The sequence below is a fragment of the Oncorhynchus kisutch genome, linkage group LG19, assembly GCF_002021735.2.
Source record: "Oncorhynchus kisutch isolate 150728-3 linkage group LG19, Okis_V2, whole genome shotgun sequence".
NCBI lineage: Eukaryota > Metazoa > Chordata > Actinopteri > Salmoniformes > Salmonidae > Oncorhynchus > Oncorhynchus kisutch.
Window position 1 is genome coordinate 6286435 of NC_034192.2, and position 142769 is coordinate 6429203.

General features: G+C 43.2%; 9 protein-coding genes across 34 annotated transcripts in view; 3 read left to right on the plus strand and 6 right to left on the minus strand.

Moving 5' to 3' along the window:
• Nucleotides 1-774: 774 nt before the first annotated feature.
• On the plus strand, nt 775-24156 carry LOC109896676 (N-acetylglucosamine-1-phosphotransferase subunits alpha/beta). Of its 2 annotated transcripts, XM_031798312.1 has the most exons (21): nt 776-1082; nt 1178-1263; nt 1413-1532; nt 1915-1965; nt 2446-2648; nt 2816-2880; nt 3083-3217; nt 12884-13045; nt 13351-13530; nt 13675-13845; nt 15488-15611; nt 15734-15931; nt 16445-17625; nt 17886-18085; nt 18507-18726; nt 18929-19042; nt 19142-19227; nt 19486-19584; nt 20050-20217; nt 21743-21833; nt 22540-24156. In XM_031798312.1, exons 1-21 carry the CDS (start codon nt 951-953, stop codon nt 22609-22611), a joined length of 3858 nt encoding a protein of 1285 aa, XP_031654172.1. In that variant the 5' UTR covers nt 776-950; the 3' UTR covers nt 22612-24156. The 2 variants fall into 2 exon arrangements, with proteins under 2 accessions (XP_031654173.1, XP_031654172.1); XM_031798313.1 differs by lacking the exons at nt 18507-18726; nt 18929-19042; nt 19142-19227; ... (2 more) ...; nt 21743-21833; nt 22540-24156 and adding an exon at nt 18377-18500 and having other exon boundaries at nt 775-1082.
• Nucleotides 24157-24169: 13 nt separating this feature from the next.
• Nucleotides 24170-39970, minus strand: LOC109896668 (cholinephosphotransferase 1-like). Its single transcript, XM_020490965.2, has 8 exons — nt 39466-39970; nt 31132-31279; nt 28922-29063; nt 28699-28783; nt 28050-28181; nt 26667-26825; nt 26271-26396; nt 24170-26068 (listed from the first exon to the last, which is right to left on the minus strand). Exons 1-8 carry the CDS (start codon nt 39703-39705, stop codon nt 25952-25954), a joined length of 1149 nt encoding a protein of 382 aa, XP_020346554.1. The 5' UTR covers nt 39706-39970; the 3' UTR covers nt 24170-25951.
• A 413-nt stretch (nt 39971-40383) lies between these two features.
• LOC109896661 (myosin-binding protein C, slow-type-like) lies at nt 40384-77681 on the minus strand. Of its 24 annotated transcripts, XM_031798294.1 has the most exons (35): nt 77408-77681; nt 69999-70022; nt 68641-68718; nt 67552-67743; nt 66015-66254; nt 63359-63409; nt 61218-61259; nt 60547-60588; nt 59515-59625; nt 59014-59162; nt 58802-58919; nt 58653-58701; nt 57803-57859; nt 57265-57273; nt 55510-55673; nt 55194-55326; nt 52894-52902; nt 52330-52454; nt 52072-52177; nt 51757-51923; nt 51485-51650; nt 51126-51232; nt 50897-51033; nt 50140-50404; nt 49867-50055; nt 49096-49230; nt 48777-48944; nt 47080-47168; nt 46352-46547; nt 45915-46054; nt 45583-45742; nt 45005-45141; nt 44039-44225; nt 43255-43293; nt 40384-41189 (listed from the first exon to the last, which is right to left on the minus strand). In XM_031798294.1, the coding sequence occupies exons 1-34, from the start codon at nt 77427-77429 to the stop codon at nt 43277-43279; spliced, it is 3981 nt and encodes a 1326-aa protein (XP_031654154.1). In that variant the 5' UTR covers nt 77430-77681; the 3' UTR covers nt 40384-41189; nt 43255-43276. The 24 variants fall into 24 exon arrangements, with proteins under 24 accessions (XP_031654154.1, XP_031654156.1, XP_031654148.1 ...); XM_031798296.1 differs by lacking the exon at nt 52894-52902; XM_031798288.1 differs by lacking the exon at nt 43255-43293.
• A 9094-nt stretch (nt 77682-86775) lies between these two features.
• LOC109910024 (transcription factor Spi-C-like) lies at nt 86776-88870 on the minus strand. The gene is made up of 5 exons (XM_020509161.2): nt 88735-88870; nt 88510-88597; nt 88203-88306; nt 87943-88042; nt 86776-87741 (listed from the first exon to the last, which is right to left on the minus strand). The coding sequence occupies exons 1-5, from the start codon at nt 88735-88737 to the stop codon at nt 87242-87244; spliced, it is 795 nt and encodes a 264-aa protein (XP_020364750.1). The 5' UTR covers nt 88738-88870; the 3' UTR covers nt 86776-87241.
• A 6075-nt stretch (nt 88871-94945) lies between these two features.
• LOC109910243 (bcl-2-like protein 13) lies at nt 94946-100350 on the minus strand. The gene is made up of 2 exons (XM_020509374.2): nt 100171-100350; nt 94946-96177 (listed from the first exon to the last, which is right to left on the minus strand). Exons 1-2 carry the CDS (start codon nt 100288-100290, stop codon nt 95209-95211), a joined length of 1089 nt encoding a protein of 362 aa, XP_020364963.1. The 5' UTR covers nt 100291-100350; the 3' UTR covers nt 94946-95208.
• Nucleotides 100351-103169: 2819 nt separating this feature from the next.
• On the plus strand, nt 103170-107561 carry LOC109864335 (V-type proton ATPase subunit E 1-like). Its single transcript, XM_020452060.2, has 10 exons — nt 103170-103329; nt 103433-103492; nt 104159-104224; nt 104493-104602; nt 104867-104933; nt 105054-105143; nt 105552-105620; nt 105724-105818; nt 105991-106078; nt 106343-107561. Exons 2-10 carry the CDS (start codon nt 103460-103462, stop codon nt 106403-106405), a joined length of 681 nt encoding a protein of 226 aa, XP_020307649.1. The 5' UTR covers nt 103170-103329; nt 103433-103459; the 3' UTR covers nt 106406-107561.
• Nucleotides 107562-109365: 1804 nt separating this feature from the next.
• Nucleotides 109366-116534, plus strand: LOC109864544 (adenosine deaminase 2-A-like). Its single transcript, XM_031798223.1, has 8 exons — nt 109366-109659; nt 109746-109956; nt 110054-110268; nt 110415-110538; nt 110654-110738; nt 113842-113985; nt 114197-114399; nt 116263-116534. The coding sequence occupies exons 1-8, from the start codon at nt 109404-109406 to the stop codon at nt 116360-116362; spliced, it is 1338 nt and encodes a 445-aa protein (XP_031654083.1). The 5' UTR covers nt 109366-109403; the 3' UTR covers nt 116363-116534.
• A 44-nt stretch (nt 116535-116578) lies between these two features.
• Nucleotides 116579-120040, minus strand: LOC109865002 (polypeptide N-acetylgalactosaminyltransferase 18-like). Its single transcript, XM_020453110.2, has 4 exons — nt 119858-120040; nt 117263-117358; nt 116967-117131; nt 116579-116851 (listed from the first exon to the last, which is right to left on the minus strand). The coding sequence occupies exons 1-4, from the start codon at nt 119894-119896 to the stop codon at nt 116717-116719; spliced, it is 435 nt and encodes a 144-aa protein (XP_020308699.2). The 5' UTR covers nt 119897-120040; the 3' UTR covers nt 116579-116716.
• A 7999-nt stretch (nt 120041-128039) lies between these two features.
• Nucleotides 128040-142769, minus strand: part of LOC109865000 (probable polypeptide N-acetylgalactosaminyltransferase 8) — a 22036-nt gene continuing 7306 nt past the window's right edge. For both annotated transcript variants that reach the window (XM_031798390.1, XM_031798389.1), the window contains 10 exons: nt 131600-131846; nt 131193-131359; nt 130877-131060; nt 130586-130783; nt 130267-130381; nt 129901-130086; nt 129527-129664; nt 129262-129357; nt 128943-129107; nt 128040-128827 (listed from right to left, as the gene is read on the minus strand). In XM_031798390.1, coding sequence (XP_031654250.1) covers nt 128693-128827; nt 128943-129107; nt 129262-129357; nt 129527-129664; nt 129901-130086; nt 130267-130381; nt 130586-130783; nt 130877-131060; nt 131193-131359; nt 131600-131846 — 1631 coding nt within the window. In that variant the 3' untranslated portion in view covers nt 128040-128692. The remainder of the gene's footprint in view (nt 128828-128942; nt 129108-129261; nt 129358-129526; nt 129665-129900; nt 130087-130266; nt 130382-130585; nt 130784-130876; nt 131061-131192; nt 131360-131599; nt 131847-142769) is intronic.

Below are 142769 nucleotides of genomic sequence, written 5' to 3' on the forward strand. Positions count from 1 at the left end.
GTATTCCATTATTAAAGTGAACAGTGTTCCATTATTAATGTGAACAGTGTTCCATTATTAAAGTGAACAGTATTCCATTATTAAAGTGAACAGTATTCCATTATTAAAGTGACCAGTGTTCCATGTCTATGTACATAGGGCCGCAACCTCTAAGGTGCAGAGTTGAGTAACTGGGTGGTAGCCAGCTAGTAACCGTGACTAAGTTCAGGCCAGGGTAGTGGGTGGAGGCCAGCTTGTGATGGTTATTTAACAGTCTGATGGCCTTGAGATAGAAGCTGTGTTTCATTCTCTCAGTCCCAGCTTTGATGCACCTGTACTGAACTCGCTGGATGATAGCGGGATGAACAGGCCATGGCTTGGGTGGCTGAGGTCCTTAATGATCTTCTTGGCCTTTGTGTTGTTGACATAGAATCAGCAGCATACCATCCTGCATCCCACAGCTGGCTTGCCTCTGAAGCGAAGCAGGGTTGGTCCTGAATGGGAGACCAGATGCTGCTTGAAGTGGTGTTGGAGGGCCAGTAGGATGCACTCTTTCCTTTGTCAAAAAAAATATTCCAATGCTAGGTGTCCTGGCTCTCTGTGGTCGCTAAATTCTCCTCTCTAGCCCTCATACCATCATGGCCACCTAATCAATTTCAATTGGCTCATTCATCCCCCCTCCTCTCCCCTGTATAGGACACACCACGCTAAATGTAGAGCACAACTCCTCCTAGTCGATAGAGGGCGGTACTGAGTTGTTTTCTTAAAGCAGCACCCGGAACATTTGAGACAAGGCTCACATCTCCATAAAGGAAGTGCAATGGTTGGTCATATGTTTTGACAGTTTTTGCTAGTTGTCATGTGACAAAGAAGACGTCGTTCGTTTTGTAGTGTTTATTTTATATTAACATCCGATATGCTCCCGCGTCTTCGGTGAATGACTGAAGAGATATGGATTGCAAAGGAGAACCATGGTGATAATCAATTCAGTACTGAAACTCTTGCAGAGACAGACCTACACCTGTCTGTCCCATCGCTATGGACTGTACCTCTGCTTTGGAGGGATAGTCCTCATGATCATCTCTGCCTTCCAGTTTGGAGAAGTAAGTAGCCTAGTTAGCTAACAAGCTAACCTTTGTCAAACGCAATGATGCAGCAATTAACTTATCCCTCTCTCTCTCTCTCTTTGTGTGTGTAGGTGGTGGTAGAGTGGAGTAGGGATCAGTACCATGTACTGTTTGACTCGTATAGAGACAATGTAGCTGGGAAATCATTCCAGACTCGGTGAGAAACCCTCCCTGCCCAAGTGCTATCCACTACAGGGATAACCTGTAGTGTTAAACTGTCTCAATTCACTATTCCAAATGGTCCTTTTGTCTGTCTACTGATTTGAAATGGATGTGTATCTTCTCTATGGTGTTGTGCCGCTGTAGGCTGTGCCAGCCCATGCCCATAGATGTGGTGTACACCTGGGTGAATGGCACGGACACCGACCTGATGAAGCAGCTACGTGGTGTGAGAGAGCAGCTGGAGGAAGAGCAGAGAACATTGCGGTACTTCACATGGTCACAGAGACTTCAGTTACACGTCACGTTAGGCTTCACAAATAGTATTACGTGAATGCACGCTGAACATATTTGTTTTGGACGGCGAGAGGGGTTACTGTGGTCCGCTGAGTGTTCTGAGAGGCGGTCATTAGCCCGTTGAGGAAGCGGGTACTTCTTCACATTACATGATTACTGTGATTGAATCATTCCCATTCATCCTGTTGTGAAGACTAGGGGACACCAAATAAGTAGTTAACTCATATTGCCAGTGGAGATTGTGTTCGCTCAAAGGTCGATTGTCAATCACAATACTAGAACATTCCCCAACAACACATTCCATGCGTTAACGGATCAGTGCGTTGACTTTCTGGACTGTTTCTCACCATAGGGAACGGCTGGGGAAGAATGCAAGTGATCCGACTGAATTGCCAAAGGACAGGTGAGTGACAAGATAGAAACACCTGTACTTTACTGTAGATTTACTGTGGTTTTCACACATTCTTTACATATCTAGCTCAATATGGATGCTTCCAAACTCTAAGGGCAGGGAGTTGATGATGCACCATCTTATTGAGACACAAACTGCGGTCGTCTTAGATCAAGGGTTTTGACATTTCCTGTTTCTCGCTCAACTAAGTGTTTGGGAGAGAGGGTCTCAGTGTAGTCGACCAATCTGCAACAACAGTTGGCTTCTGACCACAGACATTAAGGCGTGAGATGCAACCACAGCACAAAGGAAGCCTTGTGCAAGGGGTGCAAATTGCAGCAAGACGGAGCGGGGTTTTTCACAAGCCATAGTGGTTTGGTAGAAGTAGAGACGTTGGATTGGCGTTGTTGACACCATCTTGGTGTTTTGTGACCTTTTTGTGACTGTTTTATCTCCCTCTTTCTCCTTATACGTCTGTGTTTCTGCTTGCAGCGTGAAGCTAGAATGTCTGCTGTCCCATTGTATCATAGCGCCCATGCTAGCCCTAGACCCGGCTCTGCCAGGCAACGTCACTCTGAAGGAGCTGCCGTCGCTCTCGCCCTCCTTCTCCGCCGCCAAGCTGCTGCTGCAGGTGGCCAAGCCCCTCCACCCCTCCACCACGGTGTCTGTGGTCATCTTTCACTCCCAGGCTGATGGTAAAGAGTCATTGAAACTAACACTCCTAACTGGCACTCGACACACATGCTATTTCAGTTCACAGTTCTGCTACCCACTCAGTACGAGAACACCAATCATGTCACCACAGCAAAATCTCTCGCTGTCTCTCTCTTTCTCTGTCTCTTCTCCCCCCTCCGTCCCATAGCGGACAAGGCCTACACAGACGCTCCCCGTGAGGCTCTGAAGCGCTCGGTCTCTAGATGTTACCTGGTGAGTTACCTGACTCTGTATGCTATTAGAAGTTCTGTTGCACCAGGCGCAATCAACACTTCCGAGACCTTTCTGATTCCAGCACAATTATATGATTGAGCATTTACCCCAATTGGATACACTGGTCCTTAAGGATGAATAAGCAAATGGACACACGGTCATGTGGTAACGATAAGCTACTGTGCTGTTGTTCCTCCTGTAGACCACAGATAAGGAAGCACCGGGTCTGGTCCGCATGCAGAGCCTGGCCTACCTCAGTGGCTTCCCAGCATCCTTCAAGGAGACCGAGCAGCTCAGAGTCAAACTGCCATCTGTTGTCACTGGCAAGATCAAGCAGGTAAGACTAACCTGGATGGAAAAAGGAAAACAAATGGCATAATCTAGCAGGAAAACACAGTGCTAAATCAAATACTGTATTTATTTTAGACAGGTATAAGGTATCTGTTATTTCACTAGAGGGCAGTGTTTGACATGATACAGTATGCCATTTTATCATATGAACACGTTCGTTGTTTTCTTAACCAGGCACAGATATGCCACAATGTATTTTATGTACATTTAATGAGAAATGCAGATTTTTAGGAAAAAATATACAATTCCAGGACAAATGAATATAATATGTAACTATATTCATATAGCCACAAGATGTCACCCTTGCTGTACCTCAGAATCATGACGTGAAAGATGGGCTAGTCATTGCCGTTCTCCAACCGTTGGTATATCAGACAGGATCAAGACAGAATCTATTGTGTTCAAACCGAACACGGACACTGTCTGTCTGCCATTACCTACAGACCTTAAACAATATAATTATACCGGATTAAATAAGTAATAATACTTCAGCAGACGAGGTCTCCATCTATTTGAAGTTATTATGGTAGTAAAGAGCCCAGGTTTAGTTTGGCCACGGGTTGTCTATCTAATCATTTTCTCTAATCAGATTACTCTTGAGATAATTAAAGAAAAGAATCCAGTCATAGTTTACTGTAAAATAAATAACTGTACTGTAGTTCTGTCTCACCGCAGGCATTGAGACAGGCTATTACAAAGCTACACGGAGTGTACAAAACATTAGGAACACCTTCCAAATATTGTGTTGCCCTCAGAACAGCCTATTAGTCAGGGCATGGACTCCACATGGACTCAAGTTGGATGGATGTCCTTTGGGTGGTGAACTATTGTTGATACAAACGGGAAACTGTTGAGCGTGAAACACGCAGCAGCGTTGCATTACTTAACACACTCAAACCGGTGTGCCCGGTACCCGCTACCATACCCTGTTCATAGGCACTTAAATATTTTGTCTTGCCTATTCAATATCTCAATTGTCTCAAGGCTTAAAAATCCTTCTTTAAACTGTCTTCTCGCGTTCATCTACACTACAATAGAAAGTGTCTGTGATCTGCAGACTCCTGACTACAGTGAGCCCTCCTTATCATCCTACTGGCTCTCCTTCTCTGTCTCTCTCGTCGGGGGTCATGTGATAACAGAAGGGTATTAGGGTGAAACCCTATCTTGGGGAGCGGCCATGGGGTGGTTCCAGACAGCACACTGAAAGGTCACCAGGATTTTACTGACCTTCCCTTCTCTATTTCCCCCCTCCCCCCTGTTTTATCTTTCTATTCTACCCACTCACCCCCTCTGTCTCACATAGACCTTTCTACAGCCCCACAGGTGAGGTAGCCTTTATAAGCAGAGTGTATGGGGACAGGAGGTTCAGGAAGGCAGGGGCAGGGGGGGTCCATCCATCTGTCAGTAGCACAATGCAGGGATCCAGTTTCAGAGAGGGGCAGAGAGAGAGGCGCAGAGAATGCGGAGAGATGAGGGAGAAAGAATGCAGAGACACGGTGGGAGGGTAGAGAGAATGTAGAGAGAGAGATGGCGAGGGGGGGAGACACGGGGGAAGGGGGAGAGAATGCAGAGAGGGGGGGAGACATGGGGGAAGGGGGAGAGAATGTAGAGAGAGATGGCGAGGGGGGAGAGGATGCAGAGGGGGGAGAGAGGCGGAGAGGGGGGGAGACACGGGGGAAGGGGGAGAGAATGCAGAGGGGGGAGAGAGGCGGCGAGGGGGGGAGACGGGGGAAGGGGGAGAGAATGCAGAGGCAGCGAGGGGGGAGAGAGACGGCGAGGGGGTGGAGAGACACAGGGAAAGAGGGAGAGAATACAGAGAGAGGGGGTGGAGAGCAGAGAGACGGCGATGGGGGGGAGAGACACGGTGGGACGGGGAGAGAATGCAGAGAGAGACGGCCAGAGGGGGTAGAGAGCAGAGAGACGGCCAGAGGGGGTGGAGAGCAGAGAGACGGCCAGAGGGGGTGGAGAGCAGAGAGACGGCCAGAGGGGGTGGAGAGCAGAGAGACGGCCAGAGGGGGTGGAGAGCAGAGAGACGGCCAGAGGGGGTGGAGAGCAGAGAGACGGCCAGAGGGGGTGGAGAGCAGAGAGACGGCCAGAGGGGGTGGAGAGCAGAGAGACGGCCAGAGGGGGTGGAGAGGGTACATATTGTTGTTTTATTCCTTTTGCTTATTTTCTGAATAACTGTAAGATGTAAATATTGTGTCGTTCCTGGAAGCTTTTGCCGTAGTGATAACCAAAAAATACCTGTGTTGTTGGGGGGGAGAGAGAATGCAGGGAGACGAGGCAAAGACACGGCAGGGGGAAGGGGAGAGAGAGAATGCAGAGACACGGAGGGGGAGAGAATGCAGAGACACAGAGGGGGAGAGAATGCAGAGACACGGAGGGGGAGAGAATGCAGAGACACGGAGGGGGAGAGAATGCAGAGACACGGAGGGGGAGAGAATGCAGAGACACGGAGGGGGAGAGAATGCAGAGACACGGAGGGGGAGAGAATGCAGAGACACGGAGGGGGAGAGAATGCAGAGACACGGAGGGGGAGAGAATGCAGAGACACGGAGGGGGAGAGAATGCAGAGACACGGAGGGGGAGAGAATGCAGAGACACGGAGGGGGAGAGAATGCAGAGACACGGAGGGAGGGAGAATGCAGAGACACGGAGGGGGGGAGAATGCAGAGACACGGAGGGGGGGAGAATGCAGAGACACGGAGGGGGGGAGAATGCAGAGACACGGAGGAGGGGAGAATGCAGAGACACGGAGGGGGGGAGAATGCAGAGACACGGAGGGGAGGAGAATGCAGAGACACGGAGGGGAGGAGAATGCAGAGACACGGAGGGGAGGAGAATGCAGAGACACGGAGGGGAGGAGAATGCAGAGACACGGAGGGGGGGAGAATGCAGAGACACGGAGGGGGGGGAGAATGCAGAGACACGGAGGGGGGGAGAATGCAGAGACACGGAGGGGGGGAGAATGCAGAGACACGGAGGGCGGGAGAATGCAGAGACACGGAGGGGGGGAGAATGCAGAGACACGGAGGGGGGGAGAATGCAGAGACACGGAGGGGGGGAGAATGCAGAGACACGGAGGGGGGGAGAATGCAGAGACACGGAGGGGGGGAGAATGCAGAGACACGGGGGGGGGAGAATGCAGAGACACGGAGGGGGGGAGAATGCAGAGACACGGAGGGGAGGAGAATGCAGAGACACGGAGGGGGAGAGAGAGCGAGGCGGGGGGGAGAGGGAGGGAGACTGCGGGGAAGGGGAGCAGAGACACGGAGGGGGGGAGAATGCAGAGACATGGAGGGGAGGAGAATGCAGAGACACGGAGGGGGAGAGAGAGCAAGGCGGGGGGGAGAGGGAGGGAGGGAGACTGCGGGGAAGGGGAGCAGAGACACGGAGGGGGGGAGAATGCAGAGACACGGAGGGGGGGAAAATGCAGAGACATGGAGGGGGGGAGAATGCAGAGACATGGAGGGGGGGAGAATGCAGAGACACGGAGGGGGGGAAAATGCAGAGACACGGAGGGGGGGAAAATGCAGAGACACGGAGGGGGAGAGAATGCAGAGACACGGAGGGAGGAGGACTGCGGAGACACGGAGGGAGGGAGACTACGGAGGGAGGGAGAATGCGGAGACACGGAGGGATGGAGACTACGGAGGGAGGGAGAATGCAGAGACACGGAGGGGAGGAGAATGCAGAGACACGGAGGGGGAGAGAGAGCGAGGCGGGGGGGAGAGGGAGGGAGACTGCGGGGAAGGGGAGCAGAGACACGGAGGGGGGGAGAATGCAGAGACACGGAGGGGGGGAGAATGCAGAGACACGGAGGGGGGGAGAATGCAGAGACACGGAGGGGGGGGAGAATGCAGAGACACGGAGGGGGGGAGAATGCAGAGACACGGAGGGGGGGAGAATGCGGAGACACGGAGGGGGGGAGAATGCAGAGACACGGAGGGGGGGAGAATGCAGAGACACGGAGGGGGGGAGAATGCAGAGACACGGAGGGGGGGAGAATGCAGAGACACGGAGGGAGGGAGAATGCAGAGACATGGAGGGGGGGAGAATGCAGAGACACGGAGGGGGAGAGAGAGCGAGGCGGGGGGGAGAGGGAGGGAGACTGCGGGGAAGGGGAGCAGAGACACGGAGGGGGGGAGAATGCAGAGACACGGAGGGGGGGAGAATGCAGAGACACGGAGGGAGGGAGAATGCAGAGACATGGAAGAGGGGAGAATGCAGAGACACGGAGGGGGAGAGAGAGCGAGGCGGGGGGGAGAGGGAGGGAGACTGCGGGGAAGGGGAGCAGAGACACGGAGGGGGGGAGAATGCAGAGACACGGAGGGGGGGAGAATGCAGAGACACGGAGGGGGGGAGAATGCAGAGACACGGAGGGGGAGAGAATGCAGAGACACGGAGGGGGGGAGAATGCAGAGACACCGAGGGGGGGGAGAATGCAGAGACACGGAGGGAGGAGGACTGCGGAGACACGGAGGGAGGGAGACTACGGAGGGAGGGAGAATGCGGAGACACGGAGGGAGGGAGACTACGGAGGGAGGGAGAATGCGGAGACACGGAGGGAGGAGGACTGCGGAGACACGGAGGGAGGGAGACTACGGCGGGAGGGAGAATGCGGAGACACGGAGGGAGGGAGACTACGGAGGGAGGAAGAATGCGGAGACTACGGAGGGAGGGAGACGTCGGAGACACGGGAGGGAGAATGCGGAGACACGGAGGGGGTGAGAATGCGGAGACACGGAGGGAGGGAGAATGCGGAGACACGGAGGGAGAATGTGGAGACACGGAGGGGGTGAGAATGCGGAGACACGGATGGGGCGGAGACACGGAGGGGGCGAGAATGCGGAGACACAGAGGGGGGGAGAATGCGGAGACACGGAGGGGGGGGGGTATTGCGGAGACACGGAGGGAGGGAGAATGCGGAGACTCAGGGGGGGGGATGCAGAGACTCGGAGGGGGGGGGATGCGGAGACTCGGATGGGGCGGAGACACGGAGGGGGCGGAGACACGGAGGGGGCGAGAATGGGGAGACACGGACGGGGGGAGAATGTGGAGACACGGATGGGGGGAGAATGCGGAGACACGGACGGGGGGAGAATGCGGAGACACGAAGGGAGGGAGAATGCGGAGACACGGAGGGGAGGAGAATGCGGAGACACGGATGGGGGGAGAATGCGGAGACACGGACGGGGGGAGAATGCGGAGACACTGAGGGAGGGAGAATGCGGAGACACGGAGGGAGGGAGAATGCGGAGACACGGAGGGAGGGAGAATGCGGAGACACGGGCGGGGGGAGAATGCGGAGACACGGATGGGGGGAGAATACGGAGGGAGGGAGAATGCGGAGACACGGAGGGAGGGAGAATACGGAGGGAGGGAGAATGCTGAGACACGGAGGGAGGGAAACTACGGATGAAGGGAGAATGCGGAGACACGGAGGGGTGGAGACTATGAAGGGAGGGAGAATGCGGAGACACGGAGGGGAGGAGAATGCAGAGACACGGAGGGGGGGAGAATGCAGAGACACGGAGGGGGGAGAATGCAGAGACACCGAGGGAGGGAGAATGCAGAGACACCGAGGGGGGGAGAATGCAGAGACACCGATGGAGGGAGAATGCAGAGACACGGAGGAGGAAGGGAGAATGAAGAGACTGGGTGGGGGGGAATTTAGACAGAGAGAGAGACACGGCGGGTGAGGGATAGAATGCAGAGAGACACGGAGGGGGGGAGAGAGGGAGAGGCCCCACAACCCCCATCTGCTCACACTGTCGCCGAGAAAATACTGCCCTCTGTTTGTGTGTTCCTCTAACTGACATGTTGTTATTAATGTATAGCTAAATTGTATAGGATAGCCTATTGTTTATGTACTCTAGGTTAGAATGTGCAGCTAGTGTGTATGTAGAGAATATACTAAAATAGTAAATCAATAGAAGCAGTAAAGTATAACGACATTTAAAGCCATGATAGTCACACAGTCGTACTATTTTGTTGTTTTATGTGTATCATTTTTAGGTATTTCAGATTTGCATTGAACAGTCAGTACGAGATAATGACCGTGGGGAAAGATGGAGAGCGATTGTATCAAAGGGAAGTAGGCTGCTGATATTGAAGACATGCGCCAGAAGCTGCCACATTATCGCTGGACGAGCCACCCCACGGGGAATTCATAGATTCCACCAAGACGCATCATTTCCCCGTTCACCTCACTGGCCTTCATCATATGACTGGAATGACCCCTGGTTATATTGTAGACCAGCGTTTCCCAACTGGCGGCCCGCAAAATATTATATATATTTAGATGTATTTATTGTTGGACAGAAAATACTGTTAAAACAGCAGGAAATGAACTCCTTGTGATTTTAATTTGGGGAAACCTGTTCCCAAGCAGTCCCACTCTTAATTGAGACACGTGATCGTATACAAACGTAGGCAAGGTTTATAATAATGTTTTAGTCAAATATTACATCTGTTTGGGCTTCTTGCGATCAACTTGCAGTCTACAAAGGATTTGTCACTCTGTTCCGGGCCGCTAGCCATCCTCTCGAACAAAATCAGCTGAATCTAGTTGATGATCCCTGCTGAGTTTGAGAGGTGGAGGGATGATGGATCGACGATCGTATGACGTTATCAAGCCTGACTCATTTTAGTTGTGCTAAAATATTTACTGGACTCTGGTGTGTGTTAGACTCTCGTGATACATGCAAGATTTGGTTTGGGCTACCCAGGTTAGGTATATTTAGGCTTCAGGTTTTTGCTTCCGGAGCATGTGGTTCAAGGTTTTACTGTATTTGTGGTTTGTATGTATACACATCTTTGTCTCAACTGACTAATGACGTTTTTAAAAGTAAGAAGTAGTTTAAATGTCAGGAGTAGGAACAGCAGCTGATGTTTGGATCCTCTGGTCACTATTGACATTGGCTCATGATAATGGGTATGACATGACCTTAAATACTTCAACTAAACGCCTGCATCTTTTGACGGGCTGCTGACAGGCAGATGTGGACGAGAATGTTGATACTGCCAATGCCTTTCCTAGTAAAGCTATATAAAGCCATGTTTACTATTGTCTTTGTGTTACCGTGACATGGAGGTGTGTGTGTTCGTGCACTTGTACAGACACATGGAGCTGTGTGTTAACAGATCCTATAAAAGGGGATAATAAAAATGGAAGTGTGATCTCCAGTTGGCTGTCCTTGCCTCATCTTCGGGATTTATATAACAACAGGAGCAGAGAAAAAACGCAAAGGCTGAGAGGGAGATCAGCAGCAGTAAGGTGTTTGGGTTCTGGCTCAGTGGTTTGTGGGTTGTCTGGAAGGCTAGGGACTAAAGAGATGAGGGAGTCGGGACAGATGGTTATGAGAGGCAACGACTGAGATGACCCACGCACACAACGACTGAGATGACCCACGCACACAACGACTGAGATGACCCATGCAAGGATACCGAGCCAAGCCTTCCATTCCAACCATGAGATCAATACCAGCTCCCCCACATAGAAATTACATCACAGAATTTTCCAAGAGCCCGCCCCACTCTTTCCTTCCTTTGAACCCTGCCTCACTCACTCACTCACTCACTCACTCACGTTCCCATACAGTGCCACATTTCAGGCTTCAAACATAAAGATATAAAACTGTATTTTTTTTTGAAGAATCAACAACAAGTGGGACACAATCATGAAGTGGAACGACATTTATTGAATATTTCAAACTTTTTTAACAAATGAAAAACTGAAAAATTGGGTGTGCAAAATTATTCAGCCCCCTTAAGTTAATACTTTGTAGCGCCACCTTTTGCTGCGATTACAGCTGTAAGTCGCTTGGGGTATGTCTCTATCAGTTTTGCACATCGAGAGACTGACATTTTTTCCCATTCCTCCTTGCAAAACAGCTCGAGCTCAGTGAGGTTGGATGGAGAGCATTTGTGAACAGCAGTTTTCAGTTCTTTCCACAGATTCTCGATTGGATTCAGGTCTGGACTTTGACTTGGCCATTCTAACACCTGGATATGTTTATTTTTGAACCATTCCATTGTATATTTTGCTTTATGTTTTGGATCATTGTCTTGTTGGAAGACAAAGCTCCGTCCCAGTCTCAGGTCTTTTGCAGACTCCATCAGGTTTTCTTCCAGAATGGTCCTGTATTTGGCTCCATCCATCTTCCCATCAATTTTAACCATCTTCCCTGTCCCTGCTGAAGAAAAGCAGGCCCAAACAATGATGCTGCCACCACCATGTTTGACAGTGGGGATGATGTGTTCAGGGTGATGAGCTGTGTTGCTTTTACGCCAAACATAACGTTTTGCATTGTTGCCAAAAAGTTCAATTTTGGTTTCATCTGACCAGAGCACCTTCTTCCACATGTTTGGTGTGTCTCCCAGGTGGCTTGTGGCAAACTTTAAACAACACTTTTTATGGATATCTTTAAGAAATGGCTTTCTTCTTGCCACTCTTCCATAAAGGCCAGATTTGTGCAATATACGACTGATTGTTATCCTATGGACAGAGTCTCCCATCTCAGCTGTAGATCTCTGCAGTTCATCCAGAGTGATCATGGGCCTCTTGGCTGCATCTCTGATCAGTCTTCTCCTTGTATGTTTAGAGTTTAGAGGGACGGCCAGGTCTTGGTAGATTTGCAGTGGTCTGATACTCCTTCCATTTCAATATTATCGCTTGCACAGTGCTCCTTGGGATGTTTAAAGCTTGGGAAATCTTTTTGTATCCAAATCCGGCTTTAAACTTCTTCACAACAGTATCTCGGACCTGCCTGGTGTGTTCCTTGTTCTTCATGATGCTCTCTGCGCTTTTAACGGACCTCTGAGACTATCACAGTGCAGGTGCATTTATACGGAGACTTGATTACACACAAGCGGATTGTATTTATCATCATTAGTCATTTAGGTCAACATTGGATCATTCAGAGATCCTCACTGAACTTCTGGAGAGAGTTTGCTGCACTGAAAGTAAAGGGGCTGAATAATTTTGCACGCCCAATTTTTCAGTTTTTGATTTGTTAAAAAAGTTTGAAATATCCATTAAATGTCGTTCCACTTCATGATTGTGTCCCACTTGTTGTTGATTCTTCACAAAAAATACAGTTTTATATCTTTATGTTTGAAGCCTGAAATGTGGCAAAAGGTCGCAAAGTTCAAGGGGGCCGAATACTTTCGCAAGGCACTGTATCCCCAGTGGCATGAATGTGAGGTATTCTTTCTTGAAGGGTACAGTAGTTGTGGTTGGTGGTGACGATTCCTCTGCTTTGATGTGGTCCATCCTTTAAACTGGCCACGGGTCAGAGGTTATAGGTCAACAAAGCAATTTGATTTTGATGAACCCAGCTCACGTTCAGCCTAGTAGTCTGTGTATGCACCCGTCATGTGGTGGCTCTGTCATCTCTGTCACACGGAATTCTTCCCTGGGACAGGAGCGGTAACCAAAGTCACAATAATGGATTTTAGGCCCAGTGCCATATAACCTTTGACATGGCCACTACGTCTAAAGTGGTTCATAAAAATATCTCTGTTTTGTTGTGTCCTTGGCTCCAAATAAAGGCTGTGATATTTAAGTTGTTTTCTCATGGCTATGCTGAGTAGCATCTGCTGTCTCTGGTGCCACACTGACATGTTTCTGTCTCGCTCTTTCCCATAGTTCCAGCTGTATACGGAGGCCAGTATCGCCCTGCTCCATCTGAACAGCCCTCAGGACTTTACTGACCTGACCCAGCAGGCCAAAAAGAACCTGACCCTGGACGGGAAAGAGCTGACCATCAGCGCTGCTTATCTTTTCTGGGACCTGACTGCCATCACACAGGTAGGACCTCGCTCTGCCTCTGTCCCGTCACCCACTATCTATCAGGGAAGATCAACGGTGTATGTTCAGGATAAAGAGATGAGAGTTAGCACTCCTAATGCAGTTCCACTGTCCATTCATGGTGTAGTAAGTATCACTGAGTGGAACTAAACTGCTGGACTGAGAACTTCCATTGTTCTCTACCTATATGACCGTGAGGATAAAATACAATGACATGTAGTGCAAACATTTTAGAGTTTGTCTCTTTTCAGAGCACGGTGAAAGCATGTCTCAGACCCCTCTGCTCTGCTCTCTGCCCCCACTAGTCCAAGCAGGACGAGGACGTCTCGGCCAGTCGATTCGAGGACAACGAGGAGCTGCGTTATTCGCTGCGCTCGGTGGAGAGACACGCCCCCTGGGTGCGGCACATCTTCATCGTCACCAATGGGCAGATCCCCTCCTGGCTGAACCTGGACAACCCCCGCGTCACCGTGGTAACACACCAGGTACACCTGAGACCTACAGTACTACTCTCACATGATTGACAATAACAGAAAATAAGGTATGTTGTGATCGGAGCAGGAAGAATTCTGGGCCTTTAGTTAAGAAAAAAAAATCCAAGTTGCCATATGATTGTCTCTCCTGTGTAGGATGTCTTCCAGAACCACACCCACCTGCCCACCTTCAGTTCCCCTGCCATTGAGACCCACATCCACCGAATCCCAGGCCTATCTCAGAAGTTCATCTACCTCAACGACGACGTCATGTTCGGGAAGGACGTGTGGCCTGACGACTTCTTCAGTCACTCCAAAGGACAGAAGGTCCGGGTCTAGACTGAAATTCAAGTGTTACTAGATCCATGGTCTGGAATTTAGCTCACTAGCTCAAGTTTGTGCTAATGTAGACTCTTTATCATTTCATATAAATATAACATGCAGTTGAAGTGGGAAGTTTACACCTTAGCCAAATACATTTAAACTCAGTTTTTCACAATTCATTTCTTTCAGCACATTCCCAGTGGGTCAGAAGTTTACACCTTAGCCAAATACATTTAAACTCAGTTTTTCACAATTCATTTCTTTCAGCACATTCCCAGTGGGTCAGAAGTTTACACCTTAGCCAAATACATTTAAACTCAGTTTTTCACAATTCATTTCTTTCAGCACATTCCCAGTGGGTCAGAAGTTTACATACACTCAATTAGTATTTGGTAGCATTGCCTTTAAATTGTTGAACTTGGGTCAAACGTTTTGGGTAGCCTTCCACAAGCTTCCCACAATAGGTTGGGTGAATTTTGGCCCATTCCTCCTGACAGAGCTGGTGTAACCGAGTCAGGTTTGTAGGCCTCCTTGCTCGCACATGCTTTGTCAGTTCTGCCCACAACCTTTCTATAGGATTGAGGTCAGGGCTTTGTGATGGCCACTCCAATACCTTGACTTTGTTGTCCTTAAGCCAATTTGCCACAACTTTGGAAGTATGCTTGGGTTCATTGTCCATTTCGAAGACCCATTTGCGACATAGCTTTACCTTCCTGACTGATGTCTTGAGATGTTGCTTCAATATATTCACATAATTTCCCTACCTCATGATGCCATCTATTTTGTGAAGTGCACCAGTCCCTCCTATAGCAAAGCACCCCCACAATGCTGCCACCCCCATGCTTTACGGTTGGGATGGTGTTCTTCGGCTTGTAAGCCTCCCCCTTTTTCCTCCAAACATAATGATGGTCATTATGGCCAAACAGTTTCATTTTTGTTTCATCAGACCAGAGGATATTTCTCCAAATAGTACGATCAGTTGCAAACTGAAGTCTGGCTTTTTTTATGGCGGTTTTGGAGCAGTGGCTTCTTCCTTGCTGAGCGGCCTTTCAGGTAATGTCGATATAGGACTCGTTTTACTGTGGATATAGATACTTTTGTACCTGTTTCCTCCAGCATCTTCACAAGGTCCTTTGCTGTTGTTCTGGGATTGATTTTCACTTTTCGCACCAAAGTACGTTCATCTCTAGGAGACAGAAGACGTCTCCACAGGTACACCTCCAATTGATTCAAATGATGTCAATTAGCCTATCAGAAGCTTCTAAAGCCATGACATCATTTTCTGGAATTTTCCAAGCTGTTTAAAGGCTCAGTCAACATAGTGTATGTAAACTTCTGACCCACTGGAATTGTGATACAGTGAAATAATCCGTCTGTAAACAATTGTTGGAAAAATGACTTGTCATGCACAAAGTATATGTCCTAACCGACTTCCCAAAACTATAGTTTATTAACAAGAAATGTGTGGAGTGGTTGAAAAACGTGTTTTAATGACTCCAACCTAAGTGTATGTAAACTTCCGACTTCAACTGTATCTCGCTAGCATGAGATTGGGTTATGTTTTGAGGAAAAGTTCTGTTATTTTGTATATTGTAATATTGTCTTAACATCCCTAATGTACCTCGCCTGTCCTCTCTCCCTACAGGTGTACCTCACGTGGCCGGTCCCTAACTGTGCTGAAGGTTGTCCAGGCTCCTGGATCAAAGATGGCTACTGTGACAAGGCCTGCAACAACTCCGCCTGTGACTGGGATGGTGGCGACTGCCTGGGTGACAATCTCTCCTTATCCCTCCCTGTACCAGTCTGCCTCTTCTCCTTCCCTTCTCTCCTCCGTCACAACTCGTCATTCACTGAGCTTGATATTCTTCCTCTTCTCCATCCCACCACACAGGAGCTGGGGGCAGCCGGTTTGGGACCGCTGTGGGCGGAGTGGGTAATCAGCCCTGGCAGTTTGCCGGAGGTCTAGGTGGCATCGGAGGCGTGTCCAACTGTAACCAAGGCTGTGCCAACTCCTGGCTGGCAGACAAGTTCTGCGACCAGGCCTGCAACGTGCTCTCCTGTGGCTTCGACGTGGGCGACTGTGGACAAGGTGAGTGTGATCTGAAGTAGGGCCAGGAGTTGTTCTTAATCACCTGACCTGGAAAAGCTTTATTTATAGCTAAAATATTGATAACTAACCCAAGATATGTGATGTGCCGTTTACAATGGGAGCAAATGACCACAGTGGGCAGAACAAGCAAAGAGGTGGGCAGTGCCAAGCACGAGCTGGCCAGATCCTATTTGCGCCTTTTAACATGTATTTACATATTTTACGTGAGGGAACGCCTACTCTGTGAAGTGCGCATGTACAATAACTAAATTCGCCCTTGAGCTCCTTTTAAACAACGTAATTATTTTTGAAACTTTGGCACAGGTTCAAGTCTCCAAATCTTACTGCAATTTGTTCGTAACAGATTCTACTTTTGTGAAGAGAAGACTGAGAATGTTTCATTGATGTGAAAATGCGCAGAATGTCGGCCAAGTGTGTTTCCTGTTCTGGTCACATTAGCTCATCCAGTGAGGTGGAAGAGCAGTGATAATCGTGTGTGTGTGTGTGTTGTAGATCACTTTAACCAGCTCTACAGTGTCACCCTGCTGAAGAACAGGACCCTGTACACCCTACCGGTGGGTGAGACCAGGCCGTACTTCAGCTTTGCAGGCGTGGCTCGCCGGGTGATCGAGGCCCAGGTCAGCGACAACCCGGCCGTGCGCCATACCTCGGTGGCCAACAAGTGGAAGACGGTCCACCTGCTCCTCCACTCGGGCCACAATGCCTCGCTGGTCCACTACAACCTCACTGTCCAAGGGGATGACGACAAGGAGTTCTCCCTGACCTTCAGCGTGGCTGTGGACACCCGCCAGCTCCCCCAGCCCAACGTGTCCGTGTCCGACCCAGTCCACAAAGATGGATCCAAAGAGGCCAAGCCCACCACCGCCACCGCAGAGCCTGAGGTCCCTTTCGAGGATGTCCCTCTGGAGAAACAAGGTCCCCGAGTCCTGAAGAGGTCACCTGGGGAAAATGAGGTGATCGTGGAGGTGCCTGCGCTGAACGTGTCCCTGCTACCGGTGGCCTTGCAGAGTGAGCTTCAGAGGCTGCAAGGAAAGCTCCTGGTGGGTGACATCACTATGAAGGGTTATAACCTCACCAAGGCTATACTGCTGGGGCCGTACAAAGCTCTGGCCAATCGGGGCCCCAGGTTAACACCCGCTGACCAGATCAAACCCCAGGACAAGCCTTTTAAAGACCTAGTAGGACATGTGGTGAGGAGAGAGGTAGACGCACCACAGCTAGTGGAGGCTAACCCAGAAGAACAACACACTCCAGAAAGAAACGGAGCAGAGAAGACCAAAGAGCCAGAGGGAACCGAGGCACCAGAGGAGGTGCCCAAGTCGAGCATCGTTGGTGAGAAAGAGAAACAGAAAGCACAAAAGACTCCAGCAACCCCCATCCCAGTTCTAGTGGATGGGGAGTTTCCGAAAGCCGCTAAAGCCCAGGACACCACCCCCACAGAGAAACCTCCACCGTCCTCCAAGCTGCTGAGCACCCTGGTGGGCAGCATGTTCAAAGCCAGGGGATCAGAGGACCAATCACAGCAGCAGCAGGCAGGGGCCGAGAAGGGACCAGAGGAAGGAGCAGAGGGAGCCCGGGGGGTTCCTTTGGGCAGGAAGCTGCAGCACTACATCTCCTCAGATAGAGGCTTCCTGCCCTGGGAGAGACGGAAGTACTTCCAGGACCTGCTGGAGGTGAGCTGGGGTTGGGTTGTAATAATGTTACAAGGTCAGTCAGGAAGAATCCTGGCTCTTGAGATGAAGAACATAGAATCGAGAACAACCGTGCATTGGATTGAATCGCAAACACTTTACTCAGAAACTGTATGTTAAACTTTTAGTGTTCCAAATGTAAATGGGAATCTGAATGTGTATCTGAATGTTATCTGAATTTGATCAGAATGTTAATTGTGTATTCTCTTGCTGCTTTCTGGCTCTTTCTATGGCTCCTATAGGAGGAGGAGCGTCTGGAGGCAGAGCTGGCGTACCAGGCAGACAGCGCCGCCGCTGGCCGGAGGCTGCAGGACACCTTCGCCGACTCCCTTCGCTACGTCAACAAGCTGCTCAACGGCCAGTTTGGCTTCACCTCCCGCAAGGTCCCCGCCCACATGCCCCACATGATCGACAGGCTCATCATGCAGGAGCTCCAGGACATGTGAGTAGCAGGAAATGTCGTCATACGGGAAATACTGGGTTAGTAATATAGAAGACCGAAGTAGCTGTTGTGAGTGCTTGTCTAACAACCGGAGCACTCATTTGTTTACCTCGTTAAAGTGAATTAGTTGCTAAACAAACTGATATGTCTCCATCCATCAGATTCCCATAGGCGTTTGACCTGCCGTTGCTGAACAAACTGATATGTGAATGTCTCCACCTTTCAGATTCCCACAGGTGTTTGACCTGCCATTGCTGAACAAACTGATATGTGAATGTCTCCACCCATCAGATTCCCACAGGCGTTTGACCTGCCGTTGCTGAACAAACTGATATGTGAATGTCTCCACCTTTCAGATTCCCACAGGTGTTTGACCTGCCGTTGCTGAACAAACTGATATGTGAATGTCTCCACCCATCAGATTCCCACAGGCGTTTGACCTGACGTCGTCTCACCGCGTGCGTCACCCGGAGGACATGCAGTTTTCTTTCTCCTACTTCTACTTCCTGATGTCGGCCCTGCAGCCGCTCAACGTTTCGCAGGTGTTCGACGAGATCGACACGGACCACTCCGGCGTTCTGTCTGACCGCGAGATCCGAACGCTGGCCACTCGCATCCATGAGCTCCCCCTCAACCTACAGGTCAGTTGAGAAGTCTGGGTGTAGAAGATCAGGTCCCTGCGTGTCCATGTTGTCTATCATCGAAGGCCAAAGTGATCATAGATCGGCACGTCTACTCTGAGACACTTTATGAATACCGACCCTGGTTTAACTCCTGTTTTAAAAGCTGATCTCAAACCAGTGGTAGAGTGAGGTTAATGTGTTAGCGTGTGGCGTGTTGCAGGATCTGACAGGTCTGGAGCAGCTGCTGATCAACTGTTCTAAGACTCTGCCCACCAACCTGACCCAGCTACATATCGTTAGCCCTACACAGGAGGCATACTACGAAGCCAGCATGGTGACTACTCTACACGGCCTCTGTCCTGTGGCCCAACAACATTTATAAGCTGTGGTAGACTTGAGGTGCAGAGACTGATTCATGTATTTGAATCCACAGCCTCCCGTCACTAAAGGTCTGGTGGTCCACTGTAAAGCCGTCACAGAGCGTATCCACAAGGCCTTCAAAGACCAGAACAAGTACAAGTAAGTCCTGTTCTCAAAAAAATAAAATGTATGTCAAATGTGTGTAACAACAAAAGAAAATGCTGTAAAAACATTTATAATTGTCCTCCTGAAGAGGGGGGTGGTTGGATCTATGAAAATACAATAAATAAATAAAAGTCCGGTTCTCTACCATCAGCCACTGTCCTTAATCGATATATATCACCCATCCTACATTTTCTCTGAATATCCTGACCCTATTTAAGATCACAGTAAACATGGAAACCTCTCCTTTGACAGGTTTGAGATAATGGGCGAGGAGGAGATCGCCTTTAAGATGGTGCGGACCAACGTGTCCCATGTGGTGGGCCAGCTGGATGACATCAGGAAGAACCCCAGGTGAGGTTAGAGAGTTGGGCCAGTAACCTTTAAGATGGTGCGGACCAACGTGTCCCATGTGGTGGGCCAGCTGGATGACATCAGAAAGAACCCCAGGTGAGGTTAGAGCATTGGGCCAGTAACCGAAAGTTCACTGGTTCAAATACTGGAGCGGACAAGGTGAAAGATCTGTCGTTGTGACCTTGAGCAAGGTACTTAGTGACCCTAGCTGTGACCCCACTCCCTGCCGGTGTCTCGGGGAGTTGGGATATGAAAGACACATTTCCATTACATACCTGTGTGTAACAGGACAAAGATAAGCACCCCCCAAATAATTATCATTGTCTCTGTGCTTTCTGTAGGTGTCTAGCCTAGTGCCTGCCTAATTAATATGTACTACTTCTTCCTGTTTTATTATCATACTACCTTTCCATATGACCATGATGTGGATTTATGATTTGACCACATCACTGTGTTTCCTAACAGGAAGTTCATATGTCTAAACGACAACATTGACCACAGCCATAAGGACGCAGGGACTGTCAAGGCGGTGCTGAGGGACTTCTATGAGTCCATGTTCCCCCTGAGCTCCCAGTTCGAGCTGCCCAGAGAATACCGCAACCGCTTCCTCCACATGGGAGAGCTCCAGGAATGGTAGGACTGGGGTGGTTTATACTAGAGAGAGGGGAATGGTAGGACCGGGGTGGTTTATACTAGAGAGAGGGGAATGGTAGGACTGGGGTGGTTTATACCAGAGAGAGGGGAATGGTAGGACCGGGGTGGTTTATACTAGAGAGAGGGGAATGGTAGGACCGGGGTGGTTTAAACTAGAGAGAGGGGAATGGTAGGACCCGGGTAGTTTATACTAGAGAGGGGAATGGTAGGACCGGGGTGGTTTATACTAGAGAGAGGGGAATGGTAGGACCGGGGTGGTATATACTAGCGAGAGGGGAATGGTAGGACTGAGGAGATTTGTACTAGAGAGGGGAATGGTAGGACCGGGGAGGTTTGTACTAGAGAGAGGGAAATTGTAGGACCGGGGTGGTTTATACTAGAGAGAGGGGAATGGTAGGACCGGGGTGGTTTAGACTAGAGAGGGAATGGTAGGACCGGGGTGATTTATACTAGAGAGGGGAATGGTAGGACCGGGGTGGTTTATACTAGAGAGAGGGGAATGGTAGGACCGGGGAGGTTTGTACTAGCGAGAGGGGAATGGTAGGACTGAGGAGATTTGTACTAGAGAGGGGAATGGTAGGACCGGGGTGGTTTAGACTAGAGAGGGAATGGTAGGACCGGGGTGGTTTAGACTAGAGAGGGAATGGTAGGACCGGGGTGATTTATACTAGAGAGGGGAATGGTATTATATATTGGAGTGTATCAGTTGAATATGTGATCTGCATTTAGTACATTATTTTTTCATTATACCATTCATTGGTGGCAGTGCAGAAGCACAATGTGCACACAATACAAGATACCTGTACAGATGCTTTGTCAATTGTAGTATCTGTCCTAAATGATAGATGGACAGATACATTATCCTACTGTATCAGGGCCATGTGAGACAGAGGTCTCTCCCCATTTCTCCAAGAGAAGAATGAAGGATCCTGTCTGTCAGCACCTCCGAGTGTTCAGCACTGCCATGAATGATCGCTGGGAATCCCAGGGGGTTAGAGTGGGATCCTGCTCTTATAGCGCCAGGCCTGAGCTGGAGGAATCTTCCCAGATACCGATACTTTAAAATTAGACTCATATGATCCACACACACGACACTCCAAGAGTCACAAGGGTGTTAGTGAAGTGACAGGTGGGTGGTGGCAGAGGTCCCCTGGTGTCTGGTCACATTGTCACCCCTTTACCATGTCGTCCTTTCCCCTAGAACCACATGCATTTCATCATGACCTTTAACCCTGTTATCCAAGCCTAAAATATTTCATAATTGAGACTGGACTCTGAATATGATAGTTGTGACTTTTGTTGAGTTTCTGTTTTTGTATTCATTTATACTCCCCAAAAACATTTCACTCTGTCCATCACCCAATCAAGTGTCATATTGGAGACTGGGATCAGAATATGAGAGTGATGACTTTCAGAGAGTTATCTGCTTTGTCAGGAATTCATTGATGGCCCAAAAATAGTTTGTTTATTTTTGCTGTCTTACTGTCTTGTCTCTGTCTTACAGGCGAGTATATCGGGACAAGCTGAAGTTCTGGACCCACTGTGTATTGGTGACCCTGGTGATCTTTACTGTCGTCTCCTTCTTTGCCGAGCAGGTCAGTAGGACTTTACACTGTCATGTATATTTCCGCCTCGCTAATATAAACGGCACACTTGTAGCTTGATGATGTGCTATTTAGCACTTAGTTAGCCCCAGGGCTCTACAGGGGCACGTATCCCTCACTATCGCTTGAGCTTTGGAATGACTGAAATGAGACTGAAACCTGTCCCTCTTTGGACCGTGAGCAGTGGATTGTGGTTGCATGGTTTCTTTGTTGATCATGACACCCATTAGATCCGAGGGGGTCTGGGTAAAGTTTCTCCTTCAGCAGTCCTAATAAAGGTTAATCGCCAGAGCAACCGTGGAGGAACGGGCAATCCACACTGGGCCATGGAGGAATCTGATGGCGCGTTCTTGTCTTTGTCCAAAATAATCATCCCTCTCAGGCCTAAGGCTACGCTCCTCCTTTTTTTTCAAAGGCATCAGGTGCTTTGTTTGTAAACTGCCTCTTGAAGTTGGAGAGCTGTTTACATCTCTGGTTTATTGGCTCAAGCTTGGACCAATAAGCCAACTTTTGGTGACTTTACAGGACTTAAGTTGACTCTCCCGAAATGCTGTTGCCCTGATCTGTTCAAAGTCAAGAAAAATACAGCTAAAAGCTTCCGCTCAGAGCCACATGCTGACAGAGTAATGTCGCTTCCTCCTTTTTCACTCTTGTGTTTTTGTGACCGTTCTTTTGCGGTATTTTCTTCTTCCCTCAGCTGATTCTACTGAAGCGCAAGCTGTTTCCCAGACGCAGGGTCAGCAACGATGTCAACCCAGAGCGTGTGTGAAGAACGAGGGAAAACGTCCTTATCCACCCCTCTGCATCCTCCCTCTCTCCACCCTGCTACCTGTCCTCTCCCTCCACCTCTCGCTGAGTTCAAAGTGAGGGCCATGCAGGGGTAGGTGGAAAGTGAGGAGGGCTATCCCTAAATCTCGAAACGTCCTCACCTGGGATTGCGTCAGCATGGGTCAAGGAGAGGGGGACTCTGGTAAACAACGTAAATCATGTGTGGTGGGTAAGATGATTGACAGGCATCACCTGGCTGGGAGATGCTGTGCCAGCGGACAAAGCCTGTAAAGCCAGAAACTTCTCTTCCCTTTCACCAGGGGCGCCAGAGGGACTTATCGCCCACACGCCAGGCTGTGGAGGAGGACACTGACTGAGCCAACTATGTGCTAAACTGCTCCAGTGTGGGCAGTGTGATTGATGTACTGTTAAAAGCATGATCTGGAAGCGATTGACGGGAGACACCATCTCTGGTGTGGGTTTACAGCACCTTTAACCATGAGAGCTGTAACCTTCCGAAGCGTTCGAGATTAGGTTGGACACTTTTTTAATTGAACCTATATTCCACAGAAGGAAAAAAGGGATCGGGAAGGGAAGGGGTTGATCAGAATAACAGGAATTATGCCATTTGACCTGTTTCACCATGTCACTGTCTACATTCAACACAAGTGCCTTATTTTAAAGAGTGTTACCTGAAGTATCAGACTGTATGACCTTGTTTACCCATTGTTCCTGCTTGCCTTTTTAAATGTCTTGGTTGGATTTGGTATTTACATGTCATAAGTGATTTCTTTCAAAGGCATGGGGTTGTGGGTGAAAAATGGCACACCGGTTGTTTAAAATCATGAATGTTTCACACAGTAGACCACACAGAATGTGTCTCTGTGGGATACTGTACATATAGCTCTGCTAGTGTCTGAAATTCACATCTCTGCAGCATCTGATTGTATTGTTCAGTGAATGTGTTCCTAATGAATGCAACCTGATTGTTAATTTAGCGCCACAAGTGTTCTACTACTGACCCTCAATTCTATGGTCTCTCTGTTGAGCCTTCGTTGCCTGCATTTGGTAGCTCTCCTCTCCGCTTACAAGCGGTGCATTGATGTGAATGATTGCCAGCAGCAGTAGAACCATGATGTTTTGCTGAACTGTGGTATGCTGTGTGCCAGATTTATACAGCAAGCGTAAATCTGGGACACTCAAATTAGGATATGTAGCAAGGTTACTTAAGAAAATTGGGGTGGGCGTATAATGCAAACATTAGTAACCCAAAGGTTGCGTGTTTGGCTCTTTGGCAACTAACTCATTTTTAAATACTTGGCAAATTGGAATTTGTAACATATGGCGTGCCATGGATTTATGTACAGAATAACACAAAATGCTCTGAGACCAGGTTGAATTACAACAATGGGCGGTATGCATGGACATTGAGTTAATGTACATTTGAATTGAGTCTCTTGGGAGTGTCATTCACAATTTTAGTTTAGTCAACACTTTGGCTCATCCCAAAATCAAATAAACCTGAATCACTTGGTTATGTTTTAAATCATGAAATGGAATTTCTTGAATGGAAAATATTTCTTTATTACAATCATTTTGAACTTTAGTATAAAGATGTTTTACTTGTATTGAATAGTGCAATACCATGTTAAAATTGAGCATGTGGCATTTTCAATGCATAGTTTAAGTTCACACCCTGATTGAACAAAAACAGGTGGCTAACTTAAGGTTGGCTGTTATTTCCAGACAAAGTTATTGAAATGTTACGTAATCTGAAGGCTCTCATTGGAATTCTACCCAGAAATATCTGCAAGTCAAAATGTCCTTTTTAGGGGCATTCTCTATGGTACGGTGGGCATATTCCTAGAGTTGGGGTTCTTGATTTACTTATCTTTGTTCCAATAGTTACATGACCGCAGAGGCAAAACATCCCCGAAATAATACATCTGCACCGTTACGTCCCTTTGTCTGTCTATCCTAAAGTTGTCAAACAATGCATTCAGCTATGGCCTGAAACAGTTCAGAATCATACCGTTCAACGATAAATCACAATGTACCAAATGCATTTCCTATGCATTTTCTAAATGTGATGGGAAAAAAAAGATGGCTTCCAGTACAGAATTATAGTAAACAGTAAAATAAGTTCCAGTACAACGTTCTCAGTGTTACGTATATTGTCTGATACTTCAACCATAAATACTGGTTTCATAGTGATGCAGAAAAGACAAACATTTTAGTACTTGTTCCTAAACTGCTTAAAATTTTTAAAATTAAAACAAAGGATTCAAAAACATTTAAGGCGCCAAACAGAATTCTGTACAATCAAAGAATTAGCCCTTTACGGAGAAGAACGTTGAAAGCAGATGGGACTCTGGTGTTAACACATCAACATGACTACAAGGACTCAAGAGTTGAGGTTACAGAGGGTAAGTGGTGCTGGATACACTGGGGATTCACAGTCAGATGGAAGCCCTTGTAGAAGAAATGTCACTGTTTTCAGCGTTAACCCAGACCCTTGCCCCTTCACCTGCAGTCCTTGACAATTAACGTACCATACCTCATTAGGAATGTCTCATTCTACTTTTGGAAGTTTTCCGAGGTTGAAAGGTTGATTTATTTTGTATTTCCTAGCCCTGATCGAGTTCATTTCATGTCAGATTGGGTCTCATTCATTAAATAAACATGACTAGTGAATGATTAAGAGCTACAATATCAATTTGAACAATGATATCACATTGTTTAACAAGAGGCTGTTAAGTAAAGACAAATGTGTCTAGTACTGTAGCCTCTAACTTTACAGCATTGAATATAGGTCAATTAGATAGGAATATGTATCAATTGTAAGTTAAAACAATAATTGAGAGAAACCAAATTCAAGGGGGGAAAAACACAAAGCAACTCCTTTATCTGATCACTGAGAAACATTTGATCTTTGCCAAAAAAAATGTATTGTAGCATTTACCCATAGTGTAGTCTAAATTAAATGAGCTGAAAATAAATGGAGGATGTTAAAACCGGTCTGATGATATTTATCAGATTACCCCAGGTAGTGTTTACTTCCTATACGGAGACAAAGAAAAACCAACCAACTTATTTCCATGCCAGCTACTCTGCACTCATCCAGTGAGATACAGACGAGTGTGTGTTACCCTTGACGATGGATCTAATCAGGGGTGATTACGTCGTTCCTGTCATTACTCTAGTGTTATTACAGGCAACCTTTAGTCAGAGGTGGTCACTGTGTCAAGGCTGCTGAGGTTTGGGGTGGAGGGGACCTCTTCATCATCGTCTGCTTTCAAGAGCGGGGCGGCGTCCTCCGCCTCCTTCCACCGGGCAAAACGTCAGTTGCGTTTGAGGCCAGCTTGCGCCGTGATACTGAACACGTGAATGCGCAGGTGAGAGGCGATCTGGATGCACACGCCTGTGCAGTAGCGCGTCAAGTCAATCAACGACAGGACCTGTGGAGGAAATACAAGGACCGGCATGATAAATGGACTTGATGCACATAGGGCAGGTGTTCCCGGGCAGTTTGTGTTTGGGGGAAACTTCTGGTCCTATCTATGTGGAAATATCAACTGAAGTGGGTTGAAAATGACACCAGACCTGTACGAAAACAGTTTGATGACAGAACTACGGAATAGTGAATATGTGAGAACTCACCATTGCAATCCAGAGGACTATGTGCTCGTCGATGAAGCTGTTGAAGTACTGGTTGAGGAAGAGGAGGCCAGGCCCGATGAAAGCTGTGTCTGGGAGATAAAGCTCACTCTTGGTCATGTGGGCCACCTGACAAGGACAGAGGAACACAAAAGGAACAGAGATATTAGAGGAGGACCAGAGCTAAGGTAAATACTGGTATGGCTTTCACTGTTACATATGGAGGTCCCATTTATGGGAGGAAAAGTATTCATTGCTTGCTTGATAAGACACTCCAGAAAGACAGAAAAATATATTTTTATGAATTTCCCATCAGACAGTAGACTAGAGATATTAATAGATTGAGAGATGACAGCAAAGTAAGAAAGTGAAGACTATTATATGAAATGGAGCTCTCACAACTAGCTTGTTGGCGATCTTGGCGACGACCATGCCGAAAGTCAGGATGTAGAGGCAGGGGTGCAGCTCAAAAAGCTGGTTGGATGACTTCTTAAAGATGATGAAGGCCAGTGTGAGGATGAGGCCGATGTGCATACCTGGTGCCAGCACACTGGTGTCCTAAGGAACACACGGCAAAATAGTGAATAACTTTGAATTGTTAACCTAGAATATAAGCCCAAAAAAGTGTTTATTGTCCTAAAATGTACAATGCCTTCACATGAAATCCAGTTTTATTTATACAGCACTTTTCAGACATGGAATGCAACGCAATCTGTTTTACAGAAAAAAACAAATGAAAATAAAATGCTGAAATATTTACTACATAACAAACAGAAACTGAACAACTAAAAAGCACCATAAGGAAAAGCAAAGCTAAAAATATATGTTTTAAGACCTCTTAAATATGTCCACAGTTTCGGCCTCCCTCAGGTTCTCTGGCAGGCTATTCCAGAGGCTGGGGGCATAATACCTCAAGTCTGCCTCTCCATGCCTCTTGGTCCTAGGATAGTTGAAAGGCCAGTACCAGAGGACCTGAGGGACCTACTGGGTACATAACCTAAAAGCACTCAGAAGAAATTGACACCGCTTGAATTTTTCCACATTTAGTCGCTACGAAATTTCATCAGCCGGTGATTGTCAAGCAAATAACTGCAGGCCTCACGGAAATTGACTGTTAATTAACAAACACATTTAGCATCTCCTGGCTTCCAAACAAGCCACTGATGCAGACCTTTGGAACATCTACATTTTAAATATTCTAATAAATCCATGTAATATAGCCTACACATTCACAATAAATCCATTATTTATTTTAGACAGGTCTAAAGAAACAGGATATGAAGAAAATGTAGTCTATTTCAGAACATAATACACTGGACTTGCTTACCAAGAAGACCGTGAATGTTCTCGAGTGGCCGAGTTAGTTTTGACTTATATCTACATGAAAATCCATAGCAACACCTGAAAATGGTTGTCTAGCAATGAAAAACAACGAATTTGGTAGAGCTTGAAGAATTGAGAAAATAATAAAAATGGGCAAATGTTGCACAATCCAGGTTTGGAAAGCTCTTTTAAAAGGTGCTTCTACAAAGTACTTGACTCAGGGGCGTGAATACTTATGTAAATGAGATATTTCTGCATTTCATTTTCAATACATTTTTTAAAATTCATCTAAAAAAAAACATAAAATGTGGAATAAGTCAAGGGGTATGAATACTTTCTTAAGGCACTGTATATGCAACGTTTTCCTACCAGGTCGGCTGTTAAGGCTTAAGCGTAATAGAAAAACACTAATCAACCCAAATATTTAGCTAAAACACATCATTACATAATAATACTTACAGCCACGGTGGAGCCGTTCTTGCCGACGCCCCCGTTGAGGATGACGTGGAAGTAGTTATAGCAGGAGTACACGGCTCCCCCAATGATGCCCATGATGGGGAAGGCGTACAGCTTCACCCCAAGGACGGGCAACTACAAGAGGGTAAAACAACCAAGAGTTTCAATTAATAGAACTTAACTTCTGTCACAGCAGCTAGCGTTGTTTACACCAGTAAGCTGTGGGTGGGCGGGGCATGCTGCTGAGGCCAAGATGGGAGGAGAAGCCAATAATATTGCGTGGTGACATCAGCTGTTTGCTAGCCAGATCATGTGATCATGTCTACGCCACGATGGATTGGCTACCCATAATTACCTTCTTACTTCTGATTGTGACGTTTAGTCGTTAAGCCTCCACAGGCTGCACAGAGTGAAAGTGAAACAAAAGGACTATTTAATAACTAGTAGATTGTTGTTGTGGGGTTGGTTGGTTGAATGGTTATACAGTACATGTTAAGGATTGGTTATGTTGCCTTAAAGTGCCAAATGTTGGTGTAAAATGTCCAAGTCTCCAAATCCTACGGCTTAGTTGACAGAAAAGGAAAGAAAGAGAGTGTATGAGAGTGTGTGTTAGGTTTGTGTGCATGGATAGATAAATGTATTGAAGCCATACCCTGTAGTCCCAAAGGGCCACGCCACCAAAAGCTGACATCACATACATGACAACGATGGCAATCTGGACCTCTGTCACATCAACCCTGGGTGGAGAGAATTTATAGAACTCATAGATCAGAACAAGACTGTATATTTTATGAAGCACGATGGACTAGACTTAAGTACTATGTCAAAAACAAAAAAGTTGTTCTGTCCAGCAACATGTAAACATTTCTACTTACAGGCCAAAGCGCAGCGTTCCGGAAACATAGGTTTGCCAGTGTGCACAGAAGAACATGAACATCCCCACAAAGCCACAGAAGAACATCCAATCAGGGTAGCTTCCTATCCCACAGGACATACATGTTCCCACGGAAACAAAAACTGGAGAGAGAGAAGAGAGAGAGACAGAGAACTAAATGAGCAACAATGTGTCATACAGTGGCTTGAGAAAGTATTCACCCCCTTGGCATTTTTCCTATTTTGTTGCCTTACAACCTGGAATTAAAATAGATGAGGGGTTTGTATCATTTGATTGATACAACATGCCTACTTTGAAGATGTAGAGCCCCCTTTTGCAGCAATTACAGCTGCAAGTCTCTTGCGGTATGGCACATCTAGTCACTGGGATGTTTGCCCATTATTCAAGGCAAAACTGCTCCAGCACCTTCAAGTTGAATGGGTTCTACAGGTGTACAGCAATCTTTAAGTCATACCACAGATTCTCAATTGGGTTGAGGTGTGGGCTTTGACGAGGCCACTCCAAGACATTGAAATGTTTCCCCTTAAATCCCTCAAGTGTTGCTTTAGCAATATGCTTTGGGTCATTGTCCTCCTGGAAGGTGAACCTCCGTCCCAGTCTCAAATCTCTGGAAGACTGAAACAGGTTTCCTTCAAGAATTTCCCTGTATTTAGCACCATCCTTCAAACCAGTTTCCCAGCCCATGCCGATGAAAAACATCTCCACAGCATGATGCTGCCACCACCATACTTCACTGTGGGGATGGTGTCCTCGGGGTGATGAGAGATGTTGGGTTTGTGCCAAACAGCGTTCAATTTCTGAACAGAGTACCTTCCTTCATACATACATTTGAGGACTCTCCCACATGCCTTTTGGTGAACACCAAACGTGTTTGCTTATTTTTTTCTTTAAGCAATGGCTTTTTTTCAGGCCACTTCTGTAAAGCTCAGCTCTGTGGAGTGTACGGCTTAGTGGTTCTATGGACAGACACTCCAATCTCCGCTGTGGAGCTTTGCAGCTCCTTCAGGGTAATCTTTGGTCTCTTTGTTGCCTCTCTGATTAATGCCCTCCTTGCCTGGTTTTGGTGGGCAGCCCTCTCTTGGCAGGTTTGTTGTGGTGCCATATTCTTTCTTAATTTCTTTATTTTTATAATGGATTTAATGGTGCTCTGTGGTATGTTCAAAGTTTCAGATATTAAAAAAATAACTCAATCCTGATCTGTACTTCTCCACAACTTTGTCCCTGACCTGTTTGGAGAGTTCCTTGGTCTTCATGGTGCCGCTTGCTTGGTGGTGCCCCTTGCTTAGTGGTGTTGCAGACTCTGTGGTCTTTCAGAACAGGTGTATACAGTTGAAGTCAGAAGTTTACATACACCTTTGCTGAATACATTTAAACAATTCCTGACATTTAATCCTAGTAAAAATTCAGTTTTAGGTCAGTTAGGATCCCTACTTTATTTTAAGAAAGTGAAATATCAGAATAATAGTAGAGAGAATGATTTATTTCATCTTTTATTTCTGTCATCACATTCCCAGTGGGTCAGAAGTTTACATACACTCAATTAGTATTTGGTAGCATTGCCTTTAAAATGTTTAACTTGGGTCAAATGTTTCGGGTAGGTGACGAAATACTTTATTTCCACCATAATTTGCAAATAAAAATCATTAAAAAAATCCTACAATGTGATTTTCTGGATTTTTTTTCACATTTTGTCTGTCATAGTTGAAGTGTACCTATGATGAAAATTACAGGCTCTCATCTTTTTAAGTGGGAGAACTTGCACAATTGGTGGCTGACTAAATACTTTTTTGCCCCACTGTATATGCACGCACCACTTTTCAGTTTTAATTTTTTTTTTAAACAAGTTATTTTTTACATTTCACTTCATCAATTTGGAATATTTTGTGTATATCCATTACCTGAAATACAAATAAATACCTATTTAAATTACAGGTTGTAATGCAACAAAATAGGAAAAACACCAAGGGGGATGAATACCTTTGCAAGGCACTGTACTTCTGACGCATAGAACAATGTTTGTTGTCATTCAATATGACACACTGGTTGCTATGAAGCTAAACACTAAATTCAGTCTAGTCCAGACTCTAGACAAAAGTACAGGGGAGCCCCACTGCTTGAAACACACTTGGTCAGGTACTGTAAAGCACCACAAATTAAAACAGGCAACAACAAAAATTATTTTGCCCGCACCTGTGGAGACAGCATCACAGCCGTGGTCAAAGAGCTCCCCCAGTGCAGAGCTGCTGTTTGTCCTCCGGGCCTGCTTCCCATCGATGGCATCCAGCGACTGATAGATGAACAGGCCCAACGCACTCAGAATGAAGGCCCATGCTGGAGCCTGGAAAGAGGTAGGAAGGCAGAGGGAGGGAAGGAGGGAGAGCGGGGAAGGAGGGAGAGCAAGAAAGGCAGGGAGAGAAATTTGATTAAACAAGACGATGGAATGACCTGGTTTCAATTTCAAATAGGACAAACTTTTCCTCCCCCATCCCCCGTTGAAGAGAAAGATCTCGGTCTTTGTTAACTCCAAGTCAGAAGACAAACAGACTTGTTTACATGAGATGCAGGGTGTATTACCAAATCAGTGAAGATTGAAGAAAGCCATGACACACATCGGGGAAAGTTGTTTATCTTATTTTGAGTCACTTCTTGCAAAACTGAGAGTTGCTTGTGTTGGACAAGTTTCCTTCAACACGGGTTTGCTTTCTCTAACAGACACGTTCTAACATTTCCTAAAACGTATGCTTACTACAGCTGTTTTCTACAAAATGATTTGAAAGGCAAAACAGCATATTGCAGGCCTGGGCAATTATTTTGACAGATGTCTCTACTGTAAAATCACATCCAGATATGCCACTTATTTTACTTTTTTTTAAACATGCACAGAAATAAACCACATCCATGTTCTTATTTTGTTAGGTATGTTCATTATTAAACATGCAATGAACTACACGGAGGGAGAAATACTGTGCATTCAGCCCCACGGACAGAACTCTTGTTAACACAAGAGAGAGCTCAAAATGACATTTAAAAACTACTCAGTGTGAGGAGTGAAGTCTGATGGGCATTGACAAGAGCAGTGAAGTCAGGTATAGTTTCTGACGTTGCTATGTGCAGGGTTGCTGAGAGGTGAGAGTCACTAAGAGATGATCTGTGCCTTGACTTGTTATATTTCATCACTTAAAATGTCTGTTTACATTCATAGGTTGACCCAAATAGTACAAACATATTCTCAGCATGACTCCTAACCTTTGGAAAGTGTTGTTCATCGAAAGATGCATAGAACCTCGTCAGTGACATCGTTTTCAATATTTCTCCAATCACTGCATCAGACTGAAGATCGATAAGCTCAAGTTGCAGGTCAGTGGTAGCGTTATCCACATTGAAGGTGAAAGGAGAGGAAACCAACACCATGTCATTTTCCAACACTTTGAAATCCTCAAAATGACGAGAAAACTCACCGTTCACAGCACGCAGCAGCGATGTATACTTCTCCCGCTGGTCATCTGATAGGGAACAGACTAGTAGTGTCAGAAGGTGGGTGAGATTGTTGGCTTCTACTTGGTGGGTCAGGAGGAGTAATTTTCCCTTGAAGGCTTTGACAAGGCTGTACATCTGATGTGCAAAAAGGCCCTTCGCTTGTAGTTTGGAATTCAGTTCATTCATGGAAGGCCATGATGTCCACGGTGAAGGCAAAGTCAGCCAACCATTCTTTATCTTGCAGTTGAGGGAAATCCACATAATATTTTCCTTTCATTTGCAAAAACTCAGCAATCTCTACTTCAGGTCCTACACCCTTTTAACACTTCTTAGGGCTGAAATCCCATTAACGGGATGATATGACAACAGCCAGTGAAAGTGCAGGGCGCCAAATTCAAAACAGAAATCTCATAATTAAAATTCCTCAAACATACATATATTTAATACCGTTAATCCCACCACAGTGTCCGATTTCAAATAGGCTTTACGGCGAAAGCACCACAAACGATTATGTTAGGTCACCACCAAGCCACAGAAAAACACAGCCATTTTTCCAGCCAAAGAGAGGAGTCACAAAAAACACAAAGAGATAAAATGAATCATTAACCTTTAATGATCTTCATCAGATGACACTCATAGGACTTCATGTTACACAATATATGTATGTTGTTTGATAAAGTTCCTATTTATATAAAAAAATCTGAGTTTACATTGGCGCGTTACGTTCACTAGTTCCAAAAACATCCAGTGATTTTGCATAGCCACATCGATTCAACAGAAATACTCATCATAAATACAAGTTATACACATGGAATTATAGATATCTCTCCTTAAATGCAACCATTATGTCAGAATTCAAAACAACTTTACGGAAAAAGCAAACCATGCAATAATCTGAGACGGCGCTCAGAAAATGAGTCAAATTAGCCGCCATGTTAGAGTCAACAGAAACCAGAAATCACATTAAATATTCCCTTACCTTTGATGATCTTCATCAGAATGCACTCCCAGGAATCGCAGTTCCACAATAAATGCTTGATTTGTTCAATAATGTCCGTTATTTATGTCCAAGTATCTACTTTTGTTAGCATTTGGTACACATATCCAAACACTGATCTGGGTTCAGCTCAGCTACTTGATCTTGTGTCCTCTCCAAAAGGCCAATGTTTTTTCCTGTCAAGTTTGGGCACCCATCAGTGGTCACGCTGGATAATATTTCAAAACTCAGTCCCAGCTTGGCCACACACTTATTAACCTCCTTCAATAAATATTTCCCTGTGGTTGTCGTCTTCATTGACTGCGCTGAAGCAAGCTCCTCTGTAATTTCAATGTCTGGGGTTATGCCTGGTAAGAATATCAACAACTGCTCCCTGTGTCACGTTCATCACTGCTCTTATCCAGGGCCAAGGAGAAATAGGTGAAATCCTTTACCTTGTCTTTCAACTGTTGTTCCATATTCTCTGCGATGTCCTCAACACACTATGTCTAGGGTTGCAAAGGGTTTGAATTTGGGGTATTTTGCTTAAATTCATTTAAAAAAAAGTTTGTTTATAACAGTGAACCTTTTTTGTGGGATACAAGGCAATTCTAGGTATTGTGGCATATTTTGGTTAAACTATCCCAAATTCAATGGAATTGCAACCCTCTACATGCACCGTGCATTCTTCCATCACATGTACAGCTGATTCTCAAGATCTTGCACACTAATGAGATACTATTGAGCCCACACTACTACACTGTCTGAGCCGAGGACTACATGCTTTCTGGTAAGTTTTGATTATGATACTGGGTGGGAAGAATATATTTAATATGACATACATTATTTTTTGTTAACTAGTAAATACATCAAAGTGTGATTAAATCATTGCTAACAACTTCTGCTAGTTAGTTTTTGCTACCATGTGGGTTTTAGCTTGCTTGAGCCTGCTAGCTGAGGAGTGTTAATTCACCTGTTTCCATACATGTTTCATTTTAAAACATTCATCTTACAAAGGAGTTGTTTAATCTAACTGCTTAACTATTTATCTGTACATGAAATTGTATTTGGATTTTTAAACTCATTTTTTCCTAATCATTACAGAAAAATGCCACGGGCACCATCTTTCACTGCAGCTAATATAGAAGGAAAAGCTGTGTACATTTACAAATACTGTGCCAAATCATACATGAAGAATGCAACAAAGATGCAGAAGCATCTGGCCAAGTGCATAAAGTTCCCTCAGCGCTCACAAGCAACCTCTGACAAAAGTCCCTCTACTTCTATTCGAGGTGAAAATGATGATGAATCTTATCGATAGCAACAGCTAATTGTCCTCCTGGAATCAGGACTTTTTTTGACTCAATGGAGGAACGTAGTAAGAGAAGTGCTGATGAATGTCTTGCTCAAGCTGTGTATGCAACTGGCTCACCTCTGATGCTCACAGGCAATGTGTATTGGAAGAGATTTCTGAATGTTCTTTGCCCAGCATACTCCCCTTCAACCAGACATGCTTTATCTACTCATTTTCTGGATGCAGAGTTCAACAGAGTTTAAGTGAAGGTCAAGCAAATCACAGAGAAAGCAGATTGTATTGCAATCATCTCTGATGGGTGGTCAAATGTTCGTGGGCAAGGAATAATTAACTACATCATCTCCACCCCTCAACCAGTATTCTAGAAGAGCACAGACACAAGGGACAACATAAATACCGGTATCTACATTGCAGATGAGCTGAAGGCAGTCATCAATGACCTTGGACCACAGAAGGTATTTGCACTGGTGACAGACAATGCTGCGAACATGAAGGCTGCTTGGTCTAAAGTGGAGGAGTCCTATCCTCACATTACACCCATTGGCTGTGCTGCTCATGCATTGAATCTGCTCCTCGAGGACATCATGGCACTGAAAACAATGGATACACTCTACAAGAGAGCCAAGGAAATGGTTAGGTATGTGAAGGGTCATCAAGTTATAGCAGCAATCTACCTCACCAAGCAAAGTGAGAAGAACAAGAGCACCACATTGAAGCTGCCTAGCAACACCTGTTGGGGAGATGTTGTCATCATGTTTGACAGTCTCCTAGAGGGGAAGGAGTCTCCAAGAAATGGCCATATCACAGTCTGGCGATATGGACAGCCCCATCAAGAGGATCCTCATGGATGATGTATTTCGGGAGAGAGTGGCAAGCAGCCTGAAACACCTGAAACCTATAGCAGTAGCCATTGCACAGATTGAGGGAGACAATGCCATTCTGTCTGATGTTCAGACTAGAGGTCAACCAATTAAATCGGAATGGCCGATTAATTAGGGTCGATTTTAAGTTTTCATAACGATCGGAAATCTGTATTTTTGGGCACCAATTTTGCAGATTTTTAAAATGTATTTATTTTTTACACCTTTATTTAACTAGGCAAGTCAGTTAAGAACACATTCTTATTTTCAATGACGGCCTAGGAACAAGGCAGAACGACAGATTTTTACCTTGTCAGCTCGGGGGATTCAATCTTGCAACCTTACAGTTAACTAGTCCAATGCTCTAACCACCTGCCTCACGAGGAGCCTGCCTGTTACACGAATGCAGTAAGCCAAGGTAAGTTGCTAGCTAGCATTAAACTTATCTTATAAAAAACAATAAATCAACGACTGTCGTTGCTCCAATGTGTACTTAACCATAAACATCAATGCCTTTCTTAAAATCAATACACAAGTATATATTTTTAAACCTGCATATTTAGCTAAAAGAAATCCAGGTTAGCAGGCAATATTAACCAGGTAAAATTGTGTCACTTCTCTTGCATTCATTGCACGCAGTCAGGGTATATGCAACAGTTTGGGCCACGAACTAATTTGCCAGAATTTTACGTAATTATGACATAACATCGAAGGTTGTGCAATGTAACAGGAATATTTAGATTCATGGATGCCACTCGTTAGATAAAATACGGAACGGAATAAATGTTTTGTTTGAGGTGATAGTTTCCATTTGACCGAAGGCTCGTATTTCTGTGTGTTTATTATAGTTAAGTCTATGATTTGATATTTGATAGAGCAGTCTGACTGAGGGGTGGTAGGCAGCAGCAGGCTCGTAATAGTTAAAGGTATATGGTTTAGAGAGAAATAGTCGACTCCTGTAATAAGTTGCGGCTGAACTTGAGAGGGGTTCCTTCGTTATTTTGCCGTTCATGTCTTCCATAGAGAATGCCTTGTTCTACTTCAAATAAGGTCTGTGTTTCGTGCTTAAACCGCCTCGGCATTTTGATACCCGTGTAAATCTCACTAGGATAAGGTAACGTTTGTCAAAATATTTTCATAAATCCACTCTACAAAAAAATTTATCTTTGCTTATATTTAGCCAATATTGATCACAGTTATCTTGTCCTATGGATATCTACACAGTTATAAAATTGGCAAGGTGGTGTAAGCCAACACGAAACACAGACCTTATTTTAAGTTAATATAAAAAATATCCTATGGAATAAATGAAGGAACCGCTTTTCAGATTTTGTCATGGGAATTATGACTCGCACTTTGGTAGTCAATTCTTACCATGTCCATTATTAAAATTGGATTTCCTGCATATAGAAATGACAGTTTTTGTTTTCAACATTCATCACAGGTAACTTAAACTATTTTTATTCAAACAGTTGAGAGTATTTGTCTCCTAAGCAGACTCTTCAGTATCATTGTCACTTAAGAGCTGTTTGTATGTTTTACAGATGGCAGAGAAAAGCGGAGCACCAGTGTAGGACAATGACATGGAATTGGCACCAGGGAAAGCAAGGTGTCTTATTTGTGATAAAGATGTAAGCATGGGGTCAGCAACGGCTAAATCAAAAAATACCACCAATCTGTGGAATCACCTTAAGAACACCCATCCAAAAGCCCATATGTATTATATTAAGTTAAAATAAAAGTGTTCATTCAGTATTGTTGCAATTGTCATTATTACAAAAAAAACAAAAAAAAAAATATATATATATATATACACACATTTTAAAAATCAGCCGATTAATCGCTATCGGCTTTTTTTTGTCCTCCAATAAACCGGTATCTGCGTTGAAAAATCTTAATCGGTCGACCTCGAGTTCAGACTCTACTTGAAGATGTAAAATAAGAAATCCATAATGCCCTGCCCACTTCACTGTTGCTCCAAGCAGAGGAAACTACCGTTCTGAAATACATCAAAAAGCGTGAAGACTTCCGCAGCGTGCATGTTGGACCCCAAGTATGCTGGTAAGAAGACATATTCCTATATTTCTCTGCATGCTTCGTCTGGAAGCGTCAGGATAAGTTGTAGTCTTTCAAGACAGCGATGCTCTCTTTGCACACAGCATTCCCTGATACCTCAATAAAGACATTTCAATAACTTATTCATTTGAATGACCCTCCTACACCCCCACAAACACACGTGTGAGTGTGTAAGAAACAAAAAGTGAAAGTATGGTAAAGGAAAGTAGATGACCTAACTGTGTGAGTTCCTACCACTGGGACTTGAAGTATTCCCAGCCATCTGGACATTAGGGGTGAGCTAACAATCAGTGTTTATCATCTCTATACAACAATGTACAAGTAGTGTAGCCAGAAATGTGTTGGTGGGTGGGCCTCAAGAAATTTGGGTGGGACATTTTTTTTTCATTAAATACATTTTTAAAAGTAATATATATATATGTGAAAACGGCTTTCTGAAATTCTACAAAATGTTACCATGGGGCAAAGAGAAATTGGCATTTTTTATTGCCTAATCTGATTTGATGGGCCTGGCTTTCCAGTAGGTGGGCCCGGGCCCACGCGGTTGCAATGTACTGTGCTGTACTGGTCTAACTTCTCTCTGCACTGTACTTGCCTGTGTTCTCTCAACACAACACTACTGTATTGGCCTGTGTTTGTCCACCACAACTATTTTGACAGTTTTTTTCTCTTTCTAGATATCCTGCTGTTTTCCAGTCCCTTCCTCTACCAACAACAAACTGCTCTTCAGTAACCCCTGCCCCCCAAAAAAGCCCTTTCTGTACACAGGTAGTCATCTTAGTCGCATGGCTCTCAGGCAAGTTCGGTATTGAGTATAGGCGTACAGGATGACCCTTGACATATTTTTAGTTGGTCAGTGACAGTGGTGTATGCTGCAGTTTATGTCAAGGCCAGGTAGCCCTTTTATCTAGTTATTCAAAGCTGTACTGAATGTACAGAATGCAGATGGCGACAGGTTACATGTGAGTCCATGGCTGCATTGACACAACAGCTTGTGCTGCAAATAAAATGCCCTTGTTGAATTGTCTGCTGCACAAACCTGCCTGGAGCTTGATGGAATCTGGACTTTGTGTCCGTGGTGAGATTCCAATCTGTACTGTGGGATGGGTGGACAAAGGTATAGTACTCATAAACATATTGTAACTCGTCTCTGAATACCCGAGACACGGGCCTGAACGCACACTATACAAAGGACAGAAAAGAAGCCAAACAGGCAAAGGGTAGGTTCACCCACACCCTCTCTCTCTCTCTTCAGAGAATCGACCTAAGTGGATGACAGGTCATAGAATGAACACGTGGCATTGTTAAAACCTACGTATTCGCCCTGTTATTGGTTTGCTGACTATGGTTGAAGTTGCATACCTATTGTTATCGATTTGCTTATTTTACATGATCCAATCAAAGTTCAAACTTGCAATAGGTAAAGTTAATATTACTTTAGTTTTCCTTGAACAAACATTGAGCCAGACGTTCTCCCAGTTACCTTAAAATTACTATTCACTTGATTTGCGAGTGGATGAGCAAACATGGTGGCAACTTTGACACGAACTCTTATTTGGCATTTTAATCAAGCAAATAAATTAAGTCAACAACCATAGGCTATTAGACAAACTTCCCGAGGAACAAAACATTAGATAGTGGACTGTGCACATTGTCCACCAACTATTCTGATGCTTTGAGCAGTTGTAAAATAACAAAAGTGTAAATGGATTCGAGTTGCAACAATGTTACACATGATCTCAGAGCGTTACAATGCTGTCATGGGGTGTTGCTACATGTCTATTCGAAAGTTTCTCCCCCCCAAGGTCGCAAACACTTACCTCCTCTGTTGCCGTTGGGCAGTAAAACACCAACACTACAGTTGTGACTATATTTATTACCAGTCCAATTATAGTTAGAGTATTAGGCGCTACCCAAGTTGGAATTTGTTGGACCAGCCAATTCCAATATATCTGACAAGGAGGTTCGAAAAGGGATCGACCCGACGCGCTATATTTGTGCTCCTCTAGCCGCTTGAGTTGTGCGGCTGACAGCGGCTCCGGCCACAAGAAATGTGGCATTGTTTTCAGCTTCGGCGCTACGAAAAGTAGCCAATCACCCAGCGATACTCTTGACGTTCCTGTGGGTTTCAGGCACTGATATCTTCTCGCGATCGCCCAGAAAATACTTGCTCATTTGGCAGTTACGTGTGAATAGTAATTTTCTAGAGCGGAACCATGAATGTCGATATTTTTTTCCGTTTGTGATTGAGAATTGCGTTTCAGCAGGAAGCAAGTCTCCGGAAGGGAATGAGGCCGGGAATTTCAAATGAAATGTAGTCATTTGACCACTAGGAGCAGTGAACTACAACAGCAGTAGGTTACTGCAGCTTCATAGCTCCATTGAACGTAACATTGTAAAATTTTATTCTGTAGTTGCAACATTTGAGTGCACTCTGAAGTTAATGGCGTGTTCTTTAAGCATCTTAATACTGTAATTTCACGCTGCATGAGCTCAGAGAAGGTAAAGCCTCCCGGGGGAGAAAGGAGAGACACTCAATTTGTTAGGAGGTAAAGAGAGAAAGTAAGAGAGAGCGAAGACTATCAATCTTTAACAGAAGAAGATCGTAAGAGTCCAACGTTTAAGTTTCGAGTGCACTCTGAAGTTAATATGGCGTGTTCTTTAAGCATCTTAATACTGTAATTTGTTCCTATTATGTACTGAAAAACACTTAAAAAAATATTTACACATAAAGGATGCCATGTTACATGTTTTTCTTTTATTCCAGGAGTCATAAACAAAAAATTGAAGATGAAAGCATGCGCAGTTGGCATGACAGCTAAGAATATACTCAAGCCTGAAGTACAGTATGGGCAGAGAAAGCACAGCGTCATGCAGTGTAAGGCTTAAACAAAAGGTGGATAACTGTCTGTTTGAAAGCCCAAATCAAATTTTATTGGTAACATACACATGGTAAATCATCTGATCAGAATTTTTTAAATATTTGTATCTTTTGAAGTTAAATCTTTAATCACAAGACATTGCATTACAGACATCAAGCCATATTGTTTATACATTTCAACATTAGCTCCCTCCCCCAAACACAGTTCCCAATCCCAACAGAGACAAAAACATGTCCAGATAGGTGGAAGTTACAGTTTGTCCTACTGCACATTTCCTGCACTACTCATCTAAAATAAAAAGCTACAGCCAAAACACCTCCAACATGCAACTGAGCTTAAACAGAGCCTTTTGAATACTAGGAGATGACACAAAGCTGGTGATGAATTGGCTTCTTCTATGGTAACTAGCTCCATACCCGCACACAGCATGCCATGCCAAAGTCCAGTACAACCCTCCCTCCCCCTCCAGCCCCTCCCTCGACTGCTGGTGAGAGGCAGATCACTAGTGGTGTGACGACAGGTTCCGGGCAGCCTAGGCGTATCAGTGGTTGCTCAGTCCGACTACTTCTCTGGCTGCTCCACGGCCTTGGTCTCGCTCATGTACTTATCGATCAGGTGTAAAGGCACTCCACGCTGCATGAGCTCAGAGAAGGTAAAGCCCCCTGGGGGAGAAAGGAGAGACACTCAATTTTTTGTTAGGAGCTATAGAGAGAAAGTGAAAGAGAGAGCGAAGACGATCAATCTTTAACAGAGAGAAGATCGTAAGAGTCCAACAGGAAAATAGCAGAGGGTCAGTGTGCAACATCGAAACAGACACTGAAACAGCGAAAAGAGGGTGAGTCTGCAACAAAGAAACAGAATAGAGACACCATACAGTACAAAAAATAAGAGATACTAAAGTGGACAGCAGTGAGGAGAGAAAATAGAGACAGTGTCAGTAAAGGACAGGTGCAATACGTCACCTTTGAGTCTGTGAGTAAATCTATATCTGCCTAGGCTTACAGTGGCAGAGCTATAGGAGGCATGACATGGCCATTCACTAAGTAGGCCCAAAATGCGCCAAGAAGCTCAGGAACATTAACTGGATTAAAGCCTTCTCTAGTACATAATAGATGGTGCATTGACACAAATGATAATAACCCTATTGTGTCAAATATAGGCCTACTATAGATATAATCATCTACAGTGGGGCAAACAAGTATTTAGTCAGCCACCAATTGTGCAAGTTCTCCCACTTAAAAAGATGAGAGAGGCCTGTAATTTTCATCATAGGTACACTTCAACTATGACAGACAAAAAAAAATTATTATAATCCAGAAAATCACATTGTAGGATTTTTTATGAATTTATTTGCAAATTATTGTGGAAAATAAGTATTTGGTCAATAACAAAAGTTTCTCAATACTTTGTTATATACCCTTTGTTGGCAATGACAGAGGTCAAACATTTTCTGTAAGTCTTCACAAGGTTTTCACACACATTTGCTGGTATTTTGGCCCATTCCTCCATTCAGATCTCCTCTAGAGCAGTGATGTTTTGGGCCTGTTGCTGGGCAACACGGACTTTCAACTCCCTCCAAAGATTTTCTATGGGGTTGAGATCTGGAGACTGGCTAGGCCCCTCCAGGATCTTGAAATGCTTCTTACGGAGCCACTCCTTCGTTGCCCGGGCGGTGTGTTTGGTGTCCTTTGACAGCTCTTTGGTCTTGGCCATAGTGGAGTTTGGAGTGTGACTGTTTGAGGTTGTGGACAGGTGTCTTTTATACTGATAACAAGTTCAAACAGTTGCCATTAATACAGGTAACGAGTGGAGGACAGAGGAGCCTCTTAAAGAAGAAGTTACAGGTCTGTGAGAGCCAGAAATCTTGCTTGTTTGTAGGTGACCAAATACTTATTTTCCACCATAATTTGCAAATAAATTCATAAAAAAATCCTACTATGTTATTTTCGGGATTTTCCCCCCTAATTTTGTCTGTCATAGTTGAAGTGTACCTATGATGAAGATTACAGGCCTCTCTCATATTTTTAAGTGGGAGAACTTGCACAATTGGTGGCTGACTAAATACTTTTTTGCCCCACTGTATGTATTAATCAGCAGAAAGTGATCTATGGATGAATTATATCTTATCACCCCAGTAAATATAACACTTATGTACAGGACACCATCCTGGAGTAACGACTTCTGGAAAATAATGTAAGCATAATGTCAACCTTTAATCTTCAATAAAGAGCCATGCTCTGCAAATGTTGGTATTTACGCTGATGTCACAATCAGGCCATTTGCACTACTTTGAAGGTTACTCACCTTTTGTGTGTGGCATATGTTAGATGAGGAACAAACACGGTTACCAGGGAAACACAGGTCATACAGGCAGGCACGTCACACCGACCGTTAAAATAGACTTCTGAAATGTTAGGGGTACGCTTGACTTTAGACAGCCACCCTAGAGTGTTATTGGAAAGTAACTGGCTCCAATGAACACTGTCCATACAGTGTCTAGAGCAACATACACAATTTATTATGTTACTGTACATATCACACATCCATTTGGACTAAAGCAGGCAAGCCCTGAACTCTTGCATTCCTTCCCTTGGTACTCTTTCAGACGGGTGGATGTGAACTTAAATAGACCACCTAGTACTGCTGAGAAAAGCTGTATTATTGGCATTTGACAGATGCAGAATGAATGACATAAGCTTCATATGCCAAAACCATATGAAAGCTTACCTTGGATGAGAACATACATTCACTATTCCTGAGTGGGGACTGGGGGGGAGAGAAGAGAAGAGGGGTTATCCAAATGTTTACATGGGGGAGTTATGTGTTCTCCAGGGTATACTGGTCAGTTATTGAACTCATTTTATATGAGGAGTTAAACACGCAATTGAAGGAAAATCACCATCTGTTGAGGGGAGACACTAAAACATGGAGCCACAAGATAGTATTCATCGAACAAGGGAACTACATCTAGAACAATACGTATTGACGTGTGTTTGAGTTATGAAGTGTTGATGTGTGATGACGCCTTAGGAAGTATTGGACCATGCTGTATTGGTGAAGCATGCTACATTTGACGATGAGACTTTGAAGTTGTGGTAGGAAATTCAACAGTGGTAGTCAGATGAACAGGATTTGGCTGAACACAAGTGACATTACTGAAGTCTTGTATGAACACCTGTAACTAGATGAACATGTTTAAAATGAGAAGGAAATGCATAGATTGAGTTCAGCAACGTGATGTAATACGTTGTTCCTCATTGGAGTAGCAGGGGTGATGTAATGACAAACCCCCTGGATATTGTATATGACAATATAAGCATATATCATATACGATATATGTACGACGGATACTTACAGGACCACAGCTGATACGGACGGGCCTTTGGTGGTGTAGTCACTGAAACAAACTATGTACTGATCTACGTCACCAAAGAGTCTAGACACCTAATACTGTACACATGTGGATAACATACACCGCAGGTTACCAGGTACCCCTACAGCCCAAACTGACCTTTAACCTCCAGTTTACACTCCACTAGAGCATCACCCAGGTAATTAATGGCCTTGCAGGAGTACATGCCCCCGTCGTAGGGACTGGGTTTCCGGATCTCCAGGGTGCAGACCCCTTGGTTGCTAAACATGCGGTAGCGCGGGTCGTCAATGATGGCTATCTTATTCTTCATCCAAATCACTTTGGGCTGAAGTCAAAAACAGAGAAGGTTAGCCCGTTTCCCAGAGAAGCCTCTAAAATATCAATACTCAATTAAGTCAGGGATGTTTCGAAAGTTACTCCCCATAATGTTTATCAAGTAGTAGAAAAGTCCTCGCCACTGTATCATTAAAACATTTGTCAACTCAATATGTTGTAGTACATTATTTCAGAAGCATTCAATACATTGCAATGTTTTACTGGTCTGTGGATTTGTACTATTTTCTCAGTGAGAGGGCCAATACATTGTTCAAGTTAGAGATACACTGTTATGAACAGTCATATCTTATAACCAAGAGTGCATTAATCAGATAAACCCTTATATTTACATGGTGCCCATGGTCTGTTAATTTAAGCAGTTTTTCAACCTCTCAACAAAAAACTTCAGGCAGCTGACTAGAGATGTGTTGTTAGAGAGGATAGCTGTCAGGTGTAAAGGCTGCCGTGATTGAGAGGCAGTCAGAAAGAGCAGGCTGCATGTGTAAAGCTTTCAGCATACAGCTGGGGGCCTGGACCATTTGGAGCTGGTCCATCCTGGAGGGGTATGGGGAACAGGCTGGAGGGGTATGGGGAACATGATACCACAACCATGTCCAGGAGTTTAGTTGGACAGAACATTCCCGGAGAATTGGTGTAGGCACTGTCTAAGTACGGTCCTATACACCTAGCCTGAGTCCCAGATCTGTTTGTGTCGTCTTGCCAACTCCAATTGCTGAAATGGAGTTGGCAAGACAGCACAAACAGATCTGGGACCCGGGCTACACCTACCCGTGGGTTGGCGCGGACGCTGCAGTTGAGGGTGGCGTTGTAACCAGCGATGGCGAAGGTGTTGATGAGGGGCTGGGTGAACTTGGGAGGCTCTTTGAAGTCGTGGTCGATGTATTCGGGGTTCTTCAGTTGCATGCCTGCAGAGGAAGGAAGGGAGGAAGAATGGGGTTGTACATGATACAGGTGCTGGGCTGTATCATGGGGGAATTTCCCTTGTGATCATGATTGAAGAAGAGACAGTATTTTAATTCATCATCTGCGGTCAGAGACAGCAACATCGGCATTGACAGTACAATGAAACATGATATGTAGTGTATAAGCCATCTTTGAATGAAAGCAACTGGTCCAATTCTGTAAAAATGAATATTTTATCACTATGTATTGTTACCTTGTGACAAAAAAACAAAGAAGAAAACGAAAAAGAAGTGACTGATGTTCATGTCCATCTGCTTTTTGAATGAGTTGGTCCATAATATTAGAAAGTAGAGGGGATGGCATACTGGTCATATTTTTCATTGCTCTCCATATGGTATCCCCCCCCCCCACACACACACACACACAGAGGAGCTCACACATACCTTCTTTAACGATGAGGGCGCTGTCCTTGGTCTGGGTGGCACCCTCGCTCAGACCCACCATGTTCTCAGAGTAGATTCTGAAGTAGTACTCGTTCCCCACCACCAGCTCTGTGATGGTGATGCAGGTGCGGTGGTAGTGCTCAATACACGTGTACCATTCCTGTCCCATAGAGAGCAGATTTGTTTAAACATGCAGGGGATCACATTGAGTAGCACATACACTTGAATTCCATATGCATAATACATACAGAGGTACTTTTCCTGTAAAAATCTCTCCCTCATACTGATTCCATATAGTACAGTACTAAGTGATGCATTCAGCAGACTCATACCATGGTCTTCTTGTCTGCTTTCTGGATGGTGTAGCCTGTAATGGCGGCGTTGCCATTGTCCTTTGGAGGGGTCCAGTCCAGAGCCACGTTTCCCCCCCAGACCTCATCTATCTTCACACACTGTGGAGGCCCTGGGAGGTCTGAGTAGAGAGATTAATCCGTTAACATCATTAACATCAGTATGAGTCTTATTTATGTGCTAGACATTAACTGCTGTGAAAAATTTGATAGGGAATAAAGGGCAGAACAAAGCTAAAAACATTCAACTCGATCAACTCTTTACAATGAGATCTTTCCCTCTTATAGTATTTTTTCCTTCTACTTTCTGCTTGATTCAATCTGTAAAAATGACCGATACAAGTGCTTAATTGATCTATGTCTAAACAACTTTAACTGTGAGATCAGGATATCCTTCCTGTCAGTGTCCTTTGACCCACCTACTATCTGGATGTCTACGATGGCCGTGTCCACGTGGTTCTCCACCTCCACCTTCATATCGTACTTCCCAGAGTGCTTCCTCTCTGCTTTGCGGATGAAGATGATGCTGTCACAGTCTGTGTTGCGGATAGTGACCTGCGTGGGGTCCACCGTCTGGCCCTCCTTCAGCCAGCTCACCTTTGGCCTGGGCTTGCCCTACATGTCACATATTGCATAGAAGCATGAATCTAACTACATATGATTTACTTCAAACATCAGCTATCTGAGCAGCTAACCGATCGCTGCAGCTGTACATAGTCTATTGGTAAATAGCCCACCCTTTTCACCTACCTCATCCCCATACTGTTTTTATTTATTTACTTTTCTGCTCTTCTGCACACCAATATCTCTACCTGTACATGACCATCTGATCATTTATCACTCCAGTGTTAATCTGCAAAATTGTAATTATTTGCCTACCTCCTCATGCCTTTTGCACACATTGTATATAGACCCCCCCTTTGTTTTCTACTGTGTTATTGACTTGTTAATTGTTTACTCCATGTGTAACTCTTTGTTGTATGCTCACACTGCTATGCTTTATCTTGGCCAGGTCGCAGTTGCAAATGAGAACTTGTTCTCAACTAGCCTACCTGGTTAAATAAAGGTGAAATAAAAATAATAAAAATATTTAAAAAACTAGGGCTTTCACTGAAGGTAGTTGAGCCATTTTCTGTTATTGCCTTACCATGAATGGAATAACGAGATTGACGGCTTCTCCGACTTTACGAGTGTACGTCTGCCTCAAGTGACGGGGGATGCGGATCTTAGGTGGTTCTAGGAAGAGGACAGGTCAGATAAGTGGATGTAATGTGATTACTTACATTTTGTAATTATTTTTTATCTACAGTGCCTTCGGAAGGTATTCAGACCCATCGACTTTCCATATTTTGTTACGTTACAGCCTTATTCTAAAATTGATTTTTTTTAAAAAGAAAGAAAAAAAAACAGGTTTTAGAATTTTTGGATAACTTATAAAGTATTCAGACCCTTTACTCAGTACTTTGTTGAAGCATCTTTTGCAGCGATTACAGCATTGAGTCTTCTTGGGAATGACACTACAAGCTTGGAACATCTGTATTTGGGGAGTTTCGCCCATTCTTCTCTGCAAATCCTCTCAAGCTCTGTCAGTTTGGATGGGAAACTTTGCTGCACAGCTATTTTCAGGTTGTTGTCCTGTTGGAAGGTGAAATTCCACCCCAGTCTGAGGTCCTGAGTTCTCTGGAGCAGGTTTTCATCAAGGATCTCTCTGTACTTTGTTCCGTTCATCTTTCCCTTGATCCTGACTAGTCTCCCAGTCAATGCTGCTGAAAAACATCCCCACAGCATGATGCTGCCGCCACCATGCTTCACCGTAGGGATGGTGCAAGGTTTCCTCAAGACGTGAAGCTTGGCATTCAGGCCAAAGAGTTCAATCTTGATTTCATCAGACCAGGTTATGGTCTGAGAGTCTTTAGGTGCCTTTTGGCAAACTCAGAGCGGGCTGTTATGTGCTTTTTGCTGAGTAGTGGCTTCCGTCTGGACACTTTACCATAAAGTCCTGATTTGTGGAGTGCTGCAGAGATGGTCGTCCTTCTGGAAGGTTCTCCCATCTCCACAGAGGAACTCTAGAGCTCTGTCAGAGTGACCATCGGGTTCTTGGTAACCTCCCTGACCAAGGCCCTTCTCCCCCGATTGCTCAGTTTGGCCGGTCGGCCAGCTCTAGGAAAAGCTCTAGGAAAAACTTCTTCCATTTAAGAATGATGGAGGCCACTGTATTCTTGGGAACCTTCAATGCTGCAGAAATGTTTTGGTACCCTTCCCCAGATCTGTGCCTTGACACAATCCTGTCTCGGAGCTCTACGGACAATTCATTTGACCTCATGGCTTGGTTTTTGATCTGACATGCAGTGTCAACTGTGGGACCTTATATAGGCAGGTGTGTGCCTTTCCAAATCATGTCCAATCAATTGAATTTACCACAGGTGGACTCCATTCAAGTTGTAGAAACAACTCAAGGATGATCAATGTAAACAGGATGCACCTGAGCTCAATTCGAGTCTCATAGCAAAGGGGCTGAATACTTATGCAAATACGTTTTTTATATTAATACATTCACACATTTTTCTAAAAACCTGTTTTCGCGTTGTCATTATGGGGTATTCTGTATAGATTGCTGATTTTTTATTTTTTTTAATCCATTTTAGAATAAGGCTGTAACGTAACAAAACGTGGAAAACATCAAGGGGTCTGTATACTTTCCGAAGGCACTGTAAATATTTGATGAACTGTTGTCTTTTGGACTTGTGTATCAAATGTCATGTTCCTAGCCCTGTTGCTTAAGCCTTGCTAATAAATAATACATACAGACATCAAAAAGAGAAGTGGAGAGTGGCTAGGACTCACCGATGACCTCTTTGACCAGGATAGAGTGCTGAAGTGTTCTGGGAGTGCTGGCGCCGGCAGCATTGATGGCCCTTACCCTTACCAGGATCTTAGCCTCTGGAGGGAGGCCAGTGATGGTGTACTTAGTCTTCTCTGTCAGCTCCTTATTGGTTACTCTCCAGTCATCAGCTATGGAGAACATGTCCATAGACTTAACACAGCAGGTAATACTTATTAACAGGCCAGGAGTTTCTCCTGATCATGAAAAGTCAAGTGGGTTCTAGTTGTAAAAGACAAAGTCTATTCGTCGATGGAGGCATGTCAATCGAATGCTTCTTACTTCCTTCGATGCAATACTCCACCAGGTAGCCGTCTAAGCCTGCAGCTCCAATGGTGTCTGGTGGACGCCACTTCATGGTCACCGTGGTGTCTGTGACATCATCCACCACCAGCATGGTGGGCTCGCTGGTCACAGCTGAGAGCAATCAGTGTGAGAGTGTTACAACGGTTGGACTTCACACAAACATTTCCTTGCATGTATAGTATGCCTTGTCAAATGTTGATCTTCAATTGCCATAATAACAGTAAAATGCATACAATGTAAGAAACACCTCCATGCCCATGTGTGTGGGACACCCCTCTAGTTGGCGCTGGTATGTCATCAATCTGTTCAACAGATCTGATTAGGGGCGGCTCTTAACGTCTATTCTTATATTCTGCATCACGTTTAACTCATATTGAACCCTGTGGGAGGCTGATCTCCTAAACCTATAAGCCCTAGATGATTTGGCAGCCATTATAAAGACATATTAAATATCTCCTAAAGCCCCGGCCACGTCCAGTAGAGGTCACAGTCAGAATGCGGAATGCTTGGAATAGTTGGGTATCAGAGGAACAGCTGCAAAGGGGAAGGGCAGCCCACACAATGGCCTGCACTATCACACAGTACCGGCTCTTTCATTTTTCTCCCACTATCGTGATATGATATAACCACAGGAGAAACCGTATTGGCTTACGTAAGAGGATAACGCCTTTGTACTGTAAGTGTCACCTCACTGGCTTTGTCACAAAGATTACATTGCCAAGCGAACATTGCATACTCAGAACTCACCCAGGGGCACAAAGGCTTTGGATGGCTCGCTGGGTTTGGACACGCCGATGGCATTCACAGCAAAGACGCGCACCTCGTACGGGACACCCTCAATCATCTTCTTAGGCTCAAATGTGGTCTCTTTGTTCAGGTCAAAGTTCAGCCTCATCCATCTGGAACTCTGCTTCTTCTTCCTTTCGATGAAGTAGCCTTTGGGGAAAAGCATAGTTCTATATCACATACACACACCAGAATATCCAACTTGTTAGCATAAAACCACCCACACACACCTACCTAAGATGGGTGAGCCTCCGTCATAGATCGGGGGTTCCCATGTCATAGAGCACCAGTCTCCTCCCACCTCCGTGACCAGGGGAACTTCAGGAGGGTCTGGGATATCCACCACCTTGACTTTGATGCTAGCCCCTGCTTCCCCAGCCTCGTTCTGCAGGACTATCTTGTAGTTTCCTGTGTCCTCCTTCTCTGCGATGTCGATGGTGAGGCTGGTGTGGTCCGAGAAGGTTTCAGCTCGCACACGGTGGCCCGAGTCAAGGATTACCTACGATGGCAGATAGTAGATTGTACTGTACCCATACAGTACAGTATGTATACTGTACTTATGACAACAATTGAGCACAAAGGAGACAATTTTTTTTACCCCTCCCCAATTTCGTGGTATCCAATTGTTTTTAGTAGCTACTATCTTGGTTCATCGCTACAACTCCCGTACGGGCTCGGGAGAGACGAAGGTTGAAAGTCATGCGTCCTCCGATACACAACCCAACCAAGCCGCACTGCTTCTTAACACAGCGCGCATCCAACCCGGAAGCCAGCTGCACCAATGTGTCAGAGGAAACACCGTGCACCTGGAAACCTTGGTTAGCACGCACTGCGCACGGCCCGCCACAGGAGTCGCTGGTACGCGATGAGACAAGGACATCCCTACCGGCCAAGCCCTCACTAACCCGGACGACGTTAGGCCAATTGTGCGTCGCCCCACGGACCTCCCGGAGGCCCAATGAAGCTTATTTTGACCCAGGTCAGCACTCACCCTCTCTCCCTTCATCCACACCACTCTGGGTGCTGGTTCTCCACTGATGGGGATCTCCACGCGGAGTTTATTTCCTGCCACAATGGTCACCGTGTTGTCAGGGAAGTTCAAGCTCTCCAGGTGCACCCTGGGAGGATCTGTAAGAATGGGACAAGGAAGAAAACAAGTAAGTGCTCTATAATATTCCTATCAACCCACGGATGGTTTTGTATCATTAAAATAACTGTACCAACGATATGAACTTTGGCACAGAGGCTCTGAGAGTATCCCTCTGGCACAAAGGTATAATCCCCGGCATCGTGAATGGTGCTGTTCACAATTTCTAATCGGTGGTTCCTGTCAAAACAAGAAAACAAGTGAATACTGTAGGCTTGCTCCTGAGAAGACAGCTTAAACAATATGAAAAAGACAGGAGGACAGAGGGAAGGGCTAAGGCCCAGAGTTTTTTGTGCTCAGGTTACATGGGCCTAATGGTGAATCCTGATTTGGGCCCAGAATTTTTTCCTCTGTTACTTGACCAGGTATGAAACCCCCATGAACACAGGTATGGGGCTGAGGAGATGGGCGAGTGGGAGGGAAGTGACATACTTGGCTCTTTGCAGGATGTTGATGCGGTCGTTGGACTGGATCAGCTGTCCATTCCTGTACCAACGACCAGGAACATTCCCAGGGAAGATCTCACAGTGCATCTTCAGTGGCTGGCCCAAAAGCACTGTCATGTCCTGCAAATCCTGAATAATCTTCAGTGGCTTCACTGATGAAGGGAAGAATGGAAAGAAATAAGAGGATAGAAGAAAAAAAAAGTGATCAATTTAGTTGATCTACAGTGTGAGGAAAGGAGAGGGAAGTGAAATACACACATTCAACCTGGACTTTGGCTTCAGAGGTGCCCCCAGAGGCCATGAGGGTGAAGGTTCCAGTGTCCTCCTTTGAGGCATCGTCAATGATTAGCCAGTGTTTCAGCCCCTCAGACTTGACACGGTAGCGTGACCGGGGCCCGGTCGGGACCTCCACGCCGTTCTTACACCTGAGGGTGAAGGTGAAAGGTTAGAGGCTCACACACACACACACACACACACACACACACACACACACACACACAGGGCCACAAGGAGAAAACACACACAGGGGAAAAAACACACACACACACACACAATAAGTTGACATAGCCCTACCATTTTACTTGAGCTCCTTCTTCAGACACTTCACACGCCAACTCAATCCTCTCGTTCACTGTCGTTTTCACCGCCTCAATCTCTTTAGTAATCTTCACTGGTAACTCTGCAGCAAGGTAAGATACAAATCATAAAAGGCATCAATATAATTAGAAACAGTGAAGTGTGAAATTGTGGAGAGACCACATTCTGGTCCCACTAATTCCTCAAAGAGACATTAAAATGAAGAGAGAAGGATGATGGGATGGAGAGGGGTACCTTTGACAAACAGCTCTGTGGTACACTTCTCTTCTCCCGCGGCTACGGAATAGGCAGCGTCATCATTCAGGCCGCAGTTGTTGATGACCATGATCCGCTGTGTGCCTTTTTGCTCAAAGATAAACCTATGCAGCAAGTGCATCAATCAAATCACTGGATATCAACATACTGTGACTGACTATATGTGCTTGGAGAGAAAGTTATATTATACCATATATGCTTGTGAATGGCAATTATTTCAAGACTTCATATCATCCACAGAGCTACAGACAGTTGCCTTTGCTTACTTGTGTCTTCCAAAAGCAGAAATAGATGTATTATTTTATAATTAGGTTATTTTAAGAATAAAATGTTGTGCTAGTTTATTAATCAAAAACCTTTGTCATTGAAATCATAGTAATGTGAAGATACAGACAAATTCATATACAGAGACCCGCCCCCATTCACAAACAAACACATCCCAACATGCAACAGCGTGGGTTGTCAGTGCACACCCAGAGGAATAGAGTAGATAGAGGGTTGGGGTCACACCAGAGGTCAGGGATGTAGGACGGGTGGACTTACTTCCTTTGACTTAAGGTCAGCAGTGGAGCCGGAATGGAGCCAGAGGAGGAAGTGGTTATGGCAGAGAAAAGGGATGAGCACCACGGCATGACAGACAGACAAATAGGACAGAAGGATAGAGGAGGGGACTGTAACAGCCAATAGTGTTACAACAAAATGAGAGAGAGAGCAAGAGATCTTCATAACAGGGAATCCTGGGAAATACACCACCAGAGACCAGGGAACAGAAAACTGCAATAACCTCCCAGATGGCTTTAACTTGGCTTGGCTTTGAACAACCTCAACTGAGAGTAGCCTGAGATTGACCCTTCACTTTTTAGAATCTAAGTACACACTTGCCATTTTGAGGGTACATAGAGGTCTTGTAACATCGAGTAATACAGATGTTAGATTGAGTGAGGAGATTAACTTTCAAAAGTATGTGTATTAACAGTAGTTATACAATGGGTGGGTCTAATTCCATCCTGTGTCTGTTCCACAAATCACCAATGGCTAAATCTATGATGTTAAAATGCCTATTTACTCTGTTCCATCTGACTGCACAATCCACTGTCTCATCAGCCCACCAGGCACTATATAAACTTGATCTCCACTATAAAAAGCATCTAGACATTATCTCACATTTATTTTAGACTAACACTTAGTTTTTAACAGCAGAGATTTGTATAAACCTTGCTCTGACATTTGCAACATTAAATTTGAATATTGAAACCATCTCCAGCTGTTACATAGTAATGAACGTGTCGGGAGTCGGCATGAGACAGACAGGCAGGCAGTGTTTCTTAGCCAGTTGAAATCATGAATCAGCTGGCATCATTTTTATGGATATATACAAAAAAATGTCAACGAAGTGCAGCTAGTTTGGAGTCTGTTGTTGGCTAGCTCCTCTGAACAACAGTGTCCTGACGAGAGAGCACATTTTCTATGCCAGGCGAATCGCGCCTCAGTGTTATGGTTGTGTCTGAATAAATGTCACTAGAAAACAGCTTAAACAAATGCAAATGCAGCTACTGATGTTATTCTGGCTGCACTGTTTGATTTGACTGTAAGTTAGCCGTAGTTGGCTAGCTAGCAAGCAAGGGGTAAGAACATTGCCAGCCAGTATGGCAATGGAACATTTAGAACGAACAATTGGGTCAAGTCCATAGATACAGAACAAAAAGACTGGGTCGAGTCTCTGGCAACCAAACCAATAGAACCAATGACCAGCCGGCTTGGGTAGCAACCCTAGATTTGTGTCGGGACTATATCTAGTGGGAGGATGAAATAGTATGAATAAATTCATCAAAATAACGTTGAAAATGAAAATATGTCAATCATTATTTGAATATGTTGGTAATCCGTTGTATAAAAATGATAATGCCCCCAAAGCCAGTTTGCACAACACCCGTGCCAATATATCCCCGAACATTGGCTTCTCGGGCATTATCACTTAATTATACAAATGATTTCCAGAGAGAGCTAAGAAAACAACACAATGTGGTAAGATCAATACACTTAAACTACACCAAATTATATTTATGGTACACAGCTATCAAAACAATAGATCATCCATTGATTGTTACAAAGCCAAGTGTTAAAGACCTGTGGAGAAGGTACCGCCATTTCCCTGTACAGAAAAGGACCTGTAGTTAATAGCAAAGGACCATTATTTAAATCATCAAACAGTGCATTTCCACTCAAATGTAGCTCAGCGCCACATACTGCCCAGAAAACAAATAACGTTCTTGATGCGTTGGTGAGATGCATGTGGCATCTTATCAACACCACATTAGTGTTGAGAGAATGTTATTTGTTCACTGGGCATCAGCTGGCAATGGTTTACAGTGCAGAGATCTGGGCTGGTCCTGTAGCTGTGTGTGTCTGGACACAATGGAAGCTCTGTATAGGTGTAAAGGGAAAGTAGGGTCAGACTTGTCCCTGGTTGACAAGAGCTGAGGCAGTAGAAGAAAACCCCTATTCATAACAGGGGTCACACAGGGCTGTATGTGTGTGTCATTATGTGAAAGCAATTATTGGTGTAAAACAATGTGTGTTTTGATGCGCACGTTTGGGTGTATGCGTCCTTACTTACTTGCACCACGAGACCATCAGAAACACTAGCATGTGAACCATTGCTTTTCAATGCTGAGAGATGTGACAAGGAACAGATACCAGGGGACCGGCAATGAGGACCAAACCACGAATGAAACACATTTTATGAGGAACTCCCAAAAATGCCTTTCATTTGTGAGAAGACGAAAGAGAGGAAAAGATATAGAATACTAACACATGGAGAAAGAAGAAAAAGCTTGACGTACTTTGGAGTTGGACGGATCTCCTGGCCGTTCTTGTACCATTTCAGCTCTACTGTGGGGTCTGCAAGATCCACCACTAAGCGGATCTTCCCTCCTTTGTCCACCTGGTATGCTGGATCCAACTTCTTGGCAAAAGCTTTACAAAAAAGATAATATCCCATGACAATGGTTATGCATCCTATAGAAAACCAGTGAAACGTGAGCCTTTCCCCTGAATAATCACAGATTAGCTGATTATGAGCTAAACAATATAAATCCATAGTGCAGCATAATCCCAACAGTGATACACAGTCGCATGGACAAACACTCAATTCAGCACCTTCACTCTTCTTCTCCTCTTTCTTGGTCTTCTTCAGCCTCTTGAGCAGACCCCGCAGGTCTGTTATGCCGTACTCAAAGGCGATCTTCTCGTACTGGTCTGGCCTGGCCGACTTCAGGATCTCCCACACGTCCACTTCGGGCGTCTCATCCTGCTTGGGCTCCCTGGGGCAGGACACGAGGGGAGGGTGTGAGGGCTGGGGCCACGCTCTGGGCTATCGCGACGTGTCCTGAGGAACTGCTCCCTATGGGGGGTATTGGGTGGGGAAGGAGGTTCTGGAGAGGGTACTAGAAAAGGGGCCGTGACTGCGCTGAAGGAAGACTACTCTCAGTTGTATCTACTATAGATAGGGACTTCCTACTGAATTACTTTTCAAGAGTGTTTTCCCTCCACTGTCCTACTAATCTGCTGTGTTTCTAAAAGTAATTTATCTTATTCTCTCTCTCTCCCTCTCTCCTTATATCAGGCACATGTTCTCTCCCTCCCATCTCTCTCTCCCTACAGAGTTCCTCAGGACATGTCACACAAAGGGATGGGCGTGGTTTGAAGCCCTGTACCTGTCCTCTGACATCCTCTCTGGATGAGGCGTTACAGGGGGAGAGGATGAGGTGTTACGGGGGAGAGGGGGGGGCTAGTCTATTATATCCTATAGGAAGGGTTTTACTGCTGAGGAAAGTAGAGGGATCAGATTATTACAAGGGAGTTGAATATGTTTCACGTAGGGGTTTTGACCAGTGTCGAGTTCTTTTAGTCTGGACATTGTTACTTGCCTTTAAGGTGAGATTTTGCAAGAGAAAATACATTTTAACCAGTGCTGTATTAATGAATAACAAAAAAGGTCATAAACGGATAAATGCTATTAGGCTACTTTTGTTCCTTGGGGAAGGGGGGGTAAACAGAATGAAACAATTTGGGAAAGAACTACTGATCTAGGTGCTGCATGCAGGAATATAGGGAGATCTTACTCCAAGATGTGCTGCTGATAAAGTCTACAGTCCTCCTTTTTCTATTCACATTGCCCATCCCTTTGCCTTGTGTCTCAGTATGTTCACTCATCACCACTTCAGAGACGCTCTGACCGTGTTAGAGATGGAAGGCTAGGCGTCCATAGGGGATGTTAGATCTGTGAGATCCAGGTTAATAAGCATGTTGCCCTGAGCGTGAGTAGATCCATTAGGCAGTGAAATAAAGATCATTCAATCAGGCCGTTCTTTCATGGACATTTTCCCAAATGTCGGAAAGCTTTGGAGGTAAAAAAGCATGGAATTATTATTTCATTCTTATGCATCTCTCTTCTTATTTATTTTCAGGCAATTACTTTGTAGACTGAAATAAACATTGTAATATGTGTCTTGTATTTCTAAGTTGAAATAAAATGACAATGTAGTGATAACACTATTTCACAGCATCATTTATAAATGGTCCACTAGCAGATCATTAATGATCCGAAATGGGAGTCCCTTTGCCTCATAAACACAGTATTACTGACCCCTACTGTTGATCAAAAAAGTGGTCATCCCAAACAGCAGAGAGACGTTATGACGCAAAGTCCATTTCCATCCTTACTGATTGTTAATGGAGTATTTGAGAATGAAGTGGCTGTAAATGAAGTGTTACCGTACTACAGTAGGCCAACACTCTTGCTTGTTCCAGATCCTAGAACTACATTCCATGCTGGGGACGCTACAGGATTATAGTACTTACCCCGCAGTAAGGTCTAATCGTTTAATTACCTAGGTTATTCTCTCTACTAACCTTTGGTTTCTGAATGTGTAGGGAAGAAGAAGAGACAAGCCCAAATAAATGTGTAATTTTACCTCAGTGAGGTGTCACGGTCTGTCTAGGTCTATTGTACTGGCAGTACATTGAAAAAACATGCTGTTGTCTTGATGTTTGAACCAAGAAAAAAATGTAGATTTGTATTTACAAATGAAAAAAGAAACTCAAAAATACAGTTATCAATATGTGAGAGTAGATAGTGTGCTAGATAGTAACTTTGTATGTGATTCACTGTAAAACCTAATATTAATGAAATGATGTACTCTTACAGTACATGTTACTTCACCTATGTACTAACTAATATACTGTACTATATTATATTTAATACACTTTAATATATTATACTATATTGTAATGCACATATAACCATGTAACAAAATAAGAAAGCAATTTGGAAGAGTAAAAGATTCAATGGTGGTTGCTGGGGCAAAAGAAAAGAGGTCAACACCCAAAACAAGGGCATAGTAAAAAACAAAATAAGACTGTCCCCTTGAGGACGGACAGTGACTCTCACCTATGTTTAAGAAGACCACTAAAGTCAAGATCCCCTGCATCCTCGTGTCCTTCACTGCTGTTGTTAACAAGAAGAGATTAATGGAGATTTAATCAGAGTAGAAACAGTAACAGGCAACTAGATAAACAATGCTAAAAGAACAACGCAAAGCAGTGGCTACTGACTTCAATCAAATGCATTAGGTCCAGACTAACACATGATTGGTAGCTTACACAAAAACCCTTTCGATTCATTTCCAATTAAATGCTTCTAACGAACTGGTTTGTGTAAGGAGTATTGAGAGCGATCCCAGCCAGCATATGACAACATTTCCACAATGTTTCTGCTGTGTTGCAGGAGCATCACTGAGCAGCTACGTTGGGATAATGCTATGGGGCTGGGATGTTTTGCGTTGCTTTCTGACACATTGTTGGGAGGGAGTTTCAAATGCAAGCATTGGCCTTTGTGCTGTTCAACACGTTGATTGGTAATTACCTTAATAAAGGTTAATCACATCTGATTTCATGGTCATTATGTTTCAGACACTATGCTCTCATGTTGGTTTGTGATAAGAGCCATGGTTTTCCTACTGAGCCACAATGTCCCACCCACGTATCTGACGTATCTGATGTACATTTTCAGGTTTATTTGCCATGTGTAATGAATCTTGCTCGAAACCAGTGAAGTTTGTGTTTAATGTTACTTTTGTCATATTTATCATTATGAGAAAAAAGGATACTCATTATTCAAATGCTCAATCTAACCACTAACTGTAAAAATATCACTCTGTTGTTGACTCTGAAAACTAGTCTACTAACTGTCTGTTTTCAAAAATCGAAATAACGTGGTCAGATTGTGTTGCTCTCATTACCTTCTTTTGAAGGCTGATCGAATATCAACACTCTGTGACTGTTCCAGTTCTGAAAGACAATAATGCAAAACAATATCACAGTATATTACTGCTCGTGTTTCAGCGTGTGTTCTTTGCTGTACGACGGAGACTCAAACAGTGCAACAAACCTTTCACTTCCAGGTCAAAGGAACAGCTGTCAAATTTGTCCTTGTAGGTGACCTCACACCTGTAGTTTCCAGCATAGTTGTCTTTGGCCTTGATGATATGCATCTCAAATGTGTGAATCTGCGGGGCGATACATAGGTATTGGATGGACAGTTAGGGGACCAATGTGTGTGTGTGTTAACATACATAGAGCTATACATGGGAGGTTGTCTACCTTGGTGCGTCGGTCAAAGGTTTCTTTCAGTTGCAAGTGCTTTCCGGTCTTGCTGGCCAGGTCCATCCATTTCCCTTTGAACCACTTGATGGTGGGTTTACGGAGCAGGTCTTGGGCCTCCACCTTGGCAACAAAGGAGATGTCTCCACCTTGTGAACATGTAAAACACAGCATGTCCATGGTGGGAATAGCCTTTGAGGTGGAAAGATGTCCTACACATGGTTACCAGAGGTCCCTTCTCTTGAAGAGAATAAATACAATTGCAAGAGCGAGAAAGAAAGAGATAGAGGCAGAGAGAGATAGAGGGAGACAGAAGCAAAGAGAGAGGCAGTGAGAGATAGGCAGAGAGAAGAGGCTATTTTAACAAGAGAGACAGCCAAATCTAAAAGACCTTGACCAGTACAAATATAATACATGTAAGGGTTTTAAAAGGTCTCTACGAGTATATCATCTCTGGTCTACAGCAGCTGTGAGAGGAGAGCTCACTCTGCAGGCACTCACCCACAGTGATGGATCCGCCCTGGGGTCTTTCTATGAGCAGGCTGGACAGCGGTGGGGTGTCTACGGGCTTGTCAAGGTCCTCTGGAGCCTGTCCCTCTCCCAGAGACCACACTGGTCGATCAGGAGAGACGGACACACACCATCACACAAAGACTCAACACCAACAGACCAACACATTCCTCGTATACTGTACTCAATGGCTTCAACAATCCGTCACCACACTTCTCTGTATTCATCTGAAAGTTATATACTTCCCAAGGTAGATAGACAGACAGAAATACATTCATACTGTTCCTCAGCTGTTCATGGCAGCTGCAACATGGAAAGCATAACATTTTACAACATGGAAAGCAGAAGAACATGGAACATAGAACAAATACCTGTACTGGGAAAAGCGTTACGGGTTTTGAATGAATACCATATCGGAAGAGACTCCTTTACCGTGTGCAAAAGTGTATCGATTGATACATTCTTCAATTTCTAGATGCTCCGGTCTTCTTTGAGATCTCAGAGGACTAAGTGGAATAGGACTCATGCCAGCAGTCGCCATGCTCAACATGTGATGAAACTGCTATAGACAGACCTACATAGGGAGTCCCTTCAGCCCCACCCCTCGCTACCTACTGCAAAGACCCAGTTACCCTTCCCCACTTTACTTCATCCCTGACTCAAAGACTAACACTCAACTAGGTCACTTAATTCATTGAATTGACTTCTTACTTACGTGAAATGTCATTCATTTTCCCATGTTTGAAAAAGATGTTGACGTCCAAAAGCCCCATATCTTCCTACAAGCATTGGAGGGGAACGTGGGAGTTGAACTATGACATTTTAGGAAACCAGTATTTTTCATGGAGCAGAACATCCAAATGAGGACTAGCTATGCGGGGAAAATGAAAAGAGCCAGCTAAGAGACTAACACTATTCGTGAGTGGGCTTGCTCCAGAGAGGATACTGCTATTCTGGAGCTCTGCTACTGAAAACGTCACTTCTACTAGGATGGTTATTACGGCTTTTGTTACATAGTATTACCTGAGTCTTTTCTCCCCATGGCTGACACATGGACGCTATCATCTGAACAAAGACAGAGAGAAATTTACAGCATATTATAAGAAATAGTACTGTAAAGTCCACAGAAGCAAGCACACACAAACATTCAGGACCAGCAAGCAATACAAGACATCTAACAGTAAGCAAGCTGAGCCCTGACGAATTCTGACATAATGATGCAAGCTGCCAATCGAAAGCTGTAACTATGTACATTGTTGCATATTGTTAGGTTTCACCAGTGAGGAGAATCAGTTTTGAATCTTCTTTCATGCCTTTGTATTTCGTAAAATAAAGTTTTATACAAACTGTATCATTGTATTACGATCAGAATTCCAAATGTGTTCACATAAAATATGTATAACATTCATGTGCCAGACAGAAAATATCAGAAAAGGAGACCCTTAAAATCCTTAAATTCTTATCATTCCTTTTCATAAAAATCAATGATGATGTTTTTGCAACATGTTTCACTGTTGACAATCTGACCTCTTTAAGGTCGGAAAAATAATTAACTTCAAAAATCACACACAACACCTTCTAGAAATATACATGTCTCCGAACATGTTTCCTACATCCAGGCAGTTGTAACATTCTGATCAAAAAGACCAGTTTGGTCAGAGCTATAGTTGTAATAATTAACAGAGAGATCTTACTAGGCAGCTCAATAGAGAGTTTCTTGACTGTATTGGCATCCTCTGTGAAAGAAAGCATAGTATTACTGAAATTAATTTGTGTTATCTAGTCAATTTATTTGACTCTGGTGAAGAATATTGCTATTGACCCTTTGTGATGATTGACAAAATAAAGTATGACAAATTGTCCTTATGGCCTTGTAATTGGAAAAACGTATGAAATGAAACTTCCAATGACTCTTACCAACAATCTCCAATGAATTAAATATGAATACATACAAGACAATTCAAGACAAGAGAACCGGTATGGTATCAACATAGTTGAGGTCTAGAACAAACCAAAACATGTATAATATCATCATATATACATAACATATAATATACATACAGTATACATGATGAGCATGAGTGGCATGAATGGAGCTTATGTGTGTATATTCCAAGCCTCCAGAAAGTATTCACACCCCTTGACTTATTGCACATTTTGTTGGTTTACAGCCCGAATTTTTTTTTCTCACCCATTTACACACAATACCTCATAATGATAAAGTGAAAACATTCAATGTCATCTTGGTAAGCAACTCCAGTGTATGTTTGTCCTTGTGTTTTAGGTTATTGTCCTGCTGAAAGGTGCATTTGTATCCCAGTATCTGTTGGAAAGCCGACTGAACCAGGTTTTCCTCTAGGATTTTGCCTGTGCTTAGCTCTACTCCATTTCTTTTTATCCTAAAATAACTCCCTAGTCCTTGTCGATGACAAGCATACACATAACATGATGCAGCCACAACCATGCTTGAAAATATGAAGAGTGGTTTTCAGTGATGTGTTCTGTTGGATTTTCCCCAAACATAATGCTTTGTATTCAGGACATAAAGTTAATTTATTTGCCACATTTTTTTGCAGTTTTACTTTATTCCCTTACTGCAAACAGGATGCATGTTTTGGAATATATTTTATTATGTACAGGCTTCCTCCTTTTCACTCTGTAATTTATGTTAGTATTGTGGACTAACTACAATGTTGTTGATCCATCCTCAGTTTTCTCCGATCACAGCCATTCAACTCTGTAACTGCTTTAAAGTCACCATTGGCCTCATGGTGAAATCCCTGAGCAGAATCCTTCCTCTCCGGCAACTGAGTTAGGAAGGACGCCTGTATCTTTGTACTGACGGGTTGTACTATTGATACACATCCAAAGTGTAATTAGTAACTTCACCATGCTCAAAAGGATATTCAATGTCTTTTCTTTTTTTTACCCATCTATCAATAGGTGCCCTTCTTTGCGAGGCATTGGAAAACGTCCCTGGTCTTTGTGGTTGAATCTGTGTTTGAAATTCACTGCTCGACTGAAGGACCTTGCAGATAATTGTATGTGGAGTACAGAGATGGAGTAGTCATTCAAAAATCTTGCAAAACACTATCATTACACACAGAGTGACTCCCTTGCAACTTATTATGTGACTTATTAAGCACATTTTTACTCCTGAACTTATTTGGGCTTGCCATAACAAAGGGGTTGAATACTTATTGACTCAAGACATTTTAGCTTTACATTTTTAAGTAATTTGTAAATATTTAAAAAAACAACTCCACTTTGACATCATTGTGTGTATACCAGTGACACAAAATCTCAAGTTTATGCATTTTAAATTCAGGGGGTAAGACAACAAAATGTAGAAAAAGTCAAGGTGTGCATGTCAGATGTGATCTTCACATCCATACCTTTATTTTAAAATTATAATAAATAAAGGTTTGTGTGCTTGTAGGAATTATACTTGGCCATTTTTGAATTGGCATGCATGTAAACAACATACGTATGTGATATGCACAAACATATATTGCAATAGTTTAGGAGATGATCCTGAATATTCTAACCAGCAATATTCTAACCACTTGCCATGTGCAAGTATTAAAGGCATATCAGGAATATATTCCAAAGGTCTGAGAAAAGCCTTGTGTTTAAAAGACAGGTAAGAGACCCATCCACCATCTAGCCATAGTGTTCTCTATTGTTAGACTCTTCCCCACAGTAACTGACTCCTTCAAAATGTACTTTTGGGGTGTTGATGGGAGCACTGTCCTATAGTGGAGTCTCCATGGTAACCGACTTGACAAGATGGGAAAGGGGGGATAAATGAGGATGGTTTGTCATGGTTACCAACCTGGTGGGGGCGGTGGTGATGGGGTGTTGGTTGTAGCGTCATCATCTTTATCTGCAATATAGGTGTGATTGACACAGACCCACCTATTAAAAGCTCCAAGTTCATCACCGGCAAGGCAGGCCAACAAGACAAGCCACAAGACAAAGCATGCAAGACAAGACAAAACATGGGACCGACACGACACAACACCACCACATATGCATGTCTTTGAAATGGATAGATGAAGTGTACGAGACCATAAATGTTGCTGATCGTGAGATCGAAGCGTGTCCTGTGAGAGATCACACCAGTGTCTATGAGATGGGAGTGGACAGTGATGTGAGAGATCACACGTGTACGTAAGATAAAGGAATTATGCGTTACACCACAAGCTTGGTTTAGGAAAGCTGGAAGCACAAGTAAGAAGCACTGTGAGAGGAAGAGAGAGATTGAAGTTGACAAGCAGCGGCCAGAAGAACACAAGAATGTCCACAAGGGTTATGAAAGATTAAAGACCTAACTATCCAAGAAAAGCCCTGTTACTTGAGAAATCCTCTGCTTGTCGTCGATCAAAAGAGTAACTGAGCTCAGCTTCCCCTCCAGAGATGTTATAGAGAGTAGCGTTGGGCAGTATCCAGATTTTCATACCGTTTTTGTTGAATACCAGTGTAAACGATAATACCGGATGTCCACACAAGGGGTGCTATTTCTTAAAAATAAGGGTGTCATAACGAGAGCATTCAAGGGGGGTGAGGATTGAGTAAAACAGAAGGTACATATGAGACTGGACCTTTGTTGTGGTAAAAAGGCTCTGGAGCAATGCTGAGTGATGAGTGACAACTATCGGAAAGCTATAACCTTCCATACATCTAAATCAGCTGCTGCTGCTGTGACCGTCAACAGCACTGTGCTTGTTGCTACAGTATAGCCTCACTATGAATCCTAGACCCTCAGCTATAAACTGTCTGTAAACTGTACTGAGAAGAATAGACACAGAAAACACACACACACACAATAATACACACAATAATACGCACACACAAACATACATACACACACACCAACACGTTTGTGCATGCGCACATAAACGTAGTCTACCTACAGTGGGGCAAAAAAGTATTTAGTCAGCCACCAATTGTGCAAGTTCTCCCACTTAAAAAGATGGAGAGGCCTGTAATTTACAGGTACACTACAACTATGACAGACAAAATGAGGGAAAAAAATCCAGAAAATCACATTGTAGGATTTGTTATGAATTTATTTACAAATTATGGTGGAAAATAAGTATTTGGTCATAAACAAAAGTTTATCTCAATACTTTGTTATATACCCTTTGTTGGCAATGACAGAGGTCAAACGTTTTCTGTAAGTCTTCACAATGTTTTCACACACTGTTGCTGGTATTTTGGCCCATTCCTCCATGCAGATCTCCTCTAGAGCAGTGATGTTTTGGGGCTGTTGCTGGGCAACATGGACTTTCAACTCCCTCAAAAGATTTTCTATGGGGTTGAGATCTGGAGACCGGCTAGGCCACTCCAGGACCTTGAAATGCTTCTCACGAAGCCACTCCTTCGTTGCCCCGGCGGTGTGTTTGGGATCATTGCAAGACCCTACCACATTTCATTTTCAATGCCCTTGCTGATGGAAGGAGGTTTTCACTCAAAATCTCACGATACATGGCCCCATTCATTCTTTCCTTTACACGGATCAGTCGTCCTGGTCCCTTTGCAGAAAAACAGCCCCAAAGCATGATGTTTCCACCCCCATGCTTCACAGTAGGTACGGTGTTCTTTCGATGCAACTCAGCATTCTTTGTCCTCCAAACATGACGAGTTGAGTTTTTACCAAAAAGTACATGTACTGGCTTAAGCAGGGAGACACGTCTGGCACTGCAGGATTTCAGTCCCTGGCGGCGTAGTGTGTTACTAATGGTAGGCTTTGTTACTTTGGTCCCTGCTCTCTGCAGGTCATTCACTAGGTCCCCCCGTGTGGTTCTGGGATTTTTGCTCACCGTTCTTGTGATCATTTTGACCCCACGGGGTGAGATCTTGTGTGGAGCCCCAGATCGAGGGAGATTATTGGTGGTCTTGTATGTCTTCCATTTCCTAATAATTGCTCCCACAGTTGATTTCTTCAAACCAAGCTGCTTACCTATTGCAGATTCAGTCTTCCCAGCCTGGTGCAGGTCTACAATTTTGTTTCTGGTGTCCTTTGACAGCTCTTTGGTCTTGGCCATAGTGGAGTTTGGAGTGTGACTGTTTGAGGTTGTGGACAGGTGTCTTTTATACTGATAACAAGTTCAAACAGATGCCATTAATACAGGTAACGAGTGGAGGACAGAGGAGCCTCTTAAAGAAGAAGTTACAGGTCTGTGAGAGCCAGAAATCTTGCTTGTTTGTAGGTGACCAAATACTTATTTTCCACCATATTTTGCAAATAAATTCATTAAAAATCCTACAATGTGATTTTCTGGAATTTTTTCCCTCATTTTGTCTGTCATAGTTGAAGTGTACCTATGATGAAAATTACAGGCCTCTCTCATCTTTTTAAGTGGGAGAACTTGCACAATTGGTGGCTGACTAAATACTTTTTTGCCCCACTGTATATACACACACACGTTCTTGCATATGCACATACACATGTTTGTGCATTTGCACAGACACACACTCTTCCAGACCTGCTGGAGGTGGGGGTGGGGTAACCTGCACCGTAACAACTGGTTCTGGAGGTGGGGGTGGTGGTGGGGTAACCACTGTAACAACAGGCTCTTGAGGGGGAGGTGGGGGTGGTGGTGGGGTAACCACTGTAACAACAGGCTCTTGAGGTGGGGGTGGTGGTGGGGTAACCACTGTAACAACAGGCTCTGGCGGTTGTGTAACCTCCGTAACAACTGGCTCTGCTTCCTCCGTCACGGTTGCTGAATTGGGACAAGGCTCTCATAGATTAAAGTTACCGTCCATCTCCTCCACTCACACAGCACTAAGTTTCTTTCAGTCATCAATTTCTAATACAAACAAACTGCTAACTCCAACTGTATGTGCCGTAAAGTTGTTGTACTGAACCATGCACACAGCAGACACGCTGCATTTACATGTAGCCTATATGTGCTGTTTGACCATGACAAAGCTATCAGACACGACTTTGGGGGCACTTTCGCCTTAGAAGAATTAGAACTTATCGTATATGAAAAATGCACTAGTCGACAATCTGCAGAAAGCAAAGCATGAACCAATGTATGTCTGTTGTAGTGTAAATGCCAATGAAATTCATCACATTGGGTCATAGCAGCATTGGGTCATAGAGGCAAAAGGTGTCTCTGTCTGTCATTACAAACAGCTCTTCAATCCAAATAAAACCCTGATTCATACAGACTCTATCAGTCCATTGCCTGATTCATACAGACTCTATCAGTCCATTGCCTGATTCATACAGACTCTATCAGTCCATTGCCTGATTTATACAGACTCTATCAGTCCATTGCCTGATTCATACAGACTCTATCAGTCCATTGCCTGATTCATACAGACTCTATCAGTCCATTGCCTGATTCATACAGACTCTATCAGTCCATTGCCTGATTCATACAGACTCTATCAGTCCATTGCCTGATTCATACAGACTCTATCAGTCCATTGCCTGATTCATACAGACTCTATCAGTCCATTGCCTGATTCATACAGACTCTATCAGTCCATTGCCTGATTCATACAGACTCTATCAGTCCATTGCCTGATTCATACAGACTCTATCAGTCCATTGCCTGATTCATACAGACTCTATCAGTCCATTGCCTGATTCATGCAGACTCTATCAGTCCATTGCCTGATTCATACAGACTCTATCAGTCCATTGCCTGATTCATACAGACTCTATCAGTCCATTGCCTGATTCATACAGACTCTATCAGTCCATTGCCTGATTTGAATGGAACTTTGGCCCATATGATGATCTATTGGGAGAAAATAAAGGGATTTAGTAAAGACCAGAACTATGGATCTGACTCTATTACAGACTAGAGTCAAACTTCAATCAATGGTTTGAGTGGGACAATTGAACGGAAGCTCTTGTTACCATTTATTGAGTAGGGCATGGAGTTTTTCCTAACCACATGACCTGATCAGGAAAAACTCTGGGACTTCAGTTATAGCTTTAGTTATAGTAAACAACATGCACTTTTACTGTGAATGGCTTGAGACTGAGTGAATTTGACTTACCAGGCGGAGGGGGTGAGCAAGGGGACGGGGCCTCCTTTACTTCAGAGTCCACAGACTCGACTTGCTCTTTAGCCCCGACCACAACCGCCTCTGGTTCTGGTTCTTTAGACCCATTCTCTACTGGTTCTGGCTGTACAGGCTTAATCACCTCTATGGGCTGTGGATCCTTCCCCTCAGTCTCTACCGGTTGTTCTGTACAGCAGATAACAGTGCCAGGCTGGAGCAGCAAGCCTTGAGCAAAAGCACTAGCAGCCTCTCAAAACACATATGAGGTGCTGGCTGGACATGGATGAGCATAGATAGCCAGCAACCAGAATGGGTCGTTCCATTGACAGTCATGTCTGAATGCTTGACAGGCAATCAAAATTGATAGAAATTATAAAAAGTTATCTTTGCCAACTACCAAGTAAAATTGAGGGATGTTACCAATCTGGTCATTGCATATCTATAGCTAGTCCTGGAGGCTTCAAGGAAGTATAGTTTTACTTATTCAGCAAGTTTGAACAAGACTTCATTACAATGTACCACAAGCTAAAAAAAAAACTATTTTCATTTTTTCACATAGCCAATCATAACAGTTCCCAGAAATTTGAACGTGACAATGTCATCGGAATCTATTATAAGTCTAATGACGGCTACCTGCTGAATCTAACAATTAAACCTATACTTCCTCATTCACACTGAATGTACTTCCTGTGGATGACTCCATATTCCAAAACAATACTTCAGTACCTCATACAGACACACACACACACAACGGTGACATACTTGGTAGAGAAAGCACGAGCCAGTATTGGGGACAGAGCATCACAGCAACGCAGAGCACGGGACTGTGTTACAGTAGCAGCAGTACAACAGTGCAACTATGGAATGATGTGCATCATATGGGCTGTTTATCAGGAAGTTGACTTATTTGGATCGCACGTAGACTATTTTGACTTAAATGTGTTATGTTTGTGTGTGTCGTCGAGGGAACAGTTGAAAAATCCCATTGAAAGAAGAAAAACAAGAACGGTGGACACACAACAACAAACACGCGTGTTGGAAGGAGAGAAAAGAGGGGCATGACACCAGTGCATGGTTACCCACCTGGGGGTGGAGGTGAGACCTCGAGGGATATCTCAGGTGTGGGCATTGGCACCTCACTACTGTCTGGGGCAACACTCTCTGAGTATGTGACAAATATAGCAGGGATGGAAGAGCTGCATTTAATAGCGCAAAGCCTCCACATCTATCCTTTAACATACTCACTCTCACACCAATGGGCAGACTTACTCACTGTATGCTCAACCTCACTTGCCATTTTCCATTCAGTCACACACAGAATGAGACACATACAGTAAATCTACTGTATTCGTTTGTATATACGCATGCACAATATCAAGTGGGATATTTTCTGAATGTAGATTTATTTTTACAGCCATTTGCCTGGAATCAGATTCATTGTTTTGGTGCTTGACCATGAGGGAATTTATTAAAATTTTATTTGAAATTGAACCTTTATTTAACTAGGTAAGTCAGTTAAGAACAAATTCTTATTTACAATGAAGGCCTACCAGGGAAACAGTGGGTTAACTGCCTTGTTCATGGGCAGAACAAAATATTTTTACCTTGTCAGCTTGGGGATTCAATCCAGCAACCCTTGAGTTACTGGCCCAACACTCTAACCACTAGGCTACCTGCCGCCCCAAAGTTGATGGATGAAATATATTACAGGGTTCAAATGTGTCCTTCACTTACTGTATGACAGGTTTATTCAGAATTCATCTTTATGTAAATTGCAATATTTATGGCACAATTACGATTGAATACTTTCATAAAAGTACATAAAATGAAATCAGTGCCCGGCCAGGGATACATTTGGCCTAAACCTGTGTGTGAGCAGAGCTATTCCCTCCACTGTGCGAAGCCACAGGCCCAAGACACTGCTCCCAAGGTCAAAGCCTGGTGTCGGCAGGCGGCCGATAACATGCCAGCGACCTGGTCACATGGGGGGGCAGGAGCGTCAGCAGCGTCAGCTGAATCAACAGGCCTGGATCAGCCGGTCCGCTAGGGGGAATGTGTAGATTCTGACCACTCGGTCGTCACCACTGACCACTGAGCCACAGTAGTACAACAGTTATATTGCCAAGGACATGTAGACCCTTCACATTTACACTTTTACAGTGTTTAAACCAGCAACCGTGTTTCCACATTCACACTGAAGTCGAAGGTGGAATGGTCACATTACATGCAGCCTCAGTAGTACCTTAATGTGCCTTCACATGTTGCACAAACATGGTTTCCACCATCCAATAGAGCAAAACTGCCAACATAATATGGGATACATACTCTCCTGCCTGACATAACCAAAGTATCCCATAATAATTCTCTAATACCAACTTCTCTGATCAAAGCAAGTGCTGTGTGAGGTGAAAGAACATTGTTGGGCATCACCCTTTACTGACCTTTCTCACCATTGGACATCTCATCTGCAAAACAGAGACAAAAGAGAACAATTCAAAAGGGGGCATTTTTTATCTAGTCAATTTGTTGCGCGCCAAAGCGACTATCAAAATGTTGATACTGTAAGTGGACAAATCAGAGTAGCATGTGACCGTTTTTCTGAAAATATTGAGAAGGTCCGATATATACCTGTGTCATGACGTTGGCCTCTTTGGGAAGAGCAAGCCCATCCCCCTCTCCCTGCCTCCCCCTTGCCTCCTTCAACTAGGCTGTTGTGGTCAGAGGTCGTAAGTTCCTGAGAAGACCCTGCCACATGACCACATAGTAGAGAGAGGGTACACTTTCATAGAGGACAAAGGAAATCCTTCCACCTCACAGAACTTGAGGTACGAACACATTTCATGTTCTGGAGAAAGTATAAACTTGGGGAAGCTCATGGGAGACGGTGTGGCCACATTACCATAACGCTTTATATAATAGCCTCAGATATGAGATTTACATCTAATTGTTGTATAAGATGAATGAGTGAGTATGATACTGTTTGTATAAATTGTGTAATATGATTGTGGACTGTTTAATGAAGAAAAATACAATTCCCTTTTGATTTGAACTAAATCAGAGGACCGCCCCTGAGCCCAGTTTGGGTCAGGCCTCCTGGGACAGACCCTTTTCTGCCATTCCGAATAAAACCCAACTTTGAGAAATTATCAGCAGACCGAGCTTACCTCAATTACGAGATGGCTAAAGGTTGCAGACCATGTTTTTCTCCATTAGGAGGGGAACAAAGGTTGTAGACCATTGCTGATTATTTTAACCATACCACGTGGTTAAACTCTTAGACTATCGATACCGACAGAATAAGAACAAGTCTTTGATATTGATTATTAGGCTGCAGCTAGGAATTTGGCATCTTTGAACGCGAAGAACGACAACCCCCGAAACATCCATTCTATAACGAATCCCCTCTAACCAATCCCCTCTAACCACAACCGAGAGAGAGAGGGAGAGACGGACAATTCTAAAAAATAAATGAACTTTTCACCAGCGATCAAGACAACACACTGAGCGTAAATATACATATTGATTGCAATTGTTCCCGAATGAGTGAGCGTTCATGTGTAAAGGATTAGCATTTCAATTGTTATAATTATCACTCTGTCGTGACTTCTTAGTCGACCCCCACTTCACCTTTTTGTCTAACAAGCCGCCATGCCGGTTTAGCCCACTAGGGCGCATTTTCCTATCATTACATTTACCTTGTTTGTTTGTCTGTTTATGCATTTCTGTGAATTACTTAGTTTGTAAGAAATAAATGATTTAAGACAATTGATGTATGTGTGACTCATAGTGAAGACTGGGTTCCTGCAGATAACCAACAATTTACGACGTTTGGAATGAGACTAACGTGAGGTAAAGTAAATAATTAATTAATTCGAAGACTAATTGATCAGATAAAATATCTGAAAAGTTATTTTAGGAAATTATAACTTTAATCTGAATATTTTTCCTTGGTGCCCCGACTTCCTAGTTAATTAGTTACGTGATTAATCAGTTGATTGCGTAATAACTAATTACAGAGAATCTTTGATAAAAACTATAAGTCTTCAGTTAATGAGAGTAAAGACACGACACCTGCTACACAGTTTAATGTATAGTATCATGACTAGGATGCTACTGCTATAAGCCTATGTCTATTGTCCCCAGTGAGCCACATCATCCCTGTGGTGCACAGCACCTTGTGTCTGGACACTATATAGTAGTAACTGATTATAAAGGTACCAATTGACACACGTTGTTTGAACTCTGGACTGATCAAACCCGCACAGCGGGTCATGGCACCTATTTGGACACTACAATCTTAACCTATTAATGGACCTAAAGCTAGGCCTCAGTGGATCAAAGTCTATACATCCCTTGGTACGCCCTAGCCTATCGAGTTTAAACATTTACCTTGTATGTTATTAATGGGCTAGTGAAACAGAGTCACGTGTGTTCCCGTCTAGTTCTTACCAGAAGGTTAGATAGAAAATATCCACTCTTGCACAACACAGTGGTTCTTCCGCTTTCCTCTTCCTATTGAAAGTTAAATGCAAGTTTCACAAAGTCCCATTCTGATGTCGTGTGTCAATATGCAAACTGGAGGAAAGGGAATTCCACCCAATCGTCACATTAGCCTGGTAGACGGAGGATGGATTACATAGTAAGGCAAACACAGACATGGAGACTCCAGCAGACAGTGACAGATAGAGGCTACAAGAAGAACACTTTCACCAAGAGTGATATCAGCCCACAGGGACTTTGGCATCAAAAATAACAGATTTCTACTTTGAGCCTGATAACCACACTTATACCACTCACATCTGCATACAGTACAAGAAAACAGACTTTTTGTGTGGGGGTGGGGGGTACTTGCGTCACACAAAGTAGATAGGATGGTTAAAATGGTGGAGTCTTAGTAATTGACAAAAGGAACTATGAGAGTGGCTGTGTCTGAATACCCGAATGTTGTGTCCGCAACAACATGTTCCCATCTATTTCCTATGCTTCACTGGCACATTCATGTACTGTAAATGTGAAGATATACATTTTAAGTGCAAGTATTCCAGAGAAATATACTGCAATTGGCATAATACCTTTTACAGGCTTTTACATGTAATATGTTAAATGCCTGAAGCTATCCTTTTCCATATTTTTCAGGAGTTAAAAGTTCCAGGTGCATGGTAACAATTCAATAAGTTGAAAGAAAAGAGAAACCCGCACACTGCTTTCACTAGTTTCACTGTTGTTTATGATGAAAAAAGAAACCCGCACAATGCTCTCGCTAATAGCACTTTTTTTTATTGAAGCTTACGTGTCGGCCTCTCGGCCTTCGTCAGAGGTTTTTGCTCTATTAAACTAAATAAACCATCTTTAGTATAATAAGTGATTACATTTCAATAGCGCTTTTCATAATGTCAAAGTGCGTACAAAGTAAAAAACCAAGAAGCAATACATCATGAGTTGCCTAGCTACAGTTGGCTAGGTCAACCAATACATCATCATGAGTAGCCCAGCTATAGTTGGCTAGGTCAACCAATACATCATCATGAGTAGCCTAGCTATAGTTGGCTAGGTTAACCAATACATCCTCATGAGTAGCCTAGCTATAGTTGGCTAGGTCAACCAATACATCCTCATGAGTAGCCTAGCTATAGTTGGCTAGGTCAACTAATACATACATCATCATGAGTAGCCTAGCTATAGTTGGCTAGGTCAACCAATAGAGGCCAAGTCTGAGAGCATGCATCCTTCAAAGATGGAGGGAAAGTTCATGGCTTGATCAGAGGAAGGAGGTCAGGGACATGGTTGATGAAGATAGTCTGGTAACGATCTTGTTGTGGGCTGCTCTGGGAGTCGGGTAGCTACTGGAATTCTCCTTCACAATGTATAGCACCCACTTGGGTCATGCCTCAGTCGCTCTGTGTGCCAGAAATCTCACCACACACAGTTCCCGAGTGGTAGCCAGTCGTCCTTGTTACGAGCCATCTGCCTCAGCACTGCATCTCTCATTACTTTCAAGCTTCAGGTGACTCTTCCATTAATACATGCATAGGCCTACGGTACACTAAAAGTTTACTCCAAATACATTGTTCGAAATGCTAACTTTTTAGGTAACGTAAGCCCAAAACAACAACACGGAAAAGTCACTGGGTGGGTCTACAGACGATTCTTTCTAATTCATGTGAAGACGTAACTGACGATGCATTCAAGACAGCGGGGAACGTGAGAAAAAACCTGCTACGATTGGGAAAAATATTTTTGAACAGTCGTGCAACTCGGAATTACAAGTCAGAAATTCTGGCATCAACTTTGAGCTCCGACTTCTTTGATCTGAAGATCACCGATGTTCCGATTTTTCCCAGTCAGAGCTTATTTAGTTTCCGTATTCCCAGTTGTCTTGAACGGACCAAAAGTAGTACATTTCGGCCATGGCATACTGCATACTGTTTACCAAACAGTGCGTGCTAAAGAGTGTGTGGTACAATTAGTACACAGTATGCAGTTTAAACAAGTAGTAGGCAAGCCAGATATCGGACATGGCCACTGACTGACTAAGGGAAGGAGAGGAAAAAGAGGGGGTGTAGGGGGATTTTTGGAAGGTGATGACAGTGTACTTGCACAGCTCTGTTGCTAGCCTGTCCATTTCCACAGAGAGTGGCACTCATCGATGAGCACTGGGCCTGGCACAACAGCCTGTGAATTCCGCAGGGATGCCAGCCTTGCCACCCTGCCCTGTGGCAGGCACGACGGGTCCTTTGTTAATGATCCGGAGGAATACTGTGCATTACTGTGCCATTCCTGTCCAAAGTCCTAGGACCATTGAAGCATCTCTCTCTCTGTAAGACAGTCTGCCATGCCCCATTGTGACTTCTCTGTCCTCTCCCCTCTCTCTTCACATCTATTGCCTTTGCCAATTTCCTCTCTTTATAATATACAGTAACTCCCATCCATATCTCATTCCTAAATCCCTGTATGCCTAATTACAGTAACACTGTACATACTGTAATCCAAAGTCCATACACTATTAGAACCATAATGTCCAGCCAATCTTTCGTGATTCCCATCAGACACTCCAGTTCAAATTTAGACATTGTCACACCTCACCAAAAACATGATGTTGGTTCATCACATCAGAATCCTATAGGGTCTCACAAACACACACATCAATGTGCACTACAGGGAGGCATTCTTTGACCGCAGAGAAAGGTTTTGTTTCACCTCAGTGAACTCCCCAGTGCAGCTGACCACACTGCAGGTATCTTCAGCTGTCACCCCTGTTGCTGTGCAGACAGATGGGCTCATGGTGACCCCAACGAGAGCCAAGCTGCCTTCTCTTCTTAATATAGACCCCCAGAACTTTTGAATGCACACCTTTTATCAACACCCCTTCTTTGTAACTATTGTGTGTCAGTCGGACCGGCGGTCCCACATAAGGGAAAGTGTCTGTTCGTTGCAGAATGACACTCTTGATTCCTAGGAGCGCTGAGATTGAGTGCTGCTAGAAGTGAAGAGGCCACAGAAAGGAACTGCTGACGACCTCAGTGGGGCTGTGGTTTGGTGATTAGCAGCCAACAGGGTCTCCCTGTGTTGTTTACCTAAAGGCTTGATTTATGTGAATTCGGAAAGCGACGACCATGCTGTCTGAGGTAACGGAGCAGGGAGAATGATGGGGGCTGAGCGGTTGTAAATATACTGAGGTGAGGATGTGGGCTTTCTTCCCACTGAAACCCAAGACTGTTGCTGAAAGCAGGCTTTGTAGTGGATGATGCTGGTCTTTTGACTTTGGGTGGGAGTGGCCTGAGTGAATCATCATCTAAAATGATGGTGTGACAATGGCGGGTGTTGAGTGGGGGAGTGAGAGCGCAATCGAGAGAGAGCGAGCGAGAGAGGATTAAAAGTCCGCTCATTATGAACTATTTCAGGGACCAAGGAATCCAGGTCCCAGAAGCTCCAAGGGTCACTCAGCAAGCCAGCCAGCCAGTCAGTCCGTCATCTCTCACCCTGCTTTTTAAAGACTTGGGTCTGCAGTCTAAACCAAACACCACATCCAGCAGCCTCTTCCTATTCAGCTGTTCAGAGTCATTTATAACAACAATACTTTTTTTCACAGTCGTTTATCTAGTCTTCTGCAACAGAGCAGCTATTTATGGAAGGCGGTTGCGGTGGACTGGCATGCAACTGCCTCCCCTTCCCCTGTGTGTTTGTTTCAGATGGGATGATGAATGTTTATTATAGTGGATAAACGTTCTGCAGGCATCTCTCCTGTACTAATAAAACCCACTTTATAGTAAAGTGTGTGTTATACGTGTACAACAGGAAGCTAAGCTGTCCAACAGTCTCATGGTACCTCACCCCAAAGAGACGTTGTAGATGTTAAACTTCTCCTAGCTCACCCAGCCTCTGCTACACCACATTGAGATGTTGACATTTATCGAGAGCCCTATCAAAGCAACACGGGCAAACAATAAACTGGTACTTAAATCTGATTGAGGCCAGTAAAATGAATGGTATGTTTTTGTGCTCACAGCTGACTGTTTAAAGATGCCAAAAGGTGGATTGGACCAGTTGCTGCATAACTGGTCTAGTCCTCAAATTTATTGCCACCATATTTATTGAATAACTTCCATGAACGCAATCTTGCAAAGCCCTCTCATTCCAGCCTATAAGCCCTATTGTCCTGCAGGGGAGAGAATACACAGGTAGAGTGGCTTGGATGTATGTGTGGAGAGAAGAGAGTGTGTACCATTTCTGATGTGCGAATACTGCTGCAGATAAAGCTACAGTCCACCAGAAGGTAAACGGTTTATAATAAAACGTTTTATTCCCTCCGTTTTGGTGGTGTCCAAGCGATGAATATACTGTTCTGTTCCTGTACATGGGCATATCTTACTAAAGTTCCCAAAGACCTGAACTAATGGAGAAGAAGTACTAGCATAGCAGAATTACAGACAAGACGGACACCGAGTGATTAGGTCTATGCAGACAAGCAGCAATATGCTATTTGAGGGCTCTGCCATAGAGAGGAGGAGTGAGATGAATATGGAGTTGAATATGGGGGATGGGTTTGGGATCTTGTTTGGCTTCTGCTGCACAATAACATGTCATCCACCCTGCCATATATTCATCAGTCATCAGCAAGATCGAGGACAGAATGTATCCATCATCCGGAAGGCATCTTCATCCCAATACGATCCCAAGAGTCCATTCAGATTGCATCACCCTTCAGGGGTCTTCTTTGCTAGTGTCCAGCTCAGCACAGCGCCAAGCACCAGGGATCATCAACATTCTCCCAACAGGGCTCATCACGTCTCCCTCCAGTGAGCTCCTAATCACCATGAGACCACTGTCCATCATGCCAACAGCAGCAACAACAGTTTTTTTTATAAACCTCCTGAATCTCCATCTCTACAAATGAGGTAGAAACATCCGAGCATAAATACAATACTGTTGTCGCCAAAGACACTTTCTCAATTACCGTGAGCAAACTCCTGGGAACTCTCAAAGTAGAGTTTGGAGAACTTATTTTTGTCTAGTGCTAAATAGCTAGTCAATAAGGCCAACAAACGAATAAAACAAACACCAAAATAAACCATGAAAAATCTATATTTTGCCCTTATTTACACAAGAAAAAGGAATTAAGGGTTAATGGAACTTTTCCTCAGTATATGCCAGTAGAGAAAAATCAACCAGTAACTACAACATGAATGTAAAAGAACATGTGATTTACAATTATCAGTCCCAGTTATCAGTTGTTGTTAATATGTTAAACAAGCAGGATCCTAGATGCAGCGTTGCTTCAGGACAGCTTGTACAGTACAGTTTGCTGAAATCCTTTCTGTACACTCAGTGACAAGAACAGGGGCACTCCTACCTTTCTTTGTGGGCTCTGGCATCTTGAGCCGGGTCCCAAGAAAAGCATCAACGAATGAAAAGCTGCAGGTAGGTAGGTGCCTTCAGACCAGCGTGATTGTACGGGAGGCCAGGTGGGGACGTGGGAGCCCTCAGTCCAGAGGGAGAGAGATAAAGATGGGCGACCACCAGGGAAATTCTCTGGGACCCTCAGACCAGAGTGATGGGAAGAGATGAGGAGGGGACAGTATGGGAATCTCAATTGGGGAGAGGCGGCACAGTGACACATCTAGAAGAGTCAGGCTTCCTGTCTTTATATAGCAGGGCCGCAGGCCCCTCCTCGCTCTAGCTGACAGTACAGCTCCATCCTGCCCCCAGCATCACTGTCCTCACTGGCCTCTATGCCAGCTCTATAGGCTACTCTCCCAGGAATTCGGTGTGGTGCTGGGTGGGGAGACACTGGCAGAGGTGTGGTTCTTATTCTAAAGGCTCTAATTCCTCGTCCAAACAGTGGTGGATCCAAATGATTGGTTTCTAATGATTTCCTGAAGGTTGTCAGATGAAAGGATGCTGAGGTTAGCACTATGACATACATAACTGGCCAGCCGCCAGTATACTTTGAATTTCACACTGGCCCCTCAGGGCTGTGTGGCAACAAATGTCTTGCTGTACAGGTGTGATGTAATCTGACAGGGGTACATACGCTACTATCCTGGAACTCTAAAATACCATGTCAAAACCTGTACAGATAACACACTGTTTGTGAAATAGATACACTTTTAGGAGTAATACATGTATGCACGTTCAAAAAACAGAAATGGGACAGAACATTTCAACTGTGGCTTAATTAATTATTGTAATATATAGAAGGCAGACAGAGGCTCTTGGACCATCCGTTGCCTATACAGTATCAAAATAAACAGCACATTGGGAATACAACATTTTGTGCCACCATTTCCCAGGCTATCAACCCTGAATGAGGTGGACATTGTGTGTGTGTGTGTGGCAAAATAAAACAGTAGGGTTGCCAAAATTCTGGAAGTTTCAATACATTCCCTGGTTTTCCCAGAATCTAGGTTGGAGTATTCCCAGAGACAGGCCGTAATCTGGAACCCTCCAACCAGGATTTCTGGAAAACCGGGGAATTTATTCAACGTTCTAGGAATTTTGCAACCCTACGCATCAGTCAGGGTTCCGGAATGCAAACAGTAGGGAACAAAATAAGGCAATGAGGGAGGAGACTGGTCATTTAGGAACTGTGGTAAATAGGGCATAAAAGCCAGTGAGACATTTCGGCGTGAGATTAATCTGATAGTTCCTGATGATTCAGTCACATTCGTTAGGCCTATACCAAGAGCTATTTGAGTGACTTTGTGGGTTCGCTGCACATAAAAAGATTGAGAAGACAAGCTTATATAGACTTTATGCCAAGTGTCAGATCTGTGTAGTCCTCGAGGGATGCTGTCCAAGTAAGTAGGCCTGCCTCCGGGGCCAATAAATACTGGAGAGCTGCCTGGGCGGTGGTTATATGGCCTATAGATAGAAAGCTGTCATGAACCTTGACATTTGACATATCCGACATGGAAAGAGGGTTTGATAGAGAATTTAGAGATTGGTGCGGTTGCTAGGAGGCTAATTAACCTTTTAGCACGTCGGGTGAGTGATAAATCAGGCAGTGGTCTCTAGAGAGGCTGTGACGATTCAGTCAACAAGGCTTAAAGCTGTTGGGACTTAAAAGGAGAGGTCATCTTTGAGCTTTTATAAAACACACAATGAGGGCTTCTTATTGTGGGCAGTCCCAGGGTCCTGCTGAGACTTAACATAACATAACCACTCAACACCAGGATCCCATTTCCCCAACACTTCATTTGTTTGCTATCATTCACTGTATCAACAACATACCAAGGTGTGACCAATATCAGCGTAGTGCTGCCCCTGTCCATTGAACACAAAAGACCACAGAAGACTGTTGACTGTATCTGAAACAACATCTCTGCCTGCAGCCTTTCAGGCTATCCTATTGAAATGGGACAGTAAAGCCCTTCATAAAATAAACACTGCAACTAATTTGTTGAATCTCTGCATATGTCCTGCACACCTACTACGCACATTGTCTCCGAATAACGTGAAAGACTTGAATGATTCACACCAGACAGATTTCATGAAGAAAAAAAATTTGTCCTTACTTAGGCCTAGTGTTAGGTGACTGCCTTCACCTAACAAGTATGTGGCCTTTCTTGGTAACAGACACACACAGGCTCTGTACCCCATTTATAACTCAGAGTGGGCTCCAGTGGTAAATGCAAGGCTTAGGGCAGTATCATGTGGGTCTGCTACAAAGAGCACACAAAACCATTTGGAATTGCTTGGTCTGGGCAGGAGTTGGCATCACAGGGGAGATTTAGCCATGAGGTCACCCTTGAGAGCTGATAGGAACAACCAGGGGTAAACAGCGCCCCACAGTGGAACTACACTGACCCTTGCTGGTCACACAAGGGCATAACAGCTCTTACCATTCTACCCATAAACACATGATGAAACTAACACCAACACATACACATGACATGCTCCCAGGCATGTACACATGCAGACCAATAGTATGTAGACATACTCTAGTCAATGATTACATCAAATGATTAACCTCACACAAAAGGAGAGATGACAATCACACAGACCAGGCAAAGGATCCCACTCAGCCAAGAGACTGCTATTACAGTGATGCTCATTACCGCATAATTCTGTTCCCAGAGGAGAATGGCCCATTTTAAACGTTGAGGGTAGGATGGAAAGTCGACTATAAATAGACGCACTTCTTCCTCCTTATGGTGATGGAACTCCCCATGCTCTGATCAAATGTCTCTCTGACTTCAGGGCAAACTTTTTTAAAGGTTATCTATCCGGAGTTCGGCTATCGGATAGGATTAAATGCAAAAAAATAGAATGAATAGAAGGCGGGTCTCCATTCAAGACAATGATTAATCCATTATTTTTTTATTCATTTAATCCTATCCGATAAACAAAATACTTAAAAAAAAAAACTAGGCCCAGGAGGCATTCCTGAGAGGAGAGGCATATGACCCTCTCTGGACTGGTTGCTGAACATTTTCCAAACCCTCCAGCTCTCCAGCTCTTCAGTCCATGGAGCTTGAATGACAAAAGAAAAATGCTTCCTTTTTAGGCCTACTGCAGTAACATAATACTTCAATATGGGCCCCTCTAACCAACAGTATTTGGCACTGTTTAGGGCTATTGTACAAGTGGCACAGCAGTCTAAGGCACTGCATCTCAGTACAAGAGGTGTCACTACAATCCCTGGTTCAAATCCAGGCTGTATCACATCCAGCTGTGATTGGGAGTCCCATAGGGCGGTGCACAATTGGACCAGCGTTGGCCGGGGTAGGCCTAATGGACATAATAATTTGATTTTAACTGATCTAGTTAGATAAAAGGTAAAAACCTGTTTTTTAATGACACCTAGGAACAGCCACCGGTGTAGAATCGAACTTAAATCAGTCGTATCTGTAGAAATTAGGCTAACAGCCAACCTAACTATTTTTATTCAGTCAATCGGCTATATAATTTAAACCCTTCCTGTAGGGGCGTATTAATTCCGCCGATTCTGTTTCAAAACGTTTCTTGAACGGAAGCAAACGAAACGAAACGGGACATAACTGAATTTGTCCAATAGAAACTAGTTTAGCAACTGGCAGAATGAATACACTGACTCATTGCATACTCTTCATGAACAACTTCAGACGGAAAATGCCCATGAAGAAAATATAGGCCTATGAAAGAAAATGCAGTAGCCCGAACTCACCTCGGCACTCTGCAGCGTTGTCTCAACTGGTTTTTACGTATAAACAATAGGCCTACATTCCTTTTCAAAGAAACGTTTACATGGCCGTGTATCAGGTGAAAACATGGCATATCTCCATCGTGTCAACAGTTATTATACCTCAGTGGTGCCAAAAACAGGGCAGGTGAGATTAATAATTATGCACGTGCTCCACAGTGGCCACATATTTTCCACCGGGTGAATTTAGTTCCAATCATGCAAATGTTGAAATTTGACTCGAGAAACATAATTACATTTAGTTGAAAACGGAATGGATTATTTCATGAATTGAAAATGCATAAATACCAAACTAGTCCCCCGACATTGTCACGACTCATGTGGTTTGGGTATGTTTCAATTACATAATTGTTCATGACATTTATTATACTTTATTAACATTTAACAAGAAAGAAACCTAAGTAAACTTTATGAATCATAAATATTATTAAATATATATTATAAACTGGGGTGGTTCGATCCCTGAATGCTGATTGCCTGAAATACGTTGTATATTTAAGCAATAAGGCACATGGGTGTGGTATATGACCAATATTTAACTGCTAAGACATGTTCTTTTGCACAATGCAACACGGTGGGCCTGGATACAGCCCTTAGCCGTGGTATATTGGCCATATACTACAAACCCCAGAGGTGCCTTATTGATATTATAAACTGGTTACCAACATAGTTAGAGCAGTTCAAATATTTGTTTTGTCATACCGGTGGTATACGGTCTGATATACCACAGCTGTCAGCCAATCAGCATTCAGGGCTCGAACCACCCAGGTTATAACAGACCTTATACCAAGGGTTTAACATTTATTTTTACTCTTCTAATTACGTTGGTTTATGGCCAATATACAATGGCTAAGGGCTGTATACAGGGTTGCGTCTTGCCTAAGAACAGCCCTTAGCTGTGGTATATTAGCCATATTCCACACCCCCTCGAGTCTTATTACCTAAATATACACTGAGTATATAAAGCATTAAATGATTTAGGCTATAGATTTGTATCAGTAGCTATGCCTGCTGTGTGAGATTTTACAGGTACAGTTGAAGTTGGAAGTTTACATACACTTAGGTCATTCTTCAACCACTCCACAAATTTCTTGTTAAACAGCTTGGAAAATTCCAGAAAATGATGTCATGGCTTTAAAAGCTTCTGATAGGCTAATTGACATAATTTGAGTCAATTGGAGGTGTACCTGTGGATGTATTTCAAGGCCTACCTTCAAACTCACTGCCTCTTTGCTTGACATCATGGGAAAATCAAAAGAAATCAGCCAAAAATAAATTGTAGACCTCCACAAGTCTGGTTCATCCTTGGGAGCAATTTCCAAACGCCTGAAGGTACCACATTCATCTGTACAAATAATAGCAAGTATCAACAGCATGGGACCACGCAGCCGACATACCGCTCAGGAAGGAGACGCGTTCTGTCTCCTAGAGATGAACGTACTTTGGTGCGAAAAGTGCAAATCAATCCCAGAACAACAGCAAAGGACCTTGTGAAAATGCTGGAGGAAACAGGTACAAAAGTATCTATATCCACAGTAAAATGAGTCCTATATCGACATAACCTCAAAGACCGCTCAGCAAGGAAGAAGCTACTGCTCCAAAACCGCCATAAAAAAGCCAGACTACGATTTGCAACTGCACATGGGGACAAAGATCATACCTTTTGGAGAAATGTCCTCTGGTCTGATGAAACAAAAATAGAACTGTTTGACAATAATGACTATCTTTATGTTTGGAGGAAGAAGGGGGAGGCTTGCAAGCCGAAGAACACCATCCCAACCGTGATGCACGGGGGTGGCAGCATCATGTTGTGAGGGTGCTTTGCTGTAGGAGGGACTGGTGCACTTCACAATATCGATGGCATCATGAGGGAGGATAATTATGTGGATATATTAAAGCAACATCTCAAGACATCAGTCAGGAAGTTAAAGCTTGGTCACAAATGGGTCTTCCAAATGGACAATGACCCCAAGCATACTTCCAAAGTTGTTGTAAAATGGTTTTTGGACAACAAAATCAAGGCCTTGGAGTGGGCATCACAAAGCCCTGACCTCAATCCTATAGAAAATGTGTGGGCAGAACTGAAAAAGCATGTGCGAGCAAGGAGGCCTACTAACTTGAATCAGTTACACCAGCTCTGTCAGGAGGAATGGGCCAAAATTCCCCCAACTTATTGTGGGAAGCTTGTGGCGGCTACCCGAAACGTTTGACCCACGTTAAACAATTTAAAGGCACTGCTACCAAATACTAATTGAGTGTATGTAAACTTCTGACCCACTGGGAATGTGATGAAAGAAATAAAAGCTGAAAAAATAATTCTCTCTACTATTATTCTGACATGTCACATTCTTAAAATAAAGTGGTGATCCTAACTGACCTAAGACAAGGATTTTTTACTAGGATTAAATGTCTGGAATTGTGAAAAACTAAGTTTAAATGTACTTGGCTAAGGTGTATGTAAACTTCCGACTTCAACTGTTTTGACTGGCATGTATTGTAGGCTTTTGCTATAGGATACTACACTGAGTGTACAAAACATTAAGGACACCTGCTCTGTCCATGACAGACTGACCTGTTGAATTCAGGTGGAAGCTATGATCCCTCATTGATGTCACTTGTTAAATCCACTTCAATCCGTGTAGATGAAGGGGAGGAGACAGGTTAAAGAATACTTTTTAAGCCTTGAGACAATTGAGACAAGAATTGTGTATGTGTGCCATTCAGAGGGTGAATGAGCAAGACAAAATATTTAAGTGACTTTGAACAGGGTATGGTAGTAGTTGCCAGGTGCACTGGTTTGTGTTAAGAACTTCTACACTGCTGTGTGTTTCACACTCAACAGTTTCCCGTGTATATCAAGAATGGTCCACCACCCAAAGGACATCCAGCCAACTTGACACAACCGTGGGAAGCATTGGAGTCAACATGGGCCAACATCCCTGTGGAACGCTTTCAACACCTTGTAGGCTGCAACTCAATATTAGGAGGAAGGTGTTCCTGTATAGTCAGTGTATATGTGTATAATATATGTAAATGTATAAGTATGTGTAATACTTATATGCTCATATATGTGTGACACATGGAGTATTCAAATGTTTATTACATATACACTGAGTATACCAAACATTAGGAACACCTTCCTAATATTGAGTTGCATACCCTGTTCAAAAGCACTTATTTTGTCTTGCCCATTCACCCTCTGAATGGCACACATACACAATCCATGTCTCAATTGTCTCAAGGCTTAAAAATCCTTCTTTAACCTGTCTCATCCCCTTTATCTACACGGATTGAAGTGGATTTAACAAGTGACATCAATGAGGGATCATAGCTTTCACCTGGATTCAGCTGGTCAGTCTGTCATGGACAGAGCAGGTGTCCTTAATGCTTGGTACACTCAGTGTAGTATCCTATAGCAAAAGCCTACAATACATGCCAGTCACATACCTCTGTCTGTGTAAAATCTCACACAGCAGGCCTAGCTACTGATAAAAATCTATAGACTAAATCAAGTCAGTCTTCAAATGATTGATGATTGAATTGATGATGATCTAATTGATGATTGATATTTACAATAGATTACAGTTTTTCATGTGAAAATGTGTCCTTTACAGTTTTCCCTGATGGCACTTCCGCAAGGCACTCAAGGTCGGTCTGCTGAACTGATAGGTCAGTTTCTTCTTCACCTTGAAGATCTCTCCAGACTGGGTGTGGTTCCTCAGCGCCCTGGACATCTTCTGGTAGGTCATGGGCCTCCTGTTGCCTTTCCTCTGCCCCCAGAGTGCTGCTACCTGTTCCTTGTTCCGGGAAGAGAAGCGGAACCCTCCGTCTGCTGCCACTGGCACCCAGGAAACGCAGTGGGCCATGCCAAGGTTCTCCAGCATCTCAAACAAGAAGTGAAACAGACACACCTTTCTACCTGTAACCACAGTAACAATGATAAGATAGAGTGGAGCAGTTAACAATATCCCATCATAATTGATAATAAAAATCCCTTTTTGAGATGACCAGCTGTGATGGTGTTCAGTGGTAAAGTTGTATGTATGTAAAACGTACAGAGATAAGCGGTGTATGGGACCATTGTCCTTTACAGTTAAAGGCAGGTCTCTTTAGGCATTGGTCCCTCAGGGCAGCATGAGCTTCAGTGGCAGTATCTGCTAACCACAAAAAGGGAAGTTGCCTCTCTCACCAGGTCCAGTGTGGTGTGTGGGTGCTGGTCTTGCTGGCATAGTATGTGGCAATGTGTGGTCTGTCCCTTTCTCAGGCGGTGTAGTGTTGTTTTGGTCCAGTAGTGTGTAGCCACCATGTGATTGCAGGGCCTGAAAAACACGTATTTTTTAAACTAACTGAGTTGTATGACTGAGACAAGCAGAACATCACCCAATAAACTATAGCCATATACTGTGTATCTTTCACAGATCAAAGTGCTGTCTATGACAGGCTGACCTAAGCATCATGGGGACGCTTATATCATTGAATGCGTACCTTTTCCTCATGGCACCAGTGATCACAACAAGTTTCACCAGAGTTTCCTTCCATTGTCACTGTTGTAGGTAAAGCACAGACGCCTCCCACTGCAATAGTGTGGAACAAGAGGTGGCATTAAAAATATACAATAATCCATTTATTTGTGTGATTCATAACGCTAATAGAGAATAACCTTTTTCTCTGCCATCTCCAGTGCCCTGTCTGTAGTGTTCCTCTAGAAAGTCCAAAATCACCTCCAGATCTGTCTGGTTGTCTTCGAAAGAATTCGGACAGCACTCACACATACAGTTCAGTTTGAAAGTGTGACGTCAAAATACATAACTGTGCAGTTATCCTTAAGCTTATAACGGTCTCATATTTACCATCGTTGTCAGATGCACGTAGATTGCTGCAGTCACAGGTCCTGATCCCAGGTTTTTCACAGAGTTGTGTGTTAGATGAAATGCATGAAGGAACTGGGTGACACCCAGGCTTTTATTATGCCTCCTCAACATGACAGCCAGTTGGGGCTGCCTTGCTTATCGCCTGGCCTGCACTACTCACCACAACTAGGCTACCGTAAATAAACCTTCATCACAGGAACAATGACCACCACCCCACAAAGCCCACCACCAGAGAAGCACTGTCTCCTAGGACTGACCACATCCTCACCGCTGGGCAAGATAAGAGCAGCCATGGGCTCTCTTGACAGGAAAACAGCACTTATCACAATGGTTTGCCTTTTGGGATAGAGATACACCTTGTGTTCATGTCTTACAGAGTGTGGATTGATGGGGAATTGTGAGTGAGGGGTAGACAGTGTTGTTATTGCCGTTGCACAAGCAGACATATTTGGCTCATTCAACAAAGTTCATGGTTTTCTCTTTTTTTTCCTCTTTTTTTCCTAGGACACAACAAGGATGGGACACTTGTTGGAACTCATGACATTTTCACCATTGTTAGGTAAGCAAGAATGGTACGGTTATGTAGTCAGTGTTGAAGTCAGTGTTGATGCAGTGATGAATCATTCATTGCCTAAAATAAAAGCGTTTACACAGTACAAACACAAATTATACAAAAATGATTTATTAAAATACATCAATGTGTGTGAGATACAAAGGATTTAAATTCATTATTTACAAAATGACATGCAGTAATACATGTTCTTATTTGAATCCAACATTGTAGTTATTTCCCTTTACATGTACAGTACCCACACCGAATGCTTGTAACTGGTTCACAGTTCTCATAGGTAAAAAAAAGTTGATATATTTTCATTATTTACATATTCAATGATCCAAAATACCTGATCAATGGTCATTACATTTTCTTTTAAATGGTATAACTAACGGAGAGTAAACATTTTTACATTTCTTTATGTTTCGTCAACGTTTCCTGACACCCATAACACAATGGCTGCATAACAAGGCCCAGTTGTTGACCTCCACAAAAGTATGCAGGAGTAGCAGTATGAATTGACAGCTAGCTAAAGCAGCTTTTAACCTCTGTTATTTTCCACAGTGACATTACCTGAGTTTACACCTTGGTGACTGTGGATGAAGTGAAGCTTGTGGCAAGATCACAGTCTCCCTGGAGGGAGTAATGTCCATACCAGTTGTGCCAGTCAGGTGCAGCAGCAGAGCCATAGTAAGCCTGTTCAGCTGGGGCATGCTGCTGGTGGAGGAGCACCTCCCGCCCAGGGTGGCCAGCCCCGGGGTGCCCGGCGGGGGGAATGACATGACTGATGCCCCCAAGCCTCTGGATGATCGACGGGTTGAACTGGTAGGTGAGTTTGCGGCGCACCTTTACGATCTCGCCCGTTCGGCTGTAGTTGCGCAGCGCCCGTGCCATCTTCTGATAGGTCATGGTCTTGCGGTTGCCCTTGCGCTTGCCCCAGCACTCGGCCAACTTCTCTTTGTTCTTGGAGATGAAGTGGAAGGTGCCGCTGCCACGGTCCGTCCACTGGATGGAGTCAGCCGTGTTGGGATCGCCCAGAGCCTCATGCAGGTACTCATAAAGACGCAGCTTCTTGCGACCTGATGAGATGAAAAGGTTGACTTTAGTTATAATAAAATCATAAACAGGCAGAGATTCAGTTGTAACGATGTCAATTTGATACTTGCCAATCAAAAATCTGAGGTAGTAGAAACATGTTAAATTCCAGCATGTGTAGATGTACTCTGACATCTCTTACAGATATTGTAAACACTCATCGCTGATGGCCAAACACTGCTCACCTTTGCCGCTCCTCGGTGGCGGTGCGATGGAGTAGAACTGGGGGTAGTCCATGGTCACAGATGGACCCAGTGAGCCGTAAGGAACAACATGAGGCCATGACTGGCAGGACGAGGAGAGAATAACTGGTCAGGTCAGTCACATCCACATGAGACATGACACATACATGTACTGTAACCTTACATCACGGTTGTGCAAACTTGGAGAAGTCAGTCAATAGTACTATACTGGTAAAATACAATCACTTGTTCTGTACACTCACCGTCTGCTCATTCCAGTCATATGGCCCTGGCACATCAGAAGGGTGGGTGATGGGGTAGCAGCACATTATGCTCGATCGCATTGGAGGCTCAAAGTACTTATACTCTAAGTAGTGGGAGAAAAATATAGTCATTGAATAGTCTTCACTGCCAGAACCAACGAGACTAAAATGTATTGAATAATTTTTCTGACATGCTCAATACAAAAAAATATTAACAATAATGTCCGTGCCTAATATAATGATGGTGATTGTTAGCGTTCAGATTTAAATCTGGTTTTCTGGAATGAGTTTTGAAGTATACGTTTACCTGTATCACAATACGGATCGTCAGAGTGCCGTTGAATCACATCAATTGCATCCTGGAAGTGCTGGTTGATGTCATTATCCAGTGAGCTCTAGGAAAACATCAATAACATGCAATCAACTACAATGTCGTAATTAGGAGAAAAGTTAAGCTACAGAATGAATAGGAATAAATGCCTTATTCAAAAACAACATAAACTAAATTGATCTTCAATCCGTCATGACTCACCATTTTGTATATTTGAGTGTAAACTTCAGACAAGGCAAGCAGTGTCTGACCACTGTCTGTGTGAGATGGATGTACTTGTGCAAGTGTATATATAGTGGTGTAAGCCCCAATATTCACCTTTCGGCTAAAACGAAGCGTCAGATAAAGAGATTGGTCTATTTAAATGTGTCAACGTCAATTCGTGGTTGGCAACACTTCTCTTTTTGGAAGAGCAGATCAGATACACCTCCCACAATCACTCTTTCACACTGTTACTAGATCAGATCACATGAAGATCACATGAACAACAATAACCTCTCTTATGACTTAATTTATCCAGGAATATCTTCCAATAGCATTCTAATTTGCATTTCTGGGTAAATATTTATTAACATACATATTATCTTATCATAAATGCTCTTCAGTAAATACAGACTTTCCTGTAAATTGATATCTGAGACCCTTGAACTGCTGGGGGAAATGTCTATATCATTTCCATTATATCTTCTGTGTTTTAAGTGTATTGTATGACATGGCTAACACTTACAGAGCCTATAGAAAGTCTACTCTCCCTTTGACTTTATTTTCACAATATGAGGGGCTAGAAAGGGGGGTTGAAATAGATTTAATTGTCATTCTTTGTCATTGATCTATGCGAAATGCTCCATAATGTCAAAGTGAAAAGAAAATTCTACACATTTTTACAAATTAATAAAATTGAATAACTAAAATATAGTCGTTTCAAGCACATATTCAAATACAAAGACTAGGGAGATTTTTGAAAGCCTAATAAAGAAGGTCAGTGATTGGTAACAATAACAAATCAGACATTGAATATATCTTTAAGCATGGTCAAGTTAATAGCAATGCTGTGGATGATGTATTAAACCACCCAGACACATCAAAGATGCAGTCGTCCTTTTGAACTGAACTGAGGACAGGAAGGAAACTGCTTAGGGATGTCACCACGAGGCGTGATGGGAGAAAACAGGATGGGTCAACGTTGTAGTGACTCCACAATAATTACCTAAATGATAGAGCGAAAAGAAGAATAAAATATACAGAATAAGCATCCTGTTTTCAACAAGGCGCGAAGTAATCCTGAAGAAAAAAAACACAGCAAAGGAATACACTTTTGGCCGAAATGCAAAGCCTTATGTTTGTAGAAGATCCTACACATCACTGAGTAACTGCCTCCTTATTTTCAAGCATGGTGGTGGTTGCATCATGGTATGGGTATGCTTGACATTGGCAAAGACTGGGATGTTTTTCAGGATGAAAATAAACAGCATGGAGCTAAGCACAGGCAAAATCCTAAAGGAAAACCTGCTTCATCTGCTTTCCACCAGACACTGAGAGAGGAATTCACCTTTCAGCAGGACAATAACCAAATCTCTACTGGAGTTGCTTACCAAGAATACAGTGAGTGTTTTGACTTAAATATGCTTGAAAACCTATGGGAAGACTTTAAAATCGCTGTCTAGCCATGATCCCCAATACCTTGACATAGCTTGAAGAATTTTGAAAAGAATAATGTGGGAATATTGCACAATCCAGGTGTGCAACGCTTTTATGAGACTTACCCAGAAAGAGTCACAGCTGTAATCGCTGCGAGAGGTGTGTCTAACATGCTTTGACTTAGGGGGGTGAATAGTTATCTCAACAAGGTATATTAGTGTTTTATTTTTCATTCGTCTTTTTTTTATTAAATTTTTCTTCCACTTTGACATTACAGAATATGTGTAGATCGTTGACAAAAAAAGTACAATTCAATTATTATTTTTTATCACACTTTATAACATAATAAAATTTGAAGAAAATCTAAGGAGGTGTATATTTTCTATAGGCACTGTATCTGTAACCAAACTGTAGTCATTGACATCAAGTGATAAAAACCCTATTAGTTTCCCATTCTAAAGCCTGAGTATAAGCTCCATATAGCCTTTAGCCCATCTAGCCTTTTTCATAGTAAGTTATTATGGACACACGGGATGGCTCCTGATCTATCAAAAGTAGTGAAAAGTGTTGCATCATGTCTGGTAAATAGTTGATCTGTATTTCAGTAGATTAGCAATCTGTTGGTCTTAGAATTGATACAATGTTGCTGATTTATCCTGACTTGTAATGGATATTACTGTATGCCTAAGACAAACACAATAAGGTGTGCATGATGAGTGTTGATTTCAGCAGGAGACTGAAAAGTAAATGATTAAAAACCATACTTCCCTAATTCTAATGATGGAATCATCTGCACCTGTTAAAACCTTGTGTAACGTGATTGCACCCTCTGAACCACTAGGGATTGCTAATGTACTCACCACCCTCTGAACCACTAGGGATTGCTAATGTACTCACCACCCTCTGAACCACTAGGGATTGCTAATGTACTCACCACCCTCTGAACCACTAGGGATTGCTAATGTACTCACCACCCTCTGAACCACTAGGGATTGCTAATGTACTCACCACCCTCTGAACCACTAGGGATTGCTAATGTACTCACCACCCTCTGAACCACTAGGGATTGCTAATGTACTCACCACCCTCTGAACCACTAGGGATTGCTAATGTACTCACCACCCTCTGAACCACTAGGGATTGCTAATGTACTCACCACCCTCTGAACCACTAGGGATTGCTAATGTACTCACCACCCTCTGAACCACTAGGGATTGCTAATGTACTCACCACCCTCTGAACCACTAGGGATTGCTAATGTACTCACCACCCTCTGAACCACTAGGGATTGCTAATGTACTCACCACCCTCTGAACCACTAGGGATTGCTAATGTACTCACCACCCTCTGAACCACTAGGGATTGCTAATGTACTCACCACCCTCTGAACCACTAGGGATTGCTAATGTACTCACCACCCTCTGAACCACTAGGGATTGCTAATGTACTCACCACCCTCTGAACCACTAGGGATTGCTAATGTACTCACCACCCTCTGAACCACTAGGGATTGCTAATGTACTCACCACCCTCTGAACCACTAGGGATTGCTAATGTACTCACCACCCTCTGAACCACTAGGGATTGCTAATGTACTCACCACCCTCTGAACCACTAGGGATTGCTAATGTACTCACCACCCTCTGAACCACTAGGGATTGCTAATGTACTCACCACCCTCTGAACCACTAGGGATTGCTAATGTACTCACCACCCTCTGAACCACTAGGGATTGCTAATGTACTCACCACCCTCTGAACCACTAGGGATTGCTAATGTACTCACCACCCTCTGAACCACTAGGGATTGCTAATGTACTCACCACCCTCTGAACCACTAGGGATTGCTAATGTACTCACCACCCTCTGAACCACTAGGGATTGCTAATGTACTCACCACCCTCTGAACCACTAGGGATTGCTAATGTACTCACCACCCTCTGAACCACTAGGGATTGCTAATGTACTCACCACCCTCTGAACCACTAGGGATTGCTAATGTACTCACCACCCTCTGAACCACTAGGGACTGCTAATGTACTCACCACCCTCTGAACCACTAGGGATTGCTAATGTACTCACCACCCTCTGAACCACTAGGGATTGCTAATGTACTCACCACCCTCTGAACCACTAGGGATTGCTAATGTACTCACCACCCTCTGAACCACTAGGGATTGCTAATGTACTCACCACCCTCTGAACCACTAGGGATTGCTAATGTACTCACCACCCTCTGAACCACTAGGGATTGCTAATGTACTCACCACAATTTCTATATTTTTAACAGCATTTGTTGATTTAATTTTCACCCTTGATACTTCAAAGCATTAAACAAACTAAGTGATGATAAAAATAATAAAAATACAATACATAAGTACTGTAACTATAACTTGCTGTGAGTCGATTACATAGATTGAACCTTTTTGAGATGATTAACATAATTATTAAATATTTCAGTAAATCAATGTGGGCCACACCATATGGTCACTGTTGCAACCATATGTTGTACAGCTATCACAATTTTTTATAAATAGATATGTGTTGCTTGACTGGAACTGTGGAACTGATCTATGCATTATGTCATAAAAGCTATCGTTAATGATTCATAGTTCAAGTATAAGTATTTGTCTTGTCCGCAAATCCCAACTCCTCCCTCTCCAAATAAACAAGGGATTTTTGAGAAGTTCATTTCTTAGATGCTGCCAACATACGTTTTAAATATCAACGGATTGACTCCTGAAGTTCCCCTTTCAGGTTCGCTGAGTGTGAATACAGCGGTGATCTTGCCTGGATGGGTAGATTAAAAGATTATGGACACAATGCAATAAAGATGCACAGATTATATCTATCCGTATCCCTAGCCTACACAATGGCATATACTGTAAAACCGCTGTCTACACTCACTGAACTAGACCCTACATTTATATAACTAGACAGTTTTTGGGTGCATGTGTGTGCGTGTGTATAGATGTGTGTGTGCTTGTGTGGGGTTTCCTCTAGGTGACTAGCATTGCTCGAATGCTAGAAACCACAGTGCCTAAACGTTCTCCGCTTCTAGCTTTCTTTCCATTGCACACATTAACATTGTCAAACTTCTGTCAAAAGTAAACTATAAATCAAAAACAACAACCATGCAACCAATAATGCAGGCTCTCTTGACTCCCTTTATTTACTAAATGTATTTGTATAGATTGTGATCAAGTACATGTTTTGATTACAACATCACAGCTATAGTTCTAACAATTAACCCATAGCAGGAAGAATGGGGTTGAAATATTTACCTGAGAGCGTTCTGTGCGTGCGTGGGTGTGTATGAGTGCGTGTCTGTGCCAAGGTGTTTACATTTAATCATAAAGCAGCCATGAGGGCGCTTTATCTCTTCAAACAAAGAAGCATTTTTCTTCCCCTTCTCTGCAGGCTCTATTGAAAAGGTCTATTTATATCAACACCAATGAGGGAAGGGCAGTGTAACCGCAACGCGGTCGACACCTATTCAACTTCTTTATTTACTGGCACTCAATGAAAATCAAGAAGTACTAAAGCCACTGACACAGATTAGATCTGTGGAATAAAGTTTGTGAGGCAACAGGGTTGTAATACTATATCGGCGAGATCATGTTATGGTCAGGGCATATATTTAGATTATGGATGTTGAGTTTCTTTTGTTATTTTGTATCATTTTTTGTTCTGCGAGAATGTATTTTTCTCTCACTATATCAAAGTAACTGTAGATGCCACTGGTTCCTATTAACGGAGAATGAATGAATTTGAGACAGTCAATGTCAACAGTGTAGATAACCTTTGGCTTGTGGTCCAACATGCATAGAGAAAATGCATGTTGTATATATGTGTAAATATATGTACTATATAGAAAAAAATGTGATGTATATCTCTGAGATTGTTTTAGATATAATTTCAAATGAAATAATACAGAATTAATAACGTCATTTCTACTCTTTCCATTTGAAGTTTTAGCCAGTGAATCCATGGACATGGAAATGTGAACATGAGTCACTTATAATTATATCCACAACAGGAAAAACTGTTCCACACATGGCCACTAGGAGGTAGTAAAGACACATCACACCATGTCAGAAAATTATAATAATACATCTAATTTAGTCAATCCTTCAGTTCAAAGAAAAAACGGTATATGTATGTACTTCATAGAAAGTGTTAAAATGTATTACTTTTTATAACAGATCGAGAATTAAGGTTGGAAATGTTTGCTGAGTAACCATAGTCTGTTTCACAAGGAATAAAAATGGCAAAGGGACATTTGCTTAACACATCTATTTCCCCCACAGCGGCCAATGTCGGAAAATATTGGAGCACAGAGCACAATCTGAGTGCATTCAATTCTCTAGGGCTTGCAGAAGACCTTTATTGATCTGCCATGTTAAACCGGAAATCCATCTCTACAGTGTTTAGACATATTGCAGCTGTTGTTCTGTATTACAGCAAACTGAGCACCAGAGGGCAGTGCAGAGTCATTACTGTAAGCCCAGATATCCACACCTGCTACATAAGCTTTGGCCCTTTGCTGATTTGTAGCTGAGTCACTATACAGATGAATATCCACTAATACATTTGATCAAAAACAAACATAGTCACTGAGTTTGCCCACAGTGACACAGAACAAGCCATTATACAATACCCCTTGAAGTGGCTCAACTATAGTCATAAATAGTGTGTCTGTGTCTGTGCGTGCGTGTGTGCGGTTTTATTTTATAGTGCATTGACGGGGACAAAAAATAAACAACAAACAAAGATCTGATTTTTAAGATATTTTAAGTGTAATTTCCTGTGAATTTACAGAGAAACCAAAATTCTTGCTCTTCCAAATCTCCTGAGCTCTTCCGTGAACTGAGTTAGCACAGGAAATAGATAAAAAATGCAACCAACCTTCATAATACTACATAGATGCAAAGAAATGCATTGTGTAAAATCCAGTATGTACTTGGTGGAATAGTTTAGAGTAGATTTGAAACGACCTGGGTTATAAGGCTGCTGGGGCTCACAGGTTAGGGGTTTGCTACTTTCTGCAGTAGGCCACAGCCCCATAAGCTAACACTCCCACAATAGCCACCATTGCAGCGCCCCCACACAGCAGCACAGGTAGCTCAGTGGCAGGGAGCCATGTAGCATGCTCCGCCTCTGTCTTCTCTGGCGGAACCTCCCGCGTCACTGGTGGGATTTCCTGTGTCTCCTGGGCAGCGTGGAGCGAGACCGAGGACTCTGGTTGGCTGTTAGTTTGTCTCTCATCTGGTGGCTGTGGTGCTCCTGGTCCTAGGACCGGGGGAGGGTGGAGCTGCTCCTGCATAGAGTATTGGAGTTCTGAATGTAACTCAGCTAGTGTAGGTATTGAGGGGACAGGAGTAGAGGAGGCAGAGGGGGGCTCTAGCTTCCAAACTGGCATGGGCATAGAGACGGTGGTGGCGTGGGATACTTCAGCAGGCTCCTCTTGAACAAATAGCTCCTCAGCCACAGACATCATTAAATCCATAGTCTCTTGGTGGTCAGCGGACACCTCAGATGAAGGTAATAATTCCTGGGTGTCCAGCTCCTCTTCCCTGAGCTCAGCCAGTTCTCTTTCTCCCCCAAGCACACTCATCACACTGGCCTGCAGCTCCTCCTCTTCCCCCAGGCTCCCGTCCTCCTCCTCCTCTGCCAGCATCTCCTCCTCCTCCCGCTCTAGGTGGACCATGTCGGAGATGGAGGAGTGGTTCTCGCTGCGCTCCTCAGCTAGGTGGACCACTCCGTCGCTGCTGTCCAGGCTCTTGGTGTCTTCGGTGTCCATCATGTCTCCCACGGTGGACCAGGACTCTACCAGGCTGCTCTCTGTCTGCCAGGGGCCAGACCCACCACTGTCTCCCTGGCTCAGCTGCAGCGTGGCAAGGCCCAGCCTATCAGGCTTCTGCTCTCCAGACAGGGAACTGACCTCACCACTGTCATCTCCTCTGGACACTGCTGGGACCTTGCCCTCCAGACTGAAAACCGGCCACTAGAGAGACACAACAGACAACCAACCATTAACATGAAAACATATTGGATAATATTGTTAAAAAAAGAAAGTAAATTCCTAAAATCAACAATAAATTCATCAACTGTAGTGAGTTGAATATAAAACCTTTATAACTACTTAATAGTTGCTAGAACGATTGTGTGTTTTAATGACACAGAATCTCATAGGGTCTGTTTCTGCTCTCTTGCCAACTACTTATGGAATTGTTTGGCTTGAAAATAGCAGCAATAGAGTTGGCAAGAGCACAAACTGATCTGGAACATGGCTATCTCATAGCTGTGGTCCCTGGAAAAGGTTAACCAACATATTAGAAGATGTCCTTCAGTGACGTGGACCGATCAAGTTCTGTGTGGAAAAAGTAGCACCCTCTGTTCCGTGTTGCAGCATTCTTTTCTATGTATAGTCTGGCCCTCACAGGTCTGACTATTTATCGGCCCTATATATGTATTTCCATTTCAGCCAGGAGTGGAAGCTATTCCAGAGATTTCACATGACGTGACGTGTGGTCGAGAGTGGGGATATAGAGGAGGGATTTTTACAAACCCAGCACGAATGGAGTACTGCAGTTGTGTCATTGAAAATGTCTCACACAGTAAAACAGAGGACACAATGCATTGCACTTGCACAAAACGTTAGAGGTCGAAAAATACAGTGCATTCAGAAAATATTCAGACCCCTTGACTTTTTCCACATTTTGTAATGTTACAATCTTATTCTAAAATTGATTCAATTGCTTTCCCCCCTCATCAATCACACAATAATCCATAATAAGCAAACACAGATTTTTTTTTGAAATGTTTGCTAATTTATATAAAATAAAATAAACTGAAATATCACCTTTACATAAGTATTCAGACCCTTTACTCAGTACTTTGTTGAAGCACCTTTGGCAGCAATTACAGCCTCAAGTCTTCTTGGGCATGACGCGACAAGCTTGGCACACCTGTATTTGGGGAATTTCTCCCATTCTTCTCTGCAGATCCTCTCAAGCTCTGTCAGGATGGATGGGGAGCATCACTGCACAGCTATTTTCAGATCTCCAGAGATGTTCGATCAGGTTCAAGTCCAGGCTCTGGCTGGGCCACTTAAGGACATTCAGAGACTTGTCCCAAAGCCACTCCTGCGTTGTCTTGGCTGTGTGCTTATGGTCGTTGTCCTGTTGGAAGGTGAACCTTCGCCCCAGTCTGAGCACTCTGGAGCAGGTTTTCATCAAGGATCTTGCGGTACTTTGCTCCGTTCATCTTTTTATAGATCCTGACTAGTCTCCCAGTCCCTGCTGCTGAAAAACATCCCCACAGCATGATTCTGCCACCACCATGCTTCACTGTAGGGACGGTACCAGGTTTCCTCCAGACGTGACGCTTGGCATTCAGGCCAAAGAGTTCAATCTTGGTTTCATCAGACTAGAGAATCTTGTTTCTCGTGGTCTGAGAGTGTTTATGTGCCTTTTGGCAAACTCCAAGTGGGCTGTCATGTGCCTTTTACTGAGGAGTGACTTCTGTCTGGCCACTCTACCATAAAGGCCTGATTGGTGGAGTGCTGCAGAGATGGCTATCCTTCTGGAAGATTCTCCCATCTCCACAGAGGAACTCTAGAGCTCTCTCAGAGTGACCATCGGATTCTTGGTCACCTTCCTGACCAAGGCCCTTCTCCCCAGATTGCTCAGTTTGGCTGGGCGGCTAGCTCTAGGAAGAGTCTTGGTGATTCCAAACTTCTTCCATTTAAGAATGATGGAGGCCACTGTGTTTTTGGGGACCTTCAATGCTGCAGATTTTTTTTGGTACCGTTCCCCAGATCTGTGCCTCGACATAATCCTGTCTCGGAGCTCTACTGACAATTCCTTCGACCTCATGGCTTGGTTTTTGTTCTGACATGCATTGTCAACTGTGGGACATTATATAGACAGATGTGTGCATTTGCAAATCATGTCCAATCAATTGAATTTACCACAGGTGGACTCCAAACAAGTTGTAGAAACATATCAAGGATGATCAATGGAAATAGGATGCACCTAAACTGAAAATTCAAGTCTTAAATCGAAGGGTCTGAATACTTATGTAAATAAGGTATTTGTCAGAGGCGAAAAAGGCTGTAACGTAACAAAATGTGGAAAAAGTCAAGGGGTCTGAATACTTTTCGAGGGCACTGTATTCCCCCAACACCCACTCCTCACCCTCTTATTGTCCCCTTGTCTTTCAGTCCATCATTTCCATTTAAATACCACCTGTATGTAATTGTTCATTCCTTGTATATTGAGATTGAATATATCTGTCCTTCACTGAGTGACCCTGATTAATCATTATGCATGTAAATCTCATCCCAGGCACAGAGTCAAAACACTGAGATCAAGTCAGAGCTGTTTATTACATAATGAAAAAGCATAGAACCACAGTGGCAGAGGACATAGAGGTCACCTTTATCCATGTTTACGATAAATATTTCCTGATTTGATCGACATTGAATGATCAAAAAACTCATGCACTTGTGCCGTACTACTTGTGTTCCTCTGCACAGTTACAGAACGCATTGTGTGTTTGTCCTGAGATGGACTGTCTCTGAGAGGCACATCAGCAGAGACCGTGGATTAAATATCTGTTGGCTAAAGCTGAGTGTAAACTGTAAGCATGCCGAGAAAGCTGCCCTCTCTCTAACATCGAGGCCTGCCAGGTGTATGTTACTAGGCATTTTGGCACAAGGGAAACCAGTGACATGGTGATCACGCTCTCCCTGCAAGGCACAGAGCAGACCTATAGGCAGATATCCACAAACGTGTTTATGTGGAAGGTTACTGTACAGTACCTGTTCTAAAGCATATTAATTGCTTAATCTGTCCAATAAGACTCATTCACTCTTTGAGTTATAGGTTTCCAATGATCCACCCCCTGACAATGGCTTTCAATTACTATTTGAAATCTTTCAGATACATTTAGTGTTTGGTCTAGTCTGTCTGGAGTGCCAGATGGACGGGGTTTGCACGTTTGCGAAATATTCTATTGGCTCCATTGCGTCAGGAAAGTTCAGTCAAACCCAGATTAAGTATTTGCAATGATTTCAAATAGTATTTGAACCCAGGTTTGTTCTCTTCCCCATAGTATCAGATACCCATGGTACTGATGTCAGAGACTCATGGTCATGATATCAGAGCCCCAGAGATAAAAGGTCAGTCTGAATGTCAGACAGAGGAAACGACACACTCTCAGCCCCTCGTGAACCATCTGATGATCTTATCCGATTGGATTTCTAGAAACAGACACATGACAACAGACACACACACGCATGTGCACACACAAACATATACACAGGGACGTACGGACACAGACACGCACACTTGAGGAAAGGCCGCACATAAGCTAGTATTTTCTGATGTCAATGACAAGTTAGCTGGACACAAGACTTTGAACATAGTCCTGTCCCTGTTGTTTAATCAGTTACTAATGACAACCACCAAACAACACCCAGAGAAACAGACCTGTTTATGTTGTCAGGTGATACACATGGTTAAAACCTCTTGGAGTTGTGCCCTTCATGACATCAAAGAGCTCCATGATGGCTGATATAAATGCCTTCTATATTGGTTTAACAAAGAAAGCTTTTACAAGGCCCTCTCCCCTCAACTACATATATTACTACTACTTGTGTGTACTATTATGTCCTACTAATACTACTACAGTAGTATACACTCACACACCAAAATTCCCCTAAAACAGTGCTCTCCAACCCTGTTCCTAGAGAGGTACCCTCCTGTAGATTTTTCGCTCCAACCCAAGTTGTAACTACCTTGATTTGTCATATCAACCAGTTAATTATTAGAGTCAGGTGCGCTCGATTAGGGTTGGAATAATAACCTACATGATGGTAGCTTTCCAAGAACAGAGTTAGGGGAGCCCTGCCCTAAAACAACAACAAGATATCCTGTGATGCGGCCTTGCATTCCATTAATTAAGAGCAGAATAAAATACGTGTCTTTCTTACCTGGCTCCTCTCTGTAAAGTGTTGAAAGTTGTAGGTGAGAGACAGATGTTGAAATAGAGTAAGAGACGTGCACTCGGACAGAAAGTCAGGCCTGAGGACACAGCAACAAGAGGGTGACATACACGCTGTAGTTAGCAATGGACTACCAGCTGCTCCACAGGACACAGCAGCCCCCCCCTCTCTCTCTATCTCACTTTTCCACTTTCTCTCCCACTCTCTCTTTCTCCATCCCCTGTCCGGTGCCCAGACTATGACATAACAGTTGGCTACAATGTGGCCATGCATGTTTTATGGAGGGAAAAATAAATATATTCCATTTGTAAGAGGCTGCTATAGAATTGCAGCATGCAAAGTGATTGAATACTTCATCATTGTGCCAGCTTGGTAAAATAGCTCTGCCTTCTATTATGCCTATTGTCTTGCACTGGGTAGACCTAACTAGCTGTAAGTCAGTGAAAAACCTCTGAGTGACACAATAGTTAACAGTACAGAGGAGGCAGAGAGGGTAGTGCTGTCACAGGCAGTTGGCCAAAGTTTTCTGACACACTTCCAGATGGCAGACAGTCATTCACTGTTCTGTAGAAGGAAAGAATGCAGACTGAGTCAGAACCAGAATGGAAACTCTGTGCTATTTTTATGGAATTCCTCTAACCCTCTAGCATCATCTACTGGCAAGCACCATGGTCTGCATCATTGACTACACAGTCAGTCTGCAGCGTGCAAATTTTTTCCTGAGGATTATGACGAAAATCCTTTAAATAAATGTTGGTGGGAGGAGCTTCAGGAGGATGGGTTCATTGTAATGGATGGAATGGAATAAATGGGACAGAGTCAAACATGTGGTTTCCATATGTTTGATGTGTTTCATACCGTTCCTTTCCTTCCATTCCAGCCATTACAATTAGCCCATCCTCCTATAGCTCCTGTCACCAGCCTCCACTGATGTTGACTTTATCCACACTTGATTTCCTTCTAATTTTTATCACATTAGTTACAATTATGTATCAAATCATTTAAAATATTAACATTTGAGAAAAAATTTCAGTGAGAAGTCCATGCTTGACAGCTTAATTTAATTTAATACAAGCATTCAGAAAGTATTCATACCCCTTGACTCATTCCACATTATGTTGTGTTACAGCCTGAATTCAAAATGGATTAAATAGATGTTTTTCTCTCATCTTCGCACAATATCCCATAAAGACAAAGTGAAAACATGTTTTTAGAAATGTTTGCAAATGTATTGAAAATGAAATACAGAAATATCTCATTTACGTAAGTATTCATACCCCTGAGTCAATACATGTTAAAAATAGCACAGAGTTTCCATTCTGGTTCTGACTCATTCTGGATTATTTCCTTCTACAGCACAGTGAATGACTGTCTGCCATCTGGAAGTGTCTGCCTTTGGCAATGATTACAGCTGTGAGTCTTTCTGGGTAAGTCTCTAAGAGCTTTGCACACCTGGATTGTCAATATTTGCAAAATATTCTTTTTAACATTCTTTATGCTCTGTCAAGTTGGTTGTTGATCATTGCTAGACAGCCATTTTCAAGTCTTGCCATAGATTTTTCAAGCTGATTTAAGTCAGAACTGTAACTAGGCCACTCAGGAACTTTACATGTCATCTTGGTAAGCAACTCCAGTGTATATTTGGCCTTGTGTTTTTTCTACCTGTGCTTAACACTATTTTGTTTATTTTTTATCCTAAAAAGCTCCCTAGTCCTTGCCGATGACAGGCATACCACAACATGATGCAGACACCACCATGCTTGACAATATGTATAGTCCTCAGAAATGTGTTGTGTTGGATTTGCCCCAAACATAACACTTTGTATTCAGGACATAATGTTAATTTCTTTGCCACATTCTTTGCAGTTTTACTTTAGTGCCTTATTGCAAACAGGATGTATGTTTTTATAATATTTGTATTAGTATTGTGGAGTAACTATAATGTGGATCCATCCTCAGTTTTCTCCTATCACAGCCAGTAAACTCTGTAACAGTTTTAAAGTCACCATTTGCCTCGTGGTGAAATACCTGAGCGGTTTCCTTCCTAGCCGGCAACTGAGTTAGGAAGGATGCCTCTATCTTTGTAGTGACTGGATGTAATGATACACCATCCAAAGTTGAATTAATAACTTCACCCTGCTCAAAGAGATATTCAACATCTGCTTTTTTATATTTACCCATCTACCAATAGGTTCCCTTTTGTGCGAGGCATTGGAAAACCTCACTGGTCTTTGTGGAATCTGTGTTTGAAATTCACTGCTCGACTGAGTGACCTTACATATAATTGTATGTGTGTGATATGGAGATTAGGTAGTCATTAAAAAACAATGTTAAACAATATTATTGCACACAGAGTGAGTCCATGGAACTTGTTAAGCAAATGTTTACTCCTGAACTTATTTAGGCTTACCATAACAAAGGGGTTTGAATACTTCCTTTGAAGTACTATTTAAGTATTTTGGGGGGGTATCTGTACTTTACTTTACAATTTATATTTTTGACTACTTTTACTTATACTTCACTAGATTCCTGAAGAAAATAATGTACTTTTTACTCTTTACATTTTCCCTAAGACCCAAAAGTACTCATTACGTTTTGAGTGCTTAGCAGGACAGGAAAATTGTCCAATTCAGGCACTTATCAAGAGAACATCCCTGGTCATCCCTACTGCCTCTGATCTGGCGGACTCACTAAACAAACACAAATGCTTCATTTGTAAATGATGTTTGGAGTGTAAAAGAAAATGGTGGCGTCTGGTTTGCCTAATATAAGGAATTTGAAATTAGTTATACTTTTACTTTTGATACTTAAGTACATTTGTGTACAAGTGACTTTCACTTTTACTTGAGTCATTTAGGTATCTTTACTTTTACTTAAGTATGACAATTGGGTACTTTTTCCACCACTGTTTATTAGATATTTTACAAATGTATCCACTGCACTCACTCGTTTTTGTTAATATATACCCCTAACTTAACGTAGCAGGCATGATATACAGTGCCAGTCGTGTCTGCTCATCACTCGTGTTACTGGTGGGTGAGACCGGAAGTAAACATCATGTGACGTTGAAAATCAGCTGATCCAGCGTAGACGTCTTTAGTCACGACTACAACGATTAATCCATACATTCCTGGCTGTATTTCACTGGTATTTCATGAATTGATTGATACATCGCACTAAAGGATTTACAATATTGAAAACCATGTTGCATTTATTGTATTTAAATCACGGTGTTTATATTTTATTCAAGGAAACAAGATACTAGACTGCTGCAACCATGGCGCTCAGCGATGCCGACGTTCAGAAGCAGGTACATTGCAATTACAGCCTTTTAACCTTAATCCAACTTCTGCTATATTAAGGCATTTTTCCTTTCCAATTATAAATGTTTGCAACTGTATATTTGTAAGGAGCATAATTGTGATTTTATTATGCCAAGGTTGTCCTTGAAAATAAATCAGAAATACTTCTACTAAAATACTATCACAATGTCTAGTATAATTAGGATGTTTAATTGTTAATACATTTAATTGAGACATCTAATTGCACAATACATTTACTCAGTGCTGTATTTGTGAGGTAGAGATGCAATATATGGTCACATGATGGTAAAAACCCATGGTCAGTGGAGGAACTTGAGTGATCCTGGGTGTCTTGTCTCACCAACCCTTCTCATGCACTGTATGTAAAGTAGAATAGATTAGGAGGCTTCATAATTACATTTCCCTCTGTAGTTTATGGTTTAAAACAAGTTTTGTTAGATGAAAATGATGAAACAGAAATGTAAGCTATATACATTCCACACAACATGGTGGAACCAAAAGAGAAGTTAATTCATGTACAGAGCAATGAAGCTTTCTAAGTCTGCCTCTTAACTCTCTTCAGTATGAAACATGACTTGGAAAGCATGCCTAATGTGGTGAGTCTTATATTGTCAAATCATCTCTAATTCACACTGTTCTATCCCCCTGTATAGATCAAACACATGATGGCCTTCATTGAGCAGGAGGCCAATGAGAAGGCAGAAGAAATTGATGCCAAGGTACAGTGCTTATTCACAAGTGACTGGCATAGTTCAGCACATACACATTGTGTGTTTTCAGCAAACACAAACTCAAAAGATTTGCATAGGCACGTTCAACTGAAATAAGAAAGCATGATCACTCCCCTAAGACATGAGCATTTACTGAATTAAAGCAATCATTTTAGTACCTTTTAACAGTTCTACTGGTTCAATGCTTCTTAAAATGTATCATAAAGACAGGGCCTCCTAATTGCATACTCTGAGTGACAAGTGTCTCCCCCTGCAGGCGGAAGAGGAGTTCAACATCGAGAAGGGCCGTCTGGTGCAGACCCAGAGGTTGAAGATCATGGAGTATTATGAGAAGAAAGAGAAGCAGATCGAGCAGCAGAAGAAAATGTTAGTTACTCTTTTTCTTTACAGCTCAGGCAGTGTTGCTGCTGGTCTCTCAGCTCCCTCAGAGACTTCCTCAATCTCTTCTTTCTCTGATGAGGAATTTGTCTGACACAACTTCCTTTTTAAGTATTCTAAATTTGAAGTCACATTCAGCAGCTCATTCATTGTAACAAGCACAGTATATGTTACAGTAGCTATAACTTGCAACTGCTTGGACTTGTGATGTGGTCCTGTACCACAGGTTTACTTACCTCTCTTCCTCTGTAGTCAAATGTCTAACCTGATGAACCAGGCTCGTCTGAAGGTATTAAAGGCTCGTGACGACATGATTTCAGTAAGTTTAATTTGTCTTGGCTGGAATATTGTTTTGTTCAAACACAGCCAGAGGCATGATGTTCTGCTACAGCAATGCATTCCAGGTAATAATAGGCTAACCATCAATGTGTGCACTCAGGAAATGTTGAGCGAGGCGCGTCAACGGCTGGCCAACGTAGCCAAGGACCCAGCCAGGTACCCAGCACTGATGGACGGGCTGGTTCTGCAGGTGAGGCCTTTTTTGTAATAATGCAATACTTGTCACTGACACAGTTTTATTGGGTTTCCCATTAACTATTGCTAAAGCAGCAACTACTCTTCCTGGGGTCCACACAGAACATAAAACATGACATAATACAGAACATAAATTGACAAGAACAGCTCAAGGAGAACGACACACATGTAAAATAAGACCAATAGAACACAACGCTGAGAGAAACAGAAATAACTATTACTCTAGGCCTACATTCATGTTACATTTTACATTCAGTAGCGTCTATCAGTTACACTCATGCAAACATGTCAGTATGCATTTACATAGGCCTGCATGTTGTTTAGGTCAAAGGCATTGTGCGGTGAGTTTCACTTTATTTGATGCAAATGTTTTTAATGTGTCTGTCGCTCTGTTCAATATTAGGGTTTCTATCAGCTTCTTGAGACCAAAGTGACCATCCGCTGTCGTAAACAGGACCTGCAGGTGCTTCAGGTTAGAATGATCCTTTTCACTTGGTAACAGTTCAATGTTGTTCCAAGTGTATTTCCTTGTATACAGGGTTGATGCATGATTCATATGTTCTATTCCTATTCAGGCGGCTATCCAGAAGACTATTCCCAGCTATAAAGCAGCAGTGAAAAACAACATTGAGGTTCGCATCGACCAGGACAACTTCCTGTCCCCAGACATGTAAGAGGACAGTCCCTTGTCTCAATGTGAACCCATTAATTTCAAATAGGTTTTACTTTGAATTAGTATTGATTGATTAACATGTTATTGAAAAGAATTTTCTTCTGTGGTCTTTCTAAGGTGTAAGTCAAGGGTTCATGAGTTAATTCAAAGATGTTTGTGTCTCTTTCAGTTCTGGAGGTATTGAAATCTACAACGCTGATGGGAAGATCAAGGTGTCCAACACCCTAGAGAGCAGACTGGACCTCATGGCTCAGCAGGTAAGGGCACAGGGACAGTCTCACAGGAACTATAGTGGCGCAGGAACTACAGCTAGCACATCTAGTTAATTGACATTTTTCCAATATAAACAACCAACAGTGTGAATATCCTTGCATAAAGCTATTGGCTTACCAAGATTCTTTAGATGTATACGCTGTGTGAAGTTTTGCACATGATTGTACTGCAAATTCTCAGATATAGTTTGGCCCTGTTTTTCATGAGGTTCAGTTTGGCACTAATCCAGTGTCCGTCTTTCTGCTCAGATGATGCCTGAGATTCGAGTGGCTCTCTTTGGTCAGAACCAGAACCGCAAATTTTTGGACTGAGTGTCTCCACCCATCGTCTTGAAGAGGAGTTATTTATTTCTGTTGTGTGAAAATTACCATTCCTGTGTCTGTGAGAAGAATTCAAAAAAACGCAGTTAAAAATGGAAAAGACACCATTTTGTTGTTTTGTCATGTATTATTGTATTTCTGTGCATCTTGGAACAGTATAAAAGTTTAACTTCATTGCAGATGTGAGTAGGAGGAGCACCTTTTGCACAGTGGTAATGGATCTGCTGCTCCCCCTGGGGATCTTGGTTTACACACCGCAGTCATCTTTATTATGATTGGCTGGACAGTAATCATTTCAGTCTGATTGGATAGAGTAATAGAGAAATAGAGTACCACAGTATGAGTCATAATTCCCATAAAACCTAGCAGTCAAACAAGGAAATGGTTCCAATAGTTTTTTTCACGTTCATTTTTCCCATAAGGGATTTTTAGAAACCCTCAAAATAAGGGCTGTGTTTCATGTAGGCTTACCTTGGCGTGACGTTTTGATAATTGTGTAAATGTCTCTAGGACAAGGTGACTTGTATCAATGTATTAACCTAAAAAAAAATGAAATTCTAATGTGGCTATAATAAAGAACTACAAATGCCATGATGATCGGGACGAGACTGCCGAATCTAGGCAAATGTAAGAATCTCGGATTTGAGAGTAAATAGAGCTGAATATATTGATAAATCACCTTGTCACAGAAATGTACATGGTTAACAAAACATCAACCCATGGTAAGCCTACAAGAAATACAGCCCTTATTGTAAGTGTTTCTTAAATGACCTAAGGGGAATACATGGTGGGGAAATTATTGGAACGTTTCATTGTTTGACCGTTTAATGGGTATTATGACAGCTCCACTGTGGGAGTCTATTGTAGCCAATGCATCTTGTATCGGTTCCTTATTTCATCTAACATCTTCCCCTCATGAAAAAATAGAATAAAACATTGCATAGAGTATTGACTCACCCATCACTATTTGCTCCCATCTATCACAATTTAAATGAAGTGATGCTGGAAAAACATTGAAGACCAACTATGTCCTTGTTGAATCCAATTAAGTTATTGATATGTCTTTGCTGTTGTATCATGAAACAAGGAAGGGTCCAAATTTTAAGAGGTTATTGTGAAAATGTTAAAGATTAAATCGATAGTATCAGTTGCCGGCTCTTTTTTGACTTACACAGATTTCTCTATCGTGCCACATTTTTTTGGTGACAGGAGTTGCACTATAGTCTCTTATTTATTAAAGTGAATCATCCATAGCCCCTCCAGAGAATCTCATGACATGCAACATTTGTGGTCTGCATTCTGCTGACTAGCAACAACCATTAAAGAAGTGGGTATACCACAATGGTATTGTGAGCCCGTCAACTCAGACTAAATAGCATAGTACTGGGGTAGTTTATTGAGAGGTTTACACACTTCAGAAGAAGAACGTGAATAAGGGAAGTGTACAATACTTTCCTTCTGTTGCTTTTCATTTGTAAGTATGCTTTATTAATGTAAACGTTGGTTGCATTCAATTGTTTGATTCAAGTTGTATGATTATCTGAACATTCCTGTTCAGTGCTGTGTTTCATTGTTCTTAGAAATCAAATTTGATTTGCCACATACGTGTTTTGCAGATGATATTGCGAGTGTAGCGAAATGCTTGTGTTTCTAGCTCCAACAGTGCAGTAACATCTAACAATACACACAATCTAAATTTAAGGAATGGAATTAAGAATGTATAAATATTTTGATGAGCAATGTTGGAGCAGCATAGATTAAGATATAGTGAAATAGGATAGAATACAGTGTATACAGTTGAAGTCGGAAGTTTACTAATGCCTTAGCCAAATACATTTAAACTCAGTTTTTCACAATTCCTGACATTTGATCCTAGTAAACATTCCATGTCTTAGGTCAGTTAGGATCACCACTTTATTTTAAGAATGTGAAATGTCAGAATAATAATAGAGAGAATTATTTATTTCAGCTTTTATTTCTTTCATCACATTCCCAGTGGGTCAGAAGTTTACATACACTCAATTAGTATTTGGTAGCATTGCCTTTAAATTGTTTAACTTGGGTCAAATGTTTCGGGTAGCCTTCCACAAGCTTCCCACAATAAGTTGGGTGCATTTTGGCCCATTCCTCCTGACTGAGCTGGTCTAACTGAGTCAGGTTTGAAGGCCTCCTTGCTCGCACATGCTTTTTCAGTTCTGCCCACAAATTTTCTATGGGATTGAGGTCAGGGCTTTGGAATGGCCACTCCAACACCTTGACTTTGTTGTCCTTAAGCCATTTTGCCACAACTTTGGAAGTATGCTTGGGTTCATTGTCCATTTGGAAGACCCATTTACGACCAAGCTTTAACTTCCTGACTGATGTCTTGAGATGTTGCTTCAATATATCCACATATTTCCCTACCTCATGATGCCATCTATTTTGTGATGTTACCAGACCCTCCTGCAGCAAAGCACCCCCACAACATGATGCTGCCCCCCCGTGCTTCACAGTTGGGATGGTGTTCTTTGGCTTTTAAGCCTCCCCCTTTTTCCTCCAAAAAATGCAAAATATGTAAAAAATAAAAAAATTAAGTGACTGTCATATTCTTTGTTGGAATGCTGGTGAGTTGCTGCCGCTCTGATTTCAAAAAGTTCTCCCCGGCTTTATGTAATAACACAAATTCCTGGGCTAATAATGTAAGAAATAATACATAGGGAACATTACAATATTTAGTTTAAGAGCATGAAGCACGGCAGCCCTATCCGTTGGTGCTATTTTCTCTTGTAGCATCAGCGTATAGGTTTACAGTAGTACCTTGTGTTCTAAATTACAATTTCTGAAAAAGTCTTTATTCATTTTTGAATAAAATCTAGTATTTAGTTGAATGAGTGGCCTCCTCAAGAAGGATTTCCACAGCCGCTTCTTCCAACCTCCAATGACACTGCAGGACAAGGTGGTTTTGCCCTCTAGAGGGAACTATAACATCACCCTCCAGTTGGCAGTTGTGATGTGCTGTGTTACAGTATGTGACGGGACCCCGGACCCCAGTAAGAAGGAGACGATGTTGCACCAGGAGGCCTCCAGGCAGACAGGAGGCCGTGTGCAGTTGACAGGGGCAGAGCAGCGGCTCGACACACACCTTCACAAGCTAAAAGAACAAGAGATGGCTGCAGCCCAGTTCCCTCCTGCCATTCACTTCTTCAAGGCACGGCGCCTCATCCATAGGAGTCCCATCTTTAGCCTGCTGCAAATGATGCCCAAAGGTAACACAGTAATACAGTCCCACCTCCCTACAAATGTTTTCCATCAATTTATGTATGGTTAGTACATTCTCTATGCTGGGTCACAGGGGCAGCCCTCCACATCCACAGCTCATCCCTGGTTGATTGGCTGGTGAAGAACATCACATACAGGCCCCATTGTTACATCTGCTTCACATGGGGCAGGTCTGTACGGTTCGTCTTCTCCACCTCGGACTGCCTCTACTGGCAACTGTTGAAGACCTTGAGAGCCAACATGGCGGATCCTACAGACAGTCCACTATATCATCAAAGCCAAGCAATACAAATAGGTGTCTGTGAATGAACACATGTAGTAGCAAAAAGACAACTTTCTTATTCATGGAAGGGTAGTTTGTATTTTTGGATGATTTTCCAGCTTGATGCAAAACCTCACACTATCCAATGATGATCCAAATACTACCTACCCGAGCCAGGATGCAGTATGGGAGAGATTTGAGATGGCATTCGTGGCCATAGCTGGGCTGGTCAGCTACGCTCCTGTGTTTAAAGACTTTCTCTACAAGGGCTTAGAACAGCTGTTTTATGACAACATCACGTACCTGGAACTAAGAACTGGACTTTCAAGGGTTCGTACTGTGGGCCTTAATTGAAAGTATATTGGGAAATGTAGTGGGCTGGAATTACATGTTACCTAGGCTATTTTAGATAACTATATTTTTTTCTTCCCCCAAGTGTTTTTGGTGTTTTGAACTGTTTTTATTCTGCACATTCTGCAGAAATACGAGCTGGAAGCAACCATGATAAAGCCTGGTCCTTGAAGACTTATCAGGAAGGCACTCACCAGTTTGTGGCTGAACACCCTGGCTTTCTGGGAGCTCAACTCATCATTTCTGTCCCTAGGTACAGTACAGACATACTATTCATAATCATTTCGGACACTATCTGTGCTTGACTGAGCTAGCATGTTGCAATGGAAACAACAGAATGATTGGCACTGCCCTTGTGTGCACCTTAGGGTTCTAAGTGTGTCTGATGTTAAAGCAGCTGTAAAAGAGGCCATGCAGAAGGATTTCCCAGAGATTGTTGCAGGATTCGACCTGGTGAGAATTCTCTTGAGGGGTAGAACCAATCATTATGTCCACTCATTACTGAAAATAAATACACAAACAATTTCCTGATTTAATACAATGTTTACAAACTTATTTATTACATTCCGTCTATATGACATACCTTGTAAAGTGAACTGTTCTTTTGTGGTTTTAGGTTGTCAAGCTCTCGACCTGCAGAGCTTGGAGTCACGCTGCCATACTTCTTTCATGCAGGAGAGACTGGCAAGCATAGGATGATTGATTTAAAACAATTGTGTAATGAACAAAAACAAATCTACGGTATCTGCACATTATTGTGATGCACTTATAGTATAACGTGTGTGTGCACGCATTCATACTTTCGCAGACCATGAGGGCACTGAAGTGGATGAAAGAATTCTGGATGCCCTACTGTTCAAATCAAATCAAATCAAATCAAATTTATTTATATAGCCCTTCGTACATCAGCTGATATCTCAAAGTGCTGTACAGAAACCCAGCCTAAAACCCCAAACAGCAAGCAATGCAGGTGTAGAAGCACGGTGGCTAGGAAAAACTCCCTAGAAAGGCCAATACCTAGGAAGAAACCTAGAGAGGAACCAGGCTATGTGGGGTGGCCAGTCCTCTTCTGGCTGTGCCGGGTGGAGATTATAACAGAACATGGCCAAGATGTTCAAATGTTCATAAATGACCAGCATGGTCGAATAATAATAAGGCAGAACAGTTGAAACTAGAGCAGCAGCACAGTCAGGTGGAAGTTGAAACTGGAGCAGCAGCATGGCCAGGTGGACTGGGGACAGCAAGGAGTCATCATGTCAGGTAGTCCTGGGGCATGGTCCTAGGGCTCAGGTCCTCCGAGAGAGAGAAAGAAAGAGAGAAGGAGAGAATTAGAGAACGCACACTTAGATTCACACAGGACACCGAATAGGACAGGAGAAGTACTCCAGATATAACAAACTGACCCCAGCCCCCCGACACATAAACTACTGCAGCATAAATACTGGAGGCTGAGACAGGAGTGGTCAGGAGACACTGTGGCCCCATCCGAGGACACCCCCGGACAGGGCCAAACAGGAAGGATATAACCCCACCCACTTTGCCAAAGCACAGCCCCCACACCACTAGAGGGATATCTTCAACCACCAACTTACCATCCTGAGACAAGGCTGAGTATAGCCCACAAAGATCTCCGCCACGGCACAACCCAAGGGGGGGGGCGCCAACCCAGACAGGATGACCACAACAGTGAATCAACCCACTCAGGTGACGCACCCCCTCCAGGGACGGCATGAGAGAGCCCCAGCAAGCCAGTGACTCAGCCCCTGTAATAGGGTTAGAGGCAGAGAATCCCAGTGGAAAGAGGGGAACCGGCCAGGCAGAGACAGCAAGGGTGGTTCGTTGCTCCAGAGCCTTTCCGTTCACCTTCCCACTCCTGGGCCAGACTACACTCAATCATATGACCCACTGAAGAGATGAGTCTTCAGTAAAGACTTAAAGGTTGAGACCGAGTTTGCGTCTCTGACATGGGTAGGCAGACCGTTCCATAAAAATGGAGCTCTATAGGAGAAAGCCCTGCCTCCAGCTGTTTGCTTAGAAATTCTAGGGACAATTAGGAGGCCTGCGTCTTGTGACCGTAGCGTACGTGTAGGTATGTACGGCAGGACCAAATCAGAGAGATAGGTAGGAGCAAGCCCATGTAATGCTTTGTAGGTTAGCAGTAAAACCTTGAAATCAGCCCTTGCTTTGACAGGAAGCCAGTGTAGAGAGGCTAGCACTGGAGTAATATGATCAATTTTTTTGGTTCTAGTCAGGATTCTAGCAGCCATATTTAGCACTAACTGAAGTTTATTTAGTGCTTTATCCGGGTAGCCGGAAAATAGAGCATTGCAGTAGTCTAACCTAGAAGTGACAAAAGCATGGATTAATTTTTCTGCATCATTTTTGGACAGAAAGTTTCTGATTTTTGCAATGTTACGTAGATGGAAAAAAGCTGTCCTCGAAATGGTCTTGATATGTTCTTCAAAAGAGAGATCAGGGTCCAGAGTAACGCCGAGGTCCTTCACAGTTTTATTTGAGACGACTGTACAACCATTAAGATTAATTGTCAGATTCAACAGAAGATCTCTTTGTTTCTTGGGACCTAGAACAAGCATCTCTGTTTTGTCCGAGTTTAATAGTAGAAAGTTTGCAGCCATCCACTTCCTTATGTCTGAAACACATGCTTCTAGCGAGGGCAATTTTGGGGCTTCACCATGTTTCATTGAAATGTACAGCTGTGTGTCATCCGCATAGCAGTGAAAGTTTACATTATGTTTTCGAATAACATCCCCAAGAGGTAAAATATATAGTGAAAACAATAGTGGTCCTAAAACGGAACCTTGAGGAACACCGAAATTTACAGTTGATTTGTCAGAGGACAAACCATTCACAGAGACAAACTGATATCTTTCCGACAGATAAGATCTAAACCAGGCCGGAACATGTCCGTGTAGACCAATTTGGGTTTCCAATCTCTCCAAAAGAATGTGGTGATCGATGGTATCAAAAGCAGCACTAAGGTCTAGGAGCACGAGGACAGATGCAGAGCCTCGGTCCGATGCCATTAAAATGTCATTTACCACCTTCACAAGTGCCGTCTCAGTGCTATGATGGGGTCTAAAACCAGACTGAAGCATTTCGTATACATTGTTTGTCTTCAGGAAGGCAGTGAGTTGCTGCGCAACAGCCTTCTCTAAAATATTTGAGAGGAATGGAAGATTCGATATAGTTCAACACCACACGTATTGGGAATGGGTGTTAGGTATGCGTAACTGGCTGTAAGGGAGTCAGGTGCAGGAGAGCAGAAGTTGGGCAGCCAAAGGAGCCTTTTATTTCGGAGAACAAAACACAAAACACACGGCACTAAGAATACTAAACACAAAATGGGTTGACATAACCCAGCGCAAACCAGTCTAGCGTGCACATACACTAAACAACTCCCCACACAGACATGGGGGGAACAGATGGTTATATACACGTCTAATACTGAGGGAATTGAAACCAGGTGTGTAGGAAAACAAGACAAATGGAAAAATTAAAGGTGGATCGGCGATGGCAATAAAGCCGGTGACGTCGACCTCCGAACGCCGCCCGAACAAGGAGAGGAACCAACTTTGGCGGAAGTCGTGACAATGGGTATGCCTTGGCACACCACCCACTGGCAAAGGAGCTCTCCAGGAAAGACAACGTGGCCGTGGAAGTATGCCCCATCTCAAACCAGGTAAATGCCACATTGTCTGTCAGTACTCATAATATTAACTAATTCCCATTGGTTAAATAAAAAAGCTGCACTGTACTGCACTGGGTATTTCAGTTTGATGACAGTAAAGTTAATCTTAACTGTAACTCTAGATTTCTCTGTGTCAGTTGTCATTAGTCCATTGAGTTAAATCAGTGTTGCCGTCCCTGAATCCCTGTGTGTCAATGACCAGGGGCTGAAGCTGGTGTCCGACCTAAGGAACCACCCTGCAGCTGTGCTGATGTCTGAGGGCTACCCCATGGTGGTCAGCTCTGATGACCCATCCCTGTTTGGGAACACTGGGCTTTCCTATGACTTCTATGAGGTGTTTGTGGGCATCGGTGGCTTGAGGGCTAACCTGGGCACTCTCAAGGAGCTGGCCATGAACTCCATAAGGTGAGGTCAAGAGTTGTTTGGAGAATTTCAATGTAATAGTATTTCATGTATCTCTATGGTATTATCTCTGTTTGCTCTGGATAATAAGTGTTTCATCTCTCATGGCTGTTAACATAGCTAGTTAGCGTATGGGTGATTGGGTTCGGAGACTACCAAGTGCTTAATTTGTAGTCGTGAGAAGTTTGTTTGACAAAGTTGTAGTTACAGTGCCTTGCGAAAGTATTCGGCCCCCTTGAACTTTGCGACCTTTTGCCACATTTCAGGTTTCAAACATAAAGATATAAAACTGTATTTTTTTGTGAAGAATCAACAACAAGTGGGACACAATCATGAAGTGGAACGACATTTATTGGATATTTCAAACTTTTTTAACAAATCAAAAACTGAAAAATTGGGCGTGCTAAATTATTCAGCCCCCTTAAGTTAATACTTTGTAGCGATTTTTGCTGGGATTACAGCTGTAAGTCGCTTGGGGTATGTTTCTATCAGTTTTTCACATCGAGAGACTGAAATTTTTTCCCATTCCTCCTCGCAAAACAGCTCGAGCTCAGTGAGGTTGGATGGAGAGCTTTTGTGAACAGCAGTTTTCAGTTCTTTCCACAGATTCTCGATTGGATTCAGGTCTGGACTTTGACTTGGCCATTCTAACACCTGGATATGTTTATTTTTGAACCATTCCATTGTAGATTTTGCTTTATGTTTTGGATCATTGTCTTGTTGGAAGACAAATCTCCGTCCCAGTCTCAGGTCTTTTGCAGACTCCATCAGGTTTTCTTCCAGAATGGTCCTGTATTTGGCTCCATCCATCTTCCCATCAATTTTAACCATCTTCCCTGTCCCTGCTGAAGAAAAGCAGGCCCAAACCATGATGCTGCCACCACCATGTTTGACAGTGGGGATGGTGTGTTCAGGGTGATGAGCTGTGTTGCTTTTACGCCAAACATAACGTTTTGCATTGTTGCCAAAAAGTTCCATTTTGGTTTCATCTGACCAGAGCACCTTCTTCCACATGTTTGGTGTGTCTCCCAGGTGGCCTGTGGCAAACTTTAAACAACACTTTGTATGGATATCTTTAAGAAATGGCTTTCTTCTTGCCACTCTTCCATAAAGGCCAGATTTGTGCAATATAAGACTGATTGTTGTCCTATGGACAGAGTCTCCCACCTCAGCTGTAGATCTCTGCAGTTCATCCAGAGTGATCATGGGCCTCTTGGCTGCATCTCTGATCAGTCTTCTCCTTGTATGAGCTGAAAGTTTAGAGGGACGGCCAGGTCTTGGTAGATTTGCAGTGGTCTGATACTCCTTCCATTTCAATATTATCGCTTGCACAGTGCTCCTTGGGATGTTTAAAGCTTGGGAAATCTTTTTGTATCCAAATCCGGCTTTAAACTTCTTCACAACAGTATCTCGGACCTGCCTGGTGTGTTCCTTGTTCTTCATGATGCTCTCTGCGCTTTTAACGGACCTCTGAGACTATCACAGTGCAGGTGCATTTATACGGAGACTTGATTACACACAGGTGGATTGTATTTATCATCATTAGTCATTTAGGTCAACATTGGATCATTCAGAGATCCTCACTGAACTTCTGGAGAGAGTTTGCTGCACTGAAAGTAAAGGGGCTGAATAATTTTGCACGCCCAATTTTTCAGTTTTTGATTTGGTAAAAAAGTTTGAGATATCCAATAAATGTTGTTCCACTTCATGATTGTGTCCCACTTGTTGTTGATTCTTCACAAAAAAATACAGTTTTATATCTTTATGTTTGAAGCCTGAAATGTGGCAAAAGGTCGCAAAGTTCAAGGGGGCCGAATACTTTCGCAAGGCACTGTATATGTCCAAGTAACCACGAATCTACCATAGATATAGCTCACTGCCATCACAGTTGAAGGAGAGAGGGCTGGCCATGTGGCGGAGGCCGTGGGATAAATTCATCTCTGAGAACTCATACAGTAATCCCTGAGCAGTCGAGGACGGGACTTCTTCAAAACCAGAATGATGTCAACTCAGCTCTATATGATGTCAATGCAGACACATATTCTATGACCCTCTTTGGTGAAAATCTACAGTGAATCAGTAACAAACCACAAATGAGTGTAAATACAGGAATCATATTTATTCTTTCTTTGCTCAATAGCATTTCACATTCTGTGAAGGATGTAAATCTGTCCCCATGAAGCTATGTACAACCAAAAGCTCACTAAGATCACACAGTCATCTCACTGATGACTACCGATTGGCTTTTCAAAGCATGATGATAACTCCTATAGTCCTGCTGTATTGTCTATGGTACAGTAGGCCTAGACATCTCAGTGTATCAGAAGTCTTTTATCACATTCTGTATTTTCCAGTGCTGCCCACTGCACTCCTGAATGATGAGCTGGTAGAAAGTGTCCTCGCCTGGGGCTATCTCCAGACATCTCTTTGTCTGTCTGTTCTGGATGGCTTTTCCCTGTAAAACACAGCAAACATTACACTGTACAACATCACACTAAAGTCATAGACATCTCCCATGTTTCCAACAGTTTATAAGCATCAATTTCCCTATTTAATGTTGGAGTGCTTACCTGTTGAAATTCCCAGAGCATGTGGAATCCCTTCTGCTTGGCCTCCTTGCACTCATACAGTCCTGGGGTTTGAGTGCCAATGTCCACCAGACAGCGATTACTGTTGTACTTGTGAGACTTGAAGCCTCCAATGTAGATCTCTCCGCTGGCTCGATAATAACAGTTCTGGACAGAGAGGATAGATATTTTGACAGTACTTTGCAATGTGGTATGGGTTGAATCCCGGCTCTGCTATGGGATGGACTATATTATACAACTAGTTAAATTCTAAAATACTAAGCAATGATTCTACAAACCTGTGGAGTAAAATAATTGCATCCATGTAAAATAGGTGTGTTCCCCGGAACTGGGACTTGATCTATACAGAGATCCATCTTCAGGTCATTGACCAGCTGTTGATTTTATGGATACAGATTAAACAAGTATACAAGTGCAAATTTCTATCCTGATAATGAGTTGGAATTATGACCCTGCATCCAATTGAAGAAGTAATTATATGCACCAAACACAGTTGGTGAGGAAATATACAGTGGGGCAAAAAAGTATTTAGTCAGCCACCAATTGTGCAAGTTCTACCACTTAAAAAGATGAGAGAGGCCTGTAATTTTCATCATAGGTACACTTCAACTATGACAGACAAAATGAGAAGAAAAAAAATCTGAAAATCACATTGTAGGATTTTTAATTAATTTAATGTGGTCATCCTGTCTGGGTTGGCGCCCCCCTTGGGTTGTGCCATGGCGGAGATCTTTGTGGGCTATACTCGGCCCTGTCTCAGGATGGTAAGTTGGTGGTTGAAGATATCCCTCTAGTGGTGTGGGGGCTGTGCTTTGGCAAAGTGGGTGGGGTTATATCCTTCCTGTTTGGCCCTGTCCGGGGGTGTCCTCAGATGGGTCCACAGTGTCTCCTGACCCCTCCTGTCTCAGCCTCCAGTATTTATGCTGCAGTAGTTTATGTGTCGGGGGGCTAGGGTCAGTTTGTTATATCTGGAGTACTTCTCCTGTCCTATTCGGTGTCCTGTGTGATTCTAAGTGTGTGTTCTCTAATTCTCTCCTTCTCTCTTTCTTTCTCTCTCTCGGAGGACCTGAGCCCTAGGACCATGCCCCAGGATTACCTGACATGATGACTCCTTGCTGTCCCCAGTCCACCTGGCCGTGCTGCTGCTCCAGTTTCAACTGTTCTGCCTTCTTATTATTCGAACATGCTGATCATTTATGAACATTTGAACATCTTGGCCATGTTCTGTTATAATCTCCACCCGGCACAGCCAGAAGAGGACTGGCCACCCCACATAGCCTGGTTCCTCTCTAGGTTTCTTCCTAGGTTTTGGCCTTTCTAGGGAGTTTTTCCTAGCCACCGTGCTTCTACACCTGCATTGCTTGCTGTTTGGGGTTTTAGGCTGGGTTTCTGTACAGCACTTTGAGATATCAGCTGATGTACGAAGGGCTATATGAATACATTTGATTTGATTTGATTAATGCAAATTATGGTGGGAAAAAAGTATTTGGACAATAACAAAAGTCTATCTCAATACTTTTATATACCCTTTGTTGGCAATGACAGAGGTCAAACCATTCCTCCATGCGGATCTCCTCTAGAGCAGTGATGTTTTGGGGCTGTTGCTGGGCAACACTGACTTTCAACTCCCTCCAAAGATTTTCTATGGGGTTGAGATCTGGAGACTGGCTAGTCCACTCCAGGACCTTGAAATGCTTCTTACGAAGCAACTCCTTCATTGCCCGGGCAGTGTGTTTGGGATCATTGTCATGCTGAAAGACCCAGCCACGTTTCATCTTCAATGCCCTTGCTGATGGAAGGAGGTTTTCACTCAAAATCTCACGATACATGGACCCATTCATTATTTCCTTACACGGATCAGTCGTCCTGGTCCCTTTGCAGAAAAACAGCCTCAAAGCATGTTTCCACCCCCATGCTTCACAGTAGGTATGGTGTTCTTTGGATGCAACTCAGCATTATTTGTCCTCCAAACACGACGAGTTGAGTTAACAAAAAGTTATATTTTGGTTTCATCTGACCATATGACATTCTCCCAATCTTCTTCTGGATCATCCAAATGCTCTCTAGCAAACTTCAGACGGGCCTGGACATGTACTGGCTTGAGCAGGGGGACACGTCTGGCACTGCAGGATTTGAGTCCCTGGCGGCGTAGTGTGTTACTGATGGTAGGCTTTGTTACTTTGGTCCCAGCTCTCTGCAGGTCATTCACTAGGTCCCCCCGTGTGGTTCTGGGATTTTTGCTCACCGTTCTTGTGATCATTTTGACCCCACGGGGTGAGATCTTGTGTGGAGCCCCAGATCGAGGAAGATTATTGGTGGTCTTGTATGTCTTCCATTTCCTAATAATTGCTCCCACAGTTGATTTCTTCAAACCAAGCTGCTTATCTATTGCAGATTCAGTCTTCCCAGCCTGGTGCAGGTCTACAATTTTGTTTCTGGTGTCCTTTGACAGCTCTTTGGTCTTGGCCATAGTGGAGTTTGGAGTGTGACTGTTTGAGGTTGTGGACAGGTGTCTTTTATACTGATAACAAGTTCAAACAGGTGCCATTAATACAGGTAACGAGTGGAGGACAGAGGAGCCTCTTAAAGAAGAAGTTACAGGTCTGTGAGAGCCAGAAATCTTGCTTGTTTGTAGGTGACCAAATACTTATTTACCACCATAATTTACAAATAAAATTCATAAAAAATCCTACAATGTGATTTTCAGGATTTTTTCCCCTAATTTTGTCTATCATAGTTGAAGTGTACCTATGATTAAAATTACAGGCCTCTCTCATCTTTTTAAGTGGGAGAACTTGCACAATTGGTGGCTGACTAAATACTTTTTTGCCCCACTGTATCCAGAACAACAGTAACATTTTAGTATCACTCACAACTCCATAACCAAGCAAGTCACCCAGGGGGTCTAACATTGGATACACATTGTCCAGATACCAATGGAAGGGTTTGCAGTTCAGACCCTCTCAACTTCTTCCTCTCTGAAACATCCCCAATGTCTGTGCCATGATCCTGTGGTGAGAAAGAGGAAGATTTGTAAATCAGAAACACAGGCTGTGTGAGCAATCCACCTATTATCCACTTGATGATGGCTTACCGCCATAATTTTACAAAGATCTTATGATCTTTTATGGCATTGAGTTATAAACCATTCTTATAATATTGACTGTCTAGTCTACTTATTTTCAAACACAAAGCATGCATAACAGCGATGATTGTTATTCCATAGGAGCAGCTGAACAAAACCTACTTTTTGAATGGTCTGTTGTGTACAGTACCTTCAGTGGGAGGTTCCAGGCGATGTTGACATTATGTTTGTATTCATCCATCCAGACCTCAGCCACTTTCAGAGCATTCCTCTTCATTGTAATGCTCAGGTCTGGGAGATCAGGTTTATGGGCCCTCCCTATGTGGGCTATTTTAGAACAAGGTATGACCTCGACACAGCCACACCTAGACACACCAAACACCAAGAGACAAGGATGAGTCTATAGATATGGACTGAAGTGTCTGGATGTTGGACGTAGATTGGTTTGTTCAAACTGAACGACTCAAGAACAGAAAGCAATTCTGCAAACACAAGTCTGCTTTGATTTCCAACATTCATTCATAAACTGTAGCAGAGGGGCTTACCCGGATGCCCAGTTCAACATTTTCACCTCCATAGATCTTCATACCACCAATTTCCCCAAAGAACAGGTGATCAACCTCTAGTATGCTCATAATGGAGGGGCTCCTGACAAACATACACAACAAATCATGGTCATTTCTAAAATGGGAGATGTGACATTCATTTTAATGAATAGATAACGCAAAATAACAATACAGGTGTAAATATTAGGTAAGATTTTCCTCCCAAAGCTGTGCTTTCCTTTTCGCCTTTTCAAACAGACTTGTGAAACAGGACTATCATCCGATGATGAAATCACAAGCAACTCACTTTCCTGGCTGTGACTCATCTTTTAGGGCATAACACTCAGGTCTGAAGGACTCGTACATACACCACAGGGCCCAGTCAAAGGCGTTTGGATTCGGCCAATAACGTGTGACTGTCAAGTCATCGAAATGGACTTTGTCAAATACCCGCATCAACACCAACGTGCGGTCCTCCTTTATCCGCGCTAACAGAGGCTCCGCCCTGTTCACAGAGTGAAAACATTGTGTTAAAGGAGACTCAAAAAAATATCACTGAGTGTCTTTATAATACACTGCTCAAAAAAATAAAGGGAACACTAAAATAACACATCCTAGATCTGAATGAATGAAATATTCTTATTAAATACTTTTTTCTTTACATAGTTGGATGTGCTGACAACAAAATCACACAAAAATGATCAATGGAAATCAAATTTATCAACCCATGGAGGTCTGGATTTGGAGTAGCGGTCCTGCTGCTGGGTTGTTGCCCTCCTACGGCCTCCTCCACGTCTCCTGATGTACTGGCCTGTCTCCTGGTAGCGCCTCCATGCTCTGGACACTACGCTGACACACAGCAAACCTTCTTGCCACATCTCGCATTGATGTGCCATCCTGGATGAGCTGCACCACCTGAGCCAGTTGTGTGGGTTGTAGACTCCGTCTCATGCTACCACTAGAGTGAAAGCACCGCCAGCATTCAAAAGTGACCAAAACATCAGCCAGGAAGCAAAGGAACTGAGAAGTGGTCTGTGGTCCCCACCTGCAGAACCACTCCTTTATTGGGGGTGTCTTGCTAAATGCCTATAATTTCCACCTGTTGTCTATTCCATTTGCACAAGAGCATGTGAAATGTATTGTCAATCAGTGTTGCTTCCTAAGTGGACAGTTTGATTTCACAGAAGTGTGATTGACTTGGAGTTACATTGTGTTGTTTAAGTGTTCCCTTTATTTTTTTGAGCAGTGTATATGGCACATGGAAACCAAACGAGGGTGGTCTATGGTGATACGTGGGATGGGCTGAGATTGGCTGAGGGGTGGGATTAAAGAGCTTACGTTTGATAATATATTATTGTTATGTGACTGCTTTATATAAAAGTACCATGTATGTAAAATGTATATGTAAAATGTATGTATATGTAGCTGTAAAAAAACTAAGATATTTGTCCTCTGAAGAGGGGGTTGGTGGAGGTGCTAAAAAAAGGACACTTGTAGTATAACTCCATGGCAGGAACCAAAGGCCTAAAATTTGGGATGTCTACTCTTACTAAGGACTTAAAATTGGCGATGATGTAGTGTCCCCATGAGTGACAGAACACTAAGCCAATCACATCGCAATGTTGGCCTATATTCCATGAGACTTTTGGGGGAAAAAACATGCAGGGCTTGACATTAACCTGTTTATCCACTTGTCTGTCAGAAAGGGAGGTGACTGAAAATATTGTTATATTGTTTGATGCAAGAAACCACTTTCCAAATTAAATGTATTATTATTTCCATACCATTATTACAGAGAATAAGACAAATTATTCTACGCTCTGCTTATTGTCTACTTAGCTTTTTCAAGCCTGTCTCAAAATACAACACTGCCCCTTTAAGAAATGAACAAAGCTCTTTACCTGACCTTCTTTTCAAATATGTCTAGAAATGTATATGTTTTGTGCTCTTGTAGGAAGCAATCCCTCCCCTATTGTTCACAACAAATGATCTATAACAGGGCTAATAACTCACTAACTAGCTCCGATGCGTTCTGCGGACAACAATCTCTTGCATAGGTAATTTTGTTTCGGTATGTTGCATTGAAAGTGTCTAAAATTGCATTGACTTGATCACAGTTGCCACATTAAAGGGAAATGTTGATAGTGTTAACAAGGAGAACTACAACAGTGGTCACCAACGTCAAGGTCAATTTGAATCAAAATGCAAGCCTAATCTCAGATTAGTTTTAACATAACTTAAAAAATTTAAGCAAGTAACCAATTAAAAACAGTACTGTAGCAATGAGGTTTATGCAGTAAGCTATAGGCCCAATACATTATCACCGCATATTGGCTTTGCTGCCAATGCATTGTTGTTCAAGACATTTTTTAAAATTATATTTCAAAATTTGAGGTAGGCTATATGATCACAGAGGTAATAGATCTGTTGTAATATTACTTGTGAAGCACAGCTGAGTGGGCATACATTTAAATCATTTGTTTTTTATTTGTATTTTACTTGGCTGATGGTGCCTTCATTTGATGGTCAGTCTCAGCAGAGGGGAGAGCAGCAGACTGAGGGTCAGCCTCTCAACATCCCCTCCGCTCTCTCTTTCCTTCTCTGACACTGACCAAAAAGGGACACCATTTTCCAGCTGATGGCGAAACTCAAGTTGCACCACATTATTTCTGCCTCATGCACAAATTCATGTTGTTACTCCTATGAACAGAAAAAGTGTAATATTCCTGGATATTGAAAAATACTGATATTAAAAAAGACTGAAGAATGAGACCTTTTGTCACTGGACTGAGGAAGAATGCAGAGCTGGTTTGCGCTCCTGACCGATTGCGCGAGGATTAATTATAACCTGAGGATTAATTATTAACATCGTTTGACATGTTTCGACGAACTTTACCGGTACTATTAGGATGTATTTGTGATAAGGTGCTTCTCGGTGAGAGGTGTAGGAGTCAGGCGCAGGAGAGCAGGGATTTTTGAGAAGCGTGCTTAACCTTTTGCGACGAGCAAACCTGTATCCGGGAGCGTAATCATAGCCTCAAATGCATTAGCATAACGCAACGGACATAAATACCCCTAGTAACTTTTCCTATTCATGAAAATTGCAAATGAAATGAAATAAATATATTCAAACACAAGCTTAGCCTTTTGTTAACAACACTGTCATCTCAGATTTTCAAATTATGCGTTACAGCCAACGCTAGACAAGCATTTGTGTAAGTTTATCATGGCATAATGCTATGCTAGGCTCTGCTGGCAGCAGGCAACATTTTCACAAAAATAAGAAAAGCAACCAAATTAAATAATTTACCTTTGAAGAACTTCCGATGCTTTCACTCAGGAGACTCCCAGTTAGATAGCAAATGTTCCTTTTTTCCAAAAATATTATTTTTGCAGGCGAAATAGCTCCCGTTTGTTCATCATGCTTGGCTGAGAAATCGACCCTAAAATGCTAGAACTATAACGCCAAACTTTTTAAAAAGTGCTCCATAATATCGACAGAAACACGGCAAACGTTGTTTAGGATCCATCCTCAAGGTGTTTTTAACAAATATATTAGATAATATATCCGTCGAGGCAGTTGGTTTCTCATAAGAAGCGATTATAAAAATGGCTACCTCACTATTTTACGCAAGGTTTTCTGCGGGAGACACCATGTGACCACATGCCATATATGGTCCCTTACAGCCATTCTTCAAGGGAAATGCCTAAAAAGACGTCACAATGCTGTAGACACCTTGGGAAAACGTGGAAAATGTAAGCTCATTCACAGCCATATAAGGAGTCATTGGCATGAGGCGGTTTCAAAAAATGCAGCACTTCCTGGTTGGATTTTTATCTGGGTTTCGCCTGTAACATCAGTTCTGTGGCACTCACAGACAATATCTTTGCAGTTTTGGAAACGTCAGAGTGTCTTCTTTCCAAAGCTGTAAATTATATGCATAGTCGAGCATCTCTTCGTGACAAAATATCTTGTTTAAAACGGGAACGTTTTTCATAATCACCATATTCTTATCGGCAGACTCAGTAGCCTCGGTTTTTCGGATGACCGCCATGCCTGGTTCACCAATTACTTTGCAGACAGAGTTCAGTGTGTAAAATTGGAGGGCATGCTGTCCGGTCCTCTGGCAGTCTCTATGGGGGTGCCACAGGGTTCAATCCTCGGGCCGACTCTTTTCTCTGTATATATCAATGATGTTGCTCTTGCTGCGGGCAATTCCCTGATCCACCTCTACGCAGACGACACCATTCTATATATTTCCGGCCCTTCCTTGGGCACTGTGCTATCTAACCTCCAAACGAGCTTCAATGCCATACAACACTCCTTCCGTGGCCTCCAACTGCTCTTAAACGCTAGTAAAACCAAATGCATGCTTTTCAACCGTTCGCTGCCTGCACCCGCACGCCTGACCAGCATCACCACCCTGGATGGTTCCGACCTTGAATATGTGGACATCTATAAGTACCTAGGTGTCTGGCTAGACTGTAAACTCTCCTTCCAGACTCATATCAAACATCTCCAATCGAAAATCAAATCAAGAGTCGGCTTTCTATCCCGCAACAAAGCCTCCTTCACTCACGCCGCCAAACTTACCCTAGTAAAACTGACTATCCTACCGATCCTCGACTTCGGCGATGTCATCTACAAAATTGCTTCCAACACTCTACTCAGCAAACTGGATGCAGTTTATCACAGTGCCATCCGTTTTGTCACTAAAGCACCTTATACCACCCACCACGCGCTCCAGCAGGTGTATCTCACTGATCATCCCTAAAGCCAACACCTCATTTGGCCGCCTTTCGTTCCAGTTCTCTGCTGCCTGTGACTGGAACGAATTGCAAAAATCGCTGAAGTTGGAGACTTTTATCTCCCTCACCAACTTCAAACATCTGCTATCTGAGCAGCTAACCGATCGCTGCAGCTGTACATAGTCTATCGGTAAATAGCCCACCCATTTTTACCTACCTCATCCCCATACTGTTTTTATTTATTTACTTTTCTGCTCTTTTGCACACCAATATCTCTACCTGTACATGACCATCTGATCATTTATCACTCCAGTGTTAATCTGCAAAATTTTAATTATTCGCCTACCTCCTCATGCCTTTTGCACACAATGTATATAGACTCCCCCTTTTTTTCTACTGTGTTATTGACTTGTTAATTGTTTACTCCATGTGTAACTCTGTGTTGTCTGTTCACACTGCTATGCTTTATCTTGGCCAGGTCGCAGTTGCAAATGAGAACTTGTTCTCAACTAGCCTACCTGGTTAAATAAAGGTGAAAAAAAAAATAGCGCCCCCTAAATCCAACTGGTTAATATATATATATATATTCCACCAATACAAAAATGGCACAGACAAAAATCCAAAACTACGCTCTCGAAGAATCAGAAACTCGTGCCAACACACGGAGGAACAACCACAGTTCCGACACTTACATCCATGTGCCTAAATAGTGAAAACAATAAACATCAAAGATAATCGAGCGCAAATACACACAAGCTTAATCCCGCACGAACTAAGGCAGGCAACAGGTGCCATATATACACACAGAAATAAATGCAAATGAAACCAGGTGTGAAAAGGAACACAGACAAAACAACCAGAAAAGGAAAAAGGGATTGGTGGCGGCTAGTAAACCGGCGACGCCGAGCGCCGCCCGAACAGGGAGAGGAGTTACCTTCGGTTGAAGTCGTGACAGTATTCATCTGCATGTTTTGACCGCCTTTGAGCTAGTGGATTACTGAACAAAACGTGCCAACAAAACAGTTTTTGGCATATAAAGAGGGACTTTAACGAACAAAACAAACATTTTTGTGTAGCTGGGACTCTTGTGACTGCAACCATATGAAGATCTTCAAAGGTAAGTAATTAATTTTATCGCTATTTCTGACTTTTGTAATTCCTTTACTTGGTTGTAAAATGTTTGTATGCTTTTGTAAGAGGGGCGCTGTCCTCAGATAATCGCATGGTATGCTTTCAGATTAAAGCCTTTGTGAAATCTGACAAAGCGGCTGGATTAACAAGAAGTTTATCATTAAGCCGATGTATAACACTTGTATTTTTATGAATGTTTATTACTGGTTAATCATCTCGAAGAGTAAGGCTTACGTGTTCGTAAAAAGAGAAGTGCAACTTTTTCATGCATGCAGTGCATTGCCTTAGGCCAAGTGATTGATGCTGACGTTCTCCACACAGCCCCATCGAAAGTGACAGTCATTGCAGAGGGACCTGCTCCCGAGAATGTAAGCCATCTGAAGTCATTCCTGGGCCTCCTGAACTACTACGGAAGTTAATCAAAAAGCTGGCATGAGTTAATGAGAGAGAACAAACTCTGGTCGTGGACAAAGGAGTGTGACGCTACTTTCAAGAAGGAAAAGGCAGTGTTGATTGATAAGGTGTTGATTCACTTCAATTCATCCTTGCCAATTCAACTGGCTTCCCCATATGAAGTTGGGGCTGTCGTGTCACTCCACACCTGCAGGAGAAGATAAGCCCATTGCCTTCATGTCAAGGACTGAAATACCCGCAGATTGAGAAAGAAGCATTGGGTATTCTGGATCAAAAAGTTCCACACCTACCTGTTCGGATGGAGGTTCACCTTGCTGACAGAACATCCTCCTCTGACCTCTATTTTCCTTCCCGCTCTCTGGCATAACAACTCTGGCAGCAAGCAGAATGCAGCTTTGAGTACTAATCCTGAGTGCTCACAGCGATGACATCAAGTAATGGAAGGGCTGAAGCTCTGAAGGGCTGATTTGATTTGATTTGAAGGGCTGAAGCTCACGCCAGTGCTGTCAGCTCGTCATGGCTTCCCTGACGGGACAAGTCTCTGAATGTCTTTGAGTGGCCCAGCCAGATTCCGGACTTGAACCCGATCGAACATCTCTGAAGAGACCTGAAAAGAGCTGTGCAGCGACCAACCTGACAGTGCTTGAGGGAATCTGCAGAGAAGAATGGGAGAAAGTCCCCAAATACAGGTGTGCCAAGCTTGTAGCATGATACCCAAGAAGACTATAGGCTGTATCGTTGCCAAAGGTTCTTCAACAAAGTACTGAGACAAGGGTCAGAATAATGATGTATTTTTGCTTTGTCATTATGAGTTATTGTGTGAAGATTGATGAGGAAAAAAAACAGTTTAATCAATTTTAGAATAAGGCTGTAATTTAAGAATGTGGTAAAAGTAAAGGGGTCTGAATACTTTCCAAATGCACTGTATACCTCCCTGCCACCAGAGCTGTACGAGAGAGGGCCGGCCATCCATGGAATAAGTTCGTCTCGGAGAGCTCATAGAGCAGTCGAGGACGGGTCTTCTTCAAAACTACACTGTTGTCAACTCAGCTCTATACCATGTCAATGCAGAACATTTTTCTATAACCCTCTTTGGTGAAAATCTACAGTGAATCAATAACAAACCACAAATGAGCGTAAATACAAGAATCATTTTTATTATTTCTCTGCATTTACAATCAGGACCAAGGAGAACACAGCTCAATAGCATTCCACATTCTGTGAAGAAACTGTATATATGTCCCCATGAAGCCATGTCCAACCAGCAGTTCAAAAAGATCACACAGTCATCTCACTGCTGACCACTGATTGGCTTTTCAAAGTGTAATGATAATGCTGTGTTCATAAAGAAGTGGGAAGGTGGTAATTACCAGTTGTGAAGTCGTAAATATCAGTTGGATGTATTCACGTGCTTTGAACTCGTTGAGAAACTCAGATTGGCTAACGGCCAACAAGCTGCGTCAACCATAAACTATAAGTACAGCTATAGTGTTTGTACAAAAATTTGTGTTCAAAATCTTTGTGTAAATAATGTTTTGTTGTTGCATTTAACTACTGACAATGCTGTTTAAAAGGTCATTTCCTTAGTAGGTGACGTCAGAGGTTTCCCACTGGTAATCTCCCAGAGTTTCCCACTGTTAATTACCAGTTGGAAGGGTGTTCAAGTGGATTTTTACCAATCGTTTGTGGTAAATACCAACTTCCCACTTGCTTATGATCGCAGGATAACTCCTACAGTCCCGCTGTATTGTCTCTGGTACAGTAGGCCTAACTATCTCAGTGTATCAGAAGTCTTTTATCACATTCCGTATTAACCAGTGCTGCCCACTGCACTCCTGAATGATGAGCTGGTAGTCAGTGTCCTTCCCTGGGGCAATCTCCAGACATCTCTTTGTCTGTCTGTTCTGGATGGCTTTTCCCTGTAAAACACAGCAAACATTACACTGTACAACATCACACTAAAGTCAAAGACATCTCCCATGTTTCCAACAGTTAATAGGCATAAATTTCCCTATTTCATGTTGGAGTGCTTACCTGTTGAAATTCCCAGAGCATGTGGAATCCCTTCTGCTTGGCCTCCTTGCACTCATACAGTCCTGGGGTTTGAGTGCCAATGTCCATCAGACAGCGATTACTGTTGTACTTGTGAGACTTGATGCCTCCAATGTAGATCTCCCCGCTGGCTCGATAATAACAGTTCTGGACAGAGAGGATAGATATTTAGACTTTTCTGTGTCTGTGGTATTGACAGTACTTTGCATTGTGGTATGGGTTGAATCCCGGTTCTGCTATGGGATGGACCATATTATACCGCTAGTTAAATTCTGAAATACTAAGCAATGATTCTACAAACCTGTGGAGCAAAATAATGGCATCCATGTAAAATAGGTGTGTTCCCCGGAACTGGGCCTTGATCTATACAGAGATCCATCTTCAGGTCATTGGCCAGCTGTTGATTTTATGAACACAGATTAAACAAGTATACAAGTGCAAATTCCTATCCTGATAATGAGTTGGAATTATGACCCTGCATCCAATTGAAAAAATAATTATATGCACCAAACACACTTGGTGAGGAAATAATTCCAAAACAACAGTAACATTTTAGCATTACTCACAGCTCCATAACCAAGCAAGTCACCCAGGGGGTCTAACATTGGATACACATTGTCCAGATACCACTGGAAGGGTTTGCAGTTCAGACTCTTTCTCAACTTCTTCCTCTCTGAAACATCCCCAATGTCTATGCCATGATCCTGTGGTGAGGAAGATTTGTAAATCAGAAACACAGGTTGTGTGAGCAATCTACCTATTATCCACTTGATGATGGCTTAACGCCATCATTTTACAAAGATCCTATGATCTTCATTATGGCATTGAGTGTCTAGTCTACTTATTTTCAAACACAAAGCATGCATAACAGCGATGATTGTTATTCCATAGGAACAACTGAAAAAAACCTACTTTTTGAATGGTTTGTTGTGTACAGTACCTTCAGTGGGAGGTTCCAGGCGACGTTGACATTATGTTTGTATTCATCCATCCAGACCTCAGCCACTCTCAGAGCATTCCTCTTCATTGTAATGCTCAGGTCTGGGAGATAGGGTTTATGGGCCCTCTCGATGTGGGCTATTTTAGAACAAGGTATGACCTCGACACTTCCACCACACAGCCACACCTAGACACACCAAACACCAAGAGACAAGTACGAGTTTATAGATATGGACTGAAGTGTCTAGATGTTCGGTGTAGATTTGTTTGTTCAAACTGAACGACTCAAGAACAGAAAGCAATTCTGCAAACACAAGTCTGCTTTGATTTCCAACATTCATTCATAAACTGTAGCAGGGGGGCTTACCCGGATGCCCAGTTCAACATTTTCACCTCCATAGATCTTCATACCACCATCCAGAGCACCAATTTCCCCAAAGAACAGGCGATCAACCACTAGTATGCCCATAATGGAGGGGCTCCTGACAAACATACACAACAAATCATGGTCATTTCTAAAATGGGAGATGTGACATTCATTTTAATGAATAGATAACGCAAAATAACAATACAGGTGTAAATATTAGGTAAGATTTTCCTCCCAAAGCTGTGCTTTCCTTTTTGCCTTTTCAAACAGACTTGTGAAACAGGACTATCCTCCGATGATGAAATCACAAACAACTCACTTTCCTGGCTGTGTCTCGTCTTGTAAGGCATACCACTCAGGTCTGAAGGACTCATACATACACCACAGGGCCCAGTCAAAGGCGTTTGCATTCGGCCAATAACGTGTGACTGTCAAGTCATCGAAATGGACATTGTCAAACACCGGTGTCAACACCAACGTGCGGTCCTCCTTTATCCGCGCTAACAGAGGCTCCGCCCTGTTCACAGAAACACAGAGTGAAAACATTGTGTTAAAGGAGACTCCAAAAAATATCACTGAGTGTCTTTATAATATAAACCATTCAGACTACCATTCCACGTGAACTTCTATGTGGGCATCCAAGATGGCTACCACGTCTCCTTCAGCTTCCCTCCACCCTGAGAGGCGGGCCTGTGTGAGACCGAGCTGCTCCAGGTGTCTCACTCTCTTCAAAAGGCCCGGACGCTCTTCATCGATGAAGCTGATGTAGGCATCCAGCTTCTCCTTTAGGTCCTCTGGGAAAGCAGACACTTGCAAATCATTGGTACACAACAAAAGTTGAAAGCCACACTTGAGTTCAAATATACTTTCAAATGTTTCTAGAGAGCATAGACAAAGAGCAGAGAGCATAGACAAATTAGGCGAACCATTGGAGCTGTGGTCATCCACCAGTATGATGTTTTTGAGCAGGTGTTGGGGGGTCTTGTCTATGATGCTGCGGACAGCTCTCTTGATGATTGACAGGGCCTCGTCCAAGTAGATCAACACCACGCTGATGGTGGGCAGGTCATGGGGGTACTGGTGATTAGCACACCTGACAGACACAACAAAAACATTTGGTCCACCTCATATCATTCAGTCACTTCACCAAAGCTGCTGTTTCACTCTTAAAGTTTGAAATGTACTATGTCATTTGTCAAATTGCATTAAAAGTGCTGGAGATGGAATTGACCTCGGATGAGCGCTATGGAACAGACTGGTTAGAATTCAGAAGACTTGAGTTATCCATCATTTTCTGTGTAGAGGTGGCATAGAAATGAGGAAAAGGATTTACTTAGGATCGCGAGTATCAGGGATTTCCCTGTTCAGGGGTAGTCTGTCACTCAGGAAGGCGTTGTATCCATACATCTGAAACAACCCCTCTGCCTCTTTCTGCTCCTCCTCTGAGAGCTCATCACCCCAGGTTGTAAACAGAGCTGAGTTGGGGTACAACTTCTTCACCACCTTCCTCTCCTTCTTGACCTCGGTAGCCTTCACAGCCTGCCCCTCTTTCAGACTGATCCCGTTGTTGACTGACTTCACTGTGGACACAAGACAGCTGCTCATCAAACTGACATTAATTGGTTGTTTCTGTGTATTTCAGGTAGTTTAAGGCTGCCAGAATCTATTAAAGTCACTCTTTTTGATACACACAGATTATGACCTCATTTACATAACTACTGTTTTCATTTGATTTTTAAAAAGTTGATTAATAAGTTTTGTTCTGCCTTGGAGGATTACCTTGAAGTAACTTTTGTACATTTGTAAAAGTAAACAATGTTTGAGTTTATTTGAGTTTATTTTTATTTTTACAGGGACAGTGCACATTAATCAACATTTCAGTAAAAGTGCCGGTTTTAGCCAACCGGCTAATTTTCAACCGCAGTCCCTGGGCAGGTTATTAAAAACAATTACAATATAGACAATAGCAACATAGAACAAGCAAGACATAGCATACAGACAGAGCAACATAGGACAAGCAAGACGTAGCATACAGACAGAGCAGCATAAAACAAAAAGCAGCAAGACAAAATTCATAAAAGCAACAAAGTGTTTCCACACCTCACAAGCTACAGACAACAGACAACATGGAGTGGCAACACACAGCTAGGGACCATGTTCACAAATCTGATTGACCTTTAGCCATGTCTTCAAGCATTTTGTGAAAGTGTGATATGTGGTGCAGTTATGTGTGTCTGATGGCAGTGTATTCCAGACATGGGAAGCTCTCACAGAGAATGCAGATTTACTAAAGGTGCTTTTCCTTAGGGGAACTATACAGTCACCTCTCATTGCAGACCTTGTGGATCTGCTGCCATATGTCTAGGTTTTCTGTTTAACAAAAATATTCAGTGGAGGGGGAGCCAGGCCATTGAGGATCTTGAATACAAGACATGCGTCGGTGTATTGCACAAGATTTTCCCAACTCAAGAGCTCATGCTTTCTAAGGATGTGACAATGATGATGGCTATTGGGCTTCCTATCAAGCACTTTGAGAGCCTGTTTGTAGACAGACTGAATAGGTTTTAATGTTGTACAGCAAGCTTGGGCCCAACTAGTCAAGCAGTATGTTAAGTGGGGAAGTATCATAGATTTGAAGTACAGTTTTGCTACCTCTGTAGTCAAACAATTTAGTATAAATTGGAAATTAGCTAGGTTGAATTTGGTTATTTGAATTACCTTTTTCACATGCTTTTTAAAAGAGAGGTTGGAATCAAGTATGATGCCAAGGTACTTAAAATCGGATACCACCTGGAGCTTCTCCCCTGACACATAGACATCTGGCTCAGTAGCATCTGTTGCCCTCTTTGTGAAGAACATGCAAACAGTTTTTTTCACATTGAGATGCAAACACGAGTCACTGAGCCACTTTGTAACCTGGACCATTACAGTAGTGAGTTCTTGTGCAGCTTGTTGTTTGCTCTTTGCATGCACATATATCACTGTATCATCTGCATACATTTGAACTTCAGACCCAGTACAGACAGAAGGCAGATCATTAATGTACAGGCTGAACAGGAGGGGCCCCAGTATTGACCCTTGGGGCACGCCCACATCATTGCTACGAGTGGGCGACAGCTCATTGCTCACTCTGACACACTGAGTTCTGCCTTCAAGGTATGATTTCATCCATCTCAAGGCATCAGGGGAAAAGTTGAACTTGGACAATTTTGTGATGAGAATCTCATGGTTAACAGTATCAAAAGCCTTCCTTAGGTCCAGAAACACAGCCCCAACAGCACCCCCTTTGTCCATCTTGGACTTCACATTTTCCAGAAGAAAGCAGTTGGCCGTTTCTGTGGAGTGTTTCGCTCTGAAGCCAAACTGCATGGAGTGTAATGTGAAGGGGCTGTTGTTGAGGTGGGCAATCAGTTGTTCTACTACACACTTTTCAACAACCTTTGACACCACAGGTAGTATACTAATGGGCCTGTAGTTACTCACGTTAGCAGGGTCTCCTGATTTAAAGATGGCCGTTATTATGGCCGACTTCCATACCCTTGGAAACACACCAAGACCAATAGATGTGTTGGTGACCTTAGTCATGTGGCAAATTTTGGCACACAGAAGTTGGTAGATATAAATTTAACACATTTTGTACATCAAACAACAGTGTGCAGGACTAAAGAACATTCTAAAAATTATTATTGGCCATATTTTATAGATTTGATCTAATCCTTTATTTGTTTATTTAATTGAGAACAAATGTGACCGACAGCCTCAATTCAGTTTTATGTTGTAAAAAATGTTAGTGTTTTTTACATGAGAAAAAAGTAGAGACTCAGAGCTAGAAAATGGTATTTCATACACTGCAGTTGAGGAACAATGCGACAGTAATTCTGCATTGAAAGTTGATCAACTTGGTAGAAAATGGCCCTTGTACATCTACTAGACTCTTCTTTGCCAACACCTATTCAGCAATGTTCACACCCTCTTAAGCCTTAGCCTCACCCGTCTCTTTAAGGATTCTAATGTGAAGACATGCTAAACGGAGTAAGTAGTTTAGTAAACAACCAAAGATTTCAATACTAAAAGTAGTAGCCTACAATAGTGAAAAACTTGGTAAAAATACACTTCTTTTAGTCCTTGGCCTATATCCTAATCTAACTTTGGTGTAGGTCATGTTGTTCTTTACATTACCGTTGTCACGTCCTGACCTTAGTTCCTTGTTTATTATGTCTCTATTTTAGTTGGGTCAAGGCGTGAGTTGGGGTGGGCATTCTATGTTTTGTATTTCTATGTGTTTGGCCTGGTATGGTTCCCAATCAGAGGCAGCTGGCTATCGTTGTCTCTGATTGAGAACCATACTTAGGCAGCCTGTTCCCCCACTATGGGTTGTGGGTAGTTGTTTCCTGTCTCTGCACCAGACAGAACTGTTTAGTTTTCGGTCGTTCTCTTGTTATTTTGTGTTCAGTTTAAATAAATATTAACATGGACACGTATCACGCTGCATATTGGTCCGGTCCTTCCTACTCCTCCTCAGAAGAGGAGGTCAATTGTTTCAACCGTCTCTGGTAACACAAAAAAAAGTGTCCAGATCAAAATATGTTATACATTTTGGTAATTTTTAGAGTACGCTTACACACTAAATTGATGGGTCATATGAAGGACATGCTATAGCCACCCCCAGTAACATCTAGCCAAGTGGATGGGTAACTATTGTCTAGACATGTACAGTACACATGTTCATGAAATACAATAGATGGCCGTAATCACCTGGATATCTTGATGGGTCATGCAATAATATGGCGAAGTGGAGTCTTTTGTTTAGACATGTAAAAATGTTTAGACATGTTCAGACAACTTGTTAAATCCAAGATGGCGTAGCAGTCGAACGTGTGTTTGTCTTGTCCCGTGTATATAGTCTTTCTCGTTTTTTTGGTATATATTTTAATCTCACTTTCCATCTAAGAACTAAATATACTTTCCTGCAACCCGCCTCCCCCAATGTGGTACTGATCTGCTATTTTTATACTTTTTAACTGGAACCTCCATCAGCAGCTAGCCACCTAACTAGCCACAAGCTAGTAGTCATTGTTAGCCCCTGGTAGCGGTCTTCACCTTTAGCTCGGACACCAGCCAGCTTTAGCTCGGTCAATACCTGCCAGTCTGCACAGCGCGATATCAACCCAGAGCATATCGAAGCATATCAGACTGCTTTTCTCTACCACGTCACTGGATTCCTGCCGCAAGCTCTGGACCATTACACTGGACCATCGCAGCTGCAACCGAGTGGCTATTGCTGGCTAACGCTTCTGTCCTGAAGCAAAAACCAGATAGCCTTGAGCTAGCCTTGAGCTAGGCCCATCTCCCGGCTAGCCGACGAATGTATACCAGCTATCTCTTGGGCTACAATACCTCTCTTGTTAATTGGCCTGGACCCTTTATTGTCGACACCGAGCCCTGCTGATCCATCACAACTGGTCTGCCGACGTAATCGTCCGATGTGGCTTCAACAGGATTTTCCGTTGCGATGTCGCCGAAGACCCATCTGCTAGCCCCGGCCCGCTAGCTTTCTGAACGCTGTGTCTCCCTCTCGCCTAGCGTAGTAGCGACTACCGAACGGCTCCCTGATATACCTATTGCTGCTCATTGGACCCTATGATCACATGCGGAGACCTCGCCGGGCTTAACTGGTACCTCCAGAGATGCAACCTCTCTCATTGTCACTCAATGCCTAGGTTTCCATCACTGTTCTCACACATTGTCTGTACATTATGCCCTGAATCTATTCTACCATGCCCAGAAATCTGCTCCTTTTATTCTCTGTTCCCAACACACTAGATGACCATTTCTTATAGCATTTAGACGTACCCTTATCCTATTCCTCCTCTGTTCCTCTGGTGATGTAGAGCTTAACCCAAGCTCTGTAGCCCCCAATACTAGACCTATTTCCCAAGTGCTCTCATTTGTTGACTTCTGTAACCATAAAACCCTTGGTTTAACATCAGAAGCCTCCTCCCTAAGTTTGTTTTATTCACTGCTTTAGCACACTCAGCCAACCATGATGTCCTAGCCATGTCTGAATCCTGGCTTAGGAAGGCCACCAAAAAATCCACCTTTGCAGAAATAAGTGTCTCACTGTTGCCACTTGTTATAGACCCTCCTCAGCCCCCAGCTGTGCCCTGGACACCATATGTGAATTGATTGCCCCCCCATCTATCTTCAGAGTTCGTACTGTTAGGTGACCTAAACTGGGATATGCTTAACACTCCGGCCATCCTACAATCTAAGCTAGATGCCCTCAATCTCACACAGATTTCAAGGAACCTACAAGGTACAGCCCTAAATCCGTAAACATGGGCACCCTTATAGATATCATCCTGACAAACTTGCCCTCTAAATACACCTCTGCTGTCTTATTGCCTGCATCCGTTATGGACCACCCCTCATCACTGTCAAACGCTCCCTAAAACACTTCAGCTAGCAGGCCATTCTAATCGACCTGGCCTGGGTATCTTGGAAGGATATTGATCTCATCCTGTCGAGGACGCCTGATTGTTCTTTAAAAAAGTGTTTTTCTTACCATCTGAAATAAGCATGCCCCATCCCAAAAAAATGTAGAAAAAGAGCAGACATAGCCCTTGGTTCACTTTAGACTTTACTGCCCTTGACCAGCATAAACCCCAGCAATATGCAGCTTTTTAGGGAAGTCAGGATCCAATATGCACAGTCAGTTAGGAAAGCAAAGGCTAGCTTTTTAAACAGTATCACTAATTCCCAAAAGGTTTGGGACACTGTAAAGTTCATGGAGAATAAGATAACCTCCTCCCAGCTGCCCACTGCACTGAGGCTAGGAAACACTGTCACCAGTGATAAATCTACGATAATCGAGAATTTCATTAAGCATTTTTCTACGGCTGGCCATGCTTTCCCCCTGGCTACCCCTACCCCAGCCAATAGCTCTGCATCCCCCTTAGGAACATGCCCAAGCCCACCCCTCTTCTCCTTCACCCAAATCCAGATAGCTGATGTTCTGAAAGAGCTTCAAAATCTGGATCCCTACATATCAGCTGGGTTAGACAATCTGGACCCTCTTTTTCAAAAATTATGCGCCAAAATTGTTGCAACCCCTATTACTAGCCTGTTCAACCTCTCTTTCGTATCATCTGAGATCCCTAAAGATTGTAAAGCTGCCGGGGTCATCCCCCTCTTCAAAGGGGGAGACACTCTAGACCCAAACTGTTACACACCTATATCCATCCTCCCCTGCCATTCTAAAGTCTAAGAAAGCCAAGTTAACAAACAGATCACCGACCATTTCGATTCCAACCATACCTTCTCCACTATGCAATCTGGTTTCCGAGCTGGTCATGGGTGCACCTCAGCAACGCTCAAGGTCCTAAACGATAGCATAACCACCATCGATAAAAGACAGTACTGTGCAGCCGTCTTCATCGACCTGGCAAAGGCTTTCGATTCTGTCCATCACCGCATTCTAATCGGCTGACTCAATAGCCTGGGTTTCTCAAGTGACTGCCTCGCCTGGTTCACCAACTACTTCTCAGATAGAGTTCTGTGAGTCAAATTGGAGGGCCTGTAGTCTGTACCTTTGGCAGTCTCTATGGGGGTGCCACAGGGTTCAATTCTCGGGCCGACTCTTTTCTCTGTATATATCAATGATGTCGCTCTTGCTGCTGGTGATTCTCTGATAAACCTCTACGCAGACGACACCATTCTGTATACAATTAAAGTCAGACGTTTACATACACCTTAGCCAAATACATTTAAACTCCGTTTTTCACAATTCCTGACATTTAATCCTAGTAAAAATTCCATGTCTTACGTCATTTAGGATCACCACTTTATTTTAAGAATGTTGAATAATAGTAGAGAGAATGATTTTTTTCATCTTTTATTTCTTTCATCACATTCCCAGTGGGTCAGAAGTCAATTATTATTTGGTTGCATTGCCTTTAAATTGTTTAACTTGGGTCAAATGTTTCAGGTAGCCTTCTACAAGCTTCCCCCCAATAAGTTGGGTGCATTTTGGCCCATTCCTCCTGACAGAGCTGGTGTAACTGAGTAAGTTTTTTAGGCCTCCTTGCTCGCACATGTTTTTTCAGTTCTGCCCACACATTTTCTATGGGATTGAGGTCAGGGCTTTGGAATGGCCACACCAATACCTTGACTTTGTTGTCCTTAAGCCATTTTGCCACAACGTTGGAAGTATGCTTGGGGTCATTGTCCATTTGGAAGACCCATTTGCGACCAAGCTTTTACTTCCTGACTGATGTCTTGAGATGTTGCTTCATTACATCCACATAATTGTCCCTCCTCATGATGCCATCTATTTTGTGAAGTGCACCAGTCCCTCCTGCAGCAAAGCACCCCCACAACATGATGCTGCCACCCCCATGCTTCACGGTTGGGATGGTGTAATTCGGTTTGCAAGCCTCCCCCTTTTTCCTCCAAACATAACAATGGTCCTTATGGCCAAGCAGTTCTATTTTTGTTTCATCAAACCAGAGGACATTTCTCCAAAAAGTATGAACTTTGTCCCCATGTGCAGTTGCAAACCGTAGTCTGGCTTTTTTTATGGCAGTTTTGGAGCAGTGGCTTCTTCCTTACTGAGCGGCCTTTGAGGTTATATCAATACTGGACTCATTTTACTGTGGATATAGATACTTTTGTACCTGTTTCCTCCAGCATTTTCACAAGGTCCTTTGCTGTTGTTCTGGGATTGATTTGCAGTTTTCGCTCCAAAGTACGTTCATCTCTAGGAGACAGAACGCATCTCCTTTCTGAGCGGTATTATGGCTGCATGGTCCCATGGTGTTTACACTTGCATACTATTGTTTGTAGAGATGAACGTGGTACCTTCAGGCGTTTGGATATTGCTCCCAAGGATGAACCAGACTTGTGGAGGTCTACAATTTTTTTTCTGAGGTCTTGGCTGATTTCTTTAGATTTTCCCATGATGTCAGGCAAAGTTTGAAGGTAGGCCTTGAAATACATCCATAGGTACACCTCCAATTTACTTAAATTATGCCAATTAGCCTGTCAGAAACTTCCATAACATCGTTTTCTGGAATTTTCCAAGCTGTTTAAAGGCAGTCAACTTACTGTATGTAAACTTCTGACCCACTGGAATTGTGATACAGTGAATTATAAGTGAAATAATCTGTCTGTAAACAATTGTTGGAAAAATGACTTTTGTCATGCACAATGTAGATATCCTAACCCACTTGCCAAACTATAGTTTGTTAACAAGATATTAGTAGTGGTTGAAAAAGAGTTTTAATGACTCCAACCTAAGTGTATGTAAACTTCCGACTTTAAAACTAGTTTTTCAACCACTCCACAACATTCTTATTAAGTATCAGCTGTCAGAGCAGCTTACCGATCACTGCACCTGTACACAGCCCATCTGTAAATATTCCACCAACTTCCTCATCCCCATATTGTTATTTATGTTTCTTGCTATTTTGCACCCCAGTATCTCTACTTGCACATCATCATCTGCACATCTATCACTCCAGTGTTAATGCTAAATTGTAATTATTTCACCACTATGGACTATTTATTGCCTTACCTCCCTAATCTTACTACATTTGCACACACTGTACATCGATTTTTCTATTGTTTAATTGACTGTACGTTTGTTTATCCCATGTGTTGTTGTTTATTCGCACTGCTTTGCTTTATCTTGGCCAAGACGAGGTTGTAAATGAGATTTTGTTCTCAACTGGCCTACCTGGTTAAATAAAGGTGAAATATATTTTTTTTTAAGAAATGTAAAAAACATTTAGCTAACTAGCTAAACATTGAACCGGGACCTTCCCAACTCATGTTACTACCAATACAAACATTGTCGTACCTGTAGTATGAACCTGCAGGTACCTAAATCTAACATCTAGGTTCAATGTTAGCTTGCTAACATTAGGCTATAACTAGCAGTGCAAATGGATTTCTGATTTTAATAATATTTCAACACAGATCACACATGTAGCATTAGCTAGCGATCCAGCAAGCTAACATTCGCTAGCTAGCTAACTGTATGCTTTAACTTGCAATGAAAACAACTTTGACAAAATTAGAAACTAATAATATCTGACAATGTAGCATGACATTTACTCGTATACATGGATGAACGCTTCATGGCAGACTGGAACCATTTAACTTCGTTTTGATTGTAGCTACATTTTATTTGGCCAGCATTGTGTCAAGTCTGTTTCATTTAGTTTCATATTGACTGTGGTGTGTGCAGAAAGTAGCCCATCACTTTTTCCAAGTGATCTGTCGATAGCACCTGCTAAATTCAGGGCATCAATGTTGTTGAGAAAAGCAGCAAAACTTTTGTAGTTCTCTATGGCTAACGTTGCATCTTTCAAAAACAGTGAGGTAGAAAGGACTATCAACACATACTGAGCAGTTTATGTTATAGACAGAAGCATGCTACATGGCAGACCAATCCAAATTCACCTCCCGGAATGTCCAGCCCATTCATTATCTCAACCAATAATGGCTAGCAGGAAAGTTTCTGTCTTTTTCCATGGTTAAACCAACTAGTCTCGTATTTTATATTTTTTATTCGTATTCATTTATTCAAATACACTGTTTTGCAATGAAGGTCTAAAGTAACTTCAAAAGCACTTTCTGGGGTCACACCATGGTGTAGCCAGAGGGCAGCTAGCTTCAGTCCTCCTCTGGCTACATTGACCTCAATACAAAACCTAGGAGGCTCGTAGGCCTCACCCCCTTCCATAGACATACATGGTAATTGTGACCACTTCCGGAGGACATCCTCCAACCAATCAAATCTTTGGCAATATGAACTGACATGTTGTCCATCCAATCATAGAATTGGGATCAGAGAATGAACCTAGTGTGTGGAATTGTGCCACAGAGCATTGTGGGGGTTATATGTGTTGAGAAGCTTGGTGTCATTGTTGGATAGAGACTAAGAGTGAAGAGTAATAGTTGAGCATTTTATTCATATTATTCAATTCAAATTCGTGTTTTAAAATTACAGTTGATGGAAGAGGTATATTATCAAAACAAATATTGGTTTTAGAACTGTATTTTTGTGTCCAGTTATTGCAATTTATTTAACATTTTTCAAAGTTAGCCTTGTCATCTTCAGTAGCTAGTTAGCTACCAGCGCGAGTGTGCAATTTTCTGCATCAGAATGGTAGAATGTCCAACGCTGCCGAAAATGTTGTGGACTTTTTGCGGAAAAAACCCTTTCATTCTCTTGGGTACATGGAAAAGGTGCAAATTAAAATCCAGGGTCAACCTCTGCCTGAGATCAGTTTCATGAAGAACGATGAACATGTGAGTGCGTTCAATATCAACAGGTATCAAAAGTATAGCTGGTTAACAGTGAGACTTTCATCAAGCTGCCTGTATTGCTGGCCTTGCCTGCTTTTTGGAAAGTCTGAGCCTTGGTCGAAAGGTGGGTACAGTGACCCGAAGAACATCGATCGTTCAGCTAAATGGCAAAACAAAAGCATGAGCGTATAAATGCCCACATCAGATTCAAGTTTCTGGGAATAAACTCCCTCTCGCCGTGTCTTCTATCGATGCAAAGTTCCGCCTACAAGGGCAACTACAATGAGTTTGCAGAGGTAATTGCGCATTACAATGCTTTACTTGCTGAACATATTGAACTTTCGACTGTCTTTTCTAGGATGTCGTAAACAATTCCGAATGATTTGATAGCTTCCATCGCATCATCCATTAAATTGTAGATAAAAACATTTTTTCTCGTTCGCTCCATTAGGCGTACCACTATACTCCGGTATTTATTTAGCAAAGATGATAACACATAATCACTCCGCACAGACACAAGCAAAAGCTCATTACATAAACGTTGCACCTAAACATTAGAAATCTGACATGCTGTATGGGATGAAAATGAGAGTATTTTTCAGTCTGATCAACTGTAGGCTACTAACAAGAGCAGCTGAATAACTTTACATCCTATGCGCCCTGTCCGTAAACTAATTGATAACGTTATGTATTTATTGTCCATGTGTGTGTCTGGAGAAAATGTAGTTTAAATTCAAAATTGGGCTGGCTAAGGCCTACAGTTGCATAGGCCTGCATGATGCAAACATGCATAAAGCAAGCTCAGCTATGTGAGTTCTGTTCTGTGTATCAGTTGTAGTCTATGGGTAGAGTAAATCCCCCTCCTAATCCAGTCTAACTATAATTTATGAACAAATATAAGGTAGCTGCAATTTAAAAAAAACGGGTCCCATCATAGCCCATATAAAACGTTTTTACAACTGATTAATCACTGTCATACTTTATAGGGTCCAGAGTTTTCCTAGTTAGGTTAGCATATAAGGGAAAACTCCAGGCCCCCGAAGGTAAAAATGACCCCACCGCTCTGGGACCTATGGTGCCACCAGTCTGCTTGCAGTTGTCAGTTATCAGGTATGTGAATGATCAGGGCTTCATTCCAGAATGTTTCTTGAGCTACATTGATGTGTCAAGTGGGCGAAATGCGCAGTCTG

Excerpts from the sequence above, each read along its gene's own strand:
- LOC109896676 (XM_031798312.1), top strand. The coding sequence starts at position 951 with ATGGTGATAATCAATTCAGTACTGAAACTCTTGCAGAGACAGACCTAC. Across the intron at positions 1,083-1,177 it reads CTGCCTTCCAGTTTGGAGAA|GTGGTGGTAGAGTGGAGTAG; the intron begins GTAAGTAGCCTA and ends TTGTGTGTGTAG. Across the intron at positions 18,086-18,506 it reads ATGCAGGAGCTCCAGGACAT|ATTCCCACAGGCGTTTGACC; the intron begins GTGAGTAGCAGG and ends TCCACCCATCAG.
- LOC109896668 (XM_020490965.2), bottom strand. The coding sequence starts at position 39,705 with ATGCCACATTTCTTGTGGCCGGAGCCGCTGTCAGCCGCACAACTCAAG. Across the intron at positions 29,064-31,131 it reads CTGTGATGCTGTCTCCACAG|TTTTTGTTTCCGTGGGAACA; the intron begins GTGCGGGCAAAA and ends CTCTCTCTCCAG. Across the intron at positions 26,397-26,666 it reads AGATCGCCAACAAGCTAGTT|GTGGCCCACATGACCAAGAG; the intron begins GTGAGAGCTCCA and ends TGTCCTTGTCAG.
- LOC109896661 (XM_031798288.1), bottom strand. The coding sequence starts at position 77,429 with ATGCCAGAGCCCACAAAGAAAG. Across the intron at positions 66,255-67,551 it reads TTGCTCACCCCCTCCGCCTG|CAACCGTGACGGAGGAAGCA; the intron begins GTAAGTCAAATT and ends GTCCCAATTCAG. Across the intron at positions 52,178-52,329 it reads CACAGAGCTGTTTGTCAAAG|AGTTACCAGTGAAGATTACT; the intron begins GTACCCCTCTCC and ends ACCTTGCTGCAG.
- LOC109910024 (XM_020509161.2), bottom strand. Across the intron at positions 88,043-88,202 it reads ATGACTGGAATGAGCAGACG|TCATGGCCTCATGTTGTTCC; the intron begins GTGAGTGTACAG and ends TCGTCCTGCCAG. Across the intron at positions 87,742-87,942 it reads GCCACCGAGGAGCGGCAAAG|GTCGCAAGAAGCTGCGTCTT; the intron begins GTGAGCAGTGTT and ends TCATCTCATCAG.
- LOC109910243 (XM_020509374.2), bottom strand. The coding sequence starts at position 100,290 with ATGTCACCCTCTTGTTGCTGTGTCCTCAGGCCTGACTTTCTGTCCGAG. Across the intron at positions 96,178-100,170 it reads ACTTTACAGAGAGGAGCCAG|TGGCCGGTTTTCAGTCTGGA; the intron begins GTAAGAAAGACA and ends GTGTCTCTCTAG.
- LOC109864335 (XM_020452060.2), top strand. The coding sequence starts at position 103,460 with ATGGCGCTCAGCGATGCCGACGTTCAGAAGCAG. Across the intron at positions 104,225-104,492 it reads CAGAAGAAATTGATGCCAAG|GCGGAAGAGGAGTTCAACAT; the intron begins GTACAGTGCTTA and ends CTCCCCCTGCAG. Across the intron at positions 104,603-104,866 it reads ATCGAGCAGCAGAAGAAAAT|TCAAATGTCTAACCTGATGA; the intron begins GTTAGTTACTCT and ends CTTCCTCTGTAG.
- LOC109864544 (XM_031798223.1), top strand. The coding sequence starts at position 109,404 with ATGTGCTGTGTTACAGTATGTGACGGGACCCCGGACCCCAGTAAGAAG. Across the intron at positions 109,957-110,053 it reads CTATATCATCAAAGCCAAGC|CTTGATGCAAAACCTCACAC; the intron begins AATACAAATAGG and ends ATGATTTTCCAG. Across the intron at positions 113,986-114,196 it reads TATGCCCCATCTCAAACCAG|GGGCTGAAGCTGGTGTCCGA; the intron begins GTAAATGCCACA and ends GTCAATGACCAG.
- LOC109865002 (XM_020453110.2), bottom strand. The coding sequence starts at position 119,896 with ATGTTAGACCCCCTGGGTGACTTGCTTGGTTATGGAGTT. Across the intron at positions 117,359-119,857 it reads ACTTGCTTGGTTATGGAGTT|CTGGTCAATGACCTGAAGAT; the intron begins GTGAGTGATACT and ends TAAAATCAACAG. Across the intron at positions 117,132-117,262 it reads GCAATTATTTTACTCCACAG|AACTGTTATTATCGAGCCAG; the intron begins GTTTGTAGAATC and ends CTCTCTGTCCAG.